The 144,179-nt window shown below is 40.8% G+C and overlaps 6 protein-coding genes across 7 annotated transcripts in view; 5 read left to right on the top strand and 1 right to left on the bottom strand.

The window, feature by feature from the left end:
• Positions 1-35,658: 35,658 nt before the first annotated feature.
• Positions 35,659-80,735, top strand: LOC139652179 (chromodomain Y-like protein 2). The gene is made up of 7 exons (XM_071529168.1): positions 35,659-35,768; positions 56,968-57,589; positions 61,434-61,651; positions 75,716-75,888; positions 75,994-76,204; positions 76,959-77,102; positions 77,220-80,735. The coding sequence occupies exons 1-7, from the start codon at positions 35,745-35,747 to the stop codon at positions 77,376-77,378; spliced, it is 1,551 nt and encodes a 516-aa protein (XP_071385269.1). The 5' UTR covers positions 35,659-35,744; the 3' UTR covers positions 77,379-80,735.
• A 3-nt stretch (positions 80,736-80,738) lies between these two features.
• Positions 80,739-84,235, bottom strand: cmc2 (C-x(9)-C motif containing 2). Its single transcript, XM_071529180.1, has 4 exons — positions 83,956-84,235; positions 82,971-83,087; positions 82,812-82,883; positions 80,739-82,691 (listed from the first exon to the last, which is right to left on the bottom strand). The coding sequence occupies exons 2-4, from the start codon at positions 83,049-83,051 to the stop codon at positions 82,608-82,610; spliced, it is 237 nt and encodes a 78-aa protein (XP_071385281.1). The 5' UTR covers positions 83,052-83,087; positions 83,956-84,235; the 3' UTR covers positions 80,739-82,607.
• Positions 84,236-84,979: 744 nt separating this feature from the next.
• cenpn (centromere protein N) lies at positions 84,980-91,544 on the top strand. 2 transcript variants are annotated; one of them, XM_071529220.1, is made up of 10 exons: positions 84,980-85,309; positions 85,553-85,598; positions 85,715-85,774; positions 85,967-86,040; positions 86,209-86,382; positions 86,488-86,589; positions 87,920-87,974; positions 88,071-88,180; positions 88,445-88,568; positions 91,110-91,544. In XM_071529220.1, the coding sequence occupies exons 1-10, from the start codon at positions 85,139-85,141 to the stop codon at positions 91,229-91,231; spliced, it is 1,038 nt and encodes a 345-aa protein (XP_071385321.1). In that variant the 5' UTR covers positions 84,980-85,138; the 3' UTR covers positions 91,232-91,544. The 2 variants fall into 2 exon arrangements, with proteins under 2 accessions (XP_071385321.1, XP_071385312.1); XM_071529211.1 differs by having other exon boundaries at positions 85,715-85,780.
• A 1,220-nt stretch (positions 91,545-92,764) lies between these two features.
• On the top strand, positions 92,765-101,428 carry atmin (ATM interactor). Its single transcript, XM_071529189.1, has 4 exons — positions 92,765-92,916; positions 96,619-96,744; positions 97,180-97,379; positions 98,588-101,428. Exons 1-4 carry the CDS (start codon positions 92,800-92,802, stop codon positions 100,383-100,385), a joined length of 2,241 nt encoding a protein of 746 aa, XP_071385290.1. The 5' UTR covers positions 92,765-92,799; the 3' UTR covers positions 100,386-101,428.
• A 4,779-nt stretch (positions 101,429-106,207) lies between these two features.
• Positions 106,208-111,871, top strand: LOC139652230 (protein phosphatase 1 regulatory subunit 3E). Its single transcript, XM_071529234.1, has one exon. It carries the CDS (start codon positions 106,901-106,903, stop codon positions 107,822-107,824), a length of 924 nt encoding a protein of 307 aa, XP_071385335.1. The 5' UTR covers positions 106,208-106,900; the 3' UTR covers positions 107,825-111,871.
• Positions 111,872-143,540: 31,669 nt separating this feature from the next.
• Positions 143,541-144,179, top strand: part of LOC139652163 (uncharacterized) — a gene marked incomplete at its 3' end in the record, with an annotated part of 2,523 nt that continues 1,884 nt past the window's right edge. The window contains exon 1 of the mRNA XM_071529143.1: positions 143,541-144,179. This exon is cut by the window's right edge and continues 1,884 nt beyond it. Within this exon, the coding sequence (XP_071385244.1) occupies positions 143,541-144,179 (639 nt within the window).

The following is a 144,179-nucleotide window of genomic DNA, read 5'->3' as shown; positions in this document are numbered from 1 at the left end:
TTGCCACCACATTTTGCACAAACTGGAGCTGTGCCACAGTTTGTTGGTTAAGGCAAGTGAATAAGGTGTTGCAATAGTCAAGATGAGAGGATATATTTATGATTATCTCTGTGTCACTGAGAGACAATTATCTAATTTTGGCGATATTCCTTTGTTGGCAAAAACATGACTGAACTAGCTTTTTGGAATATTGCTCAAGGTTGAAACTTGGATTGAAAGTTACACCTACATTTTAAGACGCAGCCTTGATGTTATTTGTTAAACATGGTCACTAATGGAAACAATTCTGTTTGACAGGTAAGATGTGAACCATTCCAGGGAAGTTCCAGATACATCAGCCTATTGTGTCAAGCAGCACTAGCACAGAGCACTCACCTGCATCTGACTTCATCAGGAGATCATTCATAAACATAAGAAGGGTGTTTTTAGTGTTATGGTGCTGGTGAAAACCTGACTGAAATTCTTCAAAAATGTTGCTTCTTGCCATGATTGCTAAGAGCTGCTTTAAAACCACTTTCTCCATAACCTTGGAGATAAAAGGCAACATAGAAATAGCCCTGTAGTTATTAAAGATGGTTTAATCAAGGTTGTGTTTCTTCAGAAGAGGCTGGATACTTGCCATCTTAAAATAGCTAGTCAGGGATACAACCAGTAGTCAGGGAGCTATTTTCAATAGACAGTAGGGTTGATTCCATAGCCCCAATGAACTCCTTGATGAATTTGGTGGGTATAATGTCTAGCTGACTGGTGGATGGTCTGATGTGAGATACAATATCCATAAGTTCTTATAGAGAAATAGGTGTTATTTGACTAAGCAAGTACAAGAGAGGTCGTGTTTTTTGTGTGTGTGTGTGTGTGTGGGGGGGGTATGGTTATCTTATTTTGTGCTTGAATGCATTATAGCCACACTGCAAGATCGTTAGCATATTAACTTTTTTGGCCCATTAGATCATGGCCCAGTAAAGCTGTCAAACCAAAACAGCAGTGGCCTAGACGCTCGACAGTAGGTGTTCAGATATCAGTTGTGTAGCGAGAGGTGTGAGCCTTTGTGCCTTGTGCTTGAGCCCATAGCAGAATGTGTCGCCTTGCTAAAAGCTGTCAGTCAGGAGAACACCCTCTCATGTACCCAACCAAACAGAAAGCAGTGTGTGTGTGAGTGGGTGTGTGCTTTGTTGTGTGTATTTCTGTATACGTGCACAGGTGTATTCATGGTTAAAAGGGCTGCACCGTGTCCTGTACACTTCCTCTGGCCAGAGTGTATTCTCCTGAGACCTGTGGGGTTTGCTGGGGAATTTCAACTTACACATGCCTTGCCCTTCATTACAGTTACAGAGGTGTCAGGTGAGCTCCATCGGGTGTGACTAACACAAACATCTCCTCATTGCTCACACTGTTACAGGATGCCCTCTGCTGCAAAGGAACAATATGGAAACTCCTTCACTGTGTGTCTGGTCAATCAGGAAAATCAAGTGTGCAGCCGTGTGGTGAAAATTAATTTGCAGATTTTGCAGTATTAAAAGAAAATCAAAATATTTGTATTGCCACTTATGCTATGTTCTCCCACCAATACTGCCTACAAAGTACAAACTCGTCACTTGCGAGCCAAAAGACAGACATCATATCTGCGTTCACCTGACTAGATTTGTTCTGTTTATTTAATTATCTTCTTGGCAACTTTTCACCTCACATTTATCCATTATGAAAAAATAGAGTTGTGGTAAGAAATTTAAATGTTGTTGCCAAGCAAAACTGAAAGTAACCCAGTTCATGAGAGAAATATATGATTATGATCTCTCTCTCTCTCTCTCTGACAACCTCTGTTGTCAAGTATTGGAGGCGTTGACTTTACTACTAAAAATCTTTACAGTAAGGGTCTCTGCGGGGCTGAAGGTAGAAGAGGGATCCTGTGGTGAGAGAAATTATATCTAGATTCTGTTTCTGTTACTGCAGAAGCACATTCTATGTCTGGTGACATGTAGCAGCAATGTCATTACCTTATGCCATACTTGTACTATTGAGAAAACATAGTGGAGCCAATGCTGATAATGTCTCACACATATAGTGTTGCTCAAGCATTCTTCTGCATGCCAATGATGTAGAGACTTTACTCTTATTACACTACCATAAATATCAAAGGCTGAAGTCCATGGCAAATGCATCAACTCTAACCATCAGCCATCAAACATATAGCAGCCAAAGGCAAACTTGGCAGGCACTTCGATCACGCAATATTCTGTTTCCTTCCCGTCACAACTGCCAATTTCATGGATGCTACTGTAGAGTTTTCCTGAATCCTGCCACCTTCCCTGGAGTGGAGAGGCTTTAACCATTCATAAATCACATTCTCTGGCCAATAAGCAACATTTCACTCTCATTCACATTTTCTTTTACTGAGATAGCCTGTGATGCTATCAAAGTCTCCTTGTTGGGTAAAATATGAATGGATTTTCAGTTTGTCACTCTATAATGCATTCAAATGAATTCTAAAACTGGTCACTCATAACTCCATTATTTACATACATATATCATTGTCTGCTGCAGTGTGCGGAACATGTCAACCAGTCAACTCACAGGTAATGCCTGTGGGAAACCCTGTAGGATTCTTTTATGAAGCAGCAAACAGAAGGAAAAGAAGTAAAACTGGGTGTAGGAGGATGAAGAGCAGTGTACCAGGGCCCAAAGGCCCGAGGATGAGGGTGGTAGAGGAAGGAGGATTCTCAGTAAATATTGAATAGTCAATCAGATTCTGCAGAAAACAGGAAGCAGAAGACACAGGAGCATGGGTGTGTTACCTCACTGGTTGGTTGTATGGATTGCTCATGACAGGTCGCACCTTAATTTTAGCAATGCAGACCAACTGCCACAAAGGGACAAGATTACATTCATTGTCCGTGTAGCAGAGCAGGGAGAAGTGGTAAGTAAGGAATCTATAAAGAAGTAAGAGACAATAAATGACTAAGCAGTCATTTATTGTCTCTTACTTCTTTATAGATTCCTTCTGTGAACTCACATTGGAGCCATATTTGTTATCATAATGGTGAATGAGCAGTTCAGTCCTTCATCTTTGCTTTCTCAGTTTAACAGATGATTGCTCTGGTTGGTTGGTTTCTCTTTGTAACAACATTCAGTTCACTGCTAAACACAGGAAAGGATGCAACACTGATCAAATTTCATGTTTCTGAATAAGACTGCTATCAATGGCAATTAGCTAACGTTACCATAAAATTCAACATGGTAGTAGTTTAGCAAAGCTCATCATGTATCATAGTATGATAGCTTGACAGTTCCAAAACTAAACATATGTAGCTCTATCTTTGTAAGTATCTAAGCAAATTGACAGAAAAAAGACAAAAAAAGAAAATTAAGGTAATGTTGACATTTCACGCTGCTAATGTTGCTGTATTGTAGTTGTTGTCAACTTACAATGCTAACATAAAGAGTTGCTGAATGTAACATTACAGTATCTACAGTATTACAGCAAAGATCAAGGTAAAACCTTCCAAGATAATAAGCCTCAGGATCATATTTGAATGCAGTCACATTGTTCTGCCGTTGGAAAAACGATGACAAATGAAAGAACAAAATCATGTAGTTTTAGTTTCTCATAGGCAGAGACACTGAGCAGTGAATTGTCTGCCCCAGGGTTGCACTGCTAATTGCACAAAGTAATGATGACATCTTGGATAACACATGCATCTTAAAGGACAATAGCAGTCTCTTTGTTGTTTTGTAGATGCCAGCTTTTGTAATTTCTTTCATTGTTAATGTTTTCATAGTCATTTTGGCACTGCCCCTTGCTTTCAGTCTAACTGTAAATTAACTTTGGATACCTTGCAAATCAGTTGAAATTACCCTGAAATCTGCTCTTTATGCTTGTGTGTTTGTTATGTTACCGAATTTGCTGTTTGGACCCACATCTAAACGATGCTGGTATTATCCTTTAAAGTCCCATTTCAGATTTTTGTGGGTATAGATATATTCTTGCATGGAAAATGAGCAACTTTCATAAGATATTTTAAACTCAAAATGCAGGACTGTTTTACTTACAAATAATAACCATCAAAAATAAAACTTATACAACCTTAAAACCCACATGTACACAAAACTCATGTGGTCATATTCTATCAGTCATTGTATGCATTGTATGTAAAAAATAAATAAAAAATGCCTTTAATCCAATGAATGAATTGAACATAAACTAGGCCAGGAGAGGGTTTCAGCATCGGGTGCCATAGAGTAATAGTAAAAATAGGGGCTTTAAATATTGTGCCACAGTAAGAAATGTATTTAACAAGTTTATCTTTAAAAAATTATTTTAGGAATTTTTGACCTATTAGTAATATGCCACCTTTCGATCCATCCAGTGCCATGCAGCTATAGTGAGCAAGTAAATCATGCAAATGCTGTAGAAATGCCTGTTTCTGGCTCTGGGATTTGACTAGTCACTGGATCTACAGGAGGAAATTGAACATTACAATGAAATAGACAACTGAATAATTTACAATAAAAAATACAAGTGAGTGGCAAAGTCAACCATGACCAAAGCCGAACTCTACGTATATTCCAACCAGCTGGAGATGAGCTACAAGTCTCTCCACAAGACGGAGAAGAGAGAACAGGATGGATGTTGGTAAGACAAAGTACTGGTACAACAGGATTGTTCCTCATCTATAGAGGTTACTCTTTTAGAACAGTATTACAAACCCAAGGGGGCCTTGAACCCCACTACACCCCTCCCACACACCCTCTATAATACACACGCTGCCCCAACTGAGTAGTTGGTGTTGTCATGTGAAATTGAGACCTATTGGTTGTAATCAGCAAATACTACAGGCCTGTCCCCTCAGAGAGCAGGTCACCTCTACTCCCCCACCCCCGTCCTGTCCTGATCTGTTCAGCCTTCACCAGCCCCATGTTTTATTCCCCATTTCTGTCCACTCACACTTGGCCCTGTCGTTTTTCACCCTGCTGTCTGATTGCTGGTTACACTATCTAACCAATCTCCACTTACAGCACCTTGTCTTCTCTGGCTTTATGACATTATTACATGTCTTTATCACCACCATCAATACTCCTGGCCCCACAGTGAGGTGCTGCACCACCCGGCCCAGACTGGGCCCAAACACTGTAAGCTTAGCCCACAAATCTTTAACACACTTCATTACAGTATATAGTGTTAGTTGGACAGAGGCAACTGAGGCAATATTCACCATTATGTACAGCATTAATGAGTTATCAATTCCACATTATCAACACTTCATTAACACGGCAGTGACAACACTTCTTGACCCACTTGGCTGGGTCTGAGATTTAATTTTCGGGTATATAAATACAGGCTGACTGCTCAGCCTTGACCTTGATAACAGAAGTTCAATATTTTGACTAACCAAGCATGTGCATAGTTTGTTATGAGCCTTATAATCTAATAAATCAAAAAGAAATTCAGATAGAAATCATTAAAAACCTAGCAGTATTTCCTATATCACCAATTCCAATGGATTAAGCATGCAGGAATGATGAAAGTCACACAGAGGGCCAGTGACAATAAAAATACAAATACTGTATGGTACAGTATGAGTGTAATTGCATATATTGTAAGGACATATTTTTCCTATTTTAAAACTGAACCTTTTTATTAATCCTCACCTAGCCATTCAGAAACCACCACCATTCTTTCTGGCACTTCCTTCTCTTAATCCTCACAAAGTGTCTTCAAATCCAGACCTCAACAAGTTTTTACAGATGTTCTCTCTGAATCTAGGCAGTTGAACTAAAATTCCTCTTAAAAACAATATTGAATTCAGATCATGATTTTGAAGACTGGAACATGTCCAAGTGCTGGCCAAAGGGGAGTGAGCCAGGGAGTGTTGATGGAAAGGGAGGGGTCTCCCAGCCAAAATTTAAATTATATCCTGAATAAACTGAACCGGTCCAACACCTTACAATAACAAAGGTGGAAAGAAAGCAAATCTTCACTCCATATCAGAGATGCTTATAAGTAGCCTTCACTGTATTCCCATATTATCTAGTCTGCCTCAATACTGTGTCTATTTACAGTATCAACAACATCCATCAACATTACAGACAAATGTATGTTGTAACTCCAAGGTTAGTCTTTATCTAGAGTTCATTTTCAATGTGTGTACACCCAGAGGTGCATATTTCAAAACATATTAAAATGTGACATTTGTTATAGAGGTTTTGAGTAGGGGTGGGTATAAAGGTACAAGGTAATACATTACTGCAGTTTATTTCAGTTTGTTTTGCTTGCACAGTGATAAAACATACAGTAGAGGTGATGAAAAATAATTGTAATGAAATGTGATGATAAAAAAAACAAAAACATATTTTAACACAAAACATTTTAAAACATAAAATCCCAAGAAAAGAGTCAGAAGGGCGTGAATTTTAGGTTGTTGGTTGTTTGCTTTTGCAAAACGTATACTGTAGAGGCTAAAGCAATTTTGATAAGAATCTTTATAACAATATTGATTATGTCAACCAATAACAAAATCATATCATATCAGTGCCTGCTGATACATATGGATTTTTTTTTTTTTATTTAGATGTGATTCTAGCAGAGTTGATAAAAACCTGATGACTGTTTCCCCCCATACAAGTCTGTGTATACTGCAATAAGACCTCAGCAATCTCCTCATAATTTTGTCTGTAATGGAAAGGTCTCTGACAATTACCGCTGTATACAAGTTAGCATGCAGTTTAGTAAACACACATCTATAGTAATAAACACTGAAACGTGTTCACTTAAAAATCAGCAGTACTTATCTACATTGTGTTCCAGTCATTTTCCCCAATTTGACTGAAAGTGCTCTCTTATGCATGTGTGTACTGTTTGTGTGTGTGTGTGTGTGTGTGTGTGTGTGTGTGTGTGTGTGTGTGTGTGTACATGTGTCTGTGTGTGCATGTGTGTATGAAAACACGTGTGCACACAGTCACTTCACTGAAATGGGAAATATTAACATGAGTGAGGTGTAATCTCAGTCTCACAATAGGCCGTTTCAATGTCAGAGGAGCACTGCACTGGTGGCAATTACTATTGACATCATGCTAATTGTAGCTGAATAATTAATACTTACTGTTCTGGCATACAGAGACCTGAAAAGGTGAGTTGGATGTGGCAGGATCTGAACTCTTTCACATTAGAATGGTGACTCTGTCGCTAATTGGAATTAGGATAATTTTGTTTATTGGACAATTATACTATTACCTGGTCCAGTTCAGGTCGAGTTCATGGTTAAAGAGACGGCAGCCATAATTAGAATCAGCAGACCACAGCATACTGATTACTAACAATTACAGTGTGAATTCAAATATCCACATGATCCAACACTCTTGAAGCTTAATGTATAAACACAATTACTGGACATGCAAAGCTGAATTCAACTCATGAAAACAGTGTATGTGCTGTGTATCTGCACAGGTGGATGAGCAAAGTGAACTTCTAGGTGCTGATACTTGTAAAGGACTTGCCTGCCCTCTGTAGGACTGCAAGTTTAAATTTTTTGTTATGGTTGTACAGTAGTAGAGCAAGATTACGTCTTGTTTTCTATCATATTTTAATATAATGAACAATATGTAAATATTGGTGGTCATTAAAGAGGACCTGTCCTGCTCACAGTAGTCCCAACTTTCAAGAAAGTTTCTATTGAGGTAAAAAAAAAAAAATGTATTTTTTAAATTACTTTAAATGTTTCAGGCAATAAGAGAATTTCCCTCTGAGGACCAATAAAGTGTAACATTGTTTTTATGTTGATTAAATTATACAAGTATTTTTGATCAGACACATTTTTGAATATTGTTGAATATTTTAACACCATCATGAATGTTCAAGGAATAATTAAATGTGAATTAAAAAATGACATGCCTATTACATGCCCATAGACACCTTTTCAAAAATTGGGTCCATTCATGTCCATCTGACATGAACATGATGGATTGTTTTGTTAAATAGTGGCTCTTTAAAGTTCACAATGTGATCTTGGTATATTTGGTATTCAAACAATTTATCAATCACACCTGTAATTTTAATTCTATGATTTAAAGGACTGCACTGGATAAAACTAAAAGACCTTTGGGTGAAAAATCGGTCTGAAATTAGGTTGGATACCCATAAAAAGTAAAAAGTGCCCCTACAAAGAATAGTAATATCACAGCCAAACGTTTAGGTTATACAGAAAGCATTATACAGCTTAAAAATGTCACGGTACTGTCTGTTATGTTACCTATATATTTAGTAAAGATCAATTTCCTCAATTGTATATAATGTATAATTTTACATTAAAAATACATCATTTACAGGCTTATTTTAGTTTTGTTATTCCTATGTGAGAAAAAACAAGATTGATAAAAATTATATTGACTAAAAATGTATATTGATATTGATCTGCCAATAAAACTGAGAGCTTAAATATGACTTGGAACTTTTATTCATTCATTTTCTCTACCCGCTTGATCCTTTCTAGGGTCATGGCGTGCTGAAGCCTATCCCAGCATGCATTGGGTGGAAGGCAATGAGGGACTGGACAAATTGTCAGTCTATCAAAGGGCTATGGATTGGGAAGAACTGCAACTTTTAATAAGATGTTAAAATAAATTATTTGTTTGGTATAAAAAAGAAAAACTGAATGTCCAGCTGGCACTCTTTCGCTGAAATCACTCGCCATCTTTCAAATTATCACAAAATTTGATATCTATCTATCTATCTATCTCTATGTAGGAAGGATGAGGGATACAGATAGCTGACTTAAAGAACCAAGCTACCACAAGACACATGAAGGCAAATAAAACATAATTTGATTTCAAGCGAGATGACACCTCTGATCATTTACTAGGATATAGTGGAACAAATGCCTCAGCTTAAGTGTGACAGGATGAGGTGATCCATCCTGCCCAAACTGACATGTGATCCAGCTCTGTTAATCTACTGTTAATGATCCTCCATTATCTTCTTATACTAATCCAACACGGTGAAGTTATTGAGGTTTCCTTATCAGTGGGATGTTGACTCATCAGGGCAACATCTGAGAGAAACCCTACAAATGCCAAGTACAAGTCATTTTACTCTGTCACATTAAAGAAATAGAACAGGATCTGAAAACGTGAGGAAAATTGTGTGATAGAGAGCATCTTTCAAATCTATTGGAACTGAGAGGCTCATGGGTTGGACAGCTAAGCAGAAGAGCTGACTGTACAGTTAGACAATATCGCCATCTAGTGAGCAACAAGCCAAACTATTTTAGGACCCTCAATTTTTTAAAGGGGCATTTCCCCCACTGTAAATGTAAACTGTTTTCTCCCAGCCTTTACTAAAATGTTTTGGGTTTTTAATAATGGTTTATAATGGTTTTCTGACAATTGGTTGTAGTGCTTTGATTTGGTTTCCCTATTGAATCCCTATTCTCTGTACCAAGTATGTGAAATAAACTTGAAGACTAGATTTTGGCAACAGTGTACATGAGATGCCATGCTATTTTGATAATATTGTTTCAGTGTTCCATAACATTGTTACAATATTTTCTCAAAAGTTGATTCTGGGGCTGATAGCAGCTTCCATGAGCTTCAGAACGTATCAGCCTTATCAGAAAACAGTCTTTGAAAAATCTCCAGCATGATGAACCTGCTTCCTGACAATATCACTTTAAAAAGAGAAAAAGGAGCATTACCACTAATAATCCTTCCTGCCACCTATGATCAAATGGCTTTTTAAATTAGATTTTATTAAATTATTTGTTGTTACTAGATCAATAAGCACATCAATAATGTGAGCATTAATGTGTTAACTTGTTAATGACACTACAGCTTGTTTGTTTGATTACAACTGATTAAAGTAGAGTTGTGTGCAATATGTGCATTTCAGTGTGTAGGCTCTGCTGTATGATGTGCAGTGGAGCGGCTTAACTCAAAATGTACTTGTCCACAAAGAGAAATGAATTCTCCTCTTCCCTATTCACGTGCGTTTCACCTATAGAGACAGTGCATAAAATAGGCCACGTCCATCGTGGGGGACGCTTTCCATTCACCTTGTGTGACTAATTGTACATCATTGTCATTATTCTCCAAATTAAACATGCCTAAAAGCTGCTGTGTGGTGGGCTTCACAGCCAACAAACTTAAAAATCGTGAATATAGTTTTTTGGGCTCCCGAGTAAAACAAGGGAGCCGTTGAGAAGAAAAATGGGGATCTAGGCAGTAAGGAGAGAGGCGCTGACAGTGGCTCATGGTAGAAGAGGGGGAAACTTTGGGACCCTGAGACTAAGTACATTTATAATGTGGCCAGCATTTTGTCACTGGTCAGTAACTTACCAGTAATTATCTAGTTATATTCTTGTAAGATAACCTGAATGTTAAAATGTGTTTAAAAGCTGCATGCTGTCCTAACATTAGGTTGCTAGCTAACATTACTGAGCCAATTCCTCTCTATAAAACAGATGAGTTGTATTCATGTGTGGGTCCCAGGATAGTTTGCTCTGTATTGACTGCCAGTCCAGGGTGCAAAAGTAATGAGAAATCTCACTGACTTGTTAGCTAACATAAGATAGTTGACAACAATCCAATTTAATAACCAATGTCACGTCAGCGTCACCTCAGACTTATAGTCTGAAAAGCATTCAGACTATTTCAGAGCATATTTCCAATTTTTAAATATGAAGTGAAATTATTCAAAGTCAACTTATCTTACCTGGTGATTAAATTAAGTAGTGGTAAATGTCAAGTATTTCACTTCAGGCCACTGTGTGGGATCAATTCAGCTTTATTGAAAAAGGACATTGATGGAGGCCAATTAAGTTCATTTTTTCAGTGTGCCTTCTCCTTTCTGTTGGAGGCAGTGTGCAGAAATAATTCTTTGACAGACTTGTCTACTCAAAAACAGGAAAAACCTTGTCAGGCTCTGTTAAGATTTCCTCCCGATCGCCGCTTTTGCCGGTTTGTTAGCGATATTGTTTTCCCCCACGGTGGGCATGGCTTTCAAAGTATGACGCGCTCTGGCTGCGTCAGACTCTTCAGTGATGCATAAGTGTGGCAGAAGCAAGAACTGTCATTCTTCATTCATAACACCGGGGTTGCAGCACAAAGTGTTTGAGTGCACTGCCTCTGTTTGTTGTGTGCTCTGTAGGGGATGTGTTGATGAGGGCTCATTTTTTCTGCATCAGCACAGGAGATGAATGAGATATGGACCTTGCAAGACGAAACCCCACACTATAGAATATATTAAAAACAGTATTCCTCTTAAATTAATTACACACTTAGACTTTTTGCTGACCTGCAGCTTTGCCAGACACCCACAGACACTTACATACAAAATGCTGCCCTTGCCTGGTTAAGTAGGTGATTAAAGTTTTATTGGTAATGTGGCTCTGACAGCCATTTAATCCATTTGTTTCTCTTTCATGAAGAAGCCTATTTGAGTGGCTTATCCAAATTCAATTACCCTTTACACCTCTCTTTTATTCCCAAAACATATTTACAGTTCTTTGCATACAATAAGAGACTTAAGTTCTCTTTTAGAAAAGTGTTAGCATAATCATGTGGTTTTAACAAATTCTGTATATAAAAGCATCTGTCCTGCAGAAGAGGTGGCTGTGAAATTTCTCATAAGCTATTTAAATATAGATAATTGGAGTTTAATATTGAGACATTTTCAATGAACTAACTATATCAACATCTATATGGTAGACCACAGTAATAAGCAGGTATAAGGAATTGCTAGTCAGTCACACATTAGCATTACTTCTAGGTGGGAGCTGTGCTGCTGTTCAAGCTGAAGACTAAGAATTATGTGCTCAACATTAATTGCCCTTGAGATGACAAGAGATGGATCAAAATAGCCACCAGAGCCTGGATATTTCATTATTTCTAAAGTTTCACACACTCCTCTCCCCTCCCACGTCTCTTCCCTCTTCTTGCTCTTCACATCTCTCTGGCTTATATTTTTGATCTCATTCCCTCATTTTCTCGACTGTCTATTTGGTAAGGAGAATTCGACCAAAATTGACTTCTGGGTTGATATTCCGCAAAAGACAATTTCTTCAAATTCTCCAAGATTTTTTATTTTATGAGTTTGAGTTCTGTGGACACACACGCATAAAATACAAACCTATGGGGGGTCATCAAATTTCCCTGCCAAAGACACAAAGGGCAATTAATGGAGAGTTATATTCATCTACCTATATTAACCATCTACATGTATTTTTCATTATTCTTCATGCTTAATATGGGTAAGAGAAGATGACTGCCACTATATTTTCTTTTAACCATAAACTAAAAATTCCAAAATGATCCTGGTAATTTTAGGAAAATGACTACATTTGCAGAATAAGATCCGAAGTGTCAATTTTGGTGGAATTCACTTTCAAAGCTTTCATTTGTTATGGTTTGTTTCTGTTTCTTTTCTTCCTTCTGTCCTGTTTTGCCACCTTTGCTCACATTTTCTTTGAATTTCTTGCTGACCTCCCATTTTCTTCCCTGATTTTTGCCATTATTGATGGGAGACAGATCATTTTGGTTCCTGACCTGTGCAGTGTCCTGCCCTGTATAATTTAGTGTCTTGTCCTGGGTATCATTAGGTGGCTACTTCTTCCTGCCCTTTGTGTCTTTTTTGTCCTATCCTGTCCATTTCTGTGTCTTGTCCTGTGTAATGTGTGTGTCCTGTATCATTAGGTGGCTATTTTCACCCCATACCCTTATTTCATCTCTATATACAGTATGTATACCTGCTATTGTCATGCTTTATCTTTGTACACATTTAGCACAAGTAAACTTTTATTGGATTGGCACCATTATTTATACATTTGAAGGAAAACAAAATTGTTTAGCCTACGGTTGAAAATGTTGCCTAGTCTGTAGCCTAAACAGCCTACAGCCCATTTTTCAAAATTGTATGCTGTCTGATGAAACAATGCACCCACATGACTGTGCCTGAATTCAAATACCTTTGATCACCATTTGTCATATAATTTAGCAGATTTAAATAATATGACAGAATAATTGATTAATCCAATATCGGGCATCTTGAAAATGTCACAGACTTGGATGTATACTGAGAAAAATTGGGAGGAGGGAAACGACTTGTAATGCAGAAAGTAAGACCATTTATTCAAGCTTAACATTGCAAAAAAATGTTAGAGAGCTGTGGAACACTTATCACTGGCTTAATGCACACTTGGCAATGCGTTCCGAGAAAATACTCTTCCTCAGGCAGCAATCAGCCTGGGGGCCGGACAGGACAGGGGAAGAGCAGGACAGGACAGGACAGAGGAGGAGCAGGACAGGAGAGGAGAAGGACTGCACAGAGGAGGAGCAGTACAGGACAGGGGAGGAGCAGGACAGGGCAGAGGAGCAGGACTGGACAGAGGAGGAGCAGGACAGGACAGAGCAGGAGCAGGACAGGGCAGAGGAGCAGGACTGGACAGAGGAGGAGCAGGACAGGGGAGGAGCAGGACAGGACAGGGGAGGAGCAGGACAGGACAGAGGAGCAGGACAGGAGAGGAGCAGGGCTGGAGAGAGGAGGAACAGGACAGGACAGAGGAGGAGCAGGACTGGACAGAGGAGGAGCAGGACAGGAGAGGAGCAGGACTGGACAGAGGAGGAGCAGGACAGGACAGAGGAGGAGCGGGACAGGGCAGAGGAGCAGGATTGGAGAGGAGCAGGACTGGACAGAGGAGGAGCAGGACAGGACAGGAGAGGAGCAGGACAGGACAGAGGAGGAGCAGGACAGGGCAGAGGAGCAGGACTGGACAGAGAAGGAGCAGGACAGGACAGGACAGGACAGGGGAGGAGCAGGACAGGACAGAGGAGGAGCAGGACAGGACAGAGGAGGAGCAGGACTGGACAGAGGAGGAGCATGATGGGACAGAGGAGGAGCAGGACAGGACAGAGACAGCACAATGTAGGTCACTCTCACACTTGAATAGGTATATTCCACTAAATGTATTCATATTGTAACAATATTTATATCAATAATAACATTATACAAATATTGCATATTTTTTAAATGTATATTCAACCCAAACAGTATGATTGCTTCCACTCCTATTTTTCAAGGTGTATTATGCTAAAACACTAGAGCCAGAATAAAAAAAAAATAGGACTTAGAGTCATAACCTTCAAAATAAATCCTTTATTGACAAACATGCATTTTTTTTAGTGATACAAAGAACACAAGTGACTTTATAGAAGGCATTTAAGTAAGGCTGACAAAATATACAAAGACATTGTTGAACACCAATTTTATACCAAACAACTTGGACAGGTGTCTACTATCTTTTATAAGTCTACTTAACCTATTTCAGTAGCATAAAGAATGAACCTGCCTTGATGTTTGGGTGTGTATTTTTAGCCCTGGATAGCTCTATATATGGAGAGCAAAGGGCATTTGAGTGCCGGCTTATTCTGTCTGCCTTGAACCAAGGAACTAGGGCTCCTGTTCTGTAGCCTTTAGTAACAACTGTGTCACTGAAATAGGTTAATATAGACTTATAAGATAGTAGACACCCCTCCAAATTGCCTGGAATGAGTTTGATGTTTGAGAATTTCTTTAGCAGCCTCGTATCTCACATAATGCCTATATGGCTATTAATATATGCTGTGAGAAGACAATTTGCAAAAAAAAAAAAATAGCTATTTAACAGAGTATTGTAATGCTTCCACTGAGCATTTTGATTTTTTTTTATTTATTTATTTATTTATTTATTTAAAAGGGACAATGTACAGTTCAAACATAAATGTCACCATTTGATGCACCATACCAGATTATAGCTGCAAACTAATTCACATCTATAGTCCCTTGGCAGGTCAAAGCAAAGAAACAGCCCAATAACAAACAGTACAGAGTAAAAACAACATACAAAGTTATACAAGAAAGAACACATAAGACTAGGGCTGCAGCCAATGATCACCCCCACCGCCGACCAATCCGTCGATCACCCCCTCGATCAACCGATCTGATAAATGTTATGTTATTCTGCACACCCTAAAACATCATTATTCTTTTTTCCAGGATTGATCAATTTTATTTCTGAGTCTAAATCACATTACTTCCAGTGTTATTTCTTTCCAGCTTTGGTAGAGCAAGACTCTGGCACACAGTTGTTTTTGCCAAATGCTGGGCTTGGAGACAGCCTCCTCTATTTCTCCATGCAGTGTGGACATTTGTGATCAATGCAATGCACTTGTAGGAGCTTCTGTCCCCAATAAATTGTGTCCCTTTACAGTTAATTGTTTTATCAAGGCCATCCATTTGCTTGTCAGATGGGCAGGGGCGACAAACCTACTCTTATTATTTGTTATTTCATGAATTCCTGGATATTTTTAGTGGCACGTGTACTGTAGAATAAGATTAAATACATCATTAAAAAAATCCATCCAAATCCATCATTCTCAGCTCTCTGTATAATTGTTTGCTGATACAATTTGGTGTCTGGGCCATCTCAAGCCAGAAGAATCAGCCATCCCTTTAGCCCGTAATTTTTGATACAATTAGGTATCTGACCCATTAGCCGTCCCATTAGCTTATTATTGTTTGTTGAAATCAATAGCGAGTTTAGAAATCATTGAGTAATCTTGAAAACTAGGGATAACCCTTATGCAGTTGACCTCAGCTGTATTTGGTGTTGAGAGCAGGTATGGAGGGCATGGCAGAAATCACTGTTGAGCATTCTGGAGGTGTCATGGGCTTAATTCAATGAAACATCTGTAAGGGGTGGAGACCACTTGATAATCCCAGTAACATACCCACACTCACATAACTCAACCTTACAACATTTACATCAGGTGGCAGGTCAATGGTGCTGCCTGTCTGATGGTCCTGCAGATTTATGATGTGCAGCCTGATGTCCTCTATAGTCACCATTTGTGGGTCAGTACATCATTCTTTTAACATTTTAATTGAGCTTTTGTATGAATGCTCACCCTCAATTTTGGCACAAAGGATTTCAATATCAAATCCTGTGTATTGGTAAATTGATTTTCATTAGTTGCCGCCTGGGCTGTCGTTCAGAATAAGGCAGCAGTAATTTGGCTCCATCACAGTAATCACTGTCCCAGTAAATTCATGAATAACTTCAAATTGCCACAGAATTTGTCCACCACAATGCTGTTACCCTGGAGTTTTAAGAATATGGGCCTTTTAAACCTTCTTATACTTGTACCTTTACTTTAGGTAAGCTGCACTAGGCAAGGCAAGGCATTTTTAATTATAGAGCACGTTTCATACACAGGGGTAGATTCAAGGTGTTTTACAGAGAAATTAAAACAACACAATACAAAGCTAAAATAACACAATTTAATAAAACAAAAAAAATAAAAAATAAAAAGGATTTAAAATAATAATAATAATAACATGATAATAAGGTCTTAGGTTTTAAAAACATTTAGTTGAAAGCGCTTGAGAACAGTAAGGTTTTCAGTCTGGATTTAAAGACTGCAATGGTTGGAGCATTCCTAAGGCCATCAGGCAGTTGGTTCTAGCGCTGTGCTGCATAATGACTAAAAGCCGCTTCTCCTTGTTTAGATTTTGTTCTGGGCACCACTAGCAGTCCACTCCCCAGTGATCTAAGAGGTCTCGTGGGGTTATATTGTTCAAGCATATCAGTCAAATATTTAGGGCTAACTCCATGTAGAGATTTATAAGTAAGTAATACAACTTTAAAATAAATTCTGTGGCTTACTGGCAACCAGTGTAAAGATTTAAGGACTGGGATGATGTGGGCTGTCCTTTTGGTTTTGGTCAGAACTCGGCTGAATTTTGAATAAGTTGCAGGTTTTTAGGAAGTCCTGTCAGAAGTCCATTGCAGTAATCAATTTTGCTGGAGATAAAAGCATGAATCAGTTTTTCCAAATCTTGTTTTGTCATAACGTCCCTGAATTTGGCTATGTTTTTAAGGTGATAAAATGCTGATTTTGTTATCGCTTTTACATGACTGTTAAAACTTAGGTCGGAGTCTATTAAAACACCAAGGTTCTTAACCTGCTCTTTTGTTTTTAGTGCCTTATCCTTTAGGTGAGCAGCAACCCAGAGCCTCTCATCTTCGCTGCCAAATAAAATTACCTCTGTTTTGTCTTTGTTTAATTGTAAAAAATGTTGAGACATCCAGTTATTTATTTGCACAATGCATTTGCATAATGACTCCATAGGACCGTAGTCATTTGATGAGAGAGCTAAGTAAATTTGTGTGTCATCAGCATAAGTATGATAAGCAAGGTTGTTGTTCTGAAGGATGTGGCCCAGTGGGAGCATGTACAGGTTAAACAGAAGCGGGCCGAGAATTGACCCTTGAGGGACACCACAGGTCAAGGGCATGCGTTTTGAGTTATGGTTCCCAATAGCGACAAAATAATCCCTGCCCTCCAAGTATGATTTCAGCCATTTTAAAATTGTTCCAGAAAAACCAACCCAGTTTTCCAGTCTATGTAAAAGTATACTGTGATCGACGGTATCAAATGCTGCACTAAGATCTAAAAGCACTAAAATGGATATCTTGCCTGAGTCACTATTAAGACAAATATCATTTAAAACCTTTAAGAGCCGTCTCTGTGCTGTGATTGGCACTAAAGCCTGATTGATATTTATCAAAATAGTCATTTAAAATTAAGAAGTGTGTTAGCTGATTAAAAACTGCCTTCTCTATAATTTTGCCTAAAAAGGGTAAGTTTGAGATGGGTCGGAAGTTGCTGAGGGTAGAGGTATCTAGGTTGCCTTTTTTTAATAAGGGCTTAACAACTGCAGTTTTCAAGGATGAAGGAAAGGTGCCAGAGAGAAGTGATAGTCACTATGTTAAGAACATCAGTTTCTATGGAGTTAAAAACATTTTTTAAAAAGTTAGTGGGCAAACTGTCGAGACAGCAAGTGGAAGAATTAAGGTGGTGCACTATTTCTAATAAGGTATCTCTGTTGATGGGGTTGAACTCTGACATCAGGACTGGTTTCCTTGTAGTTGTAGTTGGTAAATTGAGAGTTTGGGTCAGGCTTAAGCTAATCTCAAATCTGATACTATCAATTTTATTTTTAAAAAAGGACGCAAATTCATCACATTTATCAGCTGAGAGAAATTCAGGATCTATTTGTGGGGCAGGATTTGTCAGTCTCTCTACTGTAGCAAATAAGGTGCGTGCATTATTTTTATTTTTATTTATGATACTGGAGAAAAAGGATTGTCTAGCTTTGCAAATTGTGTTGTTGTAGGAGTGGAGCATGCCTTTGTAGATATCATAGTGTATTTGAAGTGTAGTTTTACGCCGTTTGCGTTCAGATTTTCTGCATTCTCGTTTCATTAGCCTTATATTTGGGTCATGTCTCCAGGGTGCTTTCTGTTTATAAGTGATTGTCTTATGTTTTACTGGTGCAATGTTGTATAATATACAATATTTTGGAACTGAAGTTATTCAGCAGATCATCAACAGAGTCAGATGTTTCACTTGAAGTTGTAGATATTGCTTGTCTAAAAAGAGCAGCAGTATGGTCACTTAAGTACCTCTTTTTTACAACCATAGTTTGGGTTTGAGGATTGGATGCAACAAGCAAGTCAAAGAATACACAAAAATGATCCAATAGAGCCACATCCTTGACCAGTGTTGAAATATGGATACCCTTAGTGATGATCAAGTCCAGAGTATGTCCTTGAGAGTGGGTGGGCTCCTTCACATGCTGACATAGGCCAAAAGTATCAAATAGTGCGTTAAGTTCATTTGCATAGCTATCCTTTGGGTTATCAACGTGGATGTCGAAGTCGCCAGCTATTATGAGAGAATCAAAGTCTGTGCAAATTGTAGATAAGAGTTCACTCAACTCCTCGAAAAAATGTCGTGCTGAGTGCCTTGGAGGTCTATAAATAATTACAAGTAAAATGCGAGGTGAACATTTAAAGATAGCGCAGAGGTATTCAAATGACATAAAATTACCAAATGACACTTGCTTGCATTGGTATGAATCTTTGAATAGGGTTGCTACCCCCCCCCCCCCCCCCCTCTTCTGCCCTCCCTGGTGGTGTTAATAAAATTATAGTTCAGGGGCTGATTCAATAAGAGTGTTTGCACTACTGGCTTTGTCCAGCCAGGTTTCAGTTAAAAGCATAAAATCAAGGTTATGTGCAGAAATAAGATCATTTACTAAAAAACATTTATTTGTGAGGGATCTGATGTTGAGAAGAGCTAGTTTCACTGTACATGTAGTGGGTGTTACAGGTATGGATTTGTATGTGATATAATGTAAATTGGAGAAGTTAACAGCTTTAGAATAACCTCTATTGATTCTATTGCCTCTAGTGATTCTATTGCTAATTAGTGTGATTGCTGTAAGCAATCACCACCATCCGCCATCCGCTTCCATGATATTTATAACTCAGCCACTGTATACACTGTAGAAACTCCATTCAAATTTCAAAATGCTCAGTGTGGCATACTAATCAACTGTTCATAAGCTCATAATGATGACATGTATAGTTTATGAATTATAAAATACATGAGTGTCTATGGCCTTCCATCCGCTACCATGATATTTATAACTCAGCCACTGTATACAGTAGAAACTCCATTTAAATTTCAAAATGGTCACCACGTCAGCTTACAGCAATCACACGCATTTTCTTCAGGAAATGCTTTTCTAGTTAAGATAGGTATAGTCGAAGTTCTTGGTCCTTCATTGCGCTTTGGGTTCTCTGAGAAGTCCATTTGTTGCATTGAGGGAGTTGTTTGTGAGGAGCTGTAAGTGATTGGGAGCGCCAGGCCACAGGGTGGAGCTGATGAGCGTAACAGTGGGGGTCGCAGCAGTGGTGGCGCAGTGGAGTAGTCGCTGGAGCTGGTAGTTATAAGTCAGGACCCGGGAGTGTTAAAGACTATATAAAACAAGTTGTCGGTTAAAATACGTCCGCCCAGGGCGCTGGGGTGGATGCCATCATTTCTATAGAAAGAAGGGCGATTCCAGAAAAGATTAAAATTGTCGATAAAAAACGCATTGTGCATTGCACAGATAGACTGAAGCCAGGTGTGGAGGGCAAGAGTCCTGCTGAAGCCACCGATGCCTCGTTTAAAAGGAGGAATGGGGCCGGACATAAAAATCCTTCTGCCACAGTCTTTAAGAGTGAGAGAGTCAAGGAGCTTGGTAAAATCTTGTTTTAAGATTTCAGACCTCTGCTCAGAGACGTCGTTGCAACCAACATGGATTATAATGTTGTGTGCACTGGGATATTTGGCAAGGAGGTTGGTGCATTTTTCCATAATATCAGCCACCTTAGCGCCTGGAAAACAAAAGCACTTGGCGGATTTTCTTTGGACTTTTCTTAGGCAACCAACTTCACATGCTGGCAGCTCCAAATGGCCGAGATAGCCAAACTTTGAAAAATTTGAACTTCAATAGCCAGAAATCATATAACGTGTCATCAGTAAAAAGCACAGTACACTCATGTTTACCAACCCCACGCTCTGTGATCTCTTTACACCAAAGGATACCAAAGGGATCAGAGAGGGTAGAGACTGAAGACACATCTCCTCAGTTTACACCTTGACCCCAGTTGAATTAACCTCTATCATCTATCATAGTGGCAAACTGTGCGTTCTGGACCTGGGCCTTCACTCGGTATCTCCCACCAAATTATCTCTTCAAAATCACGAATAAAAACCTACCATAGACAATGGTTACAACCACATAGGCCAGTGATTCTCAACCTTTTTCATACCAATGTGATGGCTGCTACCTTAGGTAGAGGGCACCGCCTTTAGTAGGCGGGCCATTGGAACTGATTAGCAGTCCATTCTCCTCATAAGGACAGGTGTGTCAGCCAGCCTTCCTTTGTTTGAGCCTGACAAAAGTTTGGTGTGTAGGGTACTTCTTCTTCTGCAATACAGCTGATGCAGGTAATGCAAGTCTAAGATTGAGATTGAAAAACTGTAATATTTAGTTCATAGTCTTATATTGTTTTGGTGATTCAGATTTTAGGGTGGCTTTGTCCCTCGGTGATTTCTGTGTGGCCCAGTGGTTATGGTGAGTTTATTATACCTGCCCCTCCCCTCATATATGAATGTGTTACCAATGTTACCATGTTCAATACTGTACGTGTGTTCCTATATGGTGAGGATTCAGACTGGTCCCGTGCTGTAGGCCTTGACAGACGTTCCGGGCAGCAATAGGCCAGTCACCCTTTCCGGTGTCACACCAAGCATATCCTACGCTCCATGCAGGTACCTATTTGTAGTGGTAACAGTAGGAGGGTTAACCCCTCCGAGGTAATGTATGAACATCATCCCTCCAATATAGAGGATTGACACCTGCATTCTTTTCCCTTAGGATTCCGTGCCAGGCTGCTGTTTTGCCTAGTGTTGTTTTGCTTAATGTGACTTTGTCCAGCAACTTATTTGATTGTTTTATTTGAACTGTTTTATCTGAAGAGCATTGGAAATTGTTTTTATATTGTGTATGAGACCATTCCTGCTTTAGTGCTGGAATTTTATACTGTTGAAGACGTTGTATTGTTAAAAATAAGCTTGTCCATGAACCAACTATTTCATCGTGTACTAGACCTTGCATTTGTCTATCTTTCTTTCTTTTGAGCAGAGGGACTGCGCTGCAGGGAGTAGACTGGGTCCTAATGTGTGTTCACTGCATGCGGTGTGGTAAGCTTTTGGTATGGTGAGCTTTAAAGTTTGCAGTTAACCCTCTTCACCTAGCGTTCATTGGATTTGCCGTATACTAGTGTGTATTGTGCACGTGGTGTGTCATTATTGGGGTTGTATCTCCCTGTAGTACGTGCCCTTGTCTCACTCTGCCCCCTAGTGGTGGCTTTTCTAAATTATTGCTCTCTGCTGTTACAACCTGCATCAGGCTAGTCAAATATTTTATCCATATTTATGATTTGTAATAAAGAGATTATTGTCGGACTAACCTGTTCCTCTTTTAGTTTCTTTGCAGCAGTTTTTCTCTTTCCCTACAGCAAATTAAATAAACATTTTGTGTGTACCGAATGCACGTCTCCTGCTCTGTCTCTAACCTTTTTAATCTAACATTGTGGTAAGGCCCAAGTATTTGGTTGGGTCCGTACGTCCTAGGCCATAGGTGGTACAGGACAATTTCCTATTTCTACTGGGCCCGGTCACACCAAGGACTGCAAATTCAGTACACATTAGGGCCAGGGACCCCCATTTGATGAGATTTTGTCTCTCGGACCCAAATCTGAGACTATTTTTATTGTTAGATATGACTTTGTCCAGAATTCCAAGACTATCTGTATTGTAGGTAGAGATATAACACTGAAACTATGATCAAAACAGGCATTCTTCTACATTCTGTAACTGTTAATTTCTTGTAAATTCAATTATGGTGAAGTTTAACAATTCATCCATTTTCTGGGGACCCCCTGGAACCTCCTCAAGGACCCCTGGTGGTCCCCAGACCCCACGTTGAGAACCACTGACATAGGCCATCACCACAGTTTAGAGGACTCAGAAGAAGAAACATGAAAAAACACAACAGAGCCTGACCCAGGCCCAAATTATTTCTTTAAAAACTAAGCTCTACTCGGGTAGCAGACCTCTAACGTTACCACAGTTGCATGTAAAATCTGCCACACTATCACACCTTTGCCTTTACCATTGTAACGTTATACATTTGCTCACAATCCAAAGAACTAAACATGAAAAGTCAAAGCCATTACAAAACCATTACAAAATTCAACAGCACATTTGTCCATAAGCATACACTGTATATCAGCATATCAGTTAAAGTTTGATGCAACACTGTCATAAAACCAGCAGTAAAAAAAATATATTTAACTCACCAGTGCCGTTCACTTTAAGACAAAATCCATCCTCCTGTCCTTTTGGATAAATTGTCCAATAACCTGGTCATAAAGTTGATTCTTTGCTTTCAAATCAAAAAGGAGTTTCCTTATCATTCCCAGTTGCTAGCTTGAAAAACTTGAAAATGTTGGAGAATATCCAGATTTTTGGGTGTTGGACGTCCTTTTTAAACTATGCTAATTAAGCTTGTCACTAAAGGTTCGCCTGCAGAAAGGTGACTATAATAAATCCGCAACGATGTCAGACTTCGCTAGCTAAACCGCGTGCTGAGATAGCGATTGCGTTCAGCTAACGGACACTGCACGGCGGTGACGGAATAGAGCATTCGAGAATACCCCGAGGCCGTTGGAAAATCTGAAAGAATACGCCCAGAGGCTACAAATCCAAATTTGATTGGTTGATCAAATTGTCTATCCCACATTAAGTTCTCATTCTTCCACCGAGACGCCAAAGGCCCCGAAGGGAGAAGCTGATGTAGAAATTCCACCCAGCAACGCCAGAGAAAAATTCTGATTGGTTGAATTTTTCCAACACACATAACTGCCAAAAAATGAAATTTCTCGCCACGCACAGACACTCACACAGATGTAAGATGTTTCAACACATAATATAGACATTTTTTCCATTTTAGCATTTAGGACTCTAGGGCCTTCAGAGAATAAAGGCCATCTTCTTCTCCTTCTATTCCAGCTAGGCTTAGCTGATGAAGACTGTGATACATGGTCGGTTTGTCTACTATTAACAAAATGTACTTATTTTAAGTTGTTTTGGACAAAAGCGTCTGCTAAAAGACATGTAATGTAATGTAATGAGGAAAATGATCAAATGTTGAGTCCAACTTCCACTTAACCCCAAAGTGTTTCAGTTCAGTTGCTCAGCTCAAACAGTTTAAGACTGGTTGTACTGGGTGGCTCCCAGGTGTGTATGTGGTTAACTCTGATTTGTATTCATCCATACCTTAATACACAACAATACAAAGCAGCATAATTACATGCAGAGTCAATAGAATGCAGGATTCAAGAAGCATTTATGAGAAGGCTGACTACATACAGCAATAAATCACCTTCATGACACAGACATCCTCAGTCTTTGGAAAGAAGGGAGCAACTCAAACTCAAGATATGGAATTGTCAATAGTAACCATTTTTCTGTTATATTCTCTCTATATAAATACTACAATATAGCCTGTAGCTTCTTGTATTCAGGATAAATAGTAGAGATAAAGCCCCATGTCAGCCTACTGCTAAAAATTTGAAAACAGCCCTTAGATGACCAGATACCATGAGGCAATTTGAAATAGATTGGATTGGGTGGCCAGTCTGTAGAATCATGTAGGCCTGGTTGAACAAAGGTCTCAAATAGAGGGAGGTAATGAGAGCTTGATTTAATTAGTGAATTAAACTGATCACAGTACCAGGTGTATCACCAGGTGTCTGTGATTAAGTGAGATTTACAAAGGGAATGTTAACTTTAGTTTGTTCATGATTCCACAGCACAAATATTCTAAGAGTGAAATTCTAATGATTTGTAGACTGACTTTCATTCTTCTATGCAAACACAGAAATCACCATCAACACAAGTTTGTAAGCAACATGACCATAAACAAAAATAAGGTGATGATCAAATCCAAAGATGCTATGTTGATACTTGTCCTTGTGGGGAATGTTCTTCCCAAGTTCCCCTGGAGAGAACAAACCTCTCAACAACATGACTACAGAGAACGCATCTTTACACTTTGATATAGGCTGTGTGCTTGAGGTTATGCAATCAATTAAGACACACAAGTTTTCATTTCCCTACCTGTTTCAACTGGCTATGTACTTTAGCACTGCTTATTTGTGCCAGCTAGTATGGATGTGAGTGATGCATGAATCTTGGAGCTTCCCATTCGTTCCTGTCAGCCAAGTCATCATCCTCAATATTTTATGGTTGGTAGTAATCTTCAGGGATCTTCATCTGTCCTCCATCCTTGGCATTCTTTTGCTTTGGAATTATATTTTGGTCATTAGAAGTTATATGAAACATGTTATTGAGGACAGAATAGATGAGGATAATGAGAAAAACCTACAATTGTAGAGTTCAAATTTGTTGTGTCTCTATATGAGTAAATTCTGGAGCTATGCACAACTCGTGTTGGGCTCACTATTCACAGAAAGTAATATATTCATTACTACTTATTAAAATTAATATTTTACTTAGAGCAGTAATTCATTACACTACTGGTTATTTTACTTTCTTTCCTTCTGACCTTCAAGATAACTATTTGCTTTTCCTGTGTGCTTCTTTGTAAATGATCAGGGAAACCAAACAGGACTGATGTTTAATGTTCTTGTCATCCTTTTGCTTGCTCAGTCAAATCAAAGTACTGGAAATTAAAAAACACAAAAGCAATTCATGCAGCTAAGAGCGCACTGCTCAAAGCCTTATCAGTCCATAGGCCTACAGCAAACAATAATGGAATAATCTAATTCCATAGTGACTCACCAGTGAAGTTCAGTGCTGTGGTTGATGTGGTCCCAAAAAGTGATAAACCTGACAGGTGTTAAATAATCAACACAATTCATGGTGACTAGCTATGGTAGCAACAGCTATGGTAGTTAGACTGCCTTTTTGGTAATTAGCTAGTGCCAAGTTACCTCACCTTAAGTTGTTTTGCACTTGCAGCATTCAAATGAAACACTGCTGTGGTTGTATGCTGGTGGGGTCTGAGCATGGAAGTATTATTAGGGTCACTGAGCATGTGCAGTTTTCCCAGTCCGCTGAAGCACAATGTTGCAGAGGAGCAGCTTGACTCAGGCCCCACCAAAGGAAAACACTCAGCACCAGGCACACAAACAGACACATTTCTCACACACAAAGCAATGTTTGTTCCCAGAAAAGCAAATGGAAGCAGTTTTGTGATGATGACATAAAAAACTATAAAAAAAAATTAGAAAATGACTAAGTTGAATTATAACTCTGACTATAGGCTGAGAGGAGGAATGAGCAGAGAGTTATCAATCATCCCATATTTCTGGGCACCACCGGGAACAGGAGTTTCAGACTGGATTCTGCTGTCAATGAAATGGCATTAACGGAAAGGTTGCAGCAGAAATGGCCTTCTGCTGCAGATATCTCCTGTTGAAAACATCAAAGGTTTATTTGGGCTTAATTAAACACAATTATGCATCAATCAAAGTTACAAACGCTTTTGCAGATCAGAAGGTGAGACAGTTTTTTTTTTACTATTAAGTGGATTATCATCTAAACATTGAAGGTCTTTGTTGGCTCAACAGTCTTGCACCTGACATACGACTCATAATTTCTTTGCACCACAGCGCCGTCTAGTGGGGCCACGCCCCATCCAACCAAATGCAGAAATACTATTACTTTAATATCAGTTGGCCAGACTCCAGTTAAGGTCTTATTTGGGTGAAGGTATTTACATCCGTCTTTGATACCCTGCAATTGAGTATCCCTGTTGCCATGAATAAACCAATTAATAAATTATTCCTGTCCTCCTGTGGTGTCCCGCACACAGATAGAACAGTCCACCAGCAAAAAAAGTCTGAAAAAGATGCAACCACCAGCTACTCTTTTTGACTGAGCAGTAGGTTACTTCTAATACAGAAGAAAGCAACAGTAATCCCAATATTAATAGTAATAGTAATAATAAGCACTGCTTGCCTCCATGTTTTTTGTTGACATCAATGTACCCATATGTAGGCTATCCAACTGTACCCATAACTCTGTACAAGTCTGAGTTTGTGTAGGCAGCATAAACCAAAAGTGAAAAGAGTAATATGTTTACATGCTACAGTAACCCGTTTAATATAGGAGTAAAACAGGCATCTTAAACGAGTTTCTCATAATCAGAATATATATGAGTTTAACCAGGTCATTCTTCCCTCTGCACAGGAAATCAGGAGAACATGCTGCACTTATACAAAGCACACATAGCCTGCCATCTGTGTCATCTTGACCATGTTAAATGAACACTGAATAACAACACCTGGCTGCAGATGGTTTCAGATGATCTCAGAGAGTGCTAAGTACAGGGTATATTTCTCTACTCTCTAGATTATCTTTGATCCAATAATGTGTTGTTGTTTCTGTCTTACTTTTCATCTCCTCTCAGGGACTATTCACCCTGTGGCATTATTACCCAAAGAACCATAACCTTACTCTCAAAATCAAGAATATCTAAGCATATTGAGTTTGACTTTGAATTTTTTTTTTTCCGGATGAGGAAACTAGTGGTCATCAGAGCCTGTGTGTTTATAAAGCACACTCCCTATTCCCAAATTTCCCTGAATTCCTTTGTTCCATAATGACCAAGTCAACAAACCCAGGTAAACACCTGCTCATTTTTGGCTTATATGGGTCTTATTGCTGGCCACAAGAGTGTCATGAATAAATTGTGTATTCCATCTTTTAGATAATATGACTATAAGCCATTTTTCCATGGTGCTTTCAGCATTCATCAGTAGACTGCTGCAAAGTGGCTGTCATGACAGAAGTTAACCTGATCCCTATCACGAGACCAAACTTTTTTGGGCCAGCTTCTCATTCCTTGTGTCACTCTCAGATAGGATGACAATGACCTGATAGAGTAGATAATCAGTGCCTTGCAATGCGGCTAGCAATGACTAGACAGGCTCAGTGGCGGTTTAGAGACTAAAGCATGTAGATAAGAAATTTCAATGGCATGTCTCTTGTGTTTATTTTGTCTCCTTGTGCTTTTGAAATGAGCAACATATTTCTTAACTATATATTAATACCATGAAACATGTTTTTGAAATAAAAAAGTACATCCATACAATAGTGGTTACTTAATAATAACTACTCAATAATGAGCGACAGTAACTTGTGATAGCTATTATGGCTAATATTTTTAATTTTTTTGATTGATAGGCCACTACTGATTAACAGAAGAAGAAGGAGAGAAGAAAAAGAAGAAGAGTGTGAAATGTGAAACGTGAAATTGTGGGGAAATTAACTTTTTGCTTGCCCCCCTCCAGGGAGGTCAGGGGTCAGAGGTCAGGGTCAGCTGCAGACCAGCGCCTCTGGAGCTGGTAGAATTCAGTGTCTTGCTCAAGGACACTTCAGCAGGGTGGATGCTTACCAACACGGGGCTTGAACTTGAGTCGTCCAGCTGAAGAACAGTCTTTCTAACCCCTAGGCCACCCTACCACCCCAAATTTAAACACACCTAATTATAATATATGAAAATGTCTTATTGTCCAATTACAAGAAATGCTGCAGTTTTTTTTTTTGTTTTTTTTTTATTTATTTAAAAAAAAAAAAAAAAAAAAAAAAAAGTTTTAAGTTCTATAGAATTGGCTAAATTGTGACCAGGAAACTTTGAAAGGCAATTTTTTTCTTATCTTAGAAAACATATAAAATAAAAAATAATTTCATAAATGATGATAAAATGATAATAAATGATGATAAAACTTGTATATTCTGTGCTTTCCACAGGTTTTTAGGTTATTTATGGTGGTGGAACGGGATGGGCAATGCAAGTGGCGTCCTTATGTGAGATTGATATGTTATTTTACCAGTTTGGGGAGTCAGTTTTCCATCTATTGAGGTGAGCCACAACAAATAACTCTATGTATGAGAAACACTAATGCTCCTGTAAAATCAGAAGACTCTAGGCCTCTAGGTCAGTGCAGTCTGGGTTCTTAATTTGCATTTAAGAGCTATTTTTCAATAGCTCTTTATGCAGATACCATTATTACCCACTGCTAAAGAAGCATTGCATTACTCTCTGGGACATTCGTGGACCCCCCTAATAATCAAGGCTAGTATTTCTGACAGAGACCCTTGTACTGCTAATGCTGCTATTTCAGTCATGCCCCTCAATCCATACTTCACAATAGCTGGAGAGTTGGACTAATCCAATATTCTGGGTCAATAAGCACCAATGTTATAGGTGTGATAAGGCCTTAGGCTTTCATTCAGAGTGAGTCTCTCCTCTCCCCAGTCTTGAACTCACCAGACCTGCACTTGCCATCATATAATAGACATCCACACTGCCAATCAAGCTCATTCGGAAGCTTCCTTTCAAAAGTACAAGTTTAATCCAACTTTCTGAACTCCTGTTTCACATGCAAATAGCAATGATGAGAGAATCTTTGGATCAAGTAGGCTATATCATTGCACAATTCGATTGATAAGACTAGGAACCTTCCCAGAGTATAAAAATCATTTAATTACTTAGAAAAGCCCAATTCATAATTCAAAAATGAACAAAAATAAGTTATAAATAGAGTGCAAGTCAGTAACAGCACCCCTGAAAATCAAAATATGGGATGGGATTATGTCTGCATTTGGAGTTAACAATTAGTTAGGGTTAGGGTGATTAGGTTGTTGTTAGTTAGGGTTATTTCAAAAAGCTTATTTTCCATTCGCAGGTAATATGCTTCAAGAATCTATGAGAAAATAACCTCAATTTAGCCCCATGATCTCAGGCAACTCACCACCTTATGGTGTTTGGTGGCACAAGTAACAGGTGCTACTGTACAGTCTCACAGCAGAATCATAAACAATACAATAAATACAGTCATATCTGTTCTAGAAGAGTTGGAGATTGTAAATGACATGTTCCCAAGGCTTGTCCTCGTAAGCTTACAAGTCATTCCTGTTGACTCTAACTTTGTTATACATTCTCTTTCCTATAGGCCGTCATTATTAAGTCTGAGCCTATTTTTCCAGAAATACCAGTCAGTGTCTACCTTCATACCAGCCCTGTTTAAAAGTGTAATCTTGGACGGCAGTGGAATAGTTGATTGGGGTTGAGGTATGTGTCTATAAGTGCTTGTATATATGCAAGGGGTCTCCAGTGTAATAGCCGATGTGATAAACTGTATCTCTCATTATTACAATATGTTAACATTTTCCATTTACTATTATGTAGAGCGAGTGACAATGAGTCCAACAATCAACATTTCAAGCAAACATTAATAAGGAGTGCAAGAGTCAAAGCCACAGCACCCAAACAAAAGATGTAGCAAATGTCCCTGTGTCGCTTGAATCTTTGTGTTTTGTAGAGAAGTGCTTTGTATAGGAGCCAGGCAGACAAAATAAAGTGTTTTTGAATAGACAGAAGCAATATAAGGTGCAAGTATAGGAGGAAGGTAGGGGAGAGGAGGACGTGATGGGGGGGCAGTGGGGGGAGAAGAGTAAGCAATGTTTTCCTTCAGGAGATAAGCTCTCCTGTGTGGCTCAGTGGGCAGAACATGCCACTAACCCATGCCAGGGTTAGGGGTTCGTTTCCCACTCAGGCCACCCATGCTAAAAATATATGCACTCGTAATACTCGTAAGTAAGGAGGGAGAACAGTCAAGGCCAGTTGGAGTTATGAGTGGGCACACTGCAGGGAAAGAAGAGTATACCCGCTTAAGTCTCTTAACGTCACAATGAAATGAAAAACTATACTATTTCACCTTTTTAGCTCATTCTAATTATCATACCATACATTTATTTAACAATTTATGCCAAAAAAAAAAGACCAACACATTATTTTCTTGTGTTTTTATATCAAAATCTCATTACTTTTACTTCCTGGAAAACAGAAAATCTTTAGTGGTGACTTCATTGTGTACCAGGAGGCGCATTAGTTTACACTTATGAATGGTCCCTCCTCACCCCGATATCCTGGTTCATCAGTAAATACATCACATTAAGGAAACAAAATTCTCTCAAAATGCGGTTTCATTGTGACTTTAAAGGAAGGTAACACTGGGAGGACATAAACACGCTTTAACCATGCCTATATATTCCATAACAGCCTGAATTGTGCACCAATTTTTTTAAACGGCATGGGGAGAAACTGGGAGAAACAGAGTAGCCAGCTTACTGAAATTGCTCAAATGGTCAGTTTTCCAGAATGCCTTGTGCTACACTGACCTCTAGACATCCCCCCTAGACCAGTGGCTGATTCAAACAATGGGCAACCAAGGCAGGAGAGGAGAGAGAAACGTTGTTTGCGTAGAATAATGATGATGTGGTGATGTGATGTGAGCCATTATACCCAATTACAAAGATCCATTCAAGCTCCTACTGTTCTATGGTGATTTCTTAAGGTCTGTGGGGAAGACAAAATGTGAAGTCAGTTCAAACAAGTCTATCCTCTTTCTGTTTCTGCCATTTTGAGAGCAATGCATTGAATTAAATGTTTGATGAGCCTCAGGTGTATCCATTTAAACTTCACATTTTATTTTAGCATTTTACCAATATATAGGCGTTATTACAAGGCTAAATTCTGATTTGCAAATGAAAGTCTTAAAAGGTCTGTTATTTCCGAATAGCAGACTGCTGTTTCACATCACTCAGTCAAGAAGTCTGGTTGTTTTTGTTGATTTAGAATCAAATTAATTAGTGTCCTTGTGTCAAAAAGACATTATCCTTGGTTACTGCAAACACTCTTTCCTGGGTTAGAAACATGGAAGATTTTTTTTTGAATATTACTTTTAATTTATTCAGAGAGCACAAAACTTTTGATTGCTGCTTAGAGGTTGAACGGCAATCTTACCGGATTTGTTCACGTTGCTATGGTTGCACTTCTCCTACACTGTAGCCCATGGATGCTAGCTACACACGTTTCTATGGTTGCAGTCCTGCTGAAGTATTTCTTTAGCAAAGCTTGTAAATTGCTTTTGCTTGTAATAAAATCATTTTAAATCAATATGATTAATGTCCTTGGTAAGCAGCCTTGTAATAAGCGACATAATGCACAGGGAGACGGTCATTATTGAAAAATACTCTTGATTCACCCTGTCAAAGCTTATTTTGCAATAATGACCAGCCCACTGTAGCCTACATTATCCCTTACATGTTGACCATGTTGATTGATTTTTTTTTTTAATTTGCTGCTCAGAGTGTTGAATTTGGCAAAAATAAAAAAATCTATTGTATTGCATTCCAAGCACTAGCCCTCACTGAACCATAAAGTTGGTTCACACCTCCACATCATCCTATACAGTGCTTGGCAGTTGAATTTGGGCCGATAAATTTATGCATCCTATTTGGAGGAGGCAATGAGGAAAAAAATAGTTTGGCCTGTGTTGTTGAGTACTAGTGTGAAACCTCACTGTACCCAAAATCAGGCTTAACAATGAAGAACACTTGGCTCTCCAAAGGCGTGGTTTTTTAATCTTTATCATATATTCATGAAGTGGCAAGTTCTACAGAAACACCCTGCTACACACCAGAATAATGGTAACATTTGAACTCCAGTTTGTAAAACAATTATAATGCCTGAATGAGAGATTAACAACAGCTAAAAGCATACTGCTTATTTAATGCTTGTCGTGTCATTTGTGCAGTGAAAATTCCACAATAAAAGTCCTCATGGAAATTGCAATTTTTAATTCGAATGCCATGAAATTTGCTAATGTTCCCACCCCTGTCTCTTCATGGAGTTATGATGACAAGTGCACCTCATGGCTGCCAAAATAAAATATATACATATTGTCAAATCATCATATCATTCATAGATAGATAGATAGATAGATAGATAGATAGATAGATAGATAGATAGATAGATAGATAAATGGTTGATCCCCAAAACTGATGGACAATGAACACTGCCAGAGCTCAAGCTCAGATTTCCTGATGGAAGCAGGGATCAGCTTACCCGTTTTGTGCTAACTGAATATATTCTAAAAGACTGAAGACTCTAAAAGCTGAATGCTTGATGTCTTTTCAACACTGTCTGCACCCTCAGCCTCTGGGGCTGTAGGTTGTGTATGAAATGATGGATGATGACAGACGAGTCACGATCACACCTGTCACAACAGACGATAGCAAGCGGCTCAACACTAATGACAAAGGAAATAGCATCTCTGTGATAAAAGGAAAGAAATCAATCATCCCCCTGTTTCACCAATACCCATAATTTGAAACAGGGGACAGTAGCTTCGCTGCCGACAGCTGATATAGGTGTCACTCAGAAAGCTGAAGTATGGAAAAATGCAGTATTTGCACTATATGGTGAAACTTGATGCTACTCTGGAAAACTTGTAAATCCATTCCTCTGAACTGTTGGGGTCTTTGCTGATGAAAAGGCTATTTTTTACCCCATGGAGTAAATCTATAGCTAGCTGTCTCCCAGCCTACAGCACACTGAAATCTACCCAGACAACACTTCCTGTTTTGCCATTTCCTCACCCTTCCTTCATATCTGCAGCTTAAGCTGTCACAAAACAGAGCAAGAGTGGAAATATTCTATAATCAAACATGGAAGTATGATATAAGATGAAATCATTTTGAGAACTTGTTTGGAATTGCGTGATCTCTCCTTATTTGATGATATAAAATGCAGTTTCAGATTCTGTCAGAGTGACTACATAAAAGAAAGTCCAAAGTTCCTTTTTCCTCCCATTCAAAACATTTCCCTCTGTAGCTTAATAAAACAACCAGGGAAAGCCGAGTATACCCTTCAAAGAAAGACTCATAAGAGGAGCACCGCATGAAGTGCAGTGTAACAGATGCAGACCCTGGCTACAATAAATGGTGTCAGAAAGATCCCAGGAAACCTAATTCCCCCCCCCCCCCCCCCCCCACACACACACACACACACACACACACACACACACACAGACTTGTTTATGGAACAAACAGAATCCCCACTGTCTGAGAACCGAACTCACATGGTTTATTCAGTGACATCCACCAGGGTTTGAATGAACTGTTTGGCAATATATTAGACACTTCAGGTATACACTCAGTGATGTGATGAAATTATGAAACATTATTTCAAATACGCAACCAGAGGGCTTTTTAGCAACTGCAAGCATTAGCTCAACATTGCTGATTCATGTTCCATCATGATACATTTAGTCAGTGTTTTACCAACACTGACAGTGTCACTCCATTCTTGTTGGTCATGGTGATATGCTAAAGTCTATCTTGTCTCTTTATATAATCAGCATCTTGCTAACACTCAACAAAGTCATTAGGCCTATAAAATACCCTTGAACTTCAAGAGTTATTGAAAATGATATTCAAGATATTGTCAGTTATTGTGCTGTACCTCATTCTGTGAAGTATTTCAAATATTTCTGACCAAAGCACAATAGTTTTTAGTCTAAAATGAAGGGCAAAGTAAAGGCACAGTCACTCCACTGTTTTGATAATAACTACAGCGTGCACAGGTCAGTGTTTTCACGTCAGCCAAGCAAAAGCTCATGTAATTGATATAATCACAATTTTTGTAGCATTTGTTTGTACAGTGATGAAAACTTTTCCTGTTAAAGCAACACGGTCAGACATTTTTTACTTTTCAGCACACCTTCAGGAGCAGTAAGGCTCCAACACTACTGTCCTGGGATCAGCTGTACATCACCTACATTCAGCTCCTTTCCCCAGTCCTCATTGAAAAAACAGGCAAAGTTATTCTTGAAATATACTGTATGCTCCTAGATTCCGTTTGAAATCATAACCTGGGTTTACTTTGCTGTATGTATGTTGTCTTAGATGTATGATTTTTAGACTTTGGTTTTGGTGGTGAGGCTGATTTTGGTGGCTGATCATTCATGAACTCCAATAGAGGTACTGTATATGTGTGCTGAAAAATTAAAATGTTCATACAAAGCAAAACATTGCTTCAAGATATGAAATGAAATATGATATATAATATGACATGATATGAAATGAAGAAAGAAAGAAATACTAGAGAAGTGTGTTTGTAGAATTCCACACATTCTGTATGTTCCAGTGGGACTATCCTTAAATTATGAGATGAAAACAATCGATTGCATATACAAAAAAGAACAAAAAACTTTTCTCTGAATATATATAAAAAATATTTCTTATGATTCTGAAAATATTTCTTGTTCCAGTTGGGAGTAAACGCAATAGGAACATGCAAGCTTGGAATCAGAATGATCGTTCATTCAGCCGGTGTAGTTTTGTGATAGTGTACCACTAAATTATTTTTGATACTGAATCCTTAGATTATCTTCACCCACCTTTTCTCAGAGCAACATATCAGATTGAGCCTCATCATGTCAAGGTCTCAAGGGGTCTGTGAGGCAACATGATAATCTTTGTGACACATTACCTTGTAAATCTCTATAGCATATAGCCTATGAACATGATGGAAGTGAAAAATGATGGTGTGAAGTATGTCACTAATAATAACTCATAATAATATTAACTAATGTGTTCCTCTTAGATGCAACAATTTGTTTGGTGCAACTGCTGGATGAAATTAGCGTGGTATTTTTTTTTTTTACCATGTGGCACTCCTGGATCATCTCAGTACAGTATCTGTTTAATTCATTTAATTTACTTATTAATAATCGTAGTTGAGTAGCCTAGTTACTGTCAAAGTGATACAGGTAGCAATTTTGTTATGATACACACACATAAGGCAAAGGGGGAAATTCATGGGTGTAAAGATGAACATCAATAAGCTTAGTTTTGTATCCTTCAGAAGCTCACCATGCATCGTTATTAATTCCAAATAATTTGCTTTGTATAGTCTAATATATTAACTAACGACTTATAATTAAGACTGCTGTTCACTTGACAGTAAACTGAACAGGTAGAGAAAAGAGTCAGTCCCAGTTGGTGTCCCTGCCTGAGCGGAAGACATCTAGCCTATCATCTCCCTCTGAGTAGTTGGCTTGCAACAGAGCTGAGAGGAGTCGGGCGCATGCAGACCATTAGGCTGTACATTCATAGCCGGACTAATTTCAGTCCTCCACTTGGGTCTGGATAAACAGCACCGCCCCGATGGTTGTTTGTTTTAAGTGTGGAACGATCCATCGCAGAGCGCCGGGCTCGATTGACACTGTCTGCTGATCTGCTACTGCGGATTGCTCAGAATAACAAGGCTGCTCGCTAATTCCCGTCTATCGGGGCTTCCGCCGAAACACCGAGAGAGTAGGGTCCAAAAAAAGCCAACAAGGCAGGCAAGAACGCCGCGCCGCCGGAGTCCGCACCCCAGAATGGCTTCAGGAGACCTTTACGAGGTAGGCTAAAACCACGTCCAGGGGAAATACTCTGTAATATTGACGAATAATGGAATTAGGAAGTAAAGGGCAGGTCGTCGCGTATAGAAAAAGCGATGTCCTAAGCCCTTTAACAGGCGAAACTAACCAACCCTTCCCAAGCTTTGCGAAGACGAGGTTGGTTAATTTATGCGTGCACTTTATGTCGCTTCAAATATACTTTCACATAATTGTTCACGACAGCGCTATATAGATAAGACACAGTATAGGGGCTAAACTCCTAGTCCGTCGCCGAGTTGAAAGTCGTGGTAAAGTGACAGCAGTGAGCGGACGGACATGGTGAATAGCTACAGACGAAGTGATGGTTCTGAAGGTGCGCATACATGCCAAAAGATATTTTGTCATCATAGCCTTTCCAGCGGTGTGTGACTTTTTCATAGGCTGTCGGCACATAAAAGGAGAGACAACAGTTTTTTTATCGAGTGGCGTAAACGACTCTGTGTGAGTTTCTTTGATCCCGATGTAGGGAGGATTTGTAGAATTATGGTTCGGGTAATGTGGGGCGTAAAAGTTGCCCAAACCGGTGTCTGAAAGGTCACACTGGCCTCATGCGCAACATCACTTTGGAGCCGGTGTTCGAGGTTGCTAGAACATACTACATTTGCGTGGGGTAGCCTAGTTTCTCTATCCTGTGTTGTTGTCGGTATTACTGAGTCAGCCACTTGCTGTTGGTAGCCTTTGTCATGTTGACATGGTGTCAAACGTTTCATTATCGGGATGGCAGGGCAGGTGTGTGTGTGTGTGTGTGTGTGTGTGTGTGTGTGTGTGTGTGTGTGTGTGTGTGTGTGTGTGTGTGTGTGTGGGGAGGGGGGTATATTTGAGTAGATCTCAAGGCAGATTGATTTAGTTAAACACCACAGGTTTACCATTAAAGTGAAGTAGGATACACACTCTAAAAATGCTAATTAAAGTTGTCATCCACAGCCCCTGAAACAGGAAAAAAGTGAAAACTAGCTTAGTGCCAGTTAGATGCTTGCCACCTGTAGGGCTTATAGGCAATGATGTGTTACAGTCACAATGAAGCCCCACCACAAGCAATTGTGGCAATTTCACACATGCGCTTGTCAACCTGGACCCCTCAACTTGGATTTCATCATGAACCCATAATCTTCAGTAGAAATCAGTATATCTTGGATGCGCGCCACCTAGGGGCAAGCATCAAACATTGATACTTGTGTATCTGAAAAGAACTTGGGGGGCCAATCAGCAGTGCTAAAGTCGGTAACGGTATCTGCTCACAGCAATCACAAACATTATATTACCAGTCAAGCAGAATATCAATCAGATTCAGTCAATAGATTAAATGAGTCAGAGGCAGCTGGTAATTGCCTTTTCACAAATTGCTTCTTGACAATTTCCGTGGGCTGTCAAAAATTTTGTTAGCACCGTTATTGTTTGCTAGCTAGGAAAACATGTTTCTTTTGGAATTTGATAACCCAAGGATGCCAAAACTTTGTGAAGGGCCCAGACTAAATTTGGCCCAAAGTATACTTTTTAGCCCTGCCAAAAGTTTCACAATCTGCTGTATTTAGGGCAATTAATCTGTGCAATTTAATCATGTCTGACCACTGCCTATCATCCCTTGGCCTTCCAGTGCTTACCCAGATGTTGACAAGTTTGCAGGAAGTTACAATATGAATTTAACTGCATATCCAGGCACATGATTAGAACAGGAAAAAACTATTCCAGACTTATGCTTCAGTCAGATTGGCTACATTTTAATGTTTTAAGTAATTTGTATTGACTGTTATTTTGGATTTGATATTCGGCAGTAGGCCAATCTGTTTGTGCCAAACATCATTCTGGTGAATGAATGTGCAGTGTTTGGTAGTGAGCAGTACATTGTGCTTTGATGATGAGAACACTACACTGGGAGCCGTTTGCAAGCAGTTTGTTCTGCACAGTTTGTCTGTTAGTTTCATGTGAGACTCGCCTTATAGAGCAGCTAGCACTGATAGCATCTCTCAGTTAACGTCAGGTTATATGTATATAACTACAGTTCCCCAAAGAAATTGAATATCTAGCACATTTGAGGGAGGGTTTGTGCTTTCACAGATCCTGCATGGAAGTCTCCATAGTCATGCCCATATGGCTAATGAGGACTTATGGCCCCACATGTCATGACTGAGAAATGTTCAGGTATTTCAATACAGACCATAAAAAACACACATGCAATAATAAGTCAAGAATGCAGACAACTAAACTGTGGTGGAAGATTCTGAGGTAAGGTTATTTTTTTTGTCCACTTGGCTGCTCACAGGCTCTGTACAATTGCATTGCACCAAGTGAACTGAATTAAAGGGAGCGGTTTAAGCAACACACTGGAAATCCTCTCTGATTCTTATGTCATCATCACTTGAGTTAGGTTAGCCCTCTGATACTGACATTAGGTTCTCTTGGCCACCTGCATTTAGTGCACATAGGGGCTCATTCATAAAACTGCCGTAACAGAATAGTGGGGCTCAAAAAATCTGTGACTCAGTAATTTTACCTGATTCATAAATTTACGACAGCTGTGAATACCGTGACAGAGCCACGTTAACGCTGTGTTATCCTCAGCTGTAGGCCGGGAGACAGCAAATCAAAACCAACATGTTAATTAATCTTTACATATTCAACACCTTGTCCACCTGTGAGTTAGTGCAATGAGCAGCAAAGACGTGTCAGAACGGCAGAGAAAACCTCTTCCTCCTCATGCACTCCTGCTGCTGTAATTGCATTGTTGACCATGATAAACCCGAATATTTATGATGTCACTTACTGAAATGATAAATTGACCATAGGTGGTGATCGTGACCTGATGAAGACCTATGGAAACGTTGTAAGATAAATAAATATATGGGAGCATTGGCAGCAGTGTGCACCATTCTCTTTCTTAAATACTTCAGCTCTACTTCACTCCAGCACCTGCTATCTTCTCTTTTTTATCACGATAAACCAAATCATATCAGATAGAAACTGGCTTTTATAACTACAATCAGAGCGGTAATGAATAACTGCAAAGCCAGTGTATGAGTCATATTTATTAGATATTTTCACATTTCCAATTATAATTAATGCCCTGGGACACAATGTAATTTTATCTGTTGATTTTTTTGATAATTTAAATTTATTTTCATTAGTTAACATCAATTTCTACAATATACCATCTGACTAGAGCAGGTAGTATTTTTGCGGCACGGTGTGCTTATATGAATCGCTTTCACATTATGCAAATGATCAAAAAGGGTCGAGGAAAAGCGGTAACGCTGATATCGTCCCCTTATTTCACGTTTTTGAATGAGAAAACGCCCTAACCTGACGGTACCTGCCACTAACGTCACGCTAAACTTGCCCATAAGGTTTATGAATGAGCCCTATAGACTGATTTTGACTAATTTTGGGTTCTCCAAAATAGAGGTGTGTCCATAGATGTCCCCCAGTTTGGTTCAACTCAAATTCTCAAGTTGAAAAAATACACACACACACAGTCAATACTACTTGTGTTTAATAATAGGCCTTTATGTAATGAGTTTGCAGTTGACGCTCAGATAAAACAACGGAGAAAGATAACGCATCGTAAAGCTGTCAAAACTATTGGTCACCAGAATCAGAGCCCTGACAATAGAATCTGTTGGTGAGCGATTACACATTGTTATTCAGCTTGTCTTTATTGTAGTCTATTCGGGCGAATACATTTTAGTTTAATTGAAAATGTCAGCAGTGTTTGGTTCATGTGAAGTTGATATTCCTCCACAGAAACATATCTACCAGACAAACAGCCAACCCCATTTTTAAAAGTCATTAAAATTATGATGTTGAATTTCCTTTGATAAGCTTGACATGGTAGAAAACACATCTAACCCAATTTCTGTCAGAAAGAAGCCTATTTTAAGATGGAATTGGCCACAGTCAAATTTAAATAATTCATCTTCACATCATTCACACACACACACACATCATTCACACACAAACTGAATAACTTGAAAGAAAGAAAAAAAATATGGACAGTCACTTAACTGTATTTATATTAACCAGATCTGGAATTAGAAAAAAAAATGTCAGACAAAGCAGTTTGATTTCATAGGATTAGCCTACATGTTAACTTATCTTGAGTGCTAATAGCTTAAAACTCACATTAAAAAAAATCCTTACTTTTAGGAACATGCCATGCAGAAAAACGACATAAAAGCCCATTTTGGTAGGATTCCACTTTAAGTCAGCCAACTCTGAATTAGAACCATAGGCTTCCTGCTCATGGACTTAGACATAAGCATATAACCTAGTTGTACTGTAATACAAAGTTAAATGTAGGCCTGCTGTACCGGTATTAACGCCTATCCATTTACTGCATTGCATTTATGTATAGTAGCTGACTAACTTCATCATGCAGAAATGTGAGGCGAGTGAAAGAATCAAGGCTCATCAAACAAATGAGTCATTTGTATTCAGCAAGTGATGCAGCATGTAACAGGTGCAACTTGTGGGCAAGGTGGTTTACTCTACTGAGTCGGATGGTCTAAATTTATGATTGTATGTAGATACCATTGCATCCCAGCTCTCAGCTTTTACTTCCCTCCCTTCTTAGTTGGATGAATCAAAAAATTGATTCGGTACAAATTTCTGAAACCCAACAGCAGTTCTGGCTTCTGTTAATCTTTTATTACTCTGCACAAGAAGGTGGATAACCTAGTCCTGATAGCAGACAGTTTCTTCCATCTTCCCCTCCTCCCAGGTCCTCAACCCAGTACTCATGTTCGACTTCACCCTCTCCTTGTATCAAATCCCTCACTGCGTCTGCCTTTATCCATCTCAAGAATATCTCCAGACTCTGACCCTCATTCTCCGATTCTGTGGCTAACATTCTCATCAGTGCCTTCATCACATTCAGCTTTTACTGTAATTCAGTCCCGTTGAGGAGATCAGCTCGAGTCAGGGTTCTCACTTGAACAAAGCTCTAGCAGCACCACCGCTCTGTACCTTTATGCTTCCAATGTCAAGAACGCTCCTTTCTGACCTCCTCCACAACTGTACGCCCACTTGCAGCCTCCGTGCCTCAGACATGAAACTTCTAAAAACACAAACTACCAGCCTATGATCTGTGGGAGATTAAGCACTCAGTACTAAAGCCACAAAACTCTGGAGTGCAACATACCCTCCACCCACCATTGATTTTATTTTTACTTTAAATCCCACCTCTAAACTCCCCTCTGAAGATTGTCACCAGGTGATTTCACTGATTAGTTCCTTCTCTCTGGTTGAGGTTGTGCTAATCAGTGAAATCAGATGCTGTAGCGTTTGGTTGGAATGAAAACCTGCATAATCTCGGCCCTCCGTAGCACATGATTGCCCACCCCTGGTCTGTAGCATTGATGAGTAATCAATTTTTCCTGTTTTTATTTTTTTTAGTAGTTGCAGTGGTATTGGAATCGGCCATGATTAGAAACAAATGAATAAATAAATAAATAAATCCTTTAATAAATACAGAATAAATAAACATATAAAATAATATGCAGAGAAATCTGTCTATAACTGAAAAAATACAAGTAAATATAATTCAATAGATAAATGAGTAAAACAATGCATAATCATAAATACAGTGCCTTGCAAAAATATTAAGACTCCCTGACGTTTGGCACATTTTAGCACTTTCGACTTTTAAACCTCAAGAACTGGACTCTAATGTCATACATAAACTAACCATTTATCCCATACTGTGCTTAAGTATTCTGTCCACCCTACACCCTAAAATCCCACTGAGTCCCATTAAGATCTAGTGAAGAGACCTGGTCTCAGCTTTGTTAGCACGAAAGACAAATAACAAAAGAAAAATGTTTGAAAGTAAAACATTGGTCGGAACTACTACAGTACATACAATCTAAATATGTATCTGAGTAACAGAAAATAAGAAAAGTTTAGCAATCATTTTGCTAGTGTGGCCGTTTAGCCCAAACAAAGCAAATGGGTTGAATATTTATGCAAAATATATTTCTCTGTTATTTTAATTTTATACTTTCACATACACTTCTACAAATTCAGTTTCACTTCGATAGAATAGAGTGCTTTGCATAGAACTCAGAAATAAAATCCCCTTAATACTTTTACAAGGCACTGTAAATGGGTAAATAAATGACTATAGATATTTTTTCCTACTCATTTATTAATTTATGCTCACTGTTAAATATATATTTACAGTGCTGTGAAAAAGTTTGTACACCCCTTGAGTTTTGGAATATTTGTTTGCTATTACAAACAATAGTCCCACAGATTGTGATTATTGATCATTTTGTGTTATCATTTTGTCTAGTTTAATATAAAATATAAAACCCTAAGGTGGCAGGGACAAGAAATAATCAAATATGCCAAGGTTAACAAGACTACAAGTCTACAAGACTACAAGACTAACAAGTCCCATTTGACTCAACTTAAGCTGGTGTTAAATGCAGACAAATCCAAATTCATGCTATTTTCAAATGGCAAAGAGCTACCATCTAATCTTCCTAAGATCTCTACTGCTCAAGGGGTTGAAATTGAAATACATACAACATATAAGTATTTAGGTATTAGTATTGATCAGAATTTGTCATTCAAATCACACATTGAAAACCTTGTTTCCAAGCTGAAACTTAAATGAAGTTTCTTTTTTTTAGGAATAAATCCTGTTTGTCCCTCCAGGCAAGGAAACACTTGATTTCGGCAACTTTTTTTTACCTTTATTGGACTACGGTGATCTGCTCTTTATGAATGCACCTGACCAGTGCCTAAAGAAGTTGGATACTGTATAACATTGTGCTTTATGTTTTATTACTGGCTGTGGCAATCTCGTACACCATTGTACTCTGTATGCTGCTGCTAAGTGTCCATCTCTGTATGTCCGCAGACTTTCACATTGGTTGGCTTTTATATATAAATCTCTCCTTGGGCTGGTTCCTCCTTATCTGTGTACATATACATGTGTAAAAACCAAAATCAATATGGCCTGCACTCTCACAATATTCTACAGATGTTGGTCCCCAGAGTTAGAACAGAATTAGGCAAAAAGGCTTTTAAATATGCTGCCCCTTCTTCCTGGAATAATGTACAGAAGGACCTGAAATTGTCAGAGCTGATTACTATGGGGGAATTTAAGTTAATTTTAAAGGATCGAGAAAATAGTACTCTTGGTCAATGTGATTGCTCCTAAATTTTCACTGAAATCATTTTAGAAAATTGTACCTGTTTATGCATCATAACTGGATTTTTGTCCTTGACCTTGTATTGCATATTAACTGGATACTGTGTTCTCTCGTTTGTAGTGTGTGACAGTTGTATTTGTCTGTTTGTATTGTTTGTGTCTATCGTTGTAACAATGTTTACACTGCTCTCTTGGCCAGGTCACTCTTGAAAAAGAGATTTTAATCTCAATGAGACTTTTACCTGGTTAAATAAAGGAGATATATATATGTATATATATATATATATATATATATACATACTAAGAGTCTAACGGACACACGACATTGCATTTTGAGAATCGAACTCGGGTCTCACTATTGAGAGTCTGCAATCTAACTCCATGATGCACACTTTCAGCAACGTGACCAAAAGTGGTGAACAGAGCAACCGATCGAGGGGGCTAAAAATTCGAAGATTATAGAACTTAATTTAATTTTCACAGTATATTTGGCAATGATGTATTGAGAGATTATGTTACACTGGCTATATTTATATCATTCTGATTTGACACATTACATTTTAGGGAATTAGGGGAAAAATGTATCTTTTTGCTGATTATTGCCTTTGGAAGGAATTGACACTTAAATGTAAAGCTGAAGAAATGGCCCTTTATGGCATGTTTACACTATTCTGCTTTTTTTTTTTTTTTTGTAGAAAAAGTGCTGTCTCAACAGCATTTGATGCTAATCTAAAAAAAAAAAATGTGTGGGATGTGCATCTTCTTTCCATAATGACCAGCTGCAATAGCTGCCACTATCATCAAACAGTACTTAGGTACAACTCTCAAAACACTTAGAAAGTCCTACAACACAAAGGTAACCCAAAGTGCTCTCATACTCTTTACGATCAGAGTTTCTAGGAATTCACTAACATCTAATATCAACTTTTCTAGTGGAATTTTCTCCATTTTCATTGTGGTTGTTGTTGTAAACTGTCAGCTGCCTACATAGTGTGAAGCGCTGCCTCTTCTTTGTTGTGACTGGTCGGCTCACGAAAAGCATTCCATGTGTGCGCTGCTCTAAAAAGTAGGCTAGAGCTTTTTCCAAAGCAGCCATTCTCTGTCTGCTTCATGGATACATTAAGAAATCTGGATAAGATATAGCAAAATGACCAATGACCCAGCATATATGGCGAAAAAAAATCACTTAGTGGTTCTTGTTCCATGTAGTCTGGCCCATAGAGCAAGGGCATTAGTGTCTTTTTACACATTTCCCATGAGTGAGCACAGTTTTTGTTAGCAGGAGCAGCTATCTTTGTTCAGGTGTGGGCCTGCAAGCAGGAGCGGCCAGCTTGTTGGGAGAATGGCAGAAAGCTGTGTGTGAGCAGAGTGGAGTGTGGAGGGATCCTGAGAACTTACATGATGGAATTTAGACCCACAGAAAATATTCACACACCCGTGTTCTAAATTTGAAGTCATTAAAAATTTACAAATGTGCAAGTCAATATTTGAAAGAATGCAATAGCAGCTGCAAACTTGTAACATGATATTTGCTCACATTCATCTCTTGTATGGAGAGAATGTTACACACTACATCTAAAGCCTCGGACACACCGACTGCATCATTACGTGGTCTTGCGTGTAATCGAACGCAACTGACATCAGTTCTTGAACGCAGTGAGCAGGTGGGCTTGTGGGTCTTCCAGGTGAGTTTCCAGGTCATTTTGCAGATTTTGAAGACTATCTATTATTAACTCTAGGGGCCCGTCTTACCAGAGACAAAGTGCCAAATGTTCAGCTGGGCTGATGGACTCCCGGTAGTTTGTGTCCATCTTGGTGATACTGGCTCCGACCATTTGGAGCAAAGTGGCCTGGGTCCAGACGAAAGTAGCTCTCAACTCCTCTCCATGCAGCCAAAGCTCTTGGATGAGTTGATTGAACTCTCCTGCCTGCTTATGGGACAAATACGGCTGGCTGGCACTTTCATGTCGGCTGGTCCAGTAGTGCTATCAAGACCACTCTTTTTAATATTGGTCTCATAACTGTTAGTCATTATTTAATAAAAATGACTAACTAGCGACCAACAGCTAGCGCAACATCGGATATTTTGATACTTCCAGTCAGGTCTACACATTGAATTTGATGTAAGTGTTGGATAAATAAAATGCATGCTTGACCCGAAACACACTGCAAATGCTCCGGCATGCAGTAAAGCTTGGGAAATGCAGTGTTTCAGTGGAAATTAATGGAACGTCCGGGGCAACACAACACAGTTATGCAGTCGGTGTGTCCAAGGTGTAAGACGATACTCTTGTTAATGTGGCCGTTTTTTTTATATCACAACATCACGTAAGACCCCACTGAGCAATTTTACGTTGATTAGATGTTTAAAACACGTGGCCATAAATGGCCATAGCCGTCTAGGCTAAATTAAGTTTAAATGGGGTTGAAAAGTGAACGTTTATTAGATGTCTATACATAGACAAAATTATCCTGGACTATATGAGAGCTACGCATAGACGCAATGTTGAAATTACTTTTTCTGGCTCAATAAAAAGGTTGCTTTAGGATATATATATTAATTTATAGGCACATACCTGACAAGACAGATAACAAACTAGGCTACAATGCAATCAAAAACAGAGAAAAAAGGGTAGGCTAAAATACAGCCTAAAAACAGAGGTTTTTTTTTAATCCACTTGCTTAAGTCCTCCTTCAAAACAAAGCTAATTGTGCCATCCAGTGCACACCAGTATTTAATTTTTTTGGGGGGAACAAATATCCAGTGGTGGAACTTTGGCACCCATCAAAGATCAATAATCGAAGCATGGTGATTTTGGCCAAATATTTTCAGCTACATGACCTTTATCAGGGTGGTACAGAGGAATGTAATCATTTGCTTAAATAGTTTGCCTGTCATTTTCATCGGTCCTGTGACCCTTACAGTACACCACCATCTTAAGGGCAATTCCATCGTCAAAAGTCCAATCCATCACATTATTTTCATTACAAGATAGATATTCACATAGACAAGTATATACGAAACACAAAAATATATAAAGAAATATAATATAAAGAAATTCCTTGACAACTAGAAAAATGGAATCAGGCAAAGCACAGCACATAATTTCACGTACATTCACATGGATATTCATAATCTAATTCAATTCCTATCAACCCACAAGGACTCAGTGTTCCCAAATGGGAAATCTAAAATGACTCCCTCTTTAGAAGTGCCCTATCTAAATAGCCCCCTCATTTTGACAATGTCACTTTTTCAATTCTAATGTATTTCAGATGAAATAGGGTGATTCTTCTCTATAAAATGTGCTGCTGTAACTGTCCTTTTTATATCTGATTGTCTGCTATTCTCTGTTTAAGCTCCCTTGATGTTTTTTCTCACATATGGGCATGTTAACATAGATTAACGTAGATTACTCCCTTCATATTGCATGAAATTAGCCCTTTAATTTGTATTCTTTTTCCTGTGTATGGATGGTTGAACCAGTTTGTTTTGTTGTACTGTTACACTTTGCACATGCCCGACACAATTAAGGCCACGTGAACACAGCCTTAATTGCTCAAAATATTAGGCCTATTGGTTGCCAAACATGTTTTCAAGAATACTCATCTCAATCCAAATTACTCACACTGCACACAACAGGTTGAACACTCCAGGGTGCTGGCGGCGGCAGGAAACACAATGTAACAAAACTTAAGTAGTCCACCGCACTCAAGGAGAAGACAAGCCAACTTTGATTTATGCCATTACGTTATTAGGCAGATTAAGATACAGCGAACAACGCGTTTCGCCAAAGCTTCATCAGGTTCACAACCTGCGAAGCTTTGGCGAATCGCTATATCTTAATCTGCCTAATAAAGTAATGGCATAAATCATAGTTGGCTTGTCTTCTCTTTGAGTGCGGTGGACTACAAGTTATGTTTCCAAGAATGTTTCAACCAACTTAAGGTATGAAAAGAGTATAAAATACTAGAAAATGATTGTTAGGGAAATATGGAAAAAAGAACAAAATCATATCTCAAAAATGACAGTAAAAACTGCCTGGCATTTTTTTCCACAGTACCTAATTGTTTGTATCAAAACTGTTGCATGCAATATTACTCCCTAGACAATCAGCACTTATTTCAATATTCAACATTATTACACTCATATTCATTACTATAGCACACACAATGAATCCCAGCATCAACCATCCCTGGCAGACCGCTGTGTGTTCTGCTCCCTATGTTCTGGGATGGAGGATGCTGAGGAGGAATTTGGCAGCCGAGGGTGGACATCCCCACCTCCACTCATCCTCTGCCAGCTCATACTTTTGCACCGAGTGTTGCTAAACCTCTCCAGCCTGTGTATACAAGTTGCCTCTCTCCCTCTACCTCTCCGTCTCTCTCTCTCTCTAGTATGCAAGCGATCTGGTAAGTGTGACAGTGTGTGGGACTGTAAGCATCATAATCGTCTCTTCATTGCAATGACACCCCTGCAGCTCACCCATCTAAGACGCTTTGCTCCCCTTAATGTGCTCAGCACATCTGAAAACATGAGCATCAGTCATTGCCACAGCTGCACTGAAGCCTCAGTCTCATGCCCCAGAACCACACTACTGTAATACCTCTATAAATATTGTTTAATACACTTTGAATAGACTACGTTTGCCCATCCCAGCATTCTGTACCTTGTCTCTGAAAAGCAGTCTTTTTTTTTTTTAGCCCTCCTCTGAAAGAAAAAAAAGTCTCATTTAGCATTTGTCTGCAAAGTCACTGTAGGAAAACGGTGTAAAATCAGAAAAGCCTTGATTTAAGGTCCTTTTACAACAAGGCATCTTAGTTGGCCCTCTTTCCTCCCCCTCAACCTCTGTTGCTGCTCAACATGCATCAGTAAATACACTGTAGACAGCTGTTTTTTTTGTGTTGATTGCATTTAATAGCAGATTTTCAGTCATTTTCAGTTTTGTGGTCATTCTGACGGTGGCAGTGTTTCAGTTCTCCTTTTAAAGCATCATACACAGATTTAGAGCACCCAGAATAAAATTGTACATCATAGTTTTTCTTGGAAGCTTTCTCACAGTGCCCACATCTGGAAAATTGGAATGATACTCAAGAAACCAACAGAAGTGATCACAATTGAATTAAGATATACAATCGCAATATAGCTAAATATTAAAAAACATTAAAAAAAATATTACTCATGTTGTGTATTTTGAACAGAGTTTTCAGTGAAAATCTTGCAAAATCAGTTTAATTTCAAGAGGAAAATAGATTTAGTCAATCAAAGCTTTGGATGTATTGCTTAGAATGGTACATACTAACAGATGATGGTCTGCTCTAGTGGTTTAGAATATGTTTGGTCAAAATTGAGTTTCCAAGCACATATTAAATAAAATACCAAGGGTTTTTATTCTTTTGTTGAGCCACACTCATCCTTCATCACAGGAACACTATGAAGAGGGCTGTTTCACACCAATGAAATGATTTTGGATTTTTCTTAAAGTCATTATCTTTCCGTCCCAGCTTTAAGATATAGCGTGCAATACACACAGAGGCGAGCTCCTCCCTCACTTCAGATTGTAAAAACTGTTCGGAGAATTAAAGGATTACCGTTAGACGTTGAATAGAGGTTTTATCCACGCTTGTTCATTTATGTTTACGTTGGTCTATGTATTTTCAGTATTTTCTATCCCATTTTTAAAACAAAGAGAGGGAAGGAGGGGCTCAGCAAACATTTGAAAATGACTACATCAGTTTAGCTCAACAATCCACTTTTACTGTTCACCAACCGTTCAATTATGACACAGAAAAGAGACGTCATTTCTGTCCATTATCCCTGCTTCCTTCCCCCTCTTTTCCACTCTCTCTGTTATTCAGTGACTTTATTGGTATGACTGTATCAGAGACCATATTGCCAAAGCAGTATGCAAAATGTACAGTAAGTTTTCAAAAACCAGTTTGTACATTCAAAGCGCATTCGAGGTGATAAATTATTTGCTTTGAAAACAAGTACTATACAGCAGTACTTAATCATCAATATCAATAATAATGATTAATTATTTGGTTTGAACATGTGTTGAACAACAGTATATAACCACAAATATCTATAATAATGTATTTTACACTCAGTGGCCATTTTATTAGTTACACCCAGCTACTACCAGGTAAGACCCCGTCTTTCCTCCAGAATTCTGCGAAAAGATTCAACAAGGTGCTGGAAACATTCCAGAGATCTTGGTCCATGCTGAATCAATAGCATCATGCAATTTCTTTTGATGATTGATGTTGATTTTTTGGTGGCTACAGCGATGGTTGGCCTACAGTTTCCACCTTCCGCCCCCTCTTGATGCCTTAATCATCTCATAGATGGTACATCTAGTTCGGAACCTCTGAGGATCAAGGCTCTGATCTCTGGACTTTTGGAAAAAGCTGCTTCCAACACCCACAGTCATCTTGCTGGCAGCTTTCTGTCTTCTCTCTGCACAAGAGAGAAACCTGAGCAGTGGGCTTACTGTCTCTCTTATAGCCCCCTCTCTACCGGCCACATGAGCTCAAGTGTTGAGAGCAGCAGGCTCTCACATATGACCCACCCCCGCTGCCTACTAGATCAGTGGGTGAAGGCTAAGCGTCAGCTCGATCGGGGGAGACTTCGCTTTGCGGGGGAGACACGCTGCCCTCTCAAACAGCTGGCCAAGCTGAGGGTGGAGCTCACCAAGGCTTGTTCCTTGGTCAGCCTCCCCAGCTCTACCCGCTGACTGGCTACAGCTGGCGAGTAGGGGAAGAGCAGGCTGTTCAAAGTTAAACCTGCTCTCTTCTCAGCCTGCTGGCTCTAGAGATGTCAGCACTTCACTCCGGCGACATGGGGACGTTATTGAGAGCAGGCTGCATAGAGCAGAGGTGAGACAGAATACGTCCTGCCACCCTCCAGTGGGAATTGCCTTTGGTTCCCGAAGCCCTCCCTAAAGAGCCTTTTGAGCCTATTATGCAAATCTCTTAAATTTTTGTTAATCAAGATGGTGCTACTGCTTTCACTGACTTCAGCTAAGACAGTGAATGATTTACGCGCACTCTCTCTCCACCTGAGCTGTTTACTGGTGAGCAGTGTTGGGGAAAGTTACTTTTGAAACTAACTAGTTACTTTACTTCATACCAAACTAACTCAAATACATTTTTCACCCTTGGCCCCTAGTCATGATAAGAAAGTTACTATTATGAGTGATTTTTATTTTTCTGTTTTAAAAACTGATAGTCCTGTAAATTAGCCCTTGTGTAAACTATCCTTCTTCCCACATTTGCTACTAAGTTGCATAATGGTTCATGACAGTGCTATTTCTGCCTCTTGGCCAGTAACCTTCATTGGGTGCCGATTGCTTCATATGGCGTGTAAAGTTAAAATCTTGCTGTGAAAGAATAATTGATCATCTGTTTCATGTCAAAGATTGAAAAGAGGATTTGAATTGGTCAAAACTGAAATGGAATAAATGTGCAAAGGGATTTTCTTGGTCACGGCTATTTTACATAAAAACAGGTTAACTTGGCCTGAAGTTTCAGTCACTTTTTTTTTGCTTTAACCCCTGTAGTACAAATTAGAGGTGTCTGTACCACTGTCCAAGTCCGCCTACGCAGTAGCCTTTCACTAGGTGGTTTGAAAAGACCTATTGCCTTGTTAAAGTGCATTGAGGCAGGGTGTTGAACTTGGCATATATGTAAAAAAAATTCCAGATGGGCTTAAAGTGTTTTTTTTTTTGTTTTTTTATTTGCCTTGTATGTTTGCTACATTGTCAGTAGGCTTGGTGTGCACAGCACAGTCAGTCTACATTATCGGTACTCAATTGTGCAGGTGCGTTCATGATTGCTGTCTGAAGGATAGTGCAAATACTACATTCTTACAGTGTCTGGTCAGATGGAAAATGTCTACACAGGTGTCATCTGTTGTTAATTGTTTTTAGCAATTTGCTTATGGGAACAAGATGATGGGTAGCTGATTTGTAATTTGTCAAATGGATTCAAATTGGATATGTGCGGCACACTTAGTGCCATTTATGTACAGCAAATGGCATGGACGGTCTGTCTAATGATCTTTACGTTCATAGTATTATTTATTTCTTGCAATCAATTTTATTCTTTATATGTAGGGCTAGGTTTGTGATTCACTGCACAGCTTAGAAAACATTTATATCATGACAGGAGTGAATTGCAGGAGAGGCATTTTTCCTATGGAAAATCCCCATTAATTCAGTGGTTTTCTTGGGGCAAAAACTCATGCCCACAGAGAAGCAAAACAATAAGCTTGTTATACAGTACATTCAACAGATTTGCATGTAGGCCATCTAGGGCCACAGCCATGAAGATTGGACTCCCTAACAAAATGTGACACCTTTCCTCCCACCTGCTACACCCCTGTGTTCCTCTGTGGCTTGTCATTCTCAATCATCCCCCCAATGAGCCTTGGTTATTCTGACCCAGTTAGATTAATCAGGTTCCATCAAATAACATTCCAGGTTGAAACTGTTTAAGATTGTGTCTTAAGTCTGTGAAGCCTCAATGTCCACTTTTTCAAAATGAAAAGTACACAAAAGTTAAATTGTTACATTCTGAGACGTAATTTTGTGTGTTTACAGTTTTCAGTACTATAGACTCAGCACAAATTTAACCATTATTGAAATAAGACTAATAATGTATTAGTGACTCTGCGCTCTATATTAGATTAAGCAAGCATGCTTGAAATTAGTCTGGAGCTGGGAAATTTTATTAACCCCTATGAGTGCACACAGAACAGAAGCGTAGCGGAACTTTTCAATATTGATCTTATTACATTCCTCCACAAAATTTCTACGCCTGCTTTCATTAAAATGAATAGGGAACGTCACCATGCCTGCAAACTTTGCTGTTGGAGGGCAGAGAGTATGAGTATGTTTTCATTCCAACCAAACACTACACCAGATGATTTCACTGATTAGTTCCTCCTCTCTGGTTGAAGGTGTGCTAATCAGTGAAATCACCTGGTGTAGTCTTTGGTTGGAATTAGGGCTGAACAATTAATCAAAATTTTATCGAAATCGCAATATGGCCTACTGCAATTTTCAAATCGCAGGAGGCGCAATATTTGTTAAAGGCAAAATGTGTGTCAAAATACCATTTTAAATTAAATATTGTCGTGTTGCAGAGATGTCCTGGCCTACACATCATATTCTACAGACTTAAGAAAACATCTTTGTTTGGTACAGATCCCCGCAAAAATCACACCATAATCATTTTAATACGTTTTTCAATTAAAATGAGAATAATGATGTAAAAATTATCATTCCCTCTAATATCACAAATCATATTGCAATTGCAATATCAGTCAAAATAATCGCAATTAGATATTTTTTCAAAATCGTTCAGCCCTAGTTGGAATGAAAACCTGCAGACTCTCGGTTTTCCATGGCACATGGCTGCCCATCCCTGGTGTACAAGCAGGTCCATTTAAATCAGTGGTGTCCAATTATGTACCATGGAGGGCCAAGAGTCTGCAGGTTTTCTTTCCACCCAAACACCACGGCAGCTTGTTTCACTGATTAGCTCAACGTCAAGCAGAGAGGAGGAACTAATTAGTGAAATCATCTGGTGCAGTCTTTGGTTGGAAGGAAAACCTGCAGACTCTTGGTCCTCCGTGGCACGTGATTTGACACCCCTGTGTTAGATTGTGAGTGGTATGTTAGGAATGACTTACAAATCTTGCCTACACTTATGTGATGTTTAATTTGAGAGATCGGCATTACAGCCTGAATGCTAGTGACAGTGGATCCCCAGGATGCTGATGTTGGAAGAGGACTTTCTCCTTAAAGGCTTATGATGCCTTTAGTTTGAGGCTTTCTCTTCCTACTGCACAATTTTGAAAAATGAGAGGAGGAGCATGAGGAGCCGGGAGAAAGGGGAGGGGCGGATGGGTGGGAAAGATTGTAGGATGTATGATGACATGCAGATTCCTGTAAACCACCATAACGACATTTTTCAGCCATAGGTTTTTCAGCCGCAAGTTGGTGACTGATTAAACCTAATTTGCACAGAAAATCCAGGAAAAAAGTATTATGTAATGCATTGTCAAGATTATGACGAGAATGGATGTGTTTCATCATAAAATTGCCATGAACATTGATTAACAGTTGAAAAAAAATTATTTAAATTTTCATAATCCTTTAACTCTCCAGGAGATTAACCTGCTAAAAAGTAAAAATGGTATACCAAAGTGAAATATCACATTAATTGTATGGTTTCAAGCTGTTGTGATAAGTGTGAGGGACATTAACATTCTTGTAATTTTCATGACTCAGTGTAGGCAAATCAAACAAAGAGGAAAAAGCATGAGAATTCCCAGAACCTCTGGCTAGTTAAAGTCATAGCTAGTCAAATATTTCTCATAGTGGACAGCTGGAGAGCGAGAAGTGATTTTTTTCTTGTAGAAATGAAGACATCCTTGGAGGGTTGCTCTGAGAGCTGTTGCCTACTTGGTCACTTTGTCACTAGATTATAGGACCTACTTATGACTCGTTACACCCGAGCCATAACTGATCTGCTTGTATACACTTTTTAGAGACTTCCATTGGCTCATGAGCTGGGACATCTCTAATGGGTCACTGCAAGACTGTAGTTTTATTGTTTTACTACAGGAAAAACAGCTAAAACAGAGCTCCACATTCAACAATGCCTTGTCAGATAACTCACATAGGGAAATGAGCTTTCTAATGACTGCTCATCCCATCCTTTTTTTTGCTTGACCTGTGGCCTAAAACAGGAAAGAGTTGAGTTGTCTAACTGAACCATACCTCCCTGTCTCTACAGTTTGCTTTGCTACATCTGCCCAACGTTGTTGACCAATACAGAATCTACTGCGTTTTGCATTTGCCTCAAAATACGAGACAAAGTTTAAAAAATATATGACAAACAAGGTGTTCGATGGATTGCAGAATTTCAGTCTTTTGGAGAAGTGCCATGCTCCATCCAAACTTGTTTTTCAACACGTCTCCACTTCTTTTTAGAAGGTGAGCCTGTCAGACTTCCCCAGTCTTTTGAAATGGACATGTGACATGTGATTTATACCAAGAGAGGATAGGTGGCCGCTGTCTGCCTTTCTTTGCCTAATTTTATTTTTTATTTAATTAACCATTATTTAACCAGGGACGTCTCATTGAGATACAAGATCTCTTTTACAAGAAGGACCTGGCTGAGAACAGCAGCATCAGTGATAGACATAAAGGTTACAGACACGCAACATAAAACAATATAGCAGCATAAAACATCAAACAAAAATAACACCAAGTTAGGAGCAACAGTTGTCATCAGTGGGGCATTTCAAATGCAGGTGAGCATTTAAAAGTTTCTCATAGAAACTGCCATGCGTGAACAGTTGTCTAAAAAACAGAATTGATTTATCAATTAATTTTTAAACAAGGCAACAGGAAACATGTTGTCCTCTGCTAATGATGCAGTTCCAACTATGTCACCTGGTTTTTGTGGAATTGTAGTACGCCCTTGGGCAAATCAGTGTGATTTTGAAAATGCTGGAATGCAGGGGTGAGCAGTCAGTCAGCAGTGTGAGATATAACATGTGACTAAACAAACAAATAAGCAGAGGCCCAAGCATAGCACCCCCACCCATCCAATGAGCCTTTTTGTGTGCTTTTTCCCTGCAGCTAACACCATACCAAAATCAATGGGATCATTATAAGACATCTACAAACATTTAAACCATAAACATGCATTTTATGCCAACAAACACTCTGTGAGATGATTTGGAGGTCAGTCAATCATTATTTATTGATATTTTCATCCGTGTCCTGAATTGAAACATCATATTGTCCCAAAGCCTGTTAGAGCACAATAAATCATCCAAAGTCTCCTGAAGTCAATAGATTCATTGTCTGTAATTTATGTAAGTACTTCCAGGATAAAGTTGCTAACACTAATGAGGCTGCATCTTCATAACCTGCATAGGCCTAAATTTGCAATCTGGCAACCCTAGTTGAGTTTATAATCAACTTTTTATGCGAAAATACACATTTCATTTATCTATATATGAATATTTTCCATGTCATGTTTTCACATTTTGTTGAATTAACTGACATTTAAATAAATACACTTAATAGAGTATTACACATAGCTAAGTGAAAATATATAGTTTGGTATTATACATAGTTTAGTGAAAATGAATTCAGTAACTATGGTGACAGAGGAATGACAACATTCACTTCGGTCCATATTCCTGTTCCACTAATATTTACAGCTTTTATATTGGCTAAATATTTGTGAAGTTGCTCTCTTAATACCAATCTGTACAACGGGTTTAGTCTACTACATAATAAAGTGCTTGTGTGGAGTCGTTACGGCCACTTCCTGAATGTGCTGCTGCTTTGTGGTCTCAGTTGGCCCACAGTAACTGTCCAGTGTCAGGCTGTGCTAGTGCTGGTGTGACCTTGAAAAGCCACAGTTATGTTTAAGGTTTCTCTGTGATAGCAGCCTACAGCTCATCTCAGCTCAACTATGGCCTCTTATCTTCCTTCTGCAGTGAATGAGCTCCTATCTTACACTTGCAACATGTTACAAAAAGTACCTTTAGGATTTGACACTCCCTGGGAATGTCTCTACATGTAATTCATGAAGCTGCTATTTAGAAGTGCTTTTCACAATTTTCAATTGTTATTATTTTTTTTAATCTTGTGAGAGGTCTTACGCTTAGGATGGAGCCAGGATGCATAATATTGTCCAATCATGAAGAGGACTACTCTCTGGAGATCCCACTACCCAGGCTGAACAACTCAATTTTGTAGTGTCTAGGGATGGGCATGCCTTTTCAAATTAAAATGGTCTCGGTTATTGGACAATTTTGCATTTACTAATACACAGGATGATGTTGCAATCTGTTTTTTTTTGTTTTTTTTAGCCTCTGTCAAGTTATACGCTAATAATAATACCTCATTTCATGTTGCAAAATTGCAAAGATAGTTTATTCCTCCCCTCATTTGCCTTCGCATTAAAATTGTTTTGGTGTAACACACAGACCACACACAACTGACAAAAATGACACCTCTGTTTACCTGTTGTAACAGTTACGGAGTTGGTAGCCACATGTTGCAGTTCCATATACTTAACTCAATTCAATTAAATTCAATTCAATGTGCTTTATTGGCATGAAAGTTCACAGACAATATTGCCAAAGCATCAAGATGAATATCAGTCTAGGTGTGTGTGTGTGTGTGTGTGTGTGAGAGAGTCAGTGCCTGGACAGAGGAACTGGGTTCCCAGAGCCTCCATCGCAGAGTGAGGATCAGTAAATTACTAAAACCAAAAACTAGTAAAATACTTTACTCCCTATCTGCTTTTTCCAATTGCATGCATGTTTTATAGGCAATAAAACCTGTTCATATATAAGTAGATGTTTTATGAATATACTATTTCCGTTTGATCAGTTAGCACATATCATTTAAATGTGGTAGTGAACATTCATTCGATCCAGGACTGCTGGCATATTCAGCACAATTTCAATTATTTAGGCAGCCTTGTAACAGATCACAGTACAAGACAGAACCAGCTGGACAGACACGGAGGTCCATACATTTTGCTCAGACTTGGGGTCAGATCGTGGAGGCCTCTATCAGAATATTTACATTCATAAAACTTGTGCCACCCACTCAGCCTGTGCAGGAGCCGGTGTTGAATTGCTTCTATTTTTATATTCCTTTTGAGACTCTGGATGAAATAGAAAGAAGTGTGTGGAGAGAGGGAGAATGTCTTCATTATTTTGATGATATTGGGTTCATCCTTATATTTATATATTTATTTCTTTAACTCATACATCTCACAGTCTTGTTTTGATCAGCCTATTCAGCACATCCAGTCCTATCCAGGTTCTATAATCATCTGTTGTTTTTTTAATTTCTTCAAAACAACATAGCCTCTGGACGGAAAAGACTACTAAGACTGTTTTAGAGACAATTATATGTAAATAATGTCTAATTGACTGCCCCTCTGTGTGCTGCCCTTCAGGTGGAGCGGATTGTGGACAAGCGGCGGAACAAGAAGGGCAAGTGGGAGTACCTGATCAGGTGGAAGGGCTATGGAAGTAAGGAGGACACCTGGGAGCCGGAGCACCACCTGCTGCACTGCGAGGAGTTTATCGACCAGTTCAACAGCTTGCGCCTGCACACGCACAAGCGGCCCAAACTTCCGAAGATACCCGGAGGTATGCCCGGCCCGCAGCCCCTCATCACCAGCCGCCCGTCTGCTACAGAGACCTCGAGAGCTCGGACAGAGGCCCGCAAGAAGAAAAGGACTTGTGGCCCGGGGGTCGGGGTTAGAGTAGGAGGTGGGCTAGGGATGGGAAGCGGGGGATCAGGGGCCACTCACAAGAGGAAGGTGAGTGGAGGAGGAGGCGGAAAGCATGCTGCAGGACACAGGATGGGCAAAGTCATGACGTACAAGGCTCCTCCACCAGCGGGGCTTCAGTTTGTCCCCCCGGTGAGGGCTCCTCATACTGGACTCCAGAATGGAGAGGTGGAGCCTCTCATGTACAGGGCAGCAGCAAGGTCACACAGGCTGCCCTCCGACCGAGTGGATGGGGAGCTAGCAGATGTGGATACTGCTGGGCAACAGCTCACCAGTGAACTAGGTAAGGTCATGAGAATGGGTAATAGGTAAGGGAATTAAATGGATTTCTGAATGGTTATAAATAATAATTTAGACATCAATATGTTGCCATGATACCAGACAGTTATAGTAGTAGTGATATTCAGTTTAGATTGCACCCCATTACCTTTCTGTTGTGTTCTTTATTATATTCCCATGAATAGAGTGGTGCATTAACTTGGAAATAGAAACACATTTCATGCTTGCTGTCTGCTACACACAAAGAGACTGCATTGCTTCTATACACAATCATATTTTAGCAGCATACTGTACTAATTTAAGCCATAGAGTGAAGCGAGCGGTGAAGCAAGGTGAAGCAAGGCTCTTTAAAACGGCTGCTATGGTTCTCGACTACATAAGCAACTGATAACAGCTTTGAATTTCACTCCTGGGTCACAGTCCAGGGCCCGCCCCACCATAGTTAATCATTATATGGTTTTCAAAATGGCATCTCGGCTTGTTGAACAGAAATGGATGAGTTTGTTGTCATATTTAATGGAAATAGGCTGGATGTGTATCAGATGTAGAATTAACAGGTTGCCCATGCTCACTGTCCGTTACACTTGTGGGAATGTTGTGTGTTGGGCATCTTACCCCGAACTCTCCAATTCTGAGGATGGTTTCTATAATGTGACACTGACACTTAGGATGGGAGATATTGACAAAATCAAATAAAACTATATTTTAGACCCAATAACTCAATATTGATAATGTGATGATATTTACAAACAAGAAATGTTTGAAAATTAGTAATGATCATTAGCAATCAGTGATGTGTAATCAGTAATAAGTAATGTGGATATGATGAGCAGGTAAAGCCAATCATTGTTCATTTTACTTAGAAAATTGTATCACTTTACTACACAGCCTTTAAAACCAGGAAGAAGTAATGTTTATATCACAATAACCAAAATCCCAGACAATATTTAGTTTCATATCACAGTATCGATATTATACAATATATTGCCCAGCCCTAACTGACACCCAGAAATGTGTGTTGTGGCCAACTATCATTTCTGTTTTCACCCCATCAACTTTCTGCCAGTCATGTGTGATTTAATCTATCAAACTGATGGTAGTGTCTGTTGTCAGCCGTTCGACATTTCAAAGCACCACAACTAAATTATTGATTGCGAGAACTCATCAGAGAGCTGTGCGACAACATTTGCAAGCCTAAGGGTTATCCGTCTGGCTCAGTCTTTACTTTCTCCACCTGTTATGGATCCTGATCTCCTAATCCTAGAACCGCTACTCTGCTCACCTCATTCAGCACCCTCCAGCTCCCTTCCCTCAGCCCGCTGCACTGCCACAAGGTAGCAGGGTGATCAGGGAGGCCGCATCACCACCTGCCACAGTCCCAGGGGTGGGGGGGTCCGAAGAGTTACCTCTATCTCAGTCTCTTTTTTTTTATACTGTAGATAAAGTGGCACACACTTTTATTTCTTGTCATTTAGATTACTATTACTGTTTCTACTCCTAACTAACTAAAGATCAAGTTTTACTGATAATTCTTAAGACTCAGCTGGTCTGGCCCTTGACTACATCACACACCTTTCAATCGCTCATGGGCGAGAACAGCCTGAGGCCTTCGTTCAGGACCTTTTTGAGAATTTCCAAAGTCTAGACTCAAAGCAAAAGGTGAAAGAGATTTTTTTTTGCCAGGGCCTCCAGGCTTTGGAAAGACCTAATTTTCATAATGCACATTCTTGCTGAAATGTTTTTAAGTAGCATCACGTATCTGTCAGCGGTGAGGAAAACTGTTCTCAAGACAACAATTGCCTTGCTGTATGACTCATTTCTGGGTTATTGTTTTCTTCTGCATCATCAGTCGAGCTTCTCAGATAAAGGACACGCTCATTACTTTACTTGTGCGTCTCTCTTCTCCTGTCCATCCAGCTGATGAAAGCGCACAACTCAGATTTGGTTACAGTCAGTTATCATGAATTCAAATGGTAGATTTAGTGTCACTCAGCTTTTACCGAAACATTTTCATCAATACAGGTGAATCAAGAGAGTTAAGAGTTTTATGGGTTAATGTTGGCCCAGCAGTGATAGTGCTTCTTTAAGTCGGGGTTCCAACGTTTAGAAAGGCTGGAAAAGGATGGAAAAGGATGTTGATTGTTTCTCAGATGAGAAAATTTCCATGGGACCTCAGCTCTAGGCTCTTTATTCATGTTTGAAATATTAATGCAATCAAGAAAAGTTGAAATCCAGTGAATCCCATTGTGATAGCTCAGATAGCATGCAGACCAAATACCTTCAGTTACATGCTCACCAGCTGTGAGTGTGTTGGAAGCTGAAAATATAATATGTAAAATAAAATGAAATCACCAATAGCTTACTAATACAAAATAATAATGACCACTATGTAAGGTGTCCACCTACATATCCCTTACGTCATTCAAAGGTCAACAAAACATAGTTAAATGATAGAAGATTCAATCTGAAAAACAGTGATCCCATGTTTTTATCATGTATAGTTCAAAAGTTATGAGTGATTACATCTTAGCATATCTAAGCAAACTGGTGGCAGTCCATTGTTGCCTACCCAGAGTTATGGTCTTTTCAGCTTTTTAGTGCATATTTCAATTATACATGGACAAACTACTCCCTCCTCTGAAAGTCAGTGAAAAATATGAAAAGTCATATTTTCAAGTCAAACATCAGAATTGATACAAAAAAATGCACTTTTCAGGAAATCATACCCCTGTTTAAATAAACACAAACAAATTTCCTATAGCTTACAAATAACTTCATCTACAGTTAGGCTGGCATTAAAAAAACAGATTTAAACCACATCATTGCCTCACTAAAGAGACTTTTCCACAGCACTACAGAGCCAGTGATGTGGGGAGGGGCGGCAATCAATTTACCTCAGCTGACTGTCAGCCTGACAGCGCAACAATACACTCTAGATAGATCTCTTAACACAATACTCAGCAGTGACAACTTTGAAAGGAAATAAAGTCCAGACTACATTTTGGCAAGTTGAAATGTTATGATTAAACTTACATCAGGTCTGTTGCCAGAGACTTCTAAAGGAGCTGCTGAGGACTTATGAATGCTATCTTAGCTGCCTACCGTTCTATGAATAGACTGTCAGCCTCTCTCATTCAGCACCACTACTTTCACCGGTGCAATATGTATGTGTATATATATATGTGTACAGTATGTATGTACACGTTAGATTTTCTCTTAAACATAATCAAAAAGCTATAGCTCTTTCTTCTTATTTAGTTTGTTCACTTTAAATTGCCACAGGGAAAAAAAAAATCAGGTTTCTACCGTAGTCATTTCCGACATGTGCAGTTCAACAAGGACCCCTGAAAATCCTACAGGTCTCTTAGCGACATCATGATAAATATGGTAGAGAATACCAAACGCTGACACTTTTCCACAGCAGATATTCAAATACAAGATACTATTTGAATGTAGAATTAGAGAAGATGATACTCAAAGGATATCAACCCAATTTGACACTTGTGTTATTTGTCACAGCTGTTGTATCAGTAACTTAATATTGTAGACATGTAACATTTAAAACAATGTTTTGGTCATGGAGGCGTTTCAGTCACCAGACAAGACAGACATTCTGCTGCACCTATCTTTTCTGGATACTTAAAATCCAGCAAGTCTTTCCTTTAGTCATTTTAACAATACACTATGTCCTTTTGGCTGACTTTTTCACAGGTCTATTATTGGCTATGGGCAAGCAGCATTACCCACTTCTGAACAGCATTTTCAGGTTGAGCCTTTTACACCCGTAGTCTAACATCTGCACAGGTCCTGGAGGATTGACCTGTTTTGTACCCGCTCCTCTGTATCAGGCTCCCCTCTGGCCAACGGCAGGATTCACCTGCACAGCTCAGTGAAGCGGAAGCTGGGTGACGAGAAAGGCTACGTGTTCGACAAGCGGCTGAGGTACAACGTGCGACAGAACGAGAGCAACTGTCGATTCCGGGACATCGTGGTCAGGAAGGAGGAGGGCTTCACACATGTCCTGCTGTCCAGCCAGACGACAGACAACAACGCTCTCACACCAGAGGTGAGAGAGAAAACACACGAACACACACACACACACACACGCATGCCCTTTATACTTCATAGCAAAGGCATTCATGCTGAATGTATACAGACTGAATTACATGTTTTGTTTTGGTTTTTTTACTGTATCTCAGGTGGCATTTTGCCACTGAGAAATGATGGCATCTTTCTTAATATTATTTTTGCTTTCAAAAGGCTTCTATTCTCATGTTCAGCTTTAGAGATTTTATTTAAGGGCCCCTTGTGAAGTATGACTATTTGTCAAAACGTTGCTTCACAGTGGTTCCCAGTCATATTACTTTTTTACTTAATCTGTGCTGCCTGTAACGTTCAAAAGCTTTTCATCACGTGCAGCTAGTGGTGATGAAAATTAGCATTGAAAGTGTGTAAGTTGATGTGGCAGGAAAACTGCTACTCCAAATACTCCAGTGCTAAGATCTCCAATGGCTCTTATCAGACATTTGCTTAAAATCTGGTATCCTATTAACTGAGCAATTAACTAAGAGGAAAAACTGGGTGGGAAAAGTGAATGAGTAATGCTTCCTCGGTAACTGCTGTTGAGATGCCCTTAAAACTAGGCATTTAATTCCCAACTGCTCCAGTGGAGCTGTTCAGTAGACAACAGTAGAAAACTGTGTTTCTAATGGACAGCTGCCAGGTGTGAATGTGGTTGACGGCATGTATGTGACACGGGGTGTTGCTAAAAAAGAGCATGCATGCTCAGCAGAAAAGGTTAAGAAATAGCTCTGTCCATAGTACTGAGACAGACTTTCCTCAAATCTGCCTTCTGCCAAACAAGGTTCCCAGAAGTAGAGCACTTATAAGTTCACATCATCCAGGCTTCTGCCATCTGCTGTTACTGCAGCAAAATGCCAGTTGAACTAGTGAGGAAATTATGCAGCAAGTCAGGTTCCTCATACTGGAGAACGTTATGTAATTATTCCAACAGAGAACTGGTGACACTAGAGATGGCCAGATTTGCCCTAAAGTGCTTGTTATATAGAAATAACACTGGCATCTCTTCTAGTGTTTGGCAGTGTTGGAGCAAACTTTTTGTTTTGTGAAATCAGATAGTTGGGCTCTCTAATACACTCAAAGCTGTTTTCAACAAGGTATTTTGATTGCTAACGTGAGGTAATGTTTGCTAATTTGAACAAACCTTTATGTAAACTGAATGTTCAAAAACTCTCAGCCCTCACACTGGAAAAATGTTATGCAACAAACAAACTGCTATGAACTGGTATTAGTTAACCCTCCAGCAAGAGCGAGCAACATATTTTGCACCTATTAATGGCCGACAGGGGTCAGATAAGACCAAAGTCCACAAGTGTAAGAGAAAACATAATATTTATTTATAATTTATAATTATTTGAAAAACAGATTTTTTCTATTAAAATGTTGTTAGACATATACAACATTTACAGTGGTAAAAGTTAATGTACAATGACATACATGCTGTAATTAATGCAGTATTTTTTAGTTGTGAACATTTTGTTTAGTGTTAATGAACATTTAAACAAGAAGATCACCTAATTTAAACTAGCAAAGCCAATCAATTCAAAATGGGATGTTTTCTTTTATAATGTTATTAGATAAACATCAATGTAATTCTATAAAAACAACAGTTTTCATCAAAAAATTATGCATTTTGTTATTACAATTACTGCATATTTTGTAGTTGATTTATATCATAACAACAACAACAACATTTAGTCTGAAAACAACATTTATTTTTTGTAAATTATTAATAAATTGCTGATTTGCCATCACGTTGAAACTATTCAATCAAGATCTAACTTAACATTTATAGATGCACTTTTAATTGGGTTTAATGATATTCCTGCTGAGTGTTAAAATATTTTATTGCGATATCTCCCTGTACTCTACAGGCATTCGGTGCACACAATCTGAACCAAGCTGTGTTCAGCGCATACTGGCTTTTGACAGACACTTTTCCCACAGTCTACTGGGCCATGAGTTGATCAACTGCTAACTACATGCCAGTCAAATGCTTTACATAAAATAAACATCTAGTGACATGCAAACAGTACATAATACAGAACACAATGGACCCTGGAAAGACCAAATTATCTTGAATCCCCATATTTATAACTTGAACCTTTAAAATATAGTTGTTGAAGTAGCTGTTGATATATTCATTAAGGACATATATTAGATCATTTTGATTTGGAACATGATTGGAGAAATTAGAAGGGCATTTGGAGAGCTCCATGTCCACCAGCTGTACCCCTTCTGTAGGTATGTATCACTTGATATCTTGTCTCTCCAGAAACCTGAATTCTTATAAAGACTCCTTTTATCAAGTCACATAGGCAGAATTTGTTGTTTTCAACGAGGGTCATATGTGACCCTTAAGGATACGTCATCATCTTATGTCCAAATGAAGGCAGAAACCAGAAACAATGTTATGCATTTATTGGGGACAAGTTGGGGACTGACTAAGTTATAAATTAAAGTAATAATAAATGTACATGTTTGGGGTCGGATCCGGCTCTTGTTGGTAGGTTGAGGGTTACAGCAGTTATAAGGCTTACCACACTACCTAAATATAATTTGACATACCGTATTTCCTCTAGTATTGGCCCGGGCCTTTATTTACCTCAACTGCAGAGGCTACCAGGCCTTTATTGGAAGCAGGCTTATATTAGAGACAGGCCTTTATTTGTAATTCCCTCTGTTTGATAAGTATATTTGCTCATATTTTAGTACGAAGCCTCCTTGTTTTCTGATCTGCTTCTGTTTGGGTTCGTTAGGTAGCTGTTTTTTTGTTACTGCAATGCATTATGATAATTACGGTAATCGACGGCGGCATGCTCCAGAGACTTCCGCCAGGAGTTTACAGGTATCCACCGTTGTTTTTAGCTGTGACCAGCAGCACTATAGCTCGCTCTGTCGGTCGGTCGGTCAGTTGGTTGGTTGGTTGGTTGGTCCACAAAAATTTCCCCGCACAGTACGTGGTCGCAGCTATGGCGAATTCACGCTTCTTTCCTTTGTTTTTTTCCCTGGCCTGTATTTTGGGCCAGCCTTTATTTTGGCCCCGGCCATTATCGGAGACCCGGCTTTTAATTGACTACCGGCCACTATTAGAGGAAATACGGTAGTAAGTAAGTAAGTAATTTATTTTTCAAAGTGTCATGCACCAAAAGCGAGAGCGAAAAAACAAATATAATACACCTCCATACATGTCAAACAATGTCAAACCAAATATAAACACAATCCTGCTCCTTAGACATTACAGCTATAAAACATAACTTAGGCACATCTGAGACACAGACTGTGCCTTTAACACATAAAACATAAAGCGCCCTCCTACGCTGTTGGTAGGCATTTAACACAAACTGAGCGAGGTGAAACACTTTGTCTGTTAACAAGTACTGAAGTCTACATTCATCAGACATAGAAAACAAATCAGGACATTCTGCAGACATTTTACGAAAAAGCCTATATCTAAGATTGTGATATAATGGACAATAGAACAAAAAGTGCATTTCATTTTCGACCTCTCCCAGATCACACAGGTGATATTTTCTGTTCTCCTCTGGAATTGAGTGGAAGCGTCCGGTTTCCACCGCCAGAGGCAAGATACCACATCTCAACTGGGCACAGACAGACCTCTGTGCTAGAGGTCGACCGATAGTGGATTTTTAAAGGCTGATATAATAACGATAGTTTGGAGCAGGAAAAAGCCGATAGCCGATTAATCGGCCGATATCCCCGCCGCCACCCTGTGAAAAAAAATTCAACACTGTTGGAAATGAGCAATCTTTGACTTCATTAGAAACTGGATAACGTTCAGTGATCCAGATTTATTATCAAATATATATTATTATATTATCATCTATATATCAAAGAAGCTACCATAATAATCTTATTTAAAAAGTGAATTACCCCTTTATCACCTCGACATCATTCGGAGTTTGTGGTGTTGTCATGCATGGTTAGGGTTAACGTGCTTTACTTCCGCAGTAACGTTAGCCTAGTCGGCTACCTTTGCATATGGCGTTTTTAATAAACCAGTTTTTTGTCACTCTGAATTTAATCATTATTAAGAGAATATCCTGAAGTGTGATTTGGTGGATTACATCGTTGGAATATGTTCCACAATGGGCGATGCGCTGTTCTGTGGTTCATCACTGGCCAGGAAGGAATACTTCTGTTGCGTGTCCCGTTACATTGTTAAATGCCACTCTTACAAACCATTAATGTTCATGCATATTCCCGGGGTAAGGAGGATCCTAAAGTGTGCGATTTCATTTCATGAATGGATAGTTACGTGGCTGGATTATTTGGAAGAGATAACACCAAATTGGTAAGTAAAGTAAAAGTTGAATGGCTTCTTTTCCTCCCTGTCTGCCTGTCTTGTATCGTGAACAAGGAGCTGATAGTGTTGCGTTATATATTCGAGAGATAACTTGTGTGGGGAGAAAGAAACTGAAAACGGGTCAGATATGACTTGAATGCCACTTGTCAGCCTTGCTGTAAAATCAACTGTTCCAACGTTTAACGTTACCCCGGGACTGCAAGGTTTAGCCCACATTTTCTAACCCTATCCAGAATAATGCGTTGAAGGTTTTTTCATGGAGTGGTGAATTGCTTTGTGAAAAAAATATCTCTGATGTAGTCTACATTGAAAAACGTAATTTAAAGTCTGTCTCGCATTTATGGCTGCCCCTCTCCCGGTCGAGCGCACTGAGTGCCAGCGCTCGTCTCATAAAATCAAGGAAGAAAGAATGCCATTTCATGGCGTCTTTAACAGTTGTTTAGATTATTATCAGGAGTTACTCACACGCACACAGATATATTCAGCAAAAGTGGCCCTCAAATGATCAGATATGGCCATTGGCCCATAGCTGTGCTAGGCTTGCACTTACGGCTAGCCAAATTCTAACGACCATGCTTGCTAGCAAAATGGAGACAGCATGCTTTCGGCAGAGCCGCAGTTATCTTCAGTCTAATGCATTAATAATGCCATACTATAACCAACAACCTTATCATGCTCATAATTTACGAATAAAGCTGTCTTAAAGTTAACTTTCATTTAAATATAAATTATCTCAGGTACACAATGACATTACCTTGACTTTGTGTATGGAGCCTCCATGCAAAACGGTGATGTACGTCCCCGCGTGACCGGTGGAGGCTGCGCAGCCATCAGCCACTATCGGAGCCAAGTTCCGCTGATAACGATAGTTTGTAAAACGTCCTATCGGCACCGATTAATCGGCCCAACAATTAATTGGTCGACCTCTACTCTGTGCTCTGGTCAGGTTAAGGGTGACATAGTGCTCTGGATGGTAAATACACTTAATCAGACTGTACGTTCTCAATTTTGGTTTACATAAAACTTCTTCTGACCATTTCTGTTTATAATTTTCAAATAGTATTGTTTTAATTTGACTTATACTACAAGATAATTTATTTCTATATATACTGAACAAAAATATAAATGCAACACTTTTGTTTTTGCTCCCATTTTTCATGAGTTGAAATAAAAGATCTAAGGCTTTTTCTATGCACACAAAAGGCTTATTTCTCTCAAATTTTGCTCACGAATTTGTTTAAATCTGTGTTAGTGAGCACTTCTCCTTTGCCAAGATAATCCATCCACCTGACAGGTGTGGCATATCAAGATGCTGATTAAACAGCATGATTATTGCACAGGTGTGCCTTGGGCTGGTCACAATAAAAGGCCACTCTAAAATGTGCAGTTTTATCTTGAAAAAAGACATTTATTAGGCACTGAACTATGGATCTCACATAACTAGGGCTACAGATATGCATTTTTTGAAAAACAGTCAGTATCTGGTGTGACCATGCAGTGCGACACATCTCCTTCACATAGAGTTGATCAGGTTGTTGACTGTGGCCTGTGGAATGTTGGTCCACTCCTCTTCAATGGCTGTGCGAAGTTGCTGGATATCGGCAGGAATTGGAACACACTGTCGTACACGCCGATCCAGAGCATCCCAAACATGCTCAATGGGTGACATGTCTGGTGAGTATGCAGGCCATGCAAGAACTGGGATGTTTTCAGCTTCCAGGAATTGTGTACAGATCCTTGCAACATGGGGCCGTGCATTATCATGCTGCAACATGAGGTGATGGCGGTGGATGAATGGAACGACAATGGGCCTCAGGATCTCGTCACGGTATCTCTGTGCATTCAAATTGCCATCAATAAAATGCACCTGTGTTCGTTGTCCGTAGCTTATGCCTGCCCATACCATAACCCCACCGCCACCATGGGGCTGACATCAGCAAACCGCTCACCCACACGACGCCATACACACTGTCTGCCATCTGCCCGGTACAGTGAAAACCAGGATTCATCTGTGAAGAGAACACTTCTCCAAAGTGCCGGACGCCATCGAAGGTGAGCATTTTCCCACTCAAGTCCGTTACGACGACGAACTGCAGTCAGGTCAAGACCCAGGTGAGGACAGCGAGCACGCAGATGAGTTTCTGACAGAAATTCTTTGGTTCTGCAAACCAACTGTTGCATCAGCTGTCCGGGTGGCTGGACTCAGACGATCTCGCAGGTGAAGAAGCCGGATGTGGAGGTCCTGGGCTGGCGTGGTTACACGTGGTCTGTGGTTGTGAAGCCGGTTGGATGTACTGCCAAATTCTTGGAAACGACATCGGAGACGGCTTATGGTAGTGAAATGAACATTCAATTCAAGGGCAACAGCTCTGGTGGACATTCCTGCAGTGAGCATGCCAATTGCATGCTCCCTCAAAACTTGCGACATCTGTGGCATTGTGTTGTGTGATAAAACTGCACATTTTAGAGTGGCCTTTTATTGTGACCAGCCCAAGGCACACCTGTGCAATAATCATGCTTAATCAGCATCTTGATATGCCACACCTGTCAGGTGGATGTTATGTCTTTTATTTCAACTCATGAAAAATGGGAGCAAAAACAAAAGTGTTGCGTTTATATTATTGTTCAGTGTATATATATATATAGGAGGAAAATGTTGTATGTATATATACATATATACATATATATATATATATATATATATATACACACAAGCAAACAACATTTTCCTCCATTCAGATTGTTGAATGTGTCTCAGATCTTGTATTGAAACGTCTTAAGCTTCCACAGAAGGCGGCTCTGGCTTTGATTCAGTGTCTTGGGCGCTGCACTGATGTCTGTTCTCCTTCACAGCCGTTGAAGTGGCATAAACTGCGTGTGCACGTGTGGGTGTGTGTGCTCGCATGTGTGACAGTAAGCCCGTTAGCTGTGGGCTTATCAAACGGCTCTGATAGTTCCTTCTCTGTCTCGCAGTCTTTGAAGCTGCTGGAACAAGGGACTCTGAGGATGTGCTTATTGAATGGCTTCTGCTTAGAAAATCTCAGAAAATCTCCCTGCAAATTTCTCTTCCAAACCCTCAGTGCTTGGTTAAAGTCAGAAAGACCCCTGAGCTATTAACTGGTACTCTTTGTGTCGCCTCTCTGGCCGAACAGGCTTTACTCAGAGACTGCTGTGTCAGACACACACTGAAGAACATCCTCTGTCTTCATATTCCCTGACTTTAGACAAGTTGAGTAGTTACAGGTGACCATTTTCTTGGTGGCAAATCATGAGGATGTGTATATTTAGCAGTGATAAAATCAGTTCTTTTCTTGCGCCAAACCAGAGCACGTCAAACACGAGTACTTGTCCTTTGTTACTTGTGTTTCAAGCTCAGGTATATAAACAGGAACTGGAACATTTCCAATTTTGGAAATTGTGGTGTTGAGATGCTTCTGAAGTTACTCAGCCACACTCTGAGTAGGTGAGGCAGTGGGCCTGTAGGTTTAGGGTAGGCTGAGGAATAGTGTCCAGATATTTTTCTGAAGACCTTTGGATATGCACAACATGAATGAATGTGACTGTGCAAATTACTATCAACTGGCCCCTTTACACCTGGCATTAACATGTGTCTTGTATCCGGATTGTGTCTAGATCTGATGTAGCTGAATTACTGCATATTTACACGTATAAACAATGAGTCGCGCACATTCCCGAAACCATTGAAGGCAGGTGCTGGACCCGGAAGTAGTACTATATCTAGCAAGGAAAGACTGCACACTGTAGCTCCCTTTTTGTTGTTTTATTGGCACCACAAAGGCACATTGACTCTTTGTGGTGCCAATAAAGCAACAAAAGGGAGCTACAGTGTGCAGACTTTCCTCGTATATTTACACCTAACATTAAAATGCATCTCCAGTATACACATTGAAATCTAATTTCTCTTTCCTTCACCAGATTGTCACACACGTCACGTCCTCATGATATTTGCGTACTTTAAAATTGAGAATAAATACCTTGTCTCGCTTGTTCCCCATCCACGAGTATCCTGACAATCCATTTTTGGTAGCATGTTACTGTCCGAGCCAAGGTCTCACATGATGCCAAATGCGTCCCGAACAACCTCCAGAGGTGGTTTTGGCGATCGGATTACAATCCATCCTCAGCGCGTCTCGGGTGCATTTCCACCTGTATTTATATGTGGTTAAGTGCCATCTGATTACAATCCAATCACCCAAGACGCATGTTAATTGCAAGTGTAAAAGGGGTCAAGGATGCAAAAGAAACAAAAGATGCTTCAGAGACTTTAGGCTAGACATGCCATGGTGTAAGAAAATTAATCAATTTCAAAATCACTTTGCTAAACAACACACCATGTTTTTGACACAGTGCTCAAGTAAAAGTTGTAGTGCTTCAGATAATGACAAAGATCAGTAGGAGAACACTTGTGCTGTGCAAGTGCTTAACTTTGAATTTGATTGTCTCATCAAAAAATCATTCATCTCAAGTTCCAACCCCTAGGATGCCAGTTTGAAAATCTCTCAGGCACCCCCTTTTACAAAAGAAATGGGGAAAGAAATCTGACATTTATTTCTATTTACCAAATAAGAAAGCATATGGTTATAAAAGGAAAAAAAAACTCTTGTCTTATAAATTTCTATTACATATTGTATATTCAATGTATTCATTAGAAAGCAATGGGATTTTCCCATCAAACAGTCTCTCCAAAATGATGTGAAGTTGGAAACTTGAATCCCAGACAAGTGTGCACATTTTAGTAAAATCCCCTCCATGTAAGCAACTGTCCAATTACTGCTTAATGCCTGAGTCTGGATAGCAGTGCAGCAGTTTTGCTATCAAATCCCCATTGTGCAGACTGATCTCAACTCTAAATCACAGCCAAAATCAATAAATTCATTAACTGTCTGTGCCATTTAGTCACGTCCCGTATGCTATAGCAGGGTGCTATATCCCAGGGTGCTCTAGATTTCAAAGCCTTGTGTTAATTAAAGTTCAGTTAAAAGATGTAGGTGAAAAATAAGCGCGACCCAAACCCAAGATATAGTTGGAGGGACACATTTTCTTATTAAGGAAATGTTAGGTGTTAAACCCAAGGATAAGATTATGTAAATAGTATTGAGGTGAATTATGAAATGCCCCTTCCAGATAAGAGAATCTAGTTTACACACTGTGTTATTACAGAGACGTCATTTCTCTACAAGACTGTAGGAGAAATTAGTCCAATGCCATTCTGTCTTCATTTACTTTCCACCAGAAAATTCCCTCCTATTGTGATTCAAATGAAAGCATTTGACTATCAGCAGTGCTACCTGGCGTTACGTTATTGCCACTCTCCCCCTGGTGGTGGCTTCTCCGTGGAGAGAAGCTTATTCCTGTGACCTCAATCCACACTGCCAGGCCCAGTGCAGGCTGGGCAGCAGGAAAAACTGCACACACACACACACACACACACACACACACACACACACACACACACACACACACATAGAGAGAGAGAGCAATGTGAATCTGTCAAACAAGAAATAGATGATTGTCATCTATTAGTTGAAAATGATTGTCATCTACTAGTGGCATGAATGTTTTATGTTTTTTCCTCAAGTATATAGCCTATACACCCTACACAGTGCAAGTCAATTTTAAATAATATATATTAAATATTGATTGTGGTTTGTGGGTGTGTATTCTCGATTTTACACAAAATCTCACAGTTTGCATATTTCATCTTCCAGGTGTGGACCTGTAGTTAGACCTCTAGCCCCCTCCTCCTGTTCTACTTTGATAGTTGGCTCCTGTGGGTTAAAAAAATGATTAATATACAAATCAAGATTATACATCTTCTTATAAATAGATTCAGACTTTCAGATTTTAAGCAAATCAAATCATATCTTTGGTGTAATGGGAAGCATGAACATCTAATCTTTTAATGTAGACTATTTATATAAAATATGAACACAAAACCCTATTTTTACCCTATTAGAGCCTATTTTTGCCCAAATCACATTGTCTTTCTTTGCTTACACTGAATTATTTGAATGTCACAGCCAAAACATTCCAATTCTCATAAACTTAAGTATGAAATAAGGTATAATCAAAATATCTGACATGTTGGTATAATACAACCAGATAACATGTTACATATTTTTATATTTTTTATATTTTTAAAGTCTGTTAAGTTGACTAAACAAACTGCCCTTTTTCCCCTTTCTTTTTAAGATGGAGTTTCAGTAATTGCCACTCTGGAGTAATAATTACGCTCAAAGTCATATTCAGCTGTGTGCTGCAGTTAAATTCTTTAAATGCGCTGAAGACGGCACGCTATCAGGCTGAATCAATGGAAGTCGCAATGCACTGAGAAGCATGATTGTACTGAGTGGAAACCTCATCAGATCTTGAGGTCACAGCCAATTGCCACCCCTAGAGGTGGTACAGTTTTCATTTTCACGAAGCTGATATAGAATGCCGTTGCAACTCACTTTGTTGTGGATGCCCCCCCCCCCCCCCCCCCCCCATCCTCCAGGCCTCCGCTCAGTGCTAATGAATGTCAGTTTGACTGCTCTCTTGTTCTTCTTCTATCTGCTGCACAGTCTGTAACCAGCAGTTTCCCATCTCTGCCCCTTCTATCGGAGCCTGATTTTAATTGACCTTGCGAGAGTAATGTCTCTCTTACTGACTCTCTCTTATGACTCTTTCTCCCTCTCTCTCTCTCTCTCTCTCTCACTCACACTCTCTCTCTCTCTCTCTCTCTCTCTCTCTCTCTCTCTCTCTCTCTCTCTCCACTTCTAGTTGAAGTTAAGGACAGATTTGGTGCCTGCTGAGACACGGAGAATTATGTTGACTTTGAGTTAGATTGGTAAATATGGGTCAGGGGTGATAATCTGATTAAATGCAGCAGTAGACAGTGTGCAGGGTGACTGCAGACAGTGATGTGGAGGGATTAAGGGGTCCAGATGACCTCTCAGGAGGGGGGGCTGTCTAACAATGTCAGGTTGTTCCCCACTTCATCACAGACAAGACAAAGGCCAAACATGTTTCTACCGAGGCTGTATGATGCACTGCTGTTGTTAACTGGCAGTGTGAAACTTGCTGAGGTCCTTTGAGCCTCAGGTCTGAGGTTAACTGTACCCAATATGCTAGATATAGCTTGTGTGACAATCTAACCATATAGACCATTGAATAAATAAACCACTTCCGTCTTCCTTCCATCTCTCTCTTCTCTTTTCATTTAATTTTTGTGTACTTTGTGGTATTTGATGTGTTTATGTTTGATGTGCACGTCGGTTTCTAGAGAGGTTTTGGTTAGGTCTAATCTTCTTTCTTGTCACATTACAGTGGGTAGAGTTTGAGTTTGTGTATGAGGGTGTGTAAGGGTGTTGTTGGTGTTTATATGATATTATTTAATGAAATGGAAGTATTTTTTAAAAGGATATGTGTTAGTGAAAAAGAGAAGTCGATTAGATTACAAATACCTCACTGGTTCTTGAGAGTCGGGACAAAACATGTCCTACAGAGAAAAGTGTTCTTTATGTTAAAAATTGACAAATTAAGCAGGATAAATTTACTTAGAAAATGACATCTAAAGGAACTGTGTATACTCATAACATTGTTTCGATATACTGTATATTTTAATAATTTCAATTTAATGTGTTTACCTGTAAGCTCTGTACTCGGAATTCAGTGGAAATCAACTTGTCCTCAGCAAGAGGTCATAATGACAAACTGGGGTTTTTTTTATTTTGTTTTTAAATATAAATATCATCTGAAAGGGAATCATTAATATTGTATAAAAAATACGTAAAGTCAACATTAAACATTTTTTCCCCTAAAGATCTGCTTAGCAAAGTTGTGTCCTCAGTTTCCGTCAACACTGTCAGATTTTCTATAATCCTGAATAAATCAGTAAATAGCTTGGTCAGCTATATCCGTGAGGACCCCTTTTCCACTTCCTGCATATTATGATGGCAGCAGTACCTCACATGGTCTAGCAAGTTTTCTATTTTTCTACATTTTAAACAAACAATATTGATATCACTGTGGTCACAGCTTTAACATGTCAACACTGTATCCTCCATTAAGATGATCTTATTTAAGAATTATGAAATAAATTTAGGAGTTGGGCTACAGAGGTAGCTAGCAACTTAGGAAAAACAAAATGGTTCCTGTGTCAAACCGATGGCTGAGATGGAAAAAACATGGCATTTTGTCAACACTGTCAGACGTCAACACCGTCAGGTTTTCTGTCTGACAGTGTTAACGTGTACACTGACGGTGTTGACAAGAGCCCCCATAACATCTTTATGTGGTAATATAATGTTATTTCTGAGTATGGTAAAATATTACAACGTAATTTCATGGTTTTATTTAGATGTACATTTATATATAGATACTGATTTACATAATTTAACCTTTTAATACCTTTACCTTGATGTAGAGTGAGGCAGGTTTGGGTATACTGTATTACTATAGCCTACTAATAATTTATTAATTCCATACATTCAAATTATTAAGATTTTAATGCATTTAAATGTACTTATTTTAAAGCAAGTCATGTCAAGTCAATGAAAATGACTGCTGCTGTTCATGTAAATCTATCAGACATTGGCGTTCATATACACACAGACACACACACACACTATTGCTGCAGTTTCAAATTGCGCTTTTCTAATATACAGTAATGTTACTTACTATTATAGCTATGGATGTTAGGAAATTCAATCGTCCTTGCCAGGTTCAAAATAAGTTCATTATTTTGCTCACCATCATAGTCACATTTTTCATCTGTTGCAGGCTGTTAAAGGTCCCATATTCTACACTTTCCAGTGTTTTATTTTGTGTCTTGAGGTCCATTCAAAGCTGTTTGTGTGGTGTCATGAACCAAAAACACTCTCAATCCATTTTTACACGTTCAATTTCCAGCATCTCTCTGATCCTTGCCAAGAACAGGCTGTTTCTGTCGCTGTGTCTTTAAGGCTCATTGATATTAATCCCCTCTGTTCTGATTGGCCACAGCGCCAGCAGAACAGGCAGCGACAGGTAGGGAAAACTCTCCGGTAATAAACAATGACAACCGCTCAACTGCTTTGAAAAAAAACACTTTGTTAGTCTGTTATTTCTTACAAAAATTATAATGAGCAAACCTTTGTGACACCACAAAGTTACGGAAGTCCAAACGGCTCGTTTAGAGGCTCGGTTTACTAATATGGATTGTGTGGATTTAGTTGGCGACCGTGTGTTTTGATACTTTCACCATGTTTAGTTAGGTCAGAGGAGAATGGCCAGACTTGTTGGAGCTGACAGAAAGGCTACAGTAACTCAGATAACCTCTTTACTGTGGTGAGCAGAAAAACATCACAGAATGCACAACAGGTTGAACCTGAAGGCAGATGTCACTTTGGTAGCCGGTTGACATTGAGCTGAAAGCTGATACCTACCCAGTATTAGTATGGTGTTCCTAATATCATATACACTCATATACACTCATATACACTATTCAATCTTCATAAATTGTCTGTCAGTATTTATGGATTAAAATGAGCATTCTTACATTCCCAGTGCCATTATTTCTTAGCCCTAAGGGTGTGCAAAAAAGAATTTGGCGTAGTGAGGTGACGTCAAGCCTTACTCTAAGGATTGAATATCTGTATTTCATCAGTATACTTTTCTGCCTGTCTGCATGTGTCATCTGAGTAAGGAATATAACCCAGATCTCCTCCTCTTTCTCTTCAGATCATGAAGGAAGTGTGTCGGGCCCTGGGCAATGCAGCTGCTGATGACAGTAAATTGTTGTTGCTCAGTTCCGTGGGGACTGTGTTTTGCAGCGGCCTGGAGCCGTCCTACCTGATAGGCCGTCTATCCACCGACCGCAGGAAAGAGAGCAGCCGCATCGCAGACGCTGTACGGTAAGAAGAGATCTTTTCCACAAACGCAGGGACCCTCACACCACTTGCCATGAGACTTGACTACATCCTCAGCGCTTGTATTAATCGTTGTGTGACCCCCTCCAGAGACTTTGTGTTGGCGTTCATCCGCTTCAAGAAGCCCATCGTGGTGGCAATAAACGGGCCTGCTCTGGGCCTGGGGGCCTCCATCCTGCCCCTGTGTGACGTGGTGTGGGCCAGTGAGAGGGCCTGGTTCCAAACCCCGTGTGCAGCGCTCCGCCTCACCCCTTCTGGCTGCTCCTCTTACACCTTCCCCCAGATCCTGGGTGTTGCTCTGGTGGGTCCCAGCAATATCAAGGCTCTGTGCAAAATCTCACTCGATCTAATTTGATTTCTCTCATAACAGCCACCTGATTTCCCTACATCAGAACCAGGGTTGGGGTCAATTCATGAATTAACTCATCAATTCCAATTCAACTGATGAATTGGAATTGGAATTTGAAAAAAACTACAGTAAACAGAATTGGAATCGAATTAGAATTTCAGGAGGTTGAATTTAATTCAGTGAAATTCTGTGATATTACATGTTTTTTGTTTTTTCTTACCACATATGAGATTACACGTAGTGTTATACTGTATATTATCAATACTGAATATCATCAATACTGAATATCAACAACAACAAATGATGAAAATGAAAATGAGTTGAGAATTGATCTTGCATAACATGTAATTGTAATACATACATTGTGATTGAATGCATTTGATTTGTTTAATTGTCTTTTATTTGATTCATAATGTTTGATTTATAATGTTTAGCAAGTCAAGACAATCTCTCTTAGAAGTGGAATTTCATAGAATTTCATGGAATTCAACTGTTTCCTCTCATTACAATTCAATTTCAGTACTGTTTCATTAGAGCTGGGTGAAATAGAAAATTGAATTCCAATTCCAATTCCAGGAATCGAATTGGAATTTACCATGCATTCTCAATTCACTTCATGAATGGCCCCGACCCTGATCAGAACGTTGCACTGTGAGACACGGTGGAAATACTTAGCAACTCTCCCCCTTTCTCTCCCCGGCGGCAGGCCAATGAGATGCTGTTCTGTGGGAGGAAGCTCACAGCGCAAGAAGCATGCAGTCGAGGTCTGGTGTCACAGGTCTTCTGGCCAACCACATTCAACCAGGAAGTGATGCTGCGCGTAAAGGAAATGGCATCGTGCAGTGCAGTGGTAGGTTCTGATCTAGACAACCCAGAGTGCAAAGCTTTCTCTTGAATATGCGCAGAAACACATGCTACACCCTAACAACAACCCTCCCTCCCCCCCCTTTCTCTTTGTGTTTGAAAGGTTCTGGAAGAATCCAAATGCCTGGTGAGGAGTATCCTCATGTCTGCGCTGGAGGAGGTGAATGAGAAAGAGTGTCAGATGCTGAAACAGCTGTGGTGCTCGACCAAAGGACTGGAGGCCCTCTTCAGCTACCTGCAGAACAAGGTGTATGAGAAGTGACCGTTCACACCCAGCAGACTAGATCCTTGGATGGTCAGTGTTGGTCGAAAGTTACCCACAGAGAAACATCCTTGATGATCAGGCTGTGGTCTTCAACTGCTAAAGGTGCATAACAGGTTCTGTTTTCAGTTTTTGCCAAGCAGCAGAGGGCAATGTCTAGGACCTAGCCCTGTTTGCTCACATCTCGACCAACAAAGTTAATTCCTTCACCATCACTTTTTGAACAGCAACTCTTCTGTTGGATCCATGGCTGCCCAAGTGTTCACTTTATCTTTTTAAGGAGTCAAAGAGCAAAGGGCCAAATGTGCATTGCATAAAACATAAAACAGCAACACTGAAGGAGGTTCTTCAGGGAGGTACAGAGTGTTTGTGTGCGTGTGCAAGATTGTGTGAGAGTTTGTGTGTTCATGAAATCATCAATGGATGTACGTATGTACGCAATGTGTGTCTGATAGCACATGCTAAAGTAATGATAATATATATGAATATATATTTATTTAAAACATGTAAAAAAAAAAAGTATACTTTGTGTATATAATGTGCATTTTTTCATGAATATGGGTTCTTTAGTCGCCTACTGTTTTGAGCTGAAGTGTTAACCAAGGCTTTGAGTGAGTGTAGAGAAAACCAAAGTTTGCATGAGGACACTGTTTCTCTCCTTACATGCACATTCCATCCTCTCTGTATGGACAGAATGAAAAGAATGTAAAATACGAGTTACCATAAAAGGTCATCAAACGCTGTTGATCACTCATAAGAACTGATGCTTTTGATCAAAAAATAACAGTCTGTCATTCATGATCCAAACTTCTTTATCATAGTAGTGGCAGGCTACTATCCAGTAGCAGGCTGAGATTTATCATTATCATCATTTCACTGTGATACACATAATCACCACCGATTTGACGCTCTCATTTAAATAAAGAAGGATTCACATGTATTAGTGAGACCGTCCTGTGGCTGTATGGAATAGTATATGAGCACATAGAACATCTCCCTCAAATTGTCGATGTCCATTTCTCTCATCTTTTACTCTGTCCTCAGTGTAAGCTAATTTCACCGGCAGAAATGCAGAAATGGCAAGAAGTGAAATGCACCTAGGTTTTTTTTTTTTTTTTTTTTTGGGCAGATCAGACAAAAGATAAAAGGAAATGCAAAATATTGGAAGGAATGCTGCCACAGTAACATTAGTCTTGTGTGAATGAAAACACTGAATATACAGATGTGCCCTTCCTCAGTGGAACCGCAGTACAGAATAATATTAGATAATTACATGAATTTGTGGTACATATCAAATGGAAGGATTATCAGTGGATTGTATCCCTTTTTGTTCGAGCTACATATAGTATACATTACATACTGTGGTGTATCGTTATGCAAGGGCGTAGCAAAGATGGTGGGAATGACTCATGCATAGTGAATAACATTGCCTGGAGTTATCAGTGCAGTTTGTTGTGTGAAGTGTGTGATTGTTGTTTGAAAAGGCCTGATGATCACGTTGATCTTACCTTGCAGATGTTTCTTAGATGTGCATTTTGGGTTTTTTTTTAGAGCACACAGAAGAATTGATGCTTGTTTTGTCCTGAAGTAATCAGTTTGGTGACTGCACTAATTGTCAGTGGTCTACATTGTGGAGATGCAGTAGTCATGCAGCTGAAGCCAACATTGTCCTTACCTGCATGTGATGATAGTTTCAGGAAATTATATATTTCAACGTATGTTGTACTTAGGGATCTATTTTGGTTTACCAAAAATGTAGTTCTGTGAAAATTGTTTTGTATAACTCAAAACATTGGTCCATTTTTGCAGTTGTACACATGCAGTATATAGATTACGTAGACTGTTTTATTGTGTAATTAAATGCATGTAATATACTGTAGATATAAATGTGTTGCCTGTCAGAATACTTTATATTTCAGGGTATGTTTTGTATTGGCATTGTAAGTATTGTTAGAAATGTTGCACAGTTTATTTTTGTATTTATTTGAGATAAACTTTGAGTCTGCAGTGCCATGTGGTTTTCTTTCCTCTGGAGGTGTCCTCTCTCTCTTCACCACCCTTTCTCAAACACCCAGGAAGAATATTGATAAATAAAATCTCATGAATGGGTCAAGTTGGCAATTAAATTACGTATTTATAATTTCAAACAGTGTAAACACTATTGCCATTTGAATCAAATGTTTCCCTCTTCAGGTGACCATATCAGATTAAGTCTTCTACTGTACATTATCAAAGAATTTTAGATAATTTAATATGTAATATGATGTTTTACTGAAGTTATTATGAATACCAGATGGTCAATGAAATGGTTTTTGTTGTATTTCAGATTTTTTTCAATTTCAAGCCAAGAATACTCTGTCAGTACTCCATGAAGGTGTTTTCATGATTTTCTGGCCATTTATTTCATCTGTGGACATTGCAATATGAAAGCATGGCTGATGATTGTCTCAAGCTTTTTTAATTCTATGATAACGCAGTGATAAAACAGGAAATAATTAATGGTTAAATTCAGCATCTTTCCATTTTCTTAAATCATTACAGAGTGAAAACAGCCTAACCAAATTAACAAAAACAACTGGCACATTTGAGTTTAGTATTCAGGCTCATCTGAAATAAATAAAAACATTATGTAAATTCTTTGTTAAAGTAGTTATATTATAGTGTACTTTTCATTCAGTCATTCAGCTCATTCACTCAGTGAGTTGAAACTAGGCCCAAACGAGGGCTGCTGGGCCAATCCAGCTACAGCCGTTAGTAGATGCCACTGAGTGCTGATCACACTGGTCCACCTGGACAGGGATCTGTTTTGTTTTTGTTTGTTTTTTATTTATAATTTATACTAAATTAAAGAAAGAAAATGCACTTCTTTGCTGTTAATAAGTCATTTAACTATTTGTTGCCCTATTAGGCACCAGATCTAAAGCCCACCTCAGTGTGTTTGAAGAGTATTTTATAATAATGTAAGTTGAAGTGAATTAGTCATAATGGAAAGGCCTACTCAGATTTGCTGTATTATATGCTATATATGACTGCATTAGGTTTCTGTGTTTGCTTTGTCTTTTACCACCACAATTTGATGTCTCTTTCCATGATGTATGTATCATATCCCATTATTGACACGTGTGTTTCTCCTCCCAACAACCTAAACCACACCTTGGGGTGCCTTAGAATTTGAATATTTTGTGTCTGTTAAAGATCAATCCATACATTGTGATGGGAAAGGGTGAGCTGCTTTAAATAAAAAACAGTACTTTCACCATGCTATCTGTTTTTCATTTTGCATAACATCAGCTAGGTTTGTGTGTGCTTGGTCTTGTGCTCTAAATACAAAAGATTTTCCACAGTAGTTATGGAACAGCTTGTATTTATTTCCATAGTTGCCTATAACAGTGATCTGGGGGTCAGGACCACCCTGGGGGTCGTGAGGTAATTCTGGGAGGTCATGAGATGATTTATGGGATAGGGAAAAAAACATATTTCTACTATACACATTTATTATTGTCTATTTTTGTCAGATTTGTATTTGGTTTTTTCTTTTTTGAAACACTGAATAGTTTTTAGCCTCTTCGCCTCGTCTGATAATCAAACAAAACAACCTGTAAAGGGAAAATCATTCTTTGGCTGAACTGTTCACCACTCTGCATATGCAGCCTGTGATGGGGGGTCACAGGTAGACATCGCTTCCATTTTCTGGGTCATGAGCCAAAAAAATTGAGAACCACTGGCTTATAATGAAAAGACCAGGTTATTCTCACGAAAGACACAATGACCCTTCAAAGCAACTATGATTTGGCAAGAATTTTGAAGCAAATGTTACTCACCATCATTTTCTCAAAAAAATAAACAATAGAAAAAAAAGAATCTATACCACACAATAGTGTAGTCGACAACCATAATGAATGGAGGTACTGGAATGTGTGAAGAAACAATTATTGGTCATTATGGGATGGATTGTGAGATTTCTTTATACCAGTAAAGAAGTTATCAGAAGTGACATATTCTATCCTTGTATGCCTCCTTACATTCTATCAGTCGGTCTGTAAATATTATTACAGAGTTAATCAAACATAAAGGAACTAAGCTGTCTGTGCTTCACTATTTGGTTAGGTTTAGACTAGTCACTTGTTCCAGTGTTGTTTTAACTCCCTGCTTAGCTGTTGGAGGCCCAGGCACTTGGCCTTTCCTGTGTTAGTGGTAAGGAGAAGTGTGTCCATTTGATTTATGTAACAGACCAACTCCAATCAAGCACTGCTTAGAAAAGCCCCCCAGGCTTAGCATAATGAAAAAAAAAAGAAAAGAACGCTGAATAGTCCCAGCTAAACAGACTCCATGCTGATCTTGGTGTGATACAATGTTTACATTTTGTCCTCTAGTCTTCTGCAATGTTTTACAATAATAATGACACCACATGAAATCAGGTTAGGATTCTTAATTTAGTTCATCATGACACTTTATTTGAAAGGAATTAAGCTTGTCACGAATCGATATGATTCCCCATTCAAATAAACTCAGAACTTTAAACAATCTATTCAAACCACACTGGCTACGTTTACAACCACAGAGTGACCCGGCAGTTGGCCATACTCTGGTTAAGGTCTTATTTAAGTTAAGCAGTTTACTTGTATCTTTGATACCCTGAGACCGAGTATGTTGGCATGAATAAACCAGTTAACAGAATAGTCCTGTCCACCTGTGGTGTCCCGTCCACAGACAGAACAGTCCACCAGCAAAAAAGGATGAAAAGGTTCGACCACCAGCTTCACTCTTTGACCGAGCAGCAGGTTACTTCCAACTCAGAGCAAAGAACCACTGATCCCAATAGTAATATCAATAGTAAGTACTACTTGCCGCTGTTTTTTGTTGACATCAAAATGTAGCCATAACACTGTGCGAGTCTGAGTTTGTGCAGATGACAAAAACCAGAGGCCAAAAGAGTACAATGTTTACATGCCACAGTACCCTGTTGAATATGGCATCCTGACCTGGTTTCTCATAAGTGAGTATGAGCTTGATAGGGTTATTCTAATCAAGTTATAACATTTACATAACCTCATTTCATACTGATGTTCATCAACTAATTGGCATTACCATAAGATACTTTGTCCCACCACTGTCAACAAAACCCACATTCCCAAACACTCCTGTGAACACACAGATTAACACAGAGGCGGAAGTTACTTTCTTCGGTCTAGATGTATCGGCAGTGGCACGGACGCAGTCAGATGCCCCTCAGAACCGCTCCTTGGGCCCTTCTTTCACCCTCCTTTTCATCTCTTGTGCATGCTGCTTGCTGCGCTCCCTCCTCGCCAGCGCCTGTTGAACGGTAAGGAAACAAGCAAGACATTGATCAAAAAACACCAGAGGTCAGTTGAAGTGGGAGTGCTTGTGTTTATTATTCACAAAGCGCAACAAAAATAACTGGCAAATCCTCACCTCTTTCTTCAGGCACTCACGCATAGCCCGGTCCATATCGTTACATGTGCCGAAGAACCTCATGACATTGTGCTGAGGGAAGCATGAAACAGGATTTATTTTGTTGTTCTCGACATGTGAAGCACACAGCAGACCAAGGTAAGTTGTAGAGCGCCTTACCTCCTTGTGGCACTGCCTTAGAAGCGTTATTAGTTCATTACACTCATCCGTGTGCAGGTGAGGTGACAGGTCAGGGTGCATGCTGAGTTAAGGGCTTACTGTACCACTCCGGCAATACTGAAAAGTCACACACAAGAGGAGCACTGATTGTAACGAGTAAAAGATGTTCATAAGAATAACAGTGTTGGAAATATAGCTTGTAATGTGGTTTGTTGGTGGCACATCTTTAAGCAAAGTTTGCCACTTGTTAATGATAAAATGATAAAAACATTTGTCATTGCTGCTGTGCTGCATCGTTCCATTACACACTATTACAGTGGCCATCAAGTCTGAGGAAGACCTATTTGCTCGATAAAGTTTTCATACGGGAGCATTTGTGTGTGTGTATCTTTTGTTTTATTTCACTATGTACCAAACTAGGCCAACTCATTATTGCTATGTTTAAGCCAGGGACTTCGCCTTCTAAAGGATACTACTGCCTCCCCATCCCTCTCCTTCCTGAGCAGTCATTGTGATGATGGAGATTTGTTTTCCAGTGGACACTTACCTGCACACAGACAGAGAGAGGGAAAGAGAGAGACACAGAGAGAGAGAGAGAGAGAGTGAGAGAGAGAGAGAGATGGATGAGTCCAGCACTGTGACAAATGGGTGGTCATGAGTCTATTGTAATGACCACCTCCCTTCACCCTGAATCCTCTGGAAATTACTGTTTGCAGTACAGCCTTGGATAGAAGATGCTTGATGATGAATGCATAACAGGCTAAAGGATGAACATTTTTCTAAGTAACGACATATGTATAATCAAAGACAGTGAGGACTTTGGCATAATTACATTTCGACATCCAATTGGTGCTGAGTTGAATTTCGTCACATGATCACAACAGAGTAACTTTAGCCAAATATTTAAATACTCCTATACAGCCAACCACTGCACATTATTTAATAGCATTGCACACAGCTTGCTTTAGGGGATTTGTGAGCTTACCAGATGAATGACTTTGTCATTTGAGATATATTCCAGGAGCAATTCAATGAATTGTAACGTAAGCTAGGCCTCACAGTTACCCGTTTTCAAAACACACAAACACAAGCTATATCCGTGCAGACAACACAGAGTTGTTTAACCCCTACTATAACAACGCCAGTTATTATATTGCCTTTCCCGTCAACTCTATAACTACGACAGTGCTTGCTAGTTACGCACTAACATCAATGTAACCTACAAATAAAGCAAGGACCTGCTGGAGGACATGCTGATACACTGCACGCTTTCGTAACATTTTTAGCATTGGTGACAGCGAACGATACACTGACTCACAATATAGACTAGCGAATCAGTGCCCGCTTTTTAGCGTCGACCCACCAATGACATGTGTTGTTCACGCTGAAGGTGGGACCTTAGAGGACGGAGGTTTACAGCGAAACAAGAGGTTTCCCTCCTGCCTACTTCCGTCTTCGCTTAAACCCTCTTGGGCAGGCTGGACGACTTCCTTTTTGCTGATAGCGCCGCGATACCTAGAAGTGCATTTAAATTAGTTAATAACAATTGTATTATCGAGCGCTCCTGTTTCGTGTATGTGATGTGATGGCTGATGTCAGTGATGAATGTTTGTTCTTGCACACGTTATCCGCTGTGTGCATTGGCGAGCGGACAAGGGGTCCAACTTAACTGTCTCTACATTTATAACATCTTTGATATAAGCACGCCAACTAATTCATTGCCCCCAAACCACAGGACCTAACTAACCCATAGAGAGTTAAAGAAGTGAGGATATAGCGTAGAGGGAATAATGTCAAATGTAACATTTTAAATGTACCACGAAATAGTTTTAATCTCTAAGACGTAGCCTATGCAATAGATTCCCTGAAAAGATACTGGTAGTACCACTCCAACACAAGAGAGGGCGCTAAAGGCAGTGAATCAGATTTTCTGAATGAATATGATTGGTCGATTCGTGCATTCTGCTAGGCGGTTTGTTTGGAATTTCAGACTGCTACGACCACAGAACTTGACTGGAATTGGGAATATATTGTTATTGTTATTGAATATATATATTACATTCAGGTTCTGTCGCTACGACTGTGCCACATAGACCCGGGAAGCCGTTTTCCTAAACTCAAATAACCTCTTCAAATAAAACGGTTGGATATCGACTATCTGAGGAAGAATGGACGACTCTACAAAACGTTTACTACAGCGGCTCATAAGACGGATACCCACACAAATGCTGAAAACAACTCTGGGCAAGTGGGGTCGTTTGACGATGGAACAGCAACACTCACTGGACTTCAAACAACCAAAATGGGTGTTTACGGAAAACCTCCTCGCCCTCTGTGAAGTATGTGGTGCTGTGTTAACTTCAAATTATGAAAACTACTAACGTTAGTAGCATAGTGGTCAGCTAACAACATGTTGTTTACGTTACTGAAGTGCTTGCCGAAGGGGCGTGAAATCTGCTCTGCTCTCACCACGTTTAGCTAGTGTTGAACCAGTAGAAATTAACCGTTAAATCTTAGTAAGAAACAGTTTCATTTTGATTTTGGGTGGATTTTCCCCTTAACCTCACTTGTTTTCTTCACAGGAAAACGATTGGGCAGTTAAACACATCACAGAACTTGAGATGATTTGTGAGTGAAAGTGTTTCGTTATTTGGACATGAATAAGGCTAGCTGGTTAATTACTTGCCGTGCATCAAACAAATAATGCTTCTTGTTGTGTCCCACTTGTTTAATTGTAATTTCAGATGTCATTGACAATCCAAACCAGAAGATGTGGCATGCCTTCCAGCTGCTAGACCCCGGAGGTAAGTGTAGGTTACATAAAGACCTTTTTTCTGAATATCCCCACATTGGGTGTGTCTTTGTTCCAATAGCTTTTTTATTGGAAGTAGTAACTAACAAATATATTCCCAATTCTCCAGCAGATGGAGAAAGTGGATTACACTTACACAGTTGTTCCATTCATTACATCTGTCTCCCCTTTCTCTGTTCCCCAGATGATGCCCTCTCTGTAGAGCTGACCCAGTTCAAGGAGCAGTTTAAATCTCACCTCACTGAGCTCATCAGACATGTAAGTCAGATATTCCCTCTGGCATGATCAGTGATAAGATCCTAGAATTTATAGCAGTGTGTCAATTAATAATTAATCACATATTTACAGATTTAGGCTACATTGTCATTGGCTTTTCTGTGTTTAATAGTCTTTTATTAACGGCCCGCTTTTGTCATTATATCCAAGGTGTCTATCAAAATAAAGAAGCACACAGATGAGGCAGTATGGATTCGAATTGCCTGGGGGGACAGCTTCTCTCGGCCCAACCACCTGAAACCAACATATGTTGTTCACCATCTTCAGACCCCTTATGTCTTTGTGACCGGCATGAATTCAGCGCAAAAGCCCCTGTTATCCCAGGTGAGAAATGTGTTTATTAACTTTAATTCATAACATTGCTGTGACTGTTGCCAGGCAGCCATTTTTCAGTCTTGCCAACCTTCTCTAACGTCATGTACCTTGCAGGCCTTGGTTCTGGCCACCAGATACAGTGCTATTAAGGATGCTAACCTCAGTGGACGGAAGCTCACTGCGATCAGGGACCTGCTGATGAGGCAATATCAACAGGTGGGCTAAGTTTGACCTTTAACTGATTACTGACATGGAGCAATACAAAGGCCTTCTTGTTATTATAATAGAAACTTTTTGTAACCTCAAAAATCTGAGCCAACCACTATATCTGAAAGAGGCATAGTGAGAAAATGGGTAAATACAAAATAGTCAATAGTAAGATATTTGCTTATCTGACAAGTTGTGTGTAAAGGATCATGTGCATGTATTTGACAGCTTACTGGTTTGACGTCAATACTCTCTTCATACTCATCACTAGGTGCAAGACATCCATACGGTGTGTTTGTGAATTGACAATCTAATTGTTTGTTGGCTGCACATTGTTTGGATTAGCCACCTTATTGTCACAAACAACACAGACACGTAGAACTCTGGTCCATTTCATAACATTTATTCGCTGGTTTTCCTCACACATATTTAGGAGTATTGCTGGGCACCAGCATAGTATTTATGGGTGTCTGATGTCACTGTGTTATGCTTTTGGAGTAAAATTATCCTTTGTTATTTTTGTTTATGTTCTGTGATGGAAGGAAAGGAAGGAAACAGACATTGTTGAATAAATATGTGAATTGTCATGTTGACCCAATACGTTTACCTGTATTGTAGGTGAAGTTTGTACCCTGTTCAGGTAAAATGGTGTGGTCCAGGGAGTCTAGGCTTGATTGATGCCTGTATTTCAGTTGTCTGTGTTGAGACTTTGAGCGAGGAGGTTGTGGAAACAGTGCTTGTTAGCTTTACCCCAATAGCCCAAGTTTGTTGGAGTGAGCAAACTTAAATCTGTCTGACTGTGATATATATGCAGATCAACTTGTGAAAGTCTGTTTGGATTTTATTTTTTATTTATAAACCACTAATAACTTTAGTTTCCCCAGGCCCTCAGCTCGATACCCATTTACAGACCTGCTCCATTAACAACAAATAGGAGGCTGACTTTGTGACTGTAATTAAAGGATATGGATGCATATTCTGGGACGGAATTGTTTGGGGTTTACGGCCTGTTTCTGTACTGAAATCACAAGCAAATATTTTGACTACACACAGCCAGTGTTGTTGCCAGTTGGAGTAACTGCAGAAAGTGCAACTCTTAGCGTAGTGTTAACTAAGTATAACCCTGGACTGAGAATGTTGAGTGTGAAAAGCCCACTGGTTCTCTGGATTCTAGCTTGGGAAGAGAGAGAGAGTTGCTATTCACATAATGATTGAACTGTACATGATCGTGCATGCAATGTGAATTCTCTCTTAGGGTGAATTTTGCCTTAAAATTTCCTCTCCAATTATCAACATTGGTACTGAATCCTCAAATACTTAATCTCTGTTTTGTTTATAGGTGTTTCCCACCAAGTATCCCAGTCCTCTGACGGAAAAGAATCAAATTGCCTCAAGTATGTTCTGCTAATTATATTGAAACATCAATTAAGTCCACTTTTATACAACTGCATTGCGTAGTATAATGCATCTTTTATTTATTTTTTTCATAGACCCACACATAGAAAGAGAACAAGCTGAAAATGCAGAGAACAGACTTCAGATGGCCTGTGAGGCCTTTGGTGACGGGATGTTACCTCAGCTGCAGACTGCAGTTTACAAGGTACTATGAGACGTGATGGTATTAGAATTAAGGTTTTTAAGTAAGTTAATAACTGCATGTTGGGATAGGCTTCTGAACAGGAATAAGCATGTATGGAAAATGAATGAATGAAAGTTAGTTAATAAAGTAAAAGAGCAGTTGCTTAGGAAAAACCCAAGAAACATAGGGCATACATTTAATCTGTCTCAGTGAAAGAAAGAAAAAGTGTGGTATTGATGTTCGCCTTGATGTGCAGCTAGTTTTGTTTGGTTCATCTCTCCTTAGCTGGAGACAAAATTCAGAGACATCACCAACAAGACCATGACAGAGAGGGAGAATCCCATCAGATGTGTCGTCAAATTTGCAAGCACCAACCTCCTAGAGTCGCTCAGACAGTGTGCATCCTCAGGTACGAAGCATTTATGTTATAAGAAGGGGAAAACGAAGAAACCATTTACATTGAAAACTGTCAATATTCCAACATAATGATCCATTTTAGGAATAAAATTGTATTACATATTAACTCAATTTAATCTAATATAAATTATGACCTTTGATTTTTTATTATTATGAAAATTAAATATATTTCCAGTATTACTGTCAGCCCCATAAATGGCCACAAGAGGGCAGACATACACACACACACACAACCCTACAGTTTTAAAGGAAAAACCCACCCATAGACACTGTGACAGATGTTGAAATTTACTTTTTTGGTGAACCACTTTCCCTCAACCTGCCTTGTCTACTTCTGCATCAGCTAATGTTTTCCTATATATCTCAAAATGCCCTTCAACAACCCTCAGAAAATACGTCTGAACTTGTTGTATCCATTAGTGTGGGTAGAGACAGTAATGGCAATAGCGATGGCGATAATAAAAGCAAGAGAGCAAGTCGCGCCCCTTAGTCAAAACACAGCACATCCTGTAGCTGCATTGCATTGTGGATAATTGAGGCTGCTGTCGGTGAAGAAATTATCTCTTCCTCTGCTATGATGGATTTCTCCCTGTATGATTGTTGAATGTTGTTGCACAATGGTGGATCTAGAAAGAAGCCCTTGCTGATAGATGAAAAATTTTCTACGATTTAACTCCACTGTAGCTGCACTGAAAATATCCTGATGTGACATCACGTCTACATTTGACCAGTTATCCACAGGAATAAAAAGAATCCACGGGGTGCCCCGGTGGCTCACTGAGTAGAGCGCGTACCATGTAAGGCTCAGTCCTTCCCGCAGCGACCCGGGGTTGAATCCGGCCCGCGGTCATTTGCTGCATGTCCTCCCCTCTCTCTCTCCCATACCTTCTTGCCTATCTCTCACACTGTCTCTATCTAATAAAGCATAAAAATGCCTAAAAATATAAAACAATAAAAAAAAGAATACACCACCAAACGGCAAAATGGGACCAAAAATGTAAGGTACATTGCCAATAACTGTTTTTTAACACCCTAAAAGTGTTTTAGGGTGGACTTTTCCTAAAAGACAATGACACAGCACATGGGAAACATACAAATTTCCTTTGCATGTAAACTCCTGCTATGTTGAAAACATATTGGGGCTGCACAATTAATTCTAGATAACCATATATCATGATTTTATGCCTCCACAATTAATAATAATATAATATGACAATATATTGAAGTGTCTGTTATATTTCCAGTCCACCTGAAAGTCCCAGTGTGGTATATCAATCACAACTTTTGAATGTGCAGCGTGCTCCCTTGTGACCAAAACAAAAATTAAGATGGAGAAACAGACAGCTCTGGACGGAAGAGAGAAACTTATGGTATTAAAACAGTCTCATAAGTATTCACAAACAAATGTCAAGTTACGTAACTGACGTTGACGATTCGCAAATGAATTTAAGGATTGTGAATGTTATTAAGCCATGCAAATGGGGAAGTTTGAGTAAAAATATGACAATGTATTTGTACAAATGTTTGTGTTTAGTTACAAATAATGATATAAGAGTTGTAGATTAGAGGCATTTATTTACGAATGTTGACGCGTATTTTCAAATCAGTTTACATTTATTCAAATGATGGGTTACAGATACAAATCACTGCATTTATTTATGCATCGTATTTTACGAGACACGAGTCACGTGACATTTTACGAGTCATGCTCCCTGCATTTGTGGATTTTGTGTGAAACAGCATGGTACAACAGTCTCAAAAGAATCCACACAAATAGGTGGAGATTCACAAATATATTTCCATTTAAAAATGCTAAGTTGAAGTACAAATGATGATATACGAGTTACAAATGATGATATACAAGTGGTACATTATAGATACAGATACAGATTTATAGATACAAATCACTCTGCATTTATTTGTGCATTGTGTTTTACAAGTTACGTAACTTGACATTTGTTTGTGAATATGAGACTGTTTTAATACCATAGAAACCTTACTTAGACCATCTTTGGAAAAACATAGCGAATGGATCAGCCAAAAGTTTGAGAGGAAAATCCTTCTCGCAAGTTTGAATGTTTTAGTTCCTAAAAGTGGTTCATCGTCTGTCATTTGTAGATAGAAGATTTGGTTTTAAGCCAGGTGATAAACAAGTACAGATTCTGTGCAAAGTTTGTCTAAGGGTTATAGCTGCGTCCCAAAATAATAAATTAAACCAAAAATGATTAAAACAAATAATAAATTATTTCTTTGAATTTCTTAAATAAAGACCACAATAAGAAAATGGTGAGAGTGAAAACAACACTTTCTAGCTGCTGCTACTTTGAGAAATGCTGCACTGAAAAAAGTAAACATGTTAAGGTGCAAAAATACAAGAAAATGTTGTTTCCTGAAACCGAGACAAATAATAGAGATAATATAATAATCATGATCACAATATTTTTGCCATAATTGTGCTGCCCTACCTTTTTTGGTCAATGTATTGTTTTGTTTAAGTAGTTCTGCTGATTTAATGCATTTTTGTAATTTACAGGAATTGCCTCCACCCCCGTCACACCGCTGCTCTCATCTATCACTCAAAAAGGAAGGAATTATTTTGTGATCACAGACAACGGCCTCGGTCCCTCCTCACAAACACCCCGTCCAAGGAAATGATGTATGAGAAACGCTTTATTTACCAGACTCGCATATTGGCCTATTCTCAGTTCTTCCATGTCCAGTCCATCCACGGTTTACTGTGTTTACCATTCTGCCATTGATTTGCTTATTAGGATGACTCCTGATGTCACGGCTAGCTGGATGACAGAATCAGTGCATATTATCTTCTGTCTTGGTGTACCTTAGAATTAAAATATTTCAATAGTCGGCGATAGATATTTCTCTTGTAATTTTATAATTTTTATGTTGGTGGATTAAGTAGCCAAACTTGTCATTATTTATACCCAAAGTAAATATCTTGATTTTTCTTATTCTTGTGAATGTTCATGACATTTTACATTGTGGCTTATGTCCTCTTAATAAAAAGGTATCTTTTTACTCTAAACTGTCGTTATTAATGCATCTCATGCTTTAGATCAGATTAATTAAGCACCACAATGGCACCTTTTGACTGCACTCTACAATCTTTTTCATGCACCCAGCTGTAGTGTTGCCAGAATGCTGCACTGGGTGGGGACAAAGGAAAGGTCTGCTGGAGCCAGGAAGTGGTCTTGCGTCTACTTGCCTGTTTGGAATCTGAGCCCTCAGCAGTGACTGTATGTTGGCCTTCACACAACAATCTCTGCATCATTTTTCAAATATTGACTTATTTACTTAGATGACTTATAAGTTAATGAGTGTGATGCCTGTCACGAGTGTAGTATTGTCCCATGTGTTGGAAAGGATGAAGAAAATACATGCTGTATAATGTTGCTGTGAGCACAAATTGGCAATTCTGCAAATTGTGATCACTCAGGCATCTCTGTGTTTGTCCGATGGGCTGCTTGCAGCTATATTTCTATATTATTATTCTCTCCGACACATTGGACACTAAGTACTTCTGCCTACTTTCAACTAGAGGCTCAGTGTTCCAGCTTAAAAATGTTTGGTACTTTTTATACTTTTTAATACACCACACACACACACACATTTCTCCAGTAAATGTTAATTTTCTATTTCTTAAAATTGAAAACCACAACATTTACAGTTGAAATATTGCTGCCTTCAAATGGGGTCGTGTTTTACCGTGTTCACGAAGAGAGTCCATATGAACGCCCCCCTCCTGTGGTATTCACAACTTCGGAAGTGGAAATTTTCTGAAAGCTCCGAGTTCACGAGTTGTGTGCACGATTTCCCATGCCGTAACCACGAGCTCACGACTTCCATTTGAAGGCAGCAGTAGGTTGTTTCTGAAACTGCTTCTTAAGTGTTGCTATCATGGCTGTATTGGTTGTTATGGTGTGAAGCGGAAGTCTATGAGAATTATACCGGACGTGACGTTGACGTAAGCGTTCCTGGTAAGGGGGCGGCGCAGCCTCCCAGTCAGCGCTGAGGGCTTAAATTCCACTAGTGCTTGACTGCTGCTGCTGGGGCTTTCTGCCAAACATACAAGCGACTGTCAACACAGAAACATGGCTGCCTCTGCATCGGGGAAGGCGAACCGCAAAGATAACGCTTCCTTAGGCAGTCCGAAATGCAATGAAGAGTCTCTCTCGCAGTCTCGGGAAATAATAAAGCCCTCCATCATGGAGCTAACCAAGGAAGTGAGGACGAACATCCTCTGCACCGTGGAAGGATGTGGCAAGATCCTCCCGAACACACCTGCATTGAACATGCATCTTGTCAAGTCTCACAGAGTAAAGGTAAATGCTAAGATCTTTAGAAAACCAGGTGGACGTGGTTCATATGAAAGTTTATTCATTTGTAACTCGATACTGTCCATTAAATATTGTCAGAAAGCGGGGAAACGCAAGTCATCGCAACTTCATACTTGCTAACGCAATGTTATGCTTAGCTAACATAACGTTAGCTAACGTACGTAATGCGTTGGATAATGTCAAATGTGTCTTGGTTTAACGTGTCAAGCCCCGTAACGTTAAGTTAGCTAAGTCCATGTTATTAGCTACAATGTAACTATACGTTATCTATTAATGATATGCATCACACGTGATGATGATTCACGATTGCTTGCTGCATTTGTCGATACACTTCTACACCCCCAGCACAGATAGCAGGTTGTTGCCAGTTTAAGGCAGAAATTTAGGAAGTATTTGATTTATCGACAAATGTGCTAGTGTGACCTATTGCCTCCTAGGAGATAGCCTCTGTTTATCGTTGGTGTATTGCAACAATATTACTTACTGCTAACAGTGCCACACACACTTGTCATGGACAACATTTGATTGGATTAAGAGCAAAACTGAGCTTGCATTATTGACTCAGTAACGTTAACACTGTTGACTGTACAGGATAGTAGGCAGTTGAGAGTTGAAATGACAAATGAACAAAGTGGGGAAGTTGGACTACAGTCTACCTCTCACCCTCTAGTTCATGCCCCCCTTGCCTACTGGATTCAGCATTTTCGTGGGAGGCATAGCGACTCCAGTCTCCCCTCGATGAATGAAGTTCTTTGCTGGGAAAGGCTGCCTTTTGTCCTGCAATAGACTAAGCTCTTTGTTAAAAAAGGTGAATGTTGGAATTTGAATTAGGTCTTAAAAGTAGTCCATGCGGCCCATGCTCAGTTAGAGGAATGCTTAAGCACAGTTCTACATTAAAGGCTCATGCAGGAGGGGGTGTAGAGAGAGAGAAGAAGAAGAAAAGAAGCAAACAGCAGTGCTTGTAAGCAACACAGTGGCAATCTCTGAGCAAAACTGTGCCGAGTGAGCGTGGTCTTTTTAATCCTTAGCTATGTGAAGCTTCTTACAGCAGTGGTAATGATATCCTGGTCAGCATAATGACAAAGCACAGGCTTAACTGCTGTAGTTGCTCACTCTGTATCCTTCCTTTGCATTATTCATTAAGTCAGATTGGCAGAATGAGGTATGATGTGGGATATCATATGGCTGTTTACATCAGACCCACTTTAACATTGCTTCAGCGCCACTGCACTGTGCAGCAGTGTTGTATTTGCTGGTCAACCACTGTACATGTATTACCGGACAATTGTTGCCCCTCAAAAAGCCATTTGACACATTTTGTTTTAATTCATGCACTCAGCCCAGCTCACCCTACCTTGATAAAACTTATGTGATTGTTTGGTTTGTGTAGCTCATTGTCCTTCTGTCCAGATCACATCACTTGGTATCAAGGAGAAGGGGAGATGGACTATTACTGACTTATCACTGTGCTTGTACAATCTCCAAGAAAAGGGAAATAATATATTATGTATGCCACGGCCACTTAAAAGGACTGTGGACTGACTTTGGCCTAGTAAAGACAATGCATCTTGACTTGCTTCCTCTCTCGGCTACAGCCAGCTCCACTGCAGGGACAGATGATGCCTTGACATGACTCAGGCTTCAGCCTAGGGCCAGATGATGTAGACGAGGCCTACTACAAGAACACTCACTGTCAGAACAATATGTCCGTTTCCTTTGCATTATGCTGTGGATAGTTGAGAAGGCCTTCGTCAGCTGTAGCTGTTCTGCTCCCTCCAGTGCTACAGCAGATGGAGGTGACCTTGACCACTGGAATGCTGTAATACAAGTGGCTGTTGTGAAGCTTGATGGTTTAGTCTGTTTGCACCACATAAGGTATACCCGGCTCTGTGTAGGTGCTGCTGATCTCTTATATAAGCATCATGCTATTCATTGATTTAATACAGTGTGATGACTGCCGCTTCAGCAAGGATATCATGGGACTGCTTGGGGAGCAGTGATACAGCACACTGGAAAATTCAGTGTACTCCTGAGCTAATTAACTTTCATTCAACCATTATAAGCAAAGCAGAGGCTTTTGCAGAGGCACATAAACATGGCTCTTATGTAATACTGTGAAACATCTTCGATATACAAAAATACATTTTGATGTAGAGAAAGCATATGTGACCAAAACAAAAATGTGAGATGTTACTGGTAGTCCTGCTTTTGGATTTTGTAGTCATATTACACATATATTAAAAAATAGATGATAAATGTGTAATAAGTTAAAAGATAAATATTGAAAAATCTGTTCATGATGATTCCTGATGATTCCTTTAAATTTTGATCAATCTCTTACAGTGTCTTGAAAGCATTCTGAACCATATTTTTTTTATTAACCAATTTGTTTTTCAGCTCTGGCTTTGATGTAGGTTGTATGTAGCTCGTTAGGTCTTTAAAGCTCATCTGGGCTTACTGCTGCGGCCCAGTTCAGGAATGACACACTGGTAGAGTGTGGAAATGATTTTTTAGCTGTATGATTGACTCAGTATTCAAGTTCAGCCAAGCAGCTAAGAAATGTCACCCTCTTGTCACTCTGCGTCACCTCATACATGGGTCCTTCACAAGTGGCGTTTCTCCAAGCGAGCCTTTGCCTTGAATACATTGAAGCAATTAGCATAGCAGTTTAGAGCAGATTAACTGATTACACATTATCAAGTATGGTGGTAAAAGGGTGATACTTTTAGGTTTTGTTTGCTCAGGGTCGCAGCATCAGTTCATTAAGCCAAAAATGTATGCCACACCTTCCCAGACTACTGTGCAAGCAAGCAAAATCCTGCATCAGAATCATTTAGACTGACATTCAAATATGTAATATTTGCAAAGATGTAGGAACCTTTTGGTTATGTACCATATCACAGTGTGAGACTACAGGGATGACTATAAGTTCTTTAAGAAAGTTAATTCCACTAACTGTAGGCTATTTAAAGTCTTTGAAAAAGGGATATATTGGCTCTGATTAGTAGACTAAAGTAAAAAAGAGGGGCACTAATGAGTGCCCAATAATTTAAAAATCTTATATTAGCATAACTAAATGAACAGGAAAATTCAAAATGCCAACATGTTTTGACCAACATGGACTTCATTGCCTCCTTGAGTGCCTAGAACATCAGTGGAGTCAGTTTGGATCTCATCAGTTTTTTTTAATACTTTTCCCATTGTTCTATGAGCACTACACTGTTTTTTTTCTTCTTCTTCCAAAAACTAATTTACCACTAGAGCACCCAATGTCTTTCCCCTTTTTTCTGGTTCTGATTAATGTTTAATTATCTGGATCTTCAGGGATCATCTCAAGCAGAATGCTCTTCAAACTTTACATAGAGCTTCATTAAATGTACTGTGATTGTTGACAGCGGTCCATATGGGGAAAAACATATTGTAAACATTTATGGGTATGTTGGCCAGCCCTCGGATGACAACATGGTCGCTAGAATGTTTTAGGGCACTAAAAAGGCCCCGACAGTTGCACCCCTTACTATTGGGTTGCTTGTAATTTTTGTGATCTAGAAATGTAAGCTTATTCTACTTTTGCACTCATTGTTGGTCGTCTGGATTGGAGCATCAACTAAAAGTCCCTCCACCCTCTCTCTCTCTCTCTCTCTCTCTTTGTCTTTCTGTCTCTTTCTCATTTACTCTCACCCTCAGGATGGTCTTGTCAACCCAACCATCAGAAAGGACATGAAGGCCTCTCAGAAGCTTTACTGCTGTCCCATTGAGGGTTGTCCCAGGGGCCCTAACAGACCCTTCTCCCAGTTTTCCCTGGTTAAACAAGTAAGCCTATGCTCCATGTTCCCAATGAATTGTAATCCTAGCCACACACTCACTGGTGCAAAATTAAGAGGTCTCAATTAACAGGAATTAAGGAATACTGGTCGATTTTCCCCATTGAAATCCATATATTTCTTTTTTACTTTTTTACTTTCATTTTTTTTTTTAAATACCACTTTTTTCACTGCCAAGTATTGGCCAATACCAAATACTGTTCCCATCTACTACTTATACTGAATAAATAATATAGTATTTGACCATTTAGTTTGGGATCATTGGACAAAAATGCTTCAAGTCACTTACTTAGTCACTTAAATGTAACATATAGCCCTTGGTATTGTTATTTAGTATTGGGGAAATTCTCTACCCTGTTTTAAGTTGGCATTGACCCAATATCAAAAACTGAACTTCTTTGTGCTTTCATCTGTTTTATTGTAGCACTTTATGAAGATGCATGCAGAGAAGAAACATAAGTGCTCCAAGTGCAACAATGGCTACAGTACAGAGTGGGACCTGAGGAGGCACATAGAGGATTGTGGGAAGACCTATCGCTGTACATGTGGCTGCCCCTATGCCAGTAGGGCTGCACTACTCTCGCATATCTACAGGACAGGTCACGAGATTCCTACAGAACACAGGTATGCACATACCCCAGCTATGTTTGGCTTGGAACACTGTGTTGGGTTGGGTGCTGATTAGGGATGTTAATGATTAATCGACAATCGATTAATCACCGTTAATAATTTGATCGATCAAGCATATATTAATCGATGATGTACGTTATATGCTATTTCTCATTTTCTTCGGAAATGATTTACCACCACAAGGGCGCAATTTAACTTTCACTGCCTATACAGAGGAAGAAGAAATCCAAGCAAGCGGGCGGAAGCATTACACCCGAAAAGACAACAGTGTTCATTGTAAACATTGTAATACAAAGTTGAAATATAGCACCTCTACAAGCAAAATGAAAGAGAATTCATTCCCCCGGCTGGCGAAGTTGGCGTGACACTATTTGTGCCTCCCGACCTGGGACAGCTGTTCCCCCGGAGCGTGTGTTTCAGCGGATGGACTGACTGTCACCAGGCTGCGCACTGGACTCATTCCTGACCACGTAGATACGCTCTTATTCTTAAATTAACCAGTAGATTGTCGTGCCATTGTTTCCAATACATAAACTGTGGCAGTGCCACAATATCGGCACGGCCGGCACAACATAAAAAGTTAATCAATGTATAGAAATTGATCTAAATGGCTCTGTAACGCGTCTAATGTGCGCATCACGTCATGTCTGTCATTTGGCGATGCAGTAGCTTTCTACTCAACCTGACAGTCCGTCTCCCGTTCTGAAAACGTTCGTAAAAAAAAAAAGAAATTCCACAATTTCTCTGAACTCGCATGTGTTGTAACGGTAAAGAGTAACTTGATACTTTTCAGTCAGACAATTCTAACGCTGCTCAACACTCAGAAAGTTAACATGAGTGCAGTGCAGAGACTTCATTGCATATTCCACCAGTTGGGTTCCGTTGGACACAATGTAAAGACAATTTAAAGTAATGAACCCTAAAGAAAGTACATTTGCAGCCTGTGGGAAACACTGACGTCCCTTGTTGAGGGTCCCGACTCTTTTGAATTATGCTTGGTTGAGTAACTTGTTGAGTAGGCCTAAAGACAGGTGTAAAAACACGCATTTTCTATTTTCTATGTCAAAAGCAGTTTTTTACATAATGATTAATTGGTCATTCACGTGACCGACGATCGATTAAGGACATTTCTGAAAATTTGCATCCCTAGTGCAGATAATTAGTTTTGACTCATGCTCTGTGTCTGCTGTGTTTCATTCCAGAATTCCCCCAGTGAAAAAGCGGAAGATGGAAAAACTGTTGAGTGGTTCTGTAAAGGTGAAGCCCAACGAGTCAACGTTTCAGATCATGAATGCCGGTAGAGAGTTCTCAGAGGGCTCGCTCCCTTCTGATGCAACAGTCCACCTCCCAGACTCAATAAACCAGAACTCTAACCCTCGGAGGAGCCTCCAGAAGTTGCTCTTACCCAAGCCCAAGATGGCTCTGGTCAATGTTCCCGTGATGCAGCTGGCCCACCTGCCTGTCCTCCTTCCGTCCACTGAAAGCGGGGCTCTGAGGTCTGTGGTGCTGGCAGTAGACAGCCAAGGTTCCCTCAGCACCCTCCAGCTGCTGCCGCAAGCCATGGGGGCTGTGGTACCCCAACTGGATGCTAAGAGTCTGGGTTTCAAGGATAGCATGCCTAGCTCCCGCTCTAGCCTGGGGCCCATCAGCACAGGGGTGCAGGTTAGTCTGGAACCTGTGGGCTCAGAAGACCCTGTCAGCAGCCTGGGAGCACAACGAGGGAGGAGCACCTCTACCAACATCCAGACCGACAAATCCTACCTGTCCAGAACACCCACAGGGGTGGGGGTTGGTGTAGGGATGAGCGTGTGCTCTGTGGGCGAGTCCTCAGTGTCATCCTGCTCCCAGACAGACATCAGTGTGAGTGCTCAAGTCCTCCTGCCAGTAAATGTAGAGACCCAGACATTCTCCTCCAGAGCCAAAGCCACATCCACTATTGGAGCTCAGACAGACCACCCCTGCCTGAGCCAAATTCCTTGCTCCTCTTCATCTGCACCCCCCTATAAAACCAGGCAGACCCAGACCAAATATCCCATGTCTGGCCCACAATCGGAGGAGAGGGCTCAGGACCAGGCTATCATGTGTTCTGACCTGTTTGACAGTGACTCCCTCAGTGTTTCCACCCAGACAGCTCTGGCCTTAGATGACCCCCTCGCTGCTGCAGGCAGCAGTCTCTATGAGGACTCCAAGTCAGCGGGAGGCATGTGTTTTGGGGTGCAGACAGATGAGCTTAACTCCAGCAGCGTGGCGGACAACCAGACCCAAACCATGACTCTGTTAAATGACCTAGAGAACATTCTTTCTGACAGTATCTCAGGCCACCAGGTGCTTACTGAGGCGTCTGCAGGCTGTGGGTCTGGTCTGGGCTCTGTTCAGGAGCAGCACACTGGCATAGACTTTGACTTTGAGGAGTTCCTAAATGCTGTGCACATCCAGACACAGACAGAGGAGAGTGACCTGGGAGGACTGGGTGGTGACACACCACTGGAGTCTCTGGACATCCAGACCCAGACAGACTTCCTCCTGCTGGATGAGCTGGACCAGAGCGAGGGGCCAAGTCGAACCCACGCAAGTGACCTGGAGCTAGAGATGTTTGATACTCAAACTCAGACTGACCTCAATTTCCTACTGAGTGCTGGAAGCCACATGCCACTGGGCAGCATCCTGCGCCATTCTAGCTTTTCTATGAGCACAGAGTCCTCAGACACAGAAACACAGACCGATATCCCCTCATTTGCCACAGGCCTTTCTGCTCAGACCCCTGTCCCTCAGGGTGAGCATGCAAGGCTGCTGAGCAGTACAGAGACGCAGACTGTGACCAGCCAGGCGGAAGGCCTCGGACACCTATTCCTGACTAGCAACGAAACACAAACCGTCATGGATGACTTCCTGTCAGCAGACCTGGCCTGGAACATGGAGTCCCACTTCAGCTCAGTGGAGACCCAGACATGTGAGGAGCTGTGTGCTCTCTTTCAGCAGCCCGAGAAACCCAACAGCTGAAGCCCTCTCAGTGCAGCTGCCTCACCCCCCGCAGAACGGGTTTCTGGTGTCTGCCTCTCCCTCTAGGAGGAATCACTCTATGTTGTCCTCCAACTGTAGGACCACAGGGGAAGCCAGTCTTAGCAGTGAGAATTCAGCAAGTCTCTGAACATTCCATTGGGGGCATCATGTCCAAAACCTTTCCAGGCATATACCCTGATAGCTCAGCTGCACTTTATTAGCTCATTGGGCATGATTTATCAACTACTCTGCCAGTTTACATATTTATTTGCACATAAGATAACATACTGTATGTGTGTCTTGTCTGAAATGCCAGTTTATTCCTACATCTTGGTGTATAAGCACTAGAGATGGTTGTCACTGTTTGGTGTTGTACATACCAGCAGTTTGAAAAATGATTTCAACGCCTCATCAATGTCAGATCTGCACTTAGAGGGGATGACGTTCTCTCACATCTCAAACTAGGCTTTAGTTGTGGGTTGTTTTCAAGAAAAGGATGTTAAAATTGTTATCCTCTCATCACAGTATTGAGATTTGCATATATTGCATGAAAACAATTCAAACTTTATGCTATACAACAAACAATATGGTGCATTTAGTTTATTTTGCTATTCTAACAAATTTATCTGCTACATTTTCAAAATGTGCATGAAGCCTTCACTTGGTGAGCAGTGCAGAAACATTAATATTAAATAGCAATTATCTGCTTTGTGTGTTTGATGGCTGCCTCGTTGATGTTGCCTTGTCAGTGGCAAAATGGTGAACTTTCTGATGGAGAGCATCCTGCAATTTTTGCACTCTATGGAAAACTCAACCACTGAGAACCAATCAAGATAAAGGTTTCCAGAATAAAACCCCATAAGGCCTGCAAGTATGAACAAGGCATTAGTCAAAGCCATTAAGAGATATCCCTGAAGCCTACCATTAATCATATACATGTGGCACAAGTGAGTGAAATGCTAAGTTAAATCCTATGAGTTGTTGCACACCTTTCATTGAAATGTGATTGTGAAGTACGGTGTTGTGTAATCACCCTTTTGTCTCTGGGCCACTCTATAGCTAAGCAGTCACTTTGAGTCAGTTAGCAGACTAGGCTGTCATTGTCTTTGACTTATTCATTAGCTGGCTGTAAGTGTATACAGTAGCAGCACTCTGTGCTGAAGTGATCCAGTAATGATACTGTACAGAAACGCACAGCGGATTAGAGCTAGGTTTTAGCTACTGTGTTGCCACTGAGTTAATTGTGGTTGTATACATTCACCACCTGATTCTGACTGCAAAAAGCCCCTTTGAAGTTTCGCCATTGAGTTTCCACCTGTACCAATGGGGCACATGGTGTTTTTTTATCTATTGTACAAGCTACGATAAAACCTACTGTTTTGGTTATGCGTTGGTTTACACTACGTTATACTGAGTTACCTCATTTGCACAGGCACCCCATGCAGACTGTGTTCTACTAAGGAACACTGAGATATAGGCCTTGAGTATTTGTTTATTTTATTACGTTGGTGCCTTAACCCGAGTATTATCTTTTGTTCTATTTCTCTTTTTTTTTTTAAGATAAACCTTTTGTTACAGACAATTCAATTTGCTGCTCTGAGATAAAATAATTATCAGAAGTATACTACAATATGTTTTGGAAAATGAACCAACATTAAAAAATAATCAAAATCCTTTTGTCTTTGATTTGCATGTTTAATTCATATATGGGCATTTTCCTCATGGTTGCATGAAATATTGTAATGCCCTTAATGGTTTCTGAACATAAATGCTAAGAAAGCGTCTATGTTCAGTCTTGTCAAAATTCTGACAGAATTTGTCTAATACAATAATATTGTCTATTTTTAAGGATGGGTGGTTAACACTATTACAGTTTGTAGATGTTTGTAGAAACTGAAGAATGTACATGACACTGTGCCCAGATATAACATGCTTAGGTTTTTGCACTGCATCCAAAAGTTTCAAGACTGTTTCCCTATGTTATACAGTATTTTGACATTTACATTAAATTCCAACATTTATTGTATTGATAATACTACTTCTAATTTGTGGTTCTTGAATTTAATACTGCTTGGAAGATGCCTTGCTTAAAAAAGAACTATGTATAGAAGCCTACATAGTCTTAAGTGTCAATTACAGTGATTAATTTTCTCTCTGTTGGGAGTGCATGCAGAGTTTCCCCCCCAGCACAAATTCTTTGTTTTGTTTACCTTAGCAGCCTTTGGTTGTTGTTTCTGTTGCCTAAATGTGTAGAGTTAAAGGTTGCCTTGTTTGTTTCATTGTTGAAGCTGTACTGCAGATGCTCCTAATAAACTGCTTGAAAAGTGTATACTTTGTTGTCGCTTGATATGGAAGTATATACAACAGCATGATATCCTTCTAGTAGACCATCCACTCTGATGCAATTACATCCAACTGTCTGGATATAGCAACTCTGTACAAATGTAATTAATTTCAATTAAATATTTTATTTCACATTGCATACAAGAGCCTGCACTTTCAGGTAAACTTAAGTGTTGTTTTTAGTCAGGTTATCATTGCAGCTCTTTGAATACAGAGCAATTCCACCACGTGGAATATTTTCATTAAGGTAAACAACAGAGAGGTAGTATAATAAAACAGAATAAAACACAAATATTGCAGTTATTGGCTAGGGTTGGAGACAAACAAGACACATGCGATGTTTTCGGGTCTGAGCACAATGTTGCACTAAAGGGACAGTTTGTCTTTGCACAAATATCCCTAGTACATGCCTGATGGCAATCTCACTTTGATATCCATGCAACAGTCAATAGGAATAATTTCCCAGACTACCCCTTTTATCAAGCACAAGTTACCACTTTGCATTATTCCACTTAGTGTGGCAGATAGATTTTTACAATATTTTAAAATTTGTAAACTGGATGTAATTTGCTGCTTTTGTATTGCTAAACCACAAAGCAGATAGTTTGGCAATGGTTTATATTATCTATAGTCACAAGCTATAGAGCAGCACAGAGGGGATCTGTCATGAGAGCTGCAGCTTGTGGTGAAGGGTTAAAATGCAGGAACTGAAGGCAGACCCATAGCCGTGCTTCTTATGCGGTAGCCGCGCCGTTGCTGGGTAACTAGTACAGCCAGAAAAGCATTTGTGTGGAATTAGTCAGAACAAAAAAGGCCTGAATGGCATATAGAGCTGAACTTTTAAACATGTTTTCCTGCTGTTGTCTCCACTTGACAGTTCTTGCCATGTGGTGAGTGAACCCATGGTCTGAAATATGTGTTCATGTCAGACTGATGTCATGTGTTGAGCTGCTAAAATACCAAACCAAATAAATTATCTGTGCAACAGTGTTACCTTATGAACATGTTATTATTCCAACTATCCAATCTAGTTGGATGGAAAGAAATGATGCAGTGTGGCTGAGGTATACAGGATGAAAGAAATCTAGCATTGTAACAGAAAATATTAGGTCATTACTGGACCTGTGAGTTTCAATTTGTTACATAAATAGCATCATTACCCATATAAAAGATATGTCTGAAAAACCTTTTTAATCACATACTCATGCAGTGTAAGAGCATGCACAGCAAGAGTCTGTTCAAAGTAGTTTCTGAGAGGCTGGCATAGGGACCTTGGTCCCGAAGAGAATAGGCAGCTGGGGTGCGGACGGGCCGGTGTACCTGCTGCACCCACCGCTGGGTCGCAGGGCCTGGGTGACATGCTTGCCCATGGAGTAGCTGGTGCGGTGCACAGTGTCCACTTTGGAGGTGAGGGGGACCTCATACCTCTTGGGAATAGAGACACTGAAAGCGGAGAGCAGGTGGTGCTTATACTGACATGTGCAGTACTTGGAGGTCAGAGTTGCACCGTAGGTGTCCTTAGCTATCTCTGGGTTGACGACAGTGTCTGCTCTTGTTTCCCCTCCTCTCTCCACATCTCCACTCTCCTTGGCAGAGATGACACTGTCCGCCTGTGAGGTTTCGCCCCCCGCAGCGCTCTCGTCATTGCAGAGCTGGCCACTGACCTTCTGCGGTTTGAGCTGAGGTGATTTGACTGGTGGTAAAACTGTGAAGCTATTAATGGAAAGTACTATGTTAGTGGGTCTGTGGGTCTGTTTATTATGCCTAGTGGGCCTGTTCTTAAACATGGGGTATTTTGAGGCCAGATGGTGAGGCAGCAAGGGAGATGATGGCTGTTGAGACACTCTGAGCTTCTCTTCCTCGACTATCTTTTCTCTGAGTAAGAGATGCTGAGTGGCGGTCTGCATGGCAGTGAGGACTGGGCACTCTGGAGCCTCCGCTGCTGGAGCTGATGCAGCGGTGTGACTATAGGTTCTCGCCTGGAGGCTTAATGGCGTGGTCTTCTTTAAGCTGCTGTCATGGGGGTCCGCATGTGGCTCACAGCGGTACTCAGGACAGTCGGCTGAGCTGTCTACGTTAGAGAGTTTTAGGTCAACACACAAGAGGCAGTGGTGGTCTGGCTCCCCAGTCTTGGGTTTCTTCCCTTTCTTCTGAGGCAGAAACATGCAGGCCAGTGGAGTAACTCTGCCCCAACCCCGGACCTGTCTCAAAACCAAATATAATGTTTTTATGAAAACAACATTTTGATATGTTTTGAAACTGAAAACAGCTCACCTCATGTTTATTGAATTGCTTATTTTTTTCAATTGGCCACAACATAACTCAAAATTAAGCAGCAATTAAGGCTATTTTTCAAGGCACTGATGGCAATATTGGTATTTGAAATCAGGCAAATTCGGTACCAGTATCAGAGAGATCCCTTACATATAATGCCGATACCAAGAGCCACATAACATGTCAGAAATCAAAGCAAATGACATGCACCTATTTTGTACATTTATTGGCTCTCTCTTTTGAAAAAAAAATGGATTATATAATTTGACCCACTGACCCAAAACTGACTGATACTATAGGAGGTTGGAATCAAAATGTGAAATGGGTACAAACCTACTTGAGGGTAAATTAGATAAAGATAGGCTAGTCAAAAAGCTTGCAGTATGCAAATATTCAGTGACTTACAGCCTCCTCCCAACCAGAGAAGCAGTGATACTCGTAGGGCTCCTGTTCTTTCAAGAAGTTATCCTCACTGATATCTAGAAGGGCATCGACGTGGTCCTGGTCTGGTGTCGTGCAAGGCTGCCGGTCCCATCCTGTGTCCTCCATTTCTGGAAATTCCTTGTCTGATCCCTCCACAGCTGCCTGGTCAAATTCGTTTAAGGTTGCCATTATGTAGACTAATGAGCAGGCCTAGTTCATGGCGAGATCTGTGAGAGGAAATCAAGAGAAACAAAATATCTAAAACATCATATAAACTGCAAAACGTAGGCTAGTTTATTTTCTGTTCAGGTTGTTTAAGTTACAGACAAAATTGTGCTGAAATTTAGGCACCATGAAACCAGCTGCTCAGTTCTTTCGGTTTGTCCAGTTCAAACTTCACTCACCGAAACGAGGCTGAATCCGCGGTGCTTTTGTATTAGTGTCTATCCAAGCTTTAAACTCCCCTTAACAGACAGCGGCATTCAAACGGAATTGTAATCTAGCTTCCTTAATATTCACCCACACACATTTCTGGCTCGTCGACAGAATTACCCAAACAAAAGTGTACTGGAGGAGAGCTAGAGAGCATTCAGAGAGGAGCTGCAACGCCGTCGTCATGGCAACGCGTAGAGGCTGCACTGGGAAGATGTGACGTAGTGGAAAGGGGAGGGTCTAGATGCGCTACTGCTGCAGACCCATCTACTCCAGCTGACTCATATCACTGTTATGTAAGAATATGTCTCCATGCCACTCGCCGGTACGGTGTAATCCGGTGATGCCACTTTCAGCAATATTGTCTGATTAGAATAGAATAGAATAGAATAGAATAGAATAGAATAGAATAGAATAGAGTGATCATCAGTAACTGTGAGTAATATCAATAACTGTCTTGCCACATCATGAAAACTGTCCAAAATTCTATATAATTTTAGATGCTTGAAGAGGATCATAACATTTTCAGATAATGAAATTTGCATTATTTGTTTTCTATAACAGGATCAGTATAATGAAGCAAAGAGGAAGTTTGTAGGTTCATTGTTCTGAAACAGGAAACCATTTTGGTTAGCGGCCAAGTTGGAACGTTCAACTCCGCACGTAGTGCTCCAGCAGCCAGTCACCGAGGGAGACACGAGCATGATGCCAAGCTCTGCCTCAGGTTCAGCTGCTGTGGGAGGACAGTGCGTCATACATATATGAACATTGATTCTCGTTTTATTCTCTCGACAATGGTTGTAGGATATTCCCTTCTCTGAATGAAATTTGAATTGTCTGATCTGCAGGGGAAAATCGTATTTAGTTGGCGCACCGGCAACAGCTTGGCTTATTGGTCCAGAGCTGCAGAGTGTCAGCCTCTGACGCAGCAGGAGCACCTATCCGCGTGTGGGACACTGACACCTGACGGCTTCATCTCCTGACTCGCCGGTCTTCTCCATCACGACCACTTCGGTTCTGCAGTGCAGGGACGACAGCGCTTTATGGAAACGGAGTCTGTGCATCCTGTCGTGGTCATGCTGCCTCCAAAGAACTGCCTCCCGAGGAACTACAGCTGTATAGCTGGGCTGTTCGGGAGCTTGGCAGCGGCGAACCCAAGGCTTGAAGATGGGGAAGATTTTGACATGGTCAACGGTACTTGTGAGCCCGCCGAGAGCCCCGTGGTGGATGAGAGACCAAGGGGCAGGGAGCTCTTCCTGAAACCTCCACAGAGTCCAAATCTGCGTCGGAGATGCAAGTCCCTGCCGACACCCACAGAGAGAGCAAAGTTAGAGATCTCCCGCAGTCGAAGTCCATCGAGTCAAAAAAAGGTCCGGTTCGCCGACTCCCTGGGTCTAGAGCTCATTTCAGTGAAGCACTTCGACGACACAGACATGCCGGAGGTCCCAGAGCGCATACTGGCCAAATTCCCCAAAGGACCCCTCCACCTGGACCACTTGGAGACTAAATTTCCCCGGGCTCCCACTCAGTCTGTTTTCATGGAGTTGCAGTTCACAAACCCGGGCACACTACCCGGCTTTTTGCAGAAAGTGAGAGAAGTGAAAGTCATGTTGGAAACCGTTGAGGCAGACGAGTTCAGTCTCTCCGGGTTTGTGCGCGTGTTGAATCTGGCATTTGAGAAAAGCGTTTTCTTGCGCTACTCTCTGAACAATTGGATAACATTTATGGACAGCTTGGCATCCTATGTTCCTGAGTCGAGTGATGGTGTCACTGACAAGTTCTGTTTCAAGATCATCACCCCTACATTTCTAGACAGTGGAGGCACATTGCAGTTTGCAATTAAATACTGCGTCGGCGGGGAAGAGTACTGGGACAATAACAATGGGAACAACTACAAAGTGCGGCGTCACAGGTTTAAGATGTCTCCGCCGCGAGAGTGGGAGAACGGCTGGATTCACTTCATCTAAGCCAAGCTTTGCCATCTGCAGTGGCAAGCTGCGTGCGTAATTTGCGCGCAATCGATTCCCGGGTACCTTAATGAAGATTATGGCCTGTTGATTTTTTACTGCCATTGTCAGCTATACACTGTCATTTTGTGACACTGTGTGAAATTAATTTCCTCCCACCGATTTCAAATATTGGCTCTGCTATAGTAATCGCTGGACAGTCTTTGATAGGTGCCCGGTGTGGGAAGCTGTTAGATAATTTGCCTTGATGTCAAGGCTCTGTACAGCTCGCTGCCCTTTGGGGGGCACGTTCACGTTGTTATGTAATGTTGAAACACGTGCCACGGAAAACGTGCCAGGCAATGCCGACTTTAAGCATCACTGTTCCTTTCTGAGACGCAGGGAATTTTGGTCTTGTTAAAATCTTCAATGGTTCTCCATCCCATGTTTTTTCCTCGTGTGCTATTTTTGAAGATAGACATTAATATGGGAAGGGTTGTGCATCAGTTGGCACTCTTGGCTCACGTGGATCCCATGTGCACCTGTCTTACCCAGTAGCATATTCCTCTCTAAATCTCCTGCAGGTTGGGGGAAACAAAGGGACGACATCTTAGCCACAATGTCTTACTGAATTGACAGACAGAAATATGTGGCAGAGGATTTTGTTCAAAAGATTGAATGCATTGTTTCCCACTGTCATGCAGTTGAAAAATGCCTTATATAAGCCATGATGGGGGTTGTTTTGCATTGAATCTTTATTTAATTTTTCATTAGAATGGATTAAATGCATTACCCTAGATGTTTAGGCTATATCATTAAACCTTATTTGAACATACATTTTAAAATGATGTTCGAGCACTGGGGATTCATTAGCCAACACATACTAGTAGGCTTCCAAACCATGCAGTGACAGCTACTTATTCATAAGTCCAACTTTTTGTGTATCTATATTCAGACCCATCCAATGTACCCAATGATGCATGTTGCTGCATTGTTATGAAAAGATTGAAGAAACATGGTGCCAAATTTAACAGTAATAGTAATTAATAAAGACTCATGATTTACACTAAAAAGGCCTAGCCAATGTCAAGTCCAAAGATAAGGAATTCTCTGCAGCAAATTTTTCCATAACATAAAAATGCATCACACACATTCCATAAAATCATGAAGGCTACATTTATAACAAATGGGTTTCAGCACCACTCTCATCCCGTAGTGTAAATAGTACACAGAACATTTTGTTCTGAATGAAAACCTTGAACATGATTGTTGTTCCCCTCTGGACCTGAAATTCTGTTGCAAGGGTAAATTTACCTCAGATTACTCATGGACCTTTTCTCCTCTTCTTCAGGCTGACCGTTACGAAACAGACATTATTTTCAGAAACATTGTTTTCTAATAGATAAATCCAAATGGAAAAGCATAAATGTAGATTTTCAAAACTCAGCGCTTAACGTTTCATTTCAACTGTTCTTGGTCACGTTGTTGTTATCTGTAACTACATTTCTCATAGAGCAGTGCTGTCTATATACATAAAGTAGCTATTATACCGATGACTGTTTAACTGGCTTCTGCTGTGAAAGGATACATAACTTTGGTCTCCTATGTACAAGCAAAACTGATTTTTCAATTCTATACTGTAGGCCTAAGATTGATGTTATGCAACCAGCCTGTACTCTCCAGAGAATGACTGATGTTACATCCGTCGGTTTTCACTTAATTCAGTGGAACATCAGCATGAGAGAGACGGAGAGGTAGGATGGCAAACGTTCTGTCCGTCATTTGTGATCATCAACTACATGGCAAAAAAGTTTGCATGTCATAGTCAAATGATTTAGTCAAATGCAGTTCTTCCTCATGCTTTGGATTGTTTGTTTTTTAGTTCATGTGGTGATATCATTTTTTGAAGGCCTGTTCCTTTTAGAAAGTTGCAAATCCAGTTCAGCTGGTAGAGGAACAACAGGAAGAGAACTGTTGATTCCAGAGCTCTGACTAACCTGAATATCATTTTGGCCTTTGTTTACATCATCATGGCCTCAGAGGAGGTTGTCCATTTAATGAAGCCATCAGGTCTGGATGTGGATAAAGACTGTTCCTGTAACCACTTAGTGTTTGGAACAGTTCCACTGTGAAGCCATCAGTAATGTTTATATACTGTCTCCAAATCTAAAATGGTATGTGCTGGGACTGGACTGATGTTGTGGGTAAAGTTTTGCCGAGGTGTATTTATCTCCACCGTGATGTAAAAAGCCCTCTCAGAGTTGACAGAGGGCCAGCACTGAGTTGATGTTTGCTACCGCCAGGCTTCGATGTGTCGGTGTACAGAGCTGCACTTCTCTCATCTGTTTCTAAACATACACCGCTGTGGATACAAAAACGTCTGGCCCTGTAAGAGCTTTCTGTGTGTTATGTTGTTAAATCAGTGGGTATTTCTCACACTGTATGCTTTGGTCCCTGTACACTTTGCTAAAGCATCCAGGCAGTGCAATACCAGAAAGCATGAGGGTTGAGACTGCTGAAATCGATGCAATGAGATGCACCAATACCACTTTTCAACATAGATTGTGATTATTAAACTTTAACAATTAGCTGAGACCAAGTACTAATTAGATCCATACTTTTTACTGAACAATATATACTTAGACTGATTATTTGACAAAAACTACTGAAATATAATGCACATTCCATTTGACAAAAACTACTGAAATATAATTAATTTTCTATTTTTCATTACATTTGGCTCTTTGGTTTAAGATTCTTGCACTGGGGAAATAGTGTGATATCAATACAAGCCTGGTATCTGCCTGATATCCAATGCCACTGTTGGTATTGGTGCATCCCTAACATAAATAAGATGAAGGGCTTCTGGTCTAATTACATGGGATTTTCACCACAATGTATACATAATGTTTTGCATCGAAACTCACTGATATTTAGATATGTATTTAAATGTGTTAATGTTTCATATTGAATGTCTTCCTGGTACTGATCTGTGTTGTGTATATTTTAAAGCATTTTTGAAGCAGGATTGCGAAATATGAATGGTTAAAGAATGAAGTTTGTTCATGATCATAGGAAGTTACCCAAAATGTAAACCCCAATTCAATGGATACGTAAAAGCACACTCCCCAATTGATAAAATGATCAGATCTTTTTCAAGTACTTCAACAATTTAAAAATGAGGCTGACGATAGAATTGGAATATTTTGTCTTAACATGAAGTTTTATATAACTGTAAGCTATTGTGAAATATTTCCTGCCTTACCAGAAATTAAATTAAGTCTTCACTGAAAATGACACCAAAATGAGCGCAGTGTATCTGAATGAAATGAATATATTGGAAACCCCAGGTGCACAAGTAGAAGTTTACACTGCCTTACTAAGCTATGAGTTTACTTGGAGACGTAAAGCAAAGCTGGAAGATAGCAAGTGTTTGTTTGCGAAGAAATAATGTGGTTGCAGATGGATGCTAGAACAGATAGAAAAGTGTGTACATCTGGACTATTACAAGGGAATATTTTGGCAAAATAGGTTTATGCCTCTGAAGTCCAAATGCACTTTGGTGTATATGTTTTGGCAAGAGCGACTTATGATTGTAGCTGATATTGAGGCAAAGTATTTTTGCATAATGCACTTTGAATGAGGACAAGGAAAGGGATAGGGTTGCTATGAAAGTCACTATAGATATGACACCTTCTCCTGTGAATAGCTACTAACAAAGATGTTTTCCATTCCTTGTCATACTTTACTGCTCTTTCCCTCTCACTGTGAAAAAGTCAAAATCACATTTGTCAAATTTATAACCATTGTATGCTGTTGAACATTTCTTTGGTTTGCTTTCTAGCCAGTGAATCTTCTGTTTTTTGTAAACCTATGCAAACCTTTTTGTGTTATGATATCTGCAGTCATCTGTCTTTGTTAATGTGTACTGCAGTCTGGCCTTTTCTTTTGCAGTCAATATTAAACAATGTTTGCATGTACAGCTGAGACACACCTTTATTATCTTTTTTTTTAATCTTTATTGTTTAGTTTGTAATGTAACCTATATTTTAATAAAGGCATTTGTGATGGAAATCAAATGCTCTGTACAGTCTATTACTATGATTAAATTAAACACACAAACACACAATATAGTAGTCCCTATGTTAACCTTTATTGAATTTCTTCTTGCTTATGAGCAATGAATAACATCAGTTGCATGACAATTAATCATGGTCATCATTACAACACCTGCTGAGTTAGATTGTGATAAAGCTCCACAGGCTCTGCTTTCTAACATGAGAGACATTACTGTGCCTGCAGAGCTGTGTGTGTGTGTGTCTCCAGGGTGTTTGACTCGTTGATCAGATGAGTGTCTCATTTGCAAAGGCCTCCTACCCAGCTGGTCCCCATTCATAAAGCAGCACACTGCAGTGGGCTGTAGCCATCGCCACTGCAGACGTGACTGCAGACATGTCCTTGAATTGATTAGGGTCTGAGGCCACACACCCTTTTTGTGAGGAGGAGGGGTTGGAGACTGGAGGAGGAAGAGGCATAAGGGAGCTCATGTAAGGTGCCATACAACCAGACAATACTGTAATATCCTGATAAGATCAGCAAAGAGGAGAGTATCAAGCTGATGATCATTTTGTATGTTTGACATCTGGTTAAACATATTTGTGAAAACTTGGTATTTCCTCAAGGCCCAAACACATAGTACAGCTACTCTATAACATTTCACTATAGTCACGTGTTAGAGGGTTTTCATGCAGCTTTTCATTTAGCTTTCCCCTCATTAATTGTTTTAAAGCTCAGTAGAGACAAAAGAGACAAAACAACATCAACAGCTTCTTCCTAAAATGAAAACAACCATACATGAAAGCTGTACACTACATTGGCTTGGCAAGTTAATAGATAAAACAGTCATCTCTTACTATACTTTTTATGCGTTTACATCTGTGTATGAGTATGCATAGTTTACCTCCTGTCAGTGTATGCATATGTGTACATACCTCAGTGTCACAGTTTATGGGTGGGATAGTTAGTTTTGGGTCAGACACTTTCTAGACATAAATATTCCAATGTATTTAGATTTTGTGAGGGTTATGAAGGTTTTATGAGCTTTTCTTACATGCAAGGACTTTTTTAGTTTGTACTATTACTTTGTAGCCTTACCTCAGATGCTGTGAAATGGTTTCTTAAATTATACTATATTGCGTATATTGTATTTTGGATGACAGTTGCCTGGTCTCATCCAACCCTGTTCTTCTAACATCCACCCCATCTTAGCATAAGGGATAGTTACATCAGAGCCCATGTATTGGTAAATGCTGTATAAGGCATAATCAGTCACATTGGCATGCAGTTAATTAAAGCGGAGGTTTTTAGAGTTGGTCGACAAAGCTTCCAGCTCTTTCATTAAAATAATTAAATGGCTGATAATGGCGGTTCAATATAATAAATCCTTGATTAATGGAAAGAAAAGTCTGACACAGGTTTTTTATTTGGAAGGCCAACAGAATAGATTAAGTATACTGCATTTGGAGCTTTGTGTGTGTGCGTGTGTGTGTGTGTGTTTTGACAGGCAGGTGTATGTAGGGTGGGTGCGGTGTAGGGGGGCTGGTGTAAGCTACTATATGGTGTCAGATTTGGAACATGATCCTGTGTAATCTTAGTGTCCATCTATTGGCCTGGCGTGTGCTGTATGTGACTAGCATGAAGGACGCGTCTGTGCCGTGTCAAGTTCTCTCGCTGTAAAGCTGAGGCTGATTGACCTGTGCTGGCTCACAGTCAGAGGAATGTGAGTTGAACTGTGCTTACTTATGGTTGTGCTGAAGGGATCCTGACAGTCGATAGCTGCCCCGCATGCCGGCTAAATGCATTCTCCGATCATTCAATGTGAATGCACAGAGCCGCTGAGTAAGAACCTATCGTATGATACCAATTATATTCTATGATTAGAGCTACTCAACCGGCTGCTTCAACTGGAAAATCACATTATTCTTCAGAAGACAGACAAATGGAGTAATCAGAATGAAATGTCAGTAAGTAGTGAAGCAGGGAATTGATTAACGCATGCACAGTTTGGCTGTTAGAACCGCAGCATGCCAAATTGCTCTTGCCTGGATTTTATTTGACTAATCTCTGTGTTTGTGAGGTAGGTGTTAACATGTATTTGACATCAACCGATCAAATTACAACAATGTTTGGTGGCTAAATTTTGACTTCAGTGGCACTTATTGTGTTGAAACACAGTGATATGTTTTAAGTAACACAATATGGATTGGGAATGTGTCTGTGTGTGTGTGTGTGTGTGTGTGTGTGCACTCTCCATACTGCTGCTTTGTGTTTCTGTGCCAACCTCTCCAAATGGTAATCAGACAGCATCGTGTCATGCTGTGTGACAACAGCCGCTTACATAACCGCCGTGTTAATGTGATGATGCTGCTCTGATTGCTCTCTCCCTGGGGGTCTGGCTTTATTAGACCACACCCACAGCCATTTCCATCCAGGCTGAAATTAGGAAGTGCAGACCGGACAAACAGAACAACCTCAGCACCTGATCCAATGCGAGTCCTTAATCTTTAATAATGCAGCCGAGTCAATGCACAGAAATTCGTCTCATGACTTCTGTTTGAATAATTCATATGAGGCGTTCAGTGAGATACCGTGATATTAGCCCTGACTCAGCAGCAGCCAGGCCTGCAGGCTGCAGCCCTAACCTCATCTCAGTGAGCACCGGACCTGAATAATTGATTGGCTCAATGATCTCTTGCAACTTTGTTTTGGAAAATTCATTCTGTGCCATTATCAGTTGTTTTGATGTGTCTCCCCACACAGTGCTCCAAGATGGCTCCCTCCTTCGTTTGGCCTCAGCTGTTCCTTCTTCAAGTCTTCTTCTTCTTTAGCCCCAGGATAGATCACCCATGCTGATGCTTTCCCCAAAATCTTTCTCTCACTTAAATGATGCTGCCTCCATGCCCCATAACACACTCATACACATATACACTTACATTCACCCACTCACAAAGAGATGGAAATGAGGTGTGGCAGCAGTCAAACTGAATCTTTCTCAAACACCCTGCCTCTCCCCATCTTCTCTCCCTCCTCTCCTCCCCTCTGCTCCCCCTCCTTCCATTTCATCTCTCTCTCCCTTTCTCCCTCTCTCTCTCTGCTACTCCCTCCATGTCTCTCTCGCTCTTTCTCTCTCTCAGGTGTCATTGTTCATTTTCTTAAACAACATAATTACTCTTTATTGAATATTGCTCTTCTGACTGCTTGCTGCTGTCAAATTTCATATGCTTAATCTAATCCATGATTCCACATTATGCAAAGTGTAGGAGGTGAGAATGTTTTTTGTTGCCACAGGGTAATGCAAATGTGTTTTCTTTACATTGTTGGCATGATGTGAAATACTGTTCATCATGAGTTCTCCTTAAAGGGCGTACTGGTGCTATATCTTTGTAGCAATTCAAAAAGAAATGTAGCATCAGTGAAACCTCGGTGGAGGTGGCAGCCCAGGATGGAGAGTGCAGCAGCCTGAGTGGGTTGCCGATTCAGTTTATGTCCGCTTCATATGGAGCTCCTGGAAACTGCATCTGCATCCCTGCTCTGTTATGTAATGCTACACACACACACACACGCACACACACGCACACACACACAGTCCACAGGGTAAAGCAAGTACACACTGTATTCCCACAGCAGTCTAAGTCTTTAGCGAGTTTCCAGGCTTTTCTACCTAGTTCTGCCTCATTACTATCTACGTTTATAGCCTGTGAGAAAACCTCTGCATGAGCCTGATGAGGAGTGGGTTCATCCAGAGGCAGAAGAGCAGAAGTGTGTGTGGGAAGCTTTCTTATTTTCCAACACTGACCTTTACGCAGTGCTCTCAGTAGAGTTATCATTCATGTTTCCTGCTATCTTGAATAAGCTTGTTTATGAGTAAGAAGATTACTTAGGCCTATTTCCCACAAACCATATCTGGACATGGTTAAGGAACTAGAAAAGAAGAAGCAATACGCTTTCCCAACCAAGCAATAGGTATGCGCCATAACTGCATAACTGAACACACTATAAGTAGATTAGCCTATAATATCTGATCCATAACAGAAATACCTCCAGAGAAACAATGCAAATCCAAGTCAGCAGTAAACATTCACCCATGTGTGAATGCTATTCTTTGGTCACAGTAGCCTATGCTTAAGGTTTGTCTGACTTTAATTATGCAGATATTTTCCTCATGTAGCTGAACAGGTTAGAAAATGGACAGGATGCTACGATAATACCAGGTGTGGAAAGAGTACCAAAATCTACTTAAATAAAAGTAAAAAGTAGCTCAATAAAAATGCACTCAGAGTAATGGCGACCTTCCACCAAATGACTTTTCAAGCGATTTCACTGTCGCAGACAAATTTCCAATGTCGGAATAAAATCATGAGAGTTTTGCTAGAGTTGTTGCGGGCTCCCGTCATCTCGATCGTTTGGTGTAAGGTGGTCAGAAAACTCAGTCCGAGCTGTCTTAAGTCAGTCTTTTTCTCGTCTTGACGTTCCAATAAAATCAAACATGTTTAATATTATCGGAAGTCTTTAGTCTTGGCTCATGCAAATAGTGAAGTTCAATGATGTGAACATTGTCAACAACCAATAGTTGCGCTCTCTCCGAAGGAAAAAAAGTGGACAGAAATTGCTGTAGCCCTCGAAATCCCCAGTGAGTATGCTATATGCTATAGCTAGCTAGCTAACCACTGTCCCGAACGGGGCTACTTGCAAGCTAATGTTAGCTACTGTAATGTTTGCTACGAGCTAACCGTACGCTTCAGCTGAAGATTGCTAGCTTCAATCATATAAATCTGGCTGCAGTGCTCCCTCTCTCCCTTTCTCTCATACATACGTGTGTGTGTGATACACGTGTGTGTGTGTGTGTGTGTGTGCGTGTGCGTGTGCGTGTGTATGTAGGAGGGGGATTTACTTTGTAGAGGTGTTCACAAGTCAGTCCATGTTTACAATCTATTGGAAAACTCTGAATAGTAGGGGTAGCCCTTTTCAAAGTCTTCTAGTGTATGGTAGGCAGTCTTTGCAAAATCTTATAGTCTGTGACTAAAAACTCAGTGACTTATGACACATTGTCTTTAGATATGAGCTGGATGTGAGAGGGTGTCAGACTTTAGTCTTTTAAAAGTCTTTTCAAAGTCTTCTAGTGTATGGTAGGCATAAAAAGTTGCTTTAAAAAATTGCTAACATTGCTGTTGCTGTTCTCTTCATTGTTATTAGCATTACGTTATTATTAGCTTTCTAAATACATATTTTTACTTTCCTATTTTTTCCTACTTAAATATTTTTACGTTTCTCTATACTAAAGCACTTCGGTATAGAGGCCCGTTGCTCACAAGGAAGCATTAGCCTACGTTTTGCAAAGTCACAGTACAGTGTGACCTGAGGTCAGGTAAGAGAGGAGATCTGTTTATCCCTTCTGGGGAAATGAAAGTTTTTTCCGGATGCAGATGCAATTCACAATGATGCAATTATGGAGAGGCTACTATATAAAATTTGTATTCTGTAATGGACGTGATTTAAAATGTAGCAAGTAGAATACTTCAGTCAGAACAAAATTAATGACCTCAAAAAATCCCCCCAAAAAGTACACAAATTCATAAAAAGCACATCAATTACAGTAAAATAATGTAATTGTATTATTTTAAAACATAAAAACTACTATTCTCTTGAACTATGGGGCAGACCTAAAACTGGTCCCCATGTTTCAAGCTAAACACACTGTAAGGCAGCAGTTTAGTCAATTGTCTAGGAGCTGTGGGCTCCAAAATCAGTCATTATTTAGTATTCTCCTGATTTGCTTCCAGAGCAGACCTAATGTAATAAAGCCCATATGAGCAGAGCAGAAGTTATTGCAGCAGGAATATTGCTCTGAATAAAACAAAAGGTGCAGGGCTACATGTATGTCGAGTGAGGAGCGAGGCGATTCTTAATATTTGCCCGTTGCTCACCTACTTTTCTAAAGCTTTTAATCAGTTTTCTTTCCTTTCATTTCCTCTTCCTATTTTTTCATTTTCATCCCTCTCTCTCCTTTCTTCTCATCCTCTATTGTTGTAGCCTTCCAGTGAATAAAATTTGTTGCCTTGATTTTGTTTTCTTTTCATCCAATTCAGTCTTTTATCCTCTATTTTTGCCATGCATTTGCCAAAGCTCTTAAATAAATGTAATTGTCCTTTTTCCAGTCTATTGATTCCTCCCTCCCTCTCGCCCCTCCCTCTCTCTCCTTCCTCCATTTCTCCCATACTGGACTGTATGTGTAGCTCTCCAGTGAGCATCCAGGCCTCTGCAGACGCAGTAAATATCTTGCTCTGGCACCGCGGAGAAACATCGGGCCACAGGCAGACTCATAAATAATCTACTGATCCAGACTATTTTCACCTTCTCATCAGCTCTTAGTTCTGACCAGACTGACCTTAAATGGGCAGACGGAGAGACAGGCAGAAAGAGTCACGCTGACAAATAGGTAGAAAGAAGGTCTGCTGCCTTACAGTGTGTTTAGCTTACACACATACACAAGGCACAAACAAGCATGTACACACATACACACACACACACACACACACACACACACACACACACACACACACTGGAGGCCATGTGGTGAGAGGAGATAATCAGTGGAATGTTAAGCAGCATCAGTCCCAGGCTGACAGCTCTGCCACAGCCACACTAAAAATGGCTTGTCTGCCACACAGAGTAAACCAGGAGACATTACTTATTCAGACGGAATGCAGCAAGTACTTTCTCTGCTGCCAATTTCAAAGACAATGCTAGATTGTCAGTGTTCTGTGTGATACAGCGTCTGCCTGTGTGCCATGCAGGCCGAAGTGCCAAGGTTGGGCGTCCTGCTGCCTGAAGCGCATACCATGTACCTGCAACGACCTGGTTTCAAATTCAGTCAGGGACCTTTGTTGCATGTCATCCCCCTGTCTCTCCCGCATCTTTCCTGTTTCCCAAAGACATGCAAGTCAAGTGGATTGGAGACTCTGAATTGCTCATATGTGAATGAGAGTATGAATGTGTTTGTCTGTCTATCTGTGTTAGGCCTGTGATGGACTGGTGACCTATCCACAGCGATTCCCTGCCTTCTATACGCAATGCATGCTGGGATTGCTGATTAGGAATAAGCGGGTAAAAACAATGAATGAAATTACGTATCTGGTCCAGATGCCATAGTAGCATAAGCTGTGTGTGTCTATGTAATTGAGTGAGTGTGCATTGCGTGTGTGTGAGAGAGAGAGAGACAGAGAGAGAACATGCTTAGCAGCAGACGCAAGGTCACCCTTAACAGTGCTGATGCCAAGCAGGGAATGAACTGGCCTAGTCTAGTCTCTCCAGTTTATCTTTAGCGGAAACCAGAGATGCCTGTCTGTCTGTAGCTGTGTCTCCCAATGCTCATTGGGATGACCTTTGGTCCCCGTCTCTCCCTCCTCACCCCTTCCCCCCCCGGTCAACCCTCTAGGGGTGGCACGGGTAGTTTGTCACGGGGAATGATGTCATCACCTCCCACCCACAGCATCATCGCCAAATAAAAACTCTGTCTGCTGTTTGGGAGCAGGACAGGGCGCGTGAGTGATTCAGCAAAACGTGACTGCTGTCACTACAGATATCTGTAGGCTTGTTCTCCCCACCATCTCCCCCACTGATGGGTGCTGGGGATTCTAGAATGATTCTGGAATTATTCATCATGCACAAAGCAGCAGCCAGGCGTGAACACAGAAATATTCAGATTGTTTTGTATGTGTGTATGAGGAAGTTCAGGAGGTGTGTGTGTATTTGTGTTCGCGCGTGTGTGTGTGTGGTGCGTCTGCCTTATGGTAACCTGAATGGTATCATTTTCACCCTGGTGGCTACATCTCTATAAGCCCTGTTGCCTGTGGGTCCACAGCACTCACAACAGGTCTCATGAAATAATTATGGTATTGCACTCTCACACACCTCTCTGTGTGTCTGGCTTCTCTCCCAAAGCACTCTCTCCTGTCTCTCTGACTCTCTCCCACAGACGGCGGCAGGTCACATGGAGTGAATGTGTGACTGGCCATGCTGTAGTCTTTCTATGACAATGACCCTTAGTGTTGCAGTGCATCAAACTACACCATCACACCCACGACAAAGGATTACATCTGCCTTTAATGGAGAGACTGTCTGCGTGTGTGTGTGTGTGTGTGTGTGTGTGTGTGTGTGTGTGTGTGTGTGTGTGTGTGTGTGTGTGTGTGTGTGTGTGTGTGTGAGCTGTTTGTAGTATCAGTGTGGTTCCTTCTGGTCCATTAGACTGGCTGAATCAGTGTCATCCTGTAAATATCTTCTTTTCTATTTTTATACTGTTTAATACTGAAATTAATTATTTTTTTATTTATATATTTTAACATTTTTATTTTATTGTTATTATTATTATCATTATCGTTATTATTATTATTATTATTGCTATTAACATTTTATAGTATTTACCCTCATTGTTTCTAATTTTGATATACTGTACTATATCTTAAATACAAGAAAAAAAATGTTTGTGTCCTTTTTCTTTTTTGTCATATTTGTCAAATAGGTCTATGGTATGAGAGTTAGAATTAACTAAAAAGGGGGAAAAGTCATTTTTCATTTCAGTGGGATTTTAAGCACTTTGTAACTTCTGCTTTTTAAAAAAAATGCTATAAAACATTTATTATGGATTCAAGCCAGAAGGGCTGAAACCCTATTGTTTTTGTTAAGATTCTTCTTCTTTTTCCTCTTCATCTTCTTCCTCTTTCATCCTCTTCTGCCCTAAAACAATCTCGGAGACCATTCTAGAGCAATCAAATTTGGTGAATGGATTTAATTTCAAATTTCCAACACTACTCAGGCCACAAAATTACACCGATCGGCCAGATGGTGGCACTATAACAACCAACTTCATTTTGGCCAGTAACTCCTGAATAATAAGGTCTAGAGTAAAAAAAAAAATCTCTGATTTCTTGAATTGTATGCACAATCTATTTTCTGTTCCTGCAAACTTTTGCACACAGCATATATGGACTTCCTAGATTATGGCTATTACCCAGACTTTTGAAAATCCAAATCCGTGGTTATGAATTAGACTGCAAAGATGCACAAACAGGAAGCGAGGCATATCTCCTAAATACTTAATGCCAGACCATCCAAACTTCACATCACTGTTTGCAAGGAGCCCCAAAGTGTGTCAGACCACATTTGGTCATGCTGAGTAGCATCACCATCATGACAAAATGGTAATTTTTCAAATGGCATCATTTCACCTGCAGTTGCAGGACTGATATCACTAAAGGCCTGTGGTGTAGCACAGCAAAATCAGTTAAAGATCAACAAATCAACACTGTGCCAGTGTTTCTGTAGTCCACACCCAGAGTTAAGTTAACAATGGTAATTTTGCTGTGCACGTGTCAATTTGCTCCACTGTCTTTACATGTGCTATTACTGGGATTTTGTAAGCACGTGCATCCATGTAGGAGAAAGTATGAAAGCGTGATTCAAACTGATTTTATACATGTGTGCACTGAGCATCATATGGTGACTATTACTCTTGAGGTTTGGAGCTTACTCTCTGCTGCCCTCTCTTGTGCAAAGACAAGACAACCACAATGTTGTGACTACCTGCGCTGCTCCAGTCCTCCAGAGGAATGTTCAGGATCAGAACTCATCCAAGCACTTCAGCCAGACTTCATAATCTGCTCCCATGTAAACCCGCGGGTATTGACAACTGACCGTCTTATCTTTTATAACTTCCTCTATTCCTAACTTCCTGTTGATGTTATGAAAGTAACACTTGCTCCTCCACCCAACACGCCACTCACACAAACAGCCTAACCCATTTAAAACTGTGTAAATCCTCTGTGCGAAACGGGTTAATGAACTGGGCTTAGTTGGTGCCCCATCAGAAGCCTTGTGTCTTGTTCACAACCCTCTAAATGTGTCTCATCTGTCCGGATGCTCCACAGGTTAGCAGATTAGAGAGAACAAAGCCCAGAATGTGAGCCTGCTGGCAGTGGAGGCACACAGGCGAATGCTCCTGTCTCTGGGGCCCAGTCATCAGAAACAGCATCGCTGCCTCCATCTGTCTGAAAGGCTGCATTGCCCCTCTCTCTCTCTCTCTCTCTCTCTCTCTCTCTCTCTCTCTCTCTCTCTCTCTCTCTCTCTCTCTCTCTCTCTCTCTCTCTCCTCTCTCTCTCTCTCTCTCTCTCTCTCTCTCTCTCTCTCTCTCTCTCTCTCTCTCTCTCCCCTTCCCCCTCTCACCCTCTCAGACTCCATCTGGTCTCTTCTCTCCTGTTAAATGTGTGTGTGTGTGTGTGTGTGTGCGTGTGTTACCATGACAGTTATCACCATAAAGTGGGAGGGCTGATCACACTCAGCCTGCCTGCACAGCACTCTTGGGTATGTATTTAAAGTAGTACATCACATCTCTACTTCTTTTGCTTGCTCTTGCATATCAGAGTAGCGAGATGACACACACGCACACACAGAGAGGGGGGGAAGGATCACACACACTGTGATATACACAGTTCACATAGACATGCAGACATGTTTATATGCCTATCAGCATCAGTGAGTACACTCCTTTCTGTTCTCACCAGGCTGTGGTAATCTCTCTCTCTCTCTCCCTCTCTCTCTCTTCCTCTCTCTCATTTTATTTCTCTCATATCTCCAAGGCATGCCACTGTTGCCATGGCGACCTACGTCACAGTAGGTGAGACCCCAATCTTGTGTCAGGTTAATAAATGGTCATGCCAGCTGATTAACCAAGTTGATGGACCTGTCCTTTTTTTCCCTTCACAAAACACTATGCTGATTGATCTTTTTGTCAACAGCAACATTTTGGAAGAATAGAAGAAAGAAGTGTAAATGTAAATACTAATAATGAAGTTAAAAAATTCAGCTAATTCATCCCCGTTTTATCACCAGCAGTCATATATGATCGCTGAGACTTCCAAGCTGGGAGGAATGGGTTTTGGCAAGAGATGAGTGGAGAGCTTATGATTTTGGCGGTGCTGTGTGAGTGAGGATAGAGCGAGGCTCTGAAGCCTCTTCCACCCAGTGTTGTTTCAGCTGGGAAGCCTCAGGGACAGCAGGCAGAGATCAGGAGGAGAGGACATCACTAACCAGACACAGACAGGCAGACAGACAGGGTGGCAGGCAGGCAGGCAGGCAGGCAGGCAGGCAGGCAGGCAGGCAGAGGTTTGGCAGACAGACTGACAGAAGTACAGACACAGACAGACAAAGTTACTTTCCCACTCATATAGAGACTCTGTAAGAAAAGCCGGGGTGTGAAATCATACAATATGACCATTAGATTTATAAAGAGATGGCTTTCAAGTCAGAAAATATCACCAGACACTCGCAAAGCGTTGAAGTCATAACGACCTCATTCATACTTGATGGACTGAAACCAGGGTGAAATGTGGCAGCGAGCTGAAAAGCACTGCTGCACTGACGTCAGTGTGCTTTGTCACATCAATGTCCTTCTGAGGTAGAGCTGCGTGTGCATGTGTGTGTGTCTGCGTGTGTGTGTGTGTGTGTGTGTGTGTGTGTGTATAACAACCCCCAAAGGTCTGAATGTGAGTTATCTCCATGCGTGTATTTGGGCCATCAGCAGGGAATGGGTGATAATGTGTGTGTTTGCATTTAGGTTCTAAGACGCACAAATACACACTGCTTCCTCTATTGCACCCCAGCCATGCCACTGCTTTATGACGAATTCAGTGGCGCAAACAGAATGATGAAGAGTGATAAGGTATGCAGTGCTGAAAGCTAAATAGCGAATAGAGGCTGTGATTTAGTATTAATACAGAGCCTTGAGTCAGATCAGCGCCTCAGGCAGCTAATACATTTATCAGAGAAGCAATTGTTATTGTTCATGTTCAATGGGCACCAGTGGCCTATTGTTGATGAATTCATTCAATGGAAATGAGATGATGATGAGAGTTCATAAGCAGGTTTATTGCAAATAGCGTTCATAATTTTACCTCTATGGGCTGTATAGCTGAAAAAGTATGTTTTCAGTTTCCATTCCAGCAGAGCTTATTGAACAATTTTAACATTTCCACTGTGTCAAAACATAGACACATTTTACCGCTCTACTGTATACCCAGTTTGAAAAGGTTGCACTTTATCTAACTGACACATCCTTTGGTTAAAGGAACTGTTGTTGTGTACTTTAGTATGTGGGCTGACTGCAAAAAGAGCTGTACACTCATTTAGTGTTTGTGTGTCTTTATGTGCTGTCACATTTGCTGTCTACGCATCTGGCCGTATTGAGCAGCGTAAGATTTCCTGTTGGTGTGTAGAGCCGCCTCTATCTCTGACTCATACATCTCCTCCTCTTCCTCCCCATCCTCTTCCTCCTCCTCATCCACTCCTTTGTGAAACAGTAGTCTGAGTCTCTGTGGCACTGTGAGCTCACCCTCCTGAGTGTGTTTGAGTATTGGTTGTGTTGGAGTCTGCGGTTTTGGCCCCTAGTGGAGGTTAGAGTCGAACTGAGGTTTTGGCCCCTAATGGAAGTCCGGGTAGGACTGGCACGGTTGCTCAATGAGGAAGTGGAGCGGCTGGTCAGAAGGGTGTCCAGGGGCCCGGACAGAGGGTCAGACATCTTGGTCCTTTTACTGAACAGCTATGGAGACAGCAAGACAGCATCAGGCTGGGCATCTTTTGATCAGAGCAGAGTGCTGCCAATTTAAATCCCATTTGGGAAAATCTGGGCAGGGGAAGTGAATGAAACACTCTCCCTTCCCTCAGTGGCTGCTCAGTAGCCAGACTGTGGTGGTACTGGGGCACTGGCCAGCTGCCAGGTATGAATGTCTGTAACTGAGTTAATTTGAAGCAGGGTGTTACTGAATAAGTGCACACAGGCTCAGCAGATCTCCCCTGGGTAAACTGTTGCTTTGCTGAATATATTTATTCAGTAATCACACATTTCTTGTTCGAATAGTGTCTTCCCTCAAATGTTTTGTATGACTGTGTGAGCGCCTGTGGTTGCGTGAGCGTATGGGTGTGCATCATGATCAGATCCTTGTGTATGTCCAGTGTCTCCAGGTTTTGGAATGTGTGTGTGTGTATAGACCTCCAGGGCTTTGGCATGAAAGAGCATCTCCACTGTAATGAAGTCTGTGAAAATCCTCTGCCAAAAAACAATGATTAATGCAAGTTTCAGACTAACTCAGACTCCTGAGACTCAGACTTGTCTAGTTGCAAAACTAAAATACAAATCTTTGTCAAATGGTTTTATTTTTCATTTTGTGCAGGATAAAAAAAACAATAATTTTGAACTAATTTTACTGAACATGAATTGAAAAATTAATGTAAATAAATTTTAAGAAGAATTTATATTATTATATTAGAATTTATTTATTGTTTGTCTAACACAATACCTGATGCAAACATATACAAAATACCTGTTCTGAACTTTTTTCATTATACCTTTAAAAAAATACCACCCCTACCAAAAATATTGAAACTAGAATTGAAGCTGAAAACTAAACTAGAAAAATAACTAAATAAATGAATAAATCAATAAATAATAATTATAATTATAATTATAATACAGAAATAATCTAAAACTACCAAATCCACACTGAAAACTAACTAAAACTAAACTGAGATTGAAATAAAAATTGTAAACTATATCAAAAGAAAAACTAATGAAAAATCCCAAACTACAATATTAACACACACAATCATCATGTGACAATTCTACCAGCCTGAGAAAGCATGTATGTGTCTGTCTGTCTGTGTGAGACTGACTTTGATGTCCTCCAGTTTGTGTCTCTGGAAGTCGCTGATGGTCTCCTCCATTTTTGTGATGCTGTGCTGGGCGTTGCTAGAGGCCCTCTGGGCATTTAGCTCTGCCTGTCATTCACAACACACAACCAGAGCCACCAGAGACCACATTACCATATAGCTTCACCTCAGAGTCTGATGGAGATGCCTGAAGGGCTGCTGCTGTGAACAGATACATGAAGCCACCTTAAGAGAAATCACATTATCTGAGACTGAAAGGTCTTGTCAAGGAAATACTCTCAAGTCTTATTGCTGAAGAGTTTTAATTCCAACATGAGGTATCCACCATTTTAAGCGACACCTATAGTAAAACTGTGATATTGTGAGCCCTTTTTTTTTTTACAAAATAGCAAATTTGAGGGGTGTAATCATCTTTTTCTCAGTCAGACCTTTTTCAAACCAGCAAACAAAGGTCTATCACGAAAACGTTGCAATGAATTGAGATTTGCAAGTAGATGGTGTGCGGGAGCCTCATATATTTATGTTACTTTCTGTCTCCCAGCGCCCATGACTGAAATTATCAGGTGTGCACTTTCTTTGATATATACTGGGAAGGAAACCCTTCAAATAGAGTGACCACCATCAAAACAACACCTACATGATAATGTGCTACATCTGATTATATGACACATAGAAATATATTGAGCCTTGATCTTATGAGGAGTATAATCATGGAAGGATCATGGAGGATACAATGCTCTGCCAATCAACTGGGTCTTCAGTTGGATTTTCTTCTGTTTCTGCAGCGCCTTCAGCTCTCTTTTCCAATCAGTGGTGAACTTTTTGAGATCTGCCTGAACAGCAGTAATACTGTCAGCTCATACAGCTTCCAACACACAAAAGAAAGGCCAGTCCATTTTCATCACGGTGATAAGATGAAAGGCAGTGAAGTTTGCGTGCGTGTGATTGTGTGTGTGTGTGTGTGTGTGTGTGTGTGTGAGTATGTATATGTATGCATGCACCACTTTCTCTAGTCAGTGTGTCTGTGTGTTCAGTAATGAAGAGAGAAAATTATTTTGTGTGATTCTAAAAAGCTCTTATTTCCACTTCCATACTTACCTATTACTAGCTTGAAAGCAATCAAAGAGCTCAGCTGTAGAAAATAAATGTATCCATGGTAGATTACTATTGTGATCTGAAAAGCATTGAAAATAACAATTCATGACCCTTCATTCACCTCCTGCTCACTGCCACCTGACCCCCTGCCCTCTGACCTGAGCCTGCCGGTAGACCAGCACCATGGCCAGGTCCTCAGCCAGGTTCCTCAGGCTGATGCAGACCTCTGGGTCTTCTGTGCCGGAAAAGTCAAAGGTCTGACTTGTCTCTCACCTCGGCCGCCTTCCTGGTGTAGGAAGCCAGCAGGGAGCAAAAGTGGCCCAGGGACTTCTCAGCATGATTCACTGTCTGCTCCATGCTCTTCACATGGACATCGCTGGTTGGACATGTGAAGGGAAAGGACAGTAAGATGATGTGAATCCACTTTGGTACACTGCAAAAAACAAGTCATTTAGTCTCATATTCAGCCTTCAAATCAAAACCTTGTTTCAAGAACTGTCTAGAAATGACTGTCACTATCTTGAAACAAGTCAGAATAAGGCAGATCACTGCACTAGTATCATGAAAATTACAATTGATTCTACAAAATTCTTGAAACAAATTGATTTGCATTGGAAACAAGTGAAATTATCTAACCCCACTGACAGATTTTTTCACTTATTTTAAGAAAATTATGACTTTAGTTCTCAATAATAGACTAAAAGTGTAGGATTTTGATTGAAGTGTTTTGAGGGTGCATGATAAGTTTTTAACTGTCCTACAGGAGATCTTTCTGGAGATCTATTCTTATCTTCCCTGAGAAACAGACTACACTTATCATTTCCGTGGATCATGCAACCATATTTGTGAATTAATGAAAGCAATGAAGCTTACTTGGAGAAGAAGCTGTTCATGTTTGTTCTGTTGACTCCTCACCTGTTCTCACCTGCATCAGGTAACCGGTAAGACTGTTACTATGGAGGCATCAACGGCAGAGGGTGTGTGATAGCTGTGGCGGTGCAGGTGATGTTCCTGGCCTCACGGTGGCAGCAGAGCAACATGATTGCCTTCTTCTTGAAGAGCAGGAGGAGGCTTTACAGGGGAATAAAATGTAACCTCATCCCTTAGGACCTTTGAGGAGTCTGGTAAAACTGCTGTATTAAAACACTCTCATTGGCTTCCCCTACTCCTCTCTCTCTCTCTCTCTCTCTCTCTCTCTCTCTCTCTCTCTCTCTGTCCCTCCTCCTCTCTCTCTCTCTCCCTCTGTCCCCCTCCCTCTCTCCCCTGTCTTTAGAGGAGGGATTGTAAGGACTGCTGCCTATTAACGAGAGTCTGTGAGAGAGATGTGTTGAAGCGAGGCCAGCTCAGCGCTCACTCTGAAGAATGTGTTGGCATATACAAGGGGCGCCACTCAAATGGAACTTTAATTCATTTACACAAAAACCCGAACAATCGTAAAAACAGACCTCACGGCCGGCAGCTAACAGCTTGTGCAATAAAGACGGGAACATAACTTCCTTTAACCTGAGAATTAGCTTTTTATAGGGGTTTTTTTTCAATATATTTTGCACATTGAATGGGAGCATAGTATGTCCTTCTGCGTGTGTGTGTGTGCGTGTGTGTATGTGTGCACGCATGTATGCTCGCATGGTTGTGTATGTGTGTCAGATGGTAGAGGTGGGCTGTGAATGGGCCTTTGATGTAGCCTGCCAAGTTTCCCCTGTGGACAGCAGCTGTTATGATAAACACGCTGTCTAGTAGCAACAGATCCTCCCAAGATGGTTCCCCACCCCTCCTCTCCTCGCCTCTCCTCTCCTCGCCTGCTCCTCTCCTCGCCTGCTCTCCCTCTCTCGCTCTCTCTTCTCCCCAGGCTGTGTTTAATGGAAGGGAAATGAAAACAATAGCCGTGCCAGTCTCCAGTTCGGCAACAGTTCTGCCAACCTGACGGTAAGTCAGAGAGACAGAGGCGGTGAAAAGAAAGACCGTGATGTCCCAAACACAGTCCAGACGTAACACCACCGCTAAATATAGAAATGAAGGGAGAGACTTACAGTGTCTAACCCCCCCCTCCAATGTGTGTGTGTCTATAGGAGTTGGTTTTGAAAGGTGTGTTCATGCCTCCCCCCTCTCCTCCCCAGAGACAGCAGAGATGAATCCTTACAAATGTCCAATAAGCACGTACTGGATGTTCCGCTGATGGAAACCAACTTCTTATCTTTTACATGAGCCGACTTTTCTGTGAACCAGACAGACAGTAACAGAGGTCACAAGACTCACTGGAAATGATCCTGTTTCCATTAGCTGGCCTTGGTATTCTTGTCTGAGCTTGTCTGTTTTTTTCAGTTACAAACACAAACAACTTTATTTGTAAATTATATAAATACGTACGCATTAACATGTTAAGGTCTATTTTAAGATCTTTAAATGTATGAAAATGGTTTTACAGACTTCCAAGTAGGCTAACCTTCGCACAGATCCACTATCACACACTCAGAATAATTTGCTGAATTTTATCCAAGGTCTTTTTAATGTTTTGAGATATTTTGAATAATTAAAACAAGACCAACTTGTATAAATGATTTACTATTATACTTTCAATGTAATATTTCCATCAGTAGTCATCACGTCTGTCTTGCACAGTTACTGCAAATTGTGTTGTTGAAACAAGTTCCCTAGAGGTTTTAATATCTTCTAATCAAAAAATTTAATTCATGCACTCTGTACATGTCAATTTTTCTGTGTTTTTCTGTTTTTTGTCAGGATTGGTAGTCTGTAACTGAAACTGGTGTGAACCTCCCAGATCTTGTGAATCTTTTCAAACCAAATGTATGTATTTTATCCCAATAGTATCTTAATTTTACCCCAATAGTATCTTAATTGTTTAAAACACTACTATTGCACTGAGAAATGAATGTGTATCAAGGTATTTAGCATTCCACATTTCATCGCCTTGCATTTGTGGACATTGCAGAGACATAGTTGTTATTGTCAGTTGGTTGTCATGTTACTTAGCTAATAGAGTCTGATTTTCATAACCATTTTCACACCTTACCTAGCCAACTAACATAGATACTACAGTCTGCAACCTTTCCCCAACCTCAGACTTCTGAGTCTTCTGGTCTACAGTGCAGATATGGAATAATGTGGGGTATTGGATCTTTGTTTCTTCCTTGATTGGAAACTTGTCTTGGACCAACAGTGTCTGTATCAAAATCAACTGCATAATCTGTATAGACTGGAAAAAAGCAACCGAATATTTACATTTATAGCACAGGACATGTTTTGGTCATCACAGACCCATAAACTAAATGCAAAGAAATTAGTCAACAAGGTTTTACACTTATTTTTCAACCACCCAAGTCTACTCATCGATTTACTGTCACCTTCTTAGGAAATGATGTCATTCAACTTTCTGTTTCCAAGCGCCTTGGTACTCCACAGTCATGTCCAAGCTGCTGAGTGATGGTGTAGGGGGGGGGGGAGGGGGGGTAAGAGGACACACACACACACACACACACGCAAACACACTGTGGTCACGACAGGCCCAAACCACAGGCACCCATGTGGAATGAGTCAGTGAACAGAGCTTTATTCCTGCACTGAGCTGCTCTATGAGTGAACTAACTCCCTCGTTGTTTCGATCAAGAGTTTGAGTGTGAATTCTCTCTACTTGGTCATTCAGTTACATGTGCAATGCCGACATTATGCCTTCCAAATGTAGCTCAATGCACTGAATGTGTTTTTACTAAATCGTTGTTACACTGTAAGCACGCTGACCTTCTTACCTGGAGGGTTTTGTTTGTCTGCTCCGTGACCTCTGGGTGAACTCTCTCTCTCGGTTGGCTGGTTGCCTGGTAAGGGTTGTGAAGCCTATTTGGGCCTACCTGTTAGACACACTGATTGGGTTACTGAGTGTGTGTTGGAGTAAACAGGTACTTCCCTACCTATCCTGGAGCCCTGGCACCGCGGACATATGCTGAAGTACACAAAGATCCTTTTACATTTTCCACTTTCCTGGAAGCAAGAGCCCCAGGCGCCTGTGTGTGCGCGTATTTATGCTTGTGTGTGTGTCTGTATATGCATGTGTGTCTGTGTATGTGTATGCGTGTGTGTCTGTGTGTGTTTATGTGGTGCAAATGCAATGGAAATCTCTGGGTATTTTCAGGTGGGGGGGGATTCTCTGGTCATCGGTGGGACTCTCCCCACTGATTAATTCCAGAACAAACACCTCTTAACTACTCTCCCCAGTCAGTCTGTGTGTGTGTGTGTGTGTGTGTGCGTGTGCGTGTGTGTGTGTGTGTGTTTAAGAATGCGTGAGGTGTGATTAGAGTGGTTCATTCAACGAAGACTTATCTTTCCCATGTGAATCTATCCCACACAAGCTAAATGTATCTTAGTGGGATATCAGATTCCCTCTTCGTTCCCTAGCCTCCTTGTTCTCCCCCTCTCTCCTTGGCATGTTGGCTCTCTCTATGCACCCCCCTACTCCTCATCAACACACACACACACACACACACACACACACACACACACACACACACACACATCACCACCAACACCACCAAAGTCCCCTCAGGCATCAGTCACTGAGCCAATCCATCATGGGAAGTTTGTGCCTAGAGAAGAATGGAGAGAGAGCGGGGGGAGAGGGGGAGAGGGAAAGAAAGAGAGAGGTGGGTGAGAGAGGGAGAGGAAGGGAAGGGGAGGAGACGGAGGGCCCTGATCACGGTGATGAATGAGAGAGAGGACGCTGGGTGATGGCTGCTCTCCCCTTTGAACCCCCCGTGGATTTGAACTCAACAAGGAAAAACCTGCTGCACCGGGACGGCTGGTGTGGAGGGACATCGGAAACAATGAAGGGAGATGTAGTGGGTGAGGAGGGTAAGGGTAAAGGTGAGACTGGGGTGGTGTGTGTGTGTGTGTGTGTGTGTGTGTGTGTGGGAGGTAAAGTGAGTGATGGCAAAGATTCCAAACTGGCGCTACTATGCTGATCTCGGGGGAAAAAAACAACTTCTTTTTTTTATGCATGCGTGAGAACTCCTGTACAGTCGTAACTCACCACGTCAATGTTCTGCAGTAAAAACAGCAGAGAAAAGGCTAACAGATTTATGCTGGTCAAAAATCAGTTAAACTCACAGACAGGGAGAAACCACAGTACTGTCATGATTTGGGTCCAACAATGGCAGATTGGACGAGTGCAGATGCTGGATGGGTTGGAAACGCAACATGTATGACAGGCCTTGCCACAACTAGGCTATTATGTTACCAGAGGAGGAGTGTCGGAGAGTTAGAGAGAGGAAAAAAATATGATTCAATGTGTGTGTGTGGATTTGTGCGTGTATGTGTGTGTGTGTGTGTATGCTTTGAGTAGGTTGCGTGCTCTGGCGCGGCTGTCAGTGAGCAATAGGTATGAGTAGAGGAGCATGTCAGGGTGGGTGACAGGGGGATGTTGTTTTTCCTTAGACATTTTATTTTTTTATATATTATGGACACCAATGCCAATGGCAACAATCACATCACTAAACAAACAAACAAACAAACCGCCGTGCAAACAAAGACTCCCTGACTTCTTGATCGCTATTATCATCTCACTGGCTGACGGCTTCTGGAAAGGTTTCATCTGACTGGAGGGAAATGAAAGCTGGTGAACGAGGAGCAAAGGGTGTGTGTGTGTGGGGGGGGGGGGGGGGAGCCAAAGGAGTTTAAAAGAGTGGAAAAAAAGAGTGAGATGGGAGGTGAGAGAGAGGAGAGGAGAGGAAAGAGGAGGAGGAGGAGGAGAGGAGAGGTTTCCCTGCAGGGCTGTGTGGCTGGCTGTGTGCTCCTGTTCTGCTAGGCGGCCGCGGCTGGCTAAATAAACACTCCTAATTGGCTGTGGAGCCCCACTAGTCTGGGGTTTCACTCGCTTTCATCCTCGGGAAGCTGACGGGAAGCTGTGGGAGAGCTGAGGTGAGGCACCGTGATAAACACACATGTGGATGCACGCACACACACACACACACGCACACACACTCAAGCACGCACACGCACGCACACATTTGCATACACGCACGAACAGGGGGAAACTCGATTAAATATATGAAGACTCCTTTTTTTATCCTGCTCTCCTTCTGTCATCAAGTAAATGATGTTATGTTAGAATTTGTGTGTGAGCTGTTGTGAGTGGCCTCTCCTGCCTGCAGTTTAGCTCAGAGGAGAGTAATGTGGCCACCTGCTCAGCACATCTGGGGATGAGCAATCTAACACACACACACACACACACACACTCACACATGATGCACACATACGTAATCACACATGTGATTCATGCTCATGCAGAAATACACACTGACACACACAGAGACACAGACACCTGGAGATTTAAGAGTTGTATCCAGCAGGGAATTCCTGGATGTGGCTGACACAGCTGGAGGAGTCCAACTGACTGAGTAACACTAACAGTATTACAACAAAGCTTCTGACTCTGGAACAAATACAACACTGCAAACTCTGTCCCTCTGGTACCATTCAGCTTCAACTCCTGGTGAAGACATAAATGACCTCTTCTTTTAACAGAAAAAGTACAGTCCAACATACAGTATACTGCTTTTCAAGATGAAGATGATATAAAGGAGAACTGTACTGTCGCCTCTATTGTTGACTGGTTATGAGAGCAAATCCCTAAACAAAAAACAATTCATCCCTGATTCTAGACTCTATACTGTGTAAATCACCAGGGAGAAGATAGCTGTTGGAGAGAGATCCACTTTTTTATAGATAGATGAGTCCATCTAGACCTAAACATTACACTTTGTGTGTGTGTGTGTGTGTGTGTGTGTGTGTGTGTGTGTGTGTGTGTGTGTGTGTGTGTGTTGAGTGGGGGGATTTCACCACAATTAGATATATGACTGGGACATAAAGCAGCTTGATGTGGATGTGTGGATCTGGCTTCCTCACTACAGAATCGTCTCATGGAAATACAAAGTAAGATGTAAACCAGAAGGATGCACAGAGTGGCTGTCATCATTCTCCTCAAAAGTGAAGAATGATTATGAGACTTTGTGTCACAGTGAAACAGGAACGTATGTGCACATTGACCAATGGAAAATACATTAGATTTAGCAAAAAAAACAACAACAACAAAAAACCTTTCCATCTGTTGAGTGTCCCTGCACCTTCTGCACCTCTTTTGAAGTTTTCATTCTCATGTTGCTGCAGACTGCCTGTGAATAAAAAAGGGCATTCTCTAAAGAAAGGAGGAGAGCTATGGATACTGGATATTGCAGTTTCCATGTGATGGAATTGTGTTGTCTCCTTAGAGAGTGAGAGAGCGAAAGAGAGAGAACGAGACAGAGAGAGAGACACTCTTGCTTTCATGCAGGACTCTGGCCCTTGGCCCAGCATGGCTTGGGAAGGGGGATTGTGAAAGTGGTTGTCATGGAAGAGAGCAGGGGAATAGAGAGAAGGAGAGGAGGAGAGAGGGAGGGAGGGGGAGAGGAAAAGACTTGCTCTCTAGAGATGCATACTACTGGTCAATTAATCTCTCAGCTTTGTATGCTCTGTTTTATAGGCTGGGCAAACAGCACAGGCCAGAACTGGAGAGAGGACAGAGAGGGGGAGGGAAGTAAAGATGAATGACTGAGCAGAAATCTTAAAGTAATAATACTTGTCAGTTTCATATAAATAAATGTCTGTTTTGCTACTGATGTCTGATGTCAATTGATATAATACAATAATGATTCAACCTATGAAAGCTTTTACATTTGCTGGGCTAAACACCATGGTGTCAGGTAGGCCTTTCCAGGGAAAAACCTCTGGAGCTCAGGCAGTGATGCACTTTACATTTCCAGCAACAACAACAGAGGACTGTGTGGAATAAATAGAAGAACTTGGTAGTTAACATGACCAGCGCTAGCCACAATGGCTGAACAGACAAAGAGGAAAAACGGTATCTAAAGAAAATTAAACTTTATCAATAGAAAATTTGAGCCGTCACAGTGCAGGTGACACTGATGGTTAAGCGCGGTGCAAAAACACCACAGCAATGACCGCTTATCAGCAAAGATGTCGGCAAAGCAAAAACAACAAGCATCTCGAGGATTACCACTTTAGATAGAATGACACGTGGAACAGAGTTAACATGATCATGCACTATGATATGTACATGCAAAAATACAATGACTCTTAACGTTACCAGTATGTAAAACAGTTTCACAATAAAGACGTGCTTCCTACCATCTAGAAGTATGTGGTGAAGAAGACCCACACCACAATTGCTTCCTCATTGTCTTCTGAGACAGCCTGTGGAAATTCAGAGTGCCTCATGGTTTAATGGTGCTGGCAGTGGGGAACATGCTGTGAGTCAAAGGGCTGAATGTAAAGCAGACTCTGACCCAAACACAGCAGCCTGCCTGCCTCCCTGCTTCCTCCCCTCTGAAGTTTTCCTCTGCTTCTGACTGCTGGCTCACACTCAGCACTCACACTGCTCCTCGCGTGACCACCACACCCCGGGAATCCAGACAAACCATGAGAGGAGACTGTGTGTGTGTGTGTGTGTGTGTGTGTGCGCGTGTGTGTGTGTGTGTGTAGGGAGGGGCTCCTCATACAAGCTGTGTGTATGTCAGACACCTCATGTATCAGACAGCACCTCTGTTCACTGGAGTGAAATGAACTGGAGACAAAGGCCTTTCCTGCCTGGGTCGAATACCCCACACACACATATACGCTACACACACACACACACACACACACACACAGACACGCATGCATACACATACAGGCATGCTCATACACACACATGCAGATATAAGATTAGGTGGCATGAGATTGCTTGGGTTAAAGGGCAGAAGCTGAGGAGAAAAATGCTGGCGATAGTTGATATAGCGTGTGCTTAAATGTGTTTGTGCTCTTCTCTAGGGCAAAGGGCAAATAATGTAACTGTTAATAGCAAGAGAAACACACGCAGACACACACAGTTTGATAGAGAGAGAGAGAGAGAGAAAGAGAGACAGAGACAGAAAGAGGGACCCGTGGTGTGGTGGTGGGTGGTGAGTGGACTGGACGGCAGCGCTGTGGACAAGGGATAGGATTATTTGATAGGGACTGGGGTGGGCGGTAATCACTTTTTCCAGGGACCTCTCCGACGATGTCATGTCATCAGCATTTCCCCGGCAGCTCACAGGGAGAGAGGGAAGGAGGGAGGGAGGAGAGGGAGAGGAGGAGGGAGAGGGGCGCGCTTCTTCTTCCGAAGGCGGCAGGCGGCCAACAACAACAGCCGACTCCAGTAGGTCGGCACAGGAAGGGGGGTGGGGTGAGTGTGTGTGAGTGTGTGTATATGTCTGTGTGTGTGCGTGTGTGTGTGTGTGTGTGTGTGTGTGTGTGTGTGTGTGGGGGGGGGGTGTTAAAGCCTCATGTGTGCGCCCTGTGCTCCTCCAGCGTTCCCGTTTGTTGTTCCCGAGCCAGAGGTTCCTTCGGCTGGGCCGGTCCCGGGGGAGTCGTTACACCGCATTCCTTTCCCATTATTCCAGCCGTCTCTTTACGAGCGGCACCATCCCTGGATTCGGCTGGCCTTTCCTCTCGCCCCTCGTGTCCCGTGTTTTCATCCTCGTCATTACTTTTCGGTTATTAGCAGCTGCTGAGGCCGAAGACAGTGATGTGCAAGAGAGGAGGAGGAGGAGGGAGGGGCCGGAGACTGAAGGGGCTGCTGCTACTGCGTGTGTGTGTGTGTGTTTGTGTGTGTGTGTGTGCGTACATGTGTGTGTGTCTGAATGAGCATGGGCCATCTCACACCCAAAACTAGATCTAGACAGAATTCAAACCACTAGAGCTTCTAGGTACTTAGACTACAAAGTTATCTAAATTGGTATCTCTTGTAATTCCAATGTTGCTAATAGCGTAATTGCATTTCAAACAGGAGATTGTGCTGTATAGAAGCACGTTAATCCCAGAGAAGAGAGAGAGCGAGAGAGAGAGAGAGAGAGAGAGAGAGAGAGAGATGGTGTGCTAACATCTGCTGCAGAGAACAGGTGTTCCAGGTTCTCCAGTTCCCCCGGCTTCATGTGGCTGTCTGATGACCCAGCAGGGAAACGCCATCAGGACCTCTCATCAGTTGTCCTCCTTATCCACACATTCAGCTCTTTTGCTCTCTCTCTCTTTCTGTCTCTCTTTTTTCTCTCTCTCTCTCTCTCTCTCTCTCTCTCTCTCTCTCTCTCTCTCTCTCTCTCTCTCTCTCTCTCTCTCTCTCTCCCTCTGGATCCTCTCTCCTTCCCCCCGGTGGAGTCTTCCTTCTGCGGGTCGCGGTGACCTGAGAGGGGAGGAATGTTCCTCAAGAAGTATGTCAGACTTCTCAAGGTCCCTGCTGGGAGGAGCCTTGGACCTGTGGGAGGGGCCTTGTGACTGACAGGTACAGGTGAAAGTGGATTGGGTCAACCTTGTGTCAGTGAGAGCACACACACACACACATACAGACACAGGCTCCAGCCGGGCTAGGCTTCTGTGGGAGAGAGGTGAGAGGTCAACCACAGCTGTGATGGGGTTAGCTACAAGGGAAAGTGGAACCTCCCTGACCCACACATCACATGCTCATGGCACAAGACTATATTTGGGCTGGAATAAGGCCTACAGCCTTTTCTCTGTTTTGCACTTCCTTTCAATGTCACTTTCAGATGGAACCGGGGATGTAGTGGAGGGAAAACCCACTAAGAAATTTCATTTATGGGGGAAAAAAGCATACATTTCTGAAAATGTAAGTGATCTTTTTTATATTGGTGGTTGTTTGTCTTATGATGATCACCTGGAGGTCATATCCACCTTTTTATTTACCACTACGTCACTGGGTGGAGCTTTTAGGCTCACCGTTGGCATGGTTACAACATGTAACGTGTAAAAGTCTCTCCAAGCAGAGGATTACTGTCCAGAATATAGAATGAACTCTGGCCCAATCCACACTGTACGAGCTGGATGTGTTAGTGTTTCCTTGTTCGGAGGGAGCGCATTCCTCGGCTCCACCTCTGACCTTGGAGAGAGGGACGAGATCCTGGAGAAATAAATGAATAAATAAACAACAAGGAGAAAGTCCAGGCCTTTCGCCCAGAGGTTGCATTTTCTGTGTGTGTGTGTGTGTGTGCATGTGGAGGGGGTGGGGGGTGTCATCCCTGAGCATATGCTGACACTTTTTACCCCTGCTGATAAAACCAGACAAAGGAACCGTTTGTTTCTAATTTTTAAAAGAAAGCATTTTGAGATACATTTTGTCTCAGTTAAAATGTGTCAAAACTTTCTTTTCAGTCCCTGGAGTGAACTAGAGAACTCAGCTTTGTTCTACCTTGCCGCCTTGCCAAACTGAACAAATATTTAGTACTTCTTTTGTTATAGGTACCAGTGTGTAACAGTGTGTTCCACTCTGACAGCCCTCCCGGCCGCTGCGATGACTCTCCATCAAGGAACTGCACCGCTGACTCCTGGCTCGGTTCACTTCCTGTGTCACCTCCCTGCAATGGCATGCACACCCTCACTTCCTGCCTGGCAGGATGCAGAGATGGGGTTGGCAGCAGAGCAGGCCTGTTGTTTCTGGCATCTAAAGGTATCAGCAGCTTCTAAACCCTCATAAACAAACACACAATAACCACTCATCGATGCTCCTTCTCTCATGCCCTTCCTGCCCTCCCCGTCTCGAAGAATCACTCCCTGTCTCTTCCTTCTGTCTCCTCTTTTTATTAAGTTGTTTTGTAATTGAATGGTTCCCATTGTTTTGCTGGATCCCTCGCTGATTTCTCGGCCACAGCCGCAAAGGAATGTCCTCTCTGTCCTCTCTCTCTCTCTGTTGTCAACTCTTGACAATCCACCTCCCTTATGACCTGCGGCAGTAGGAATATCCTTGCCAGAGGAGAACTGTCTGGCACCAAAAACATTTTGCAATGGTTCTGGTAACCAATCATGTGAGTGATGTCTGAGTGATGTGTGTCTTGTTTTTAGCATACATTTTTGTATATTTCACAATTTATCCAATTAAAATTAATAGGCTACAATTTCAGCACTAATGAGGGATAGATGAGAGGTATACAGTATAAATGATAGCGTGAGTGTGAAGCAGGAGTTTGAATGTAAGCCCAGGAGTGAGTCTCAATTTGCAATAATTTCAGCTAATTGTAACCACAGTCTTCTCTACTGTGTCTGTTCTCGGTACTGGGAGACGAAAAGTGTATTTTAGATTCTGAATTGTGGTATGACCTTCCATTCTACGCCTCAAACAGTTAAGTCCATCACTTCTTTGGTTAAAACCCTGGAGGAAACGTTCTTACTGTACTTTGAATAAAACAGCGCTGAATATAAGTGTACCCATCTCTGCTGTTTCATGTTTCTCTCTCTCTCTCCCTCTCTGTGTCTCTTCCTCTCTCTCTCTCTCTCTCTCTCTCTCTCTCTCTCTCTCCCTCTCTCCCTCTCTCTGACTGACATGTCCAGTTCCCAGGAGGTCTCTCTGGTGAAGTATGGAGTCCTGGGGTGGAACTCAAAAATAATGCCTCCCATATGGCCCAGAAACATCATAAAGCACAGCATAGACACATACAGGATGCCATAAGTAATGCATACAAACACACATAGGCTATGCATGCGCCGCACACACACATATATATATATACACACATACACATACACAGATTTTTGACTGAAGAGAGTCCAGTGGTAGTATATCACCCACTGTGGAATTAGATGTATTTATGACCACAGTTGTACCTGCTGTGGAAATCTCTCTTGGCCCTCACTAAAGAACACAAGGAAAACTTTCAAGCATTTTTATACACACATTCACATGCAGTAAGAGAGGGAGTGCCAAGAATAAGAAATGTCTTTCATGTGTCTATAAGCAGCACAGACAAGTAGAGCATTGTGTCTGTGTGTATGTGTGTGTGTCTATATGTGAACAAACGTGTATGCCTGTGCACATGTGTTTTTGTATGTATATGTATGTCAATCTGTCTGTATGTCGTACACAAGTGAGTTTGTACATATCTGTGTGCTTGTGTATGTGTGAGCGTGTGTGTGTGTGTCTGCAATTTTGTGTGTGTTTGTACGTTTTACATGTGTCCTGTGTGTTTCATAAACATCAAAATCCAGATAGCCTCTTGATGATTGCTCTATGATGTTAGGTAGGTACTGTAATGCACTGGTATTGAACCACATACACACACACACACACACACACGCACACACACACACACAGTGCAGCACAGTGTTCTGTGCCCTCCTCCTGCCCCCGTCATCACCTCCCTCTAACAAAACTCCTGGAGGGCCTAAAATACTCAACAAGAGGATTTTATTCAAATCTCCCTCCCACCGCAATTCCCTCTCCCCCTCTCTCTTCCCTCTCTTTCCTCTCTCTCTGTTCTCCCTCCCCTGTGGCACCCACCCACCCCACCCCACCTCCCCTCCTGTCCCTTACCCCCAGCCTGGAGGGTCTGTCAGGACAGCAATTTCCATACAGAGCACGAGCAATATGGCAGACATCTCAACTCGTGAGAGATCTGCAGAGAGCACCATTTCACAGCAAATCACTTTCAGTCACTCAGGATGCATATTCACATACCATATACACACAGACCGCCACACATACACACATCACACCACGGCTCATGCATGCTATCACACGACGCTGGGTGAAAAAGCCCTTTAAGCAATTTGGCAGCCTCTGAACATTGTTACAGAAATGACATCCAGATCCTCATATCATCAGGAACAGTTTTTTGATATATAATATGTATATGAAATGTGTGTGTGTGTGTGTGTGTGTGTGTGTGCGCGCGCGCGTGTGTATGTGTGTCTTGTGTTTCATAAACATCAAAATCCAGATGGCCTCTTGTTGTCGATCACTCCATGACCTGAATCCATAGTTAGGAAGTAGTTAGGAAGGTACTGTAATGCACTGGTATTGAACCATACACACACACACACACACACACACACACACACACACACACACACACACACACACACACACACACGTAGATACACACACACACACAGGAAACAAGAAACAAGGAAAGAAAGAATCCAAGCAAAGAGAGAAATAAAGTGGGAGAGAGGGAGAGAGCACAGAGAAGCAAAAACATTTTTTTCATTTGTGTGCCCTCTCCCTCACTCTCATTTTGTTCCTCCTTCACTCTTAATGCTTTCTTCCTTTCTTTCCTTCTTTCTTTTGCTCATCTGCTATTTTCCTGAGCCGGAGTCAGACTGGCTGTATAGGGGGATTTCCCAAGTGATGCAGTACTGAGATCTGACACTGAGAGGCGATGTTGTAAACTGATGTTGACACTGTACCGTCATTATGATTTCACCATGTGTTAGGGATCATTTTACAGTGAGAACTGAATGATTGGAGTATGCAATTCATGAATGAATCAATGAATCAATGAATCAGTTAATGAGTTACACACTTTTGCATTGCTACTTTGAGCTACAATAAGCTAAAGTATGTCCTGAGAGAGGGAAACCACTCATAGCTTACTGATAGTGTCAAAACCCCATGAGAGAATGAGATGGCATTATCTCTATCTCTCTGTCTGTCTGTCTGTCTGTCTGTCTCTCTCTCTCTCTGTCTGGGAATTGTCAGCAGAAACAGGTCAGCATCACCCAGGAATGTCCTTGTTCCCTGATCTTGCTTGGTTGGTTGAAATGCTGGAGAGGAAAAGTGGACTTGGGAGGGAAAGGAGATACTCTGAGAGGCTTGGCAGTATCATTAAAAACCAGCCTGGGTTGCCAGGTTGGAGAGCCGAGCAGGAAGCTTAACTTTTCAGCTGGGGACACAGTGATGTCATTAAGATGAATGGAGGGGGAGGAGGAGGGGGGTGGGGGGTGGGGTGCAGTGTCAGTCTCTCTGAGGGAGAAGGAGGTGGCGGCTGTGAGCTCACTTCACTGTCTCCCTCGCTAGACAGTGGACGAGGCCTGGGGCAGCACACAGCTGAACGCACAGACATAACTGTTTATGTGTGTTATTGTTAGATGACGTGAGTGTTTGAGGTTTGATTACTGGACTTGCTCTTGCGTCTTTGTCTCAGAAAGTGGAGTATGTCTTTGGGGATGGGAAGTGGGGGTGGTGATGGTGGTGGGTAAATGTGTGTGCGTGTGTGTGTGTGTGTGTGTGTATGTGTGTGTGTGTGTGTGTGTGTGTGAGTGTGCGATGAGGAGGGTGTCCAGTGTGTTTCTCAGTACTGGGCCTTGAGCCTTACTTTCTTTCACTCCTCTTTATCTTCCTCAAGGACCTTGTTGCTGTAACACAATGCATGACTTCAGCCAACTCCCTGCCATCATTCAAAGCTGCTATAGATAGATAGATAGATAGATAGATTATACTGAGCTCTTATGCAGTTTGTCTCTCACCATAATGTGCTGTCCATATTGTTGTTTTTGTGGTTCTTCAGGTGTAAAGTGTGAACATAATCCCCCAAACAGGTGTTCAGAGAGGGCATGCAACTCCATGGGGATCCAACACTAAGTGTGAACACCAAAACTCAGCACAAGCCCAATCCACCCAAAAGTCATAAAATAAAGCCATGAAAAAAAACAACAACATTTGGTACATAATTATGAATGTGAATGTTGCAAAATACTGGGAAATGTGTTTGGTAGTGTGTCCGCCTGAGGCATGACAATTATGAGATCCTCAATATCATCTTGTATTGCTTTCTCTAAATTGCTTATGCAATTGCACATGGTGATGATTATCTTGTAGTTTCCCCAAAACAATCTTTCAGTTGCTGTTCTGATTAGTCAATATTTGGTGATTTGCTATTGTCCATGCTGTGATGTACAGTAACAATTCCATAATTTGTTTGTCAGTCAGTGAATGTTATACATAAATCCGTCACATATTAGATGAATAAAGTGTAAGCCACTAGCCTACTGCATGTGTAAAAAAGTGCTCATGGTATGTTACTGGTATAGCCTATGGCATGGTTTGGCACTATATTTCAGCCGAATTAATATTTTTTACTGTAGGAAAGCAAAGCTCGAGCAAAATAAAAAAAATAAAAAATAAAAAAAATAACAGAAATCTATTTGGAATCCATATCTTTAAAAAAAACATCTCATAAACATCTCAATGTTCCCTCTCGGCTGCGTGCGTCTGTGTAAGGTAGTTTGGTGAAGAATAATTAATATCACACTCACCAATTAATGTCATCAATTGCTCCACCTGGATCCAGAAATTGAGTCAATATAAAGGAGTTTGGAAGTGTTAACGGAAAATGTTATTGCAAGCAGGGAGTGGGTTTAGTGAATCGACTCCCCTGTGCATGTTACATTTGTTAAACCCTGTGGATTCCTTGTGAATGGTCGGTGCGTTGACGGGTGCTACTGCAGGCTATGTGCTCATAATCTCTGCAACATTATTGGGGGCTGGCAGGGGGTGGAGGTTGCCTTTGGGGTGTCTCACACGGGTCCCGTGAATTGGGGATGGCGCTGTGTACAGTGTGAGCGAGTTAGCAGCCAAAGTTTGCAGAGCGCAGGCAGGAAAGTTCGCTGGAGAGGCGACCCGTGATCCCAAGTTCTCCTGTCATATTACACACGGATTTCCAGTGCAGTCATGCGGACTGCAGACTTCAAATAACAAGGACTTCTATGCTATTTTTGTGAATGTTTTCAGTGATTTTCTCTCCGTACTTGAAAGACAGGAGTTAACGGTTTGCTGCCTTCGCGGCACGCTGTCGTTTGAATGGACTATCGTCTATCTTATCATTCAGTGAGTAACTTTGACTAAAATTGATTGCATGGTTTCCTGAGCAGAAGATAAGTGTGGTCCATGAGCATGGCTTAACTGTTGATGTCATAGCCTATCATGTAGCCTAGTCTTGGGTGTTTAAAAACAATGAATTCCCCCCGTGACAAGGAACTGGCACCCTTATCTCGGAAACACCGACTCATGGCTGCAGCAATGCCCGGTGAGGACAGCCCATTGCCCGGTAACACTTCCAGGACTGATCGCAATGGATTAGGGGGACTGGTTCACTGTTTCATATGTGGAAGCGGCGTTACGCCAGGGAAGGAATTAAGGTTGCACGTTAAATACCAAAAAGAAAAAGGTCCCTTTTTCCCGTTTCTACAAAACCAGGAGCCAGCCCCGGGTGCGTGTGAAGTGAGCACGGATGGACATGCGCTGGTGTGCGCCGTGTGCCACTGCTTTCTGGCGGAGCAGTGGAACTCCTTCGAGCGGAGCCGGACGCCCATTGAGAAGCGCATGTATTGGCTGAAACGGCCTTACCAGTGCGACTCTCGGCGGGTCCCACAGGAGTGGAACATCTCTTATGATCTGGAGAGGAGGATCAGTGTCAGCAGCCAGAATTACGAAGCGGGCGCAGAGTCTGATTTTTCATCTTTTTCTGAAAACGAGAATATGTCAGACCAGGAGATGGATTTAGTCGACCGAGCCGCTGTGGGCAAAGACAAGTGCTTCAGAGCATCTGGCAAAACGCCAAGAGACAGTAGCAGAAAAAACAACAATGTCATCAGTGTTAAAAACAGCCCAGATTCACAGCGGGCAATCCGCTACCCCGTGGGTGTT

The sequence above is a fragment of the Centroberyx affinis genome, unplaced genomic scaffold (genome assembly GCF_046629955.1).
Source record: "Centroberyx affinis isolate AG114_WGS23_722 - 3 ecotype Tasmania unplaced genomic scaffold, CSIRO-AGI_Caff_v1 ptg000123l_1, whole genome shotgun sequence".
Classification (NCBI taxonomy): Eukaryota; Metazoa; Chordata; class Actinopteri; order Beryciformes; family Berycidae; genus Centroberyx; species Centroberyx affinis.
The sequence above is the reverse complement of the archived record's forward strand: the minus strand, read 5'-3'. Positions and strand labels throughout refer to the sequence as shown.

Bases quoted from the DNA above. Each gene is read 5' to 3' on its own strand.
- LOC139652179 (XM_071529168.1), top strand. From the start codon at position 35,745: ATGGCTTCAGGAGACCTTTACGAG. The intron at 35,769-56,967 runs GTAGGCTAAAAC...GCTGCCCTTCAG, and splicing joins CTTCAGGAGACCTTTACGAG to GTGGAGCGGATTGTGGACAA. The intron at 75,889-75,993 runs GTAAGAAGAGAT...GACCCCCTCCAG, and splicing joins CGCATCGCAGACGCTGTACG to AGACTTTGTGTTGGCGTTCA.
- cmc2 (XM_071529180.1), bottom strand. From the start codon at position 83,051: ATGCACCCTGACCTGTCACCTCACCTGCACACGGATGAGTGTAATGAA. The intron at 82,884-82,970 runs GTAAGGCGCTCT...TGCTTCCCTCAG, and splicing joins TAAGGCAGTGCCACAAGGAG to CACAATGTCATGAGGTTCTT. The intron at 82,692-82,811 runs GTGAGGATTTGC...ACCGTTCAACAG, and splicing joins GTGAGTGCCTGAAGAAAGAG to GCGCTGGCGAGGAGGGAGCG.
- cenpn (XM_071529211.1), top strand. From the start codon at position 85,139: ATGGACGACTCTACAAAACGTTTACTACAGCGGCTCATAAGACGGATA. The intron at 85,599-85,714 runs GTGAGTGAAAGT...TTGTAATTTCAG, and splicing joins CACAGAACTTGAGATGATTT to ATGTCATTGACAATCCAAAC. The intron at 86,590-87,919 runs GTGGGCTAAGTT...TTTTGTTTATAG, and splicing joins TGATGAGGCAATATCAACAG to GTGTTTCCCACCAAGTATCC.
- atmin (XM_071529189.1), top strand. From the start codon at position 92,800: ATGGAGCTAACCAAGGAAGTGAGGACGAACATCCTCTGCACCGTGGAA. The intron at 92,917-96,618 runs GTAAATGCTAAG...TCTCACCCTCAG, and splicing joins TCAAGTCTCACAGAGTAAAG to GATGGTCTTGTCAACCCAAC. The intron at 96,745-97,179 runs GTAAGCCTATGC...GTTTTATTGTAG, and splicing joins AGTTTTCCCTGGTTAAACAA to CACTTTATGAAGATGCATGC.
- LOC139652230 (XM_071529234.1), top strand. From the start codon at position 106,901: ATGGAAACGGAGTCTGTGCATCCTGTCGTGGTCATGCTGCCTCCAAAG.